General features: G+C 44.7%; 1 protein-coding gene, 1 non-coding gene and 1 pseudogene across 3 annotated transcripts; 2 read left to right on the top strand and 1 right to left on the bottom strand.

Annotated features, from left to right (window-relative positions):
- Positions 1-31,978: 31,978 nt before the first annotated feature.
- On the top strand, positions 31,979-100,402 carry ELOVL5 (ELOVL fatty acid elongase 5). Of its 2 annotated transcripts, XM_067006389.1 has the most exons (9): positions 32,177-32,334; positions 40,316-40,374; positions 75,614-75,679; positions 78,599-78,786; positions 92,180-92,257; positions 93,037-93,208; positions 94,891-95,015; positions 97,142-97,276; positions 98,536-100,402. In XM_067006389.1, exons 3-9 carry the CDS (start codon positions 75,622-75,624, stop codon positions 98,677-98,679), a joined length of 900 nt encoding a protein of 299 aa, XP_066862490.1. In that variant the 5' UTR covers positions 32,177-32,334; positions 40,316-40,374; positions 75,614-75,621; the 3' UTR covers positions 98,680-100,402. The 2 variants fall into 2 exon arrangements, with proteins under 2 accessions (XP_058931321.1, XP_066862490.1); XM_059075338.2 differs by lacking the exon at positions 40,316-40,374 and having other exon boundaries at positions 31,979-32,334.
- On the bottom strand, positions 40,656-44,383 carry LOC131764204 (uncharacterized; annotated as a pseudogene).
- Positions 100,403-127,462: 27,060 nt separating the features above from the next.
- Positions 127,463-127,535, top strand: TRNAW-CCA (transfer RNA tryptophan (anticodon CCA)). Its single transcript has one exon. It is a non-coding gene; the product is annotated as a tRNA-Trp (tRNA).
- The last annotated feature ends 16,644 nt before the right edge of the window (positions 127,536-144,179 follow it).

Here is a 144,179-nt window from a genome sequence, read left to right as displayed (position 1 = left end):
CTCGCACTTCAGTAGTTGTGGCATGTGGGCTCGCCAGTTGTGGCTCGTGGGCTCTAGGGCACAGGCTCAGTAGCTGTGGTGCACGGACTTAGTTGCTCCATGGCATGTGGGATTTTCCCGGACCAGGGCTCGAAACCGTGTCCCCTGCATTGGCAGGCAGATTCTTAACCACTGCACCACCAGGGAAGTCCCCAAGCAGTTGTTAATTGAGGAAGGGAGGGGATGAGAGACCAGGGAGAAACAAACAGTAGTGCAGCCTTGGGGCAAGGTCCTGGTTCCCCATCAACTGATACACACAACAATATCTTTGAGTTGTTTTGCAGATATTGAAACCCCCTCCAGGTGGGAGAAGTTAACAATTAAGGACGGTATGCTGCCCACAAGCATGTAGACCCCAGACTAGTTGGAAACTGAAGGTTGAGGATGCTGACTCCTACTTACCTCACCACCAACCCATCAGAAGAATGTCCATGAGCTGATCACACCTTCGAACCATTACTATAAAACTTCTCGCTATCCTCTCCAAGTTGGGACACAGTTTTTCCAGGCAGGATCCCTCTGTGTCCCCCTTTGTGTGGCATAAAGCTATTCCTTTCTAATTCACCCAAAACTCTGTCTCTGAGATTCAATTTAGTACCGGTGTACAGAGAAGCTGTGCTGTTGGCATCATACTCCCTCTCTCTTAGAATAAAATAGTAAACTGGGCAAGCTGAAACAAAATAATCTAACTTTGTACTTTGCCTAGGTCCATTACTTCATTGAGAGTTGCAAGGTAGTGAAAGTCTAATTCTTTTATTCCTTTTTCATTTATTAGAATCTTTCCATAAAGAACTTTATTTACTCCTTGTGAAATGGAGCAGGACCCTGTGGGGCCCTCCCGGGCTTCATTCAGCCTCCTTGACATTCCCTGAGTTCCAAAGGGCAGATTGAAACAGTTGCTAATCAGGGAAGGGAAGGAATGCAGAAACAAGGGAGGAGCAGCCAAGAAACAACAGTGCAGGCTTGGGTCAGCATCCTGGTTCCTCCCAAGGAATATACATAACAATACCTTTGAGTTCTTCTGCAGGAACTAAAGCCCCCACCCAGGCAGAGGATGGTAACTTCAGGCTCAGAGCAAGATTCCTGGAGCATCACCCTTCTACCTCAGCACCAGCCAGTCAGAAGAAAGTCACACACCCTGTAGCCTTCACCCCAAATTTTGCCTTTAAAAACTCTTCCTCAAAAACCATGGGGGAATTTGGGGTTTGGGGGCACAAGCCACTCATTTTCCTTGCTTGGTCCTGCAATAAACCTTCCTCTGTCCAAAACTCTGACATTTCGGTTTGTTTGGCCTCACTGTGTGTCGGGCACATGAACTTGTGTTAGGTAACCCTTGTATGTCTTGAGTTATACACAGGAAAGGCAAGAAAATTGCAGGCTTATTCCAGGTATTTCCTGCTCCAGACTTGGCCCATGCATTTCTCCAAGGAGTTTTTGGTATCTTTTAGTGAGAAATGATGTTTAGAGACTATAATATGGACTTAAGTGTGCCCATTGCTCCTGAGATGGTTTTTTAATAGGCATTTTCCATGGACAGAGTTAAGAAGTTTGTATTTTTTTAAAAGGGAAAATATAATTTCATACTGACCGTCCAATCAAATTTAGGGTTAAAGGGGTTTTATTTACCTATCTTGATTTTATGTTTATATCTCTTTTTCTTCTGCTGAAATCTTAGTTCTTTATGATATTATCATCATCATCAATCTGCTCTATCTTATCTATCCATCAGGATATATCCACTGATCACAAAGAGAGAGGCAACCAGACTTGGTGCCTTCTGATGTGATATAATAGGAAATACATCATCACCTAAGAAATATCCTTGCTAATATTCCAACCTTAATATGAAGTAGATTTAATTATTGGTTTTCATGAAATACAGGAAACAAGGGAAAAGGAAAGGCCATATAGATGCAGTCAGCAAAACACAAAATGCAGGAGACTCTCCAGGACAAATGACCAGATTTCTTTAAAAATAAGCTACAAGGAAGAGAAAAAAGAGTGAGGAGGAAACTATAGATTAAAATAAATGTAAGAGGTATATTAACCAAATCCTAATTCAAACAAGCTGACTATAAAAGTTGTTTGTTAATAAGACAACTGGGGAAATTTGATAACTGACTGGATATCTGATGACATTAAGGAACTTTATTTATTGTTTTAGGTATGATAAAGATATTGTGTTTTACAAATAATTTTAGAGATATATGTCAAAATAATCAAGGATGAGTTGATATACTTTGGGGCATTTTTTATAAAACAATCCAATAGTGAGGAGAAGTTGGCCCAAAACAATAAAATCAGAAATGAAAGAGGAGATGTTTCAACTGACGCCACAGAAATACAAAGGATCATAACAGATTACTATAAATAATTATACACCAATAAAATGGACAACCTAGTAAATGAACAAATTCCTAGAAATAGTACAATCTCCAAAGACTGAATCAGGAAGAAATAGAAAATATGAATGGACCATATACCAATAATGAACTTGAATTAGTAATTAAAAGAAAAAAAAAACTCCCAACAAACAATAGTCCAGGACCAGATGGCTTCATAGGTGAATTCTACCAAACATTTAAAGAAGTGTTAACACCTATCCTTCTCAAACTATTCCAAAAAATTGAAGAGGAATAGTACCTCTGAATTCATTCTATGAGGCCAGCCTCATTCTGATACCAAATCAGATAAAGACAAAAAAAGAAAGAAAGAAAGAAAGAAAGAAAGAAAGAAAGAAAGAAAGAAAGAAAGAAAGAAAGAAAGAAAGAAAGAAAGAAAGAAAGAAAACTGTAGGCCAATATCACTGATAAATATAAATGCAAAAATACTCAACAGAATATTAGCAAACCAAATTCAACAGTACATTAAAAATATCATACATAAAATTCAACATCCATTTATGATACAAACTCTCAACTAAGTGGGTTGAGAGGGAACATACTTTAACATAATAAAGGCCATATATGACAAGCCTACAGCTAACATAATACTCAACAGTGAAAAGCTGAAAACATTTCCTCTAAGATCAGGAACAAGACAAGGATTCCCACTCTTGCCACTTTTATTCAACATAGTATTGGAAGTCCTAGCCACAACAATCAAACAAGAAAAAGAAATAAAAGGAATCCAAATCGGAAAGGAAGAAGTAAAACTGTCACTGTTTGCAGATGACATGATACCACATATAGAAAATCCTAAAGATGCCACCAAAAAACTGTTAGAACTAATAAATGAATTCAGTAAAGTTGTATGATACAAAATTATCTCAGAATTCTGTTGTACTAACAATGAACTATCAAGAAGAGAAATTAACATAATCACATTTATAGTTACTTTAAAAAGAATAAAAATACCTGGGCTTCCCTGGTGGTGCAGTGGTTGGGAGTCCGCATGCCGATGCAGGGGACGCGGGTTTGTGCCCTGGTCTGGGAAGATCCCACAAGCCGCGGAGCAGCTGGGCCCGTGAGCCATGGCTGGTGAGCCTGCACGTCCGGAGCCTGTGCTCTGCAACGGGAGAGGTCACAACAGTGAGAGGCCTGTGTACCGCAAAAAAATTAAAATAAAAAATAAATGGTGTTGGGAAAACTGGACAGCTACATACAAAAGAAGCAAATTAGACTGCTTTCTCACACCATATATAAAAATTAAACTCAAAGTGCATTAAAAACTTAAATCCAAGACCTGAAACCATAAAATTTCTGGAAGAAAACTTAGGCAGTATGCATTTCATATTGATCTTAGCAATATTTTTTGGATCTGTCTCAGGCATGGGAAAAAAAAGTAAAAATAAACAAATGGGACTACATCAAAGTAAAAAGCTTTTGCAGAGTAAAGGAAACTATCAAAAAAAATGAAAAGGCAGCCCACTGAATGAGAGAAGATATTCACAAACTATATATCTGATAAGGGGTTAATATCCAAAATATACAGAGAACTCACAACTCAACATCAAAAAACAAACAACCCCATTAAAAAATAGGCAGAGGACCTGAATAGACATTTTTCCAAAGAAGACATACAGATGATCAACGGGCACATGAAAAGACGCTCAATATCACCAATCATCAGCGAAATGCAAATAAAAACCCACAATGAGATATTCCTTCACACCTGTCAGAATGGCCATTATCAAAAAGAACAACAAATAACAAGTTGTTAACAACTATATGATCCAACAATTCCACTTCTGGGTATTTATCCAAAGAAATTCAAAACATTAATTCAGAATGATATGTGCACCCCTATGTTCATTGCAGCACTATTTACAATAACCAAGATATGGAAACAACCTAAGTGTCCATCAATAGATGAATGGATAAGAAAGACATGGTATACATACACACACACACACACACACACACACACACACACACACACACACACACACACACACACACACCCCTGGCAGTACTCTCTCCTGGTTTGCCCTGGACACAGGCCCTGTCTTCTCTGAGTTCCCTGATTGCCTCCTTTCTTCCCATCTTTAGGCTGAAACCACCCACCAGGTTGGCCTTCACTTTCAGACTCAAAGACCCGCACTCTGGGGTTTGGGGGCCTGGCTTTTCGGGCAGCCATCGAGGAGCCAGATCACCCAACGCAGATGCATGGGGAGTCCTAACGGGGTGAACCTTAAACAGTAAGAAAAGAGAGATGAGTAGATGGGAAAAAATCTCCCCCAACCCAACTTTGTCTCTTCTGCAGACAACTAGGAGGCCCAATTCTTCCCTCAGCTCCTCCTGAGACGTCCTGCCTGAACTGCCCACCCAGCCAGCCACCAGCTGAGTCCCTTTGTACTTTGTTGGGAAACAGCAGCCAGTGAGGAACCACTGTCTTGCTTCACAATTTTCTTGGCCTTGGTTTCTCTTTATTCCTCACCCACAAGTCCTGGGCCCTGCCAAATAAAGTGTCAGCACTTTATTTTTGCCTCAGGCTGCTTTCTAGAGGACCTGGGCTAAGATATATATTAAAAGGAAAAACAAGCCTTTTTTTTTTCTTTTTTTTTTTTTTTTAAATAAAACCACTGCCCTGGGCTTCCCTGGTGGCGCAGTGGTTGAGAGTCCGCCTGCCGATGGAGGGGACACAGGTTCGTGCCCTGGTCCGGGAAGATCCCACATGCCGCCAGAGCGGCTGGGCCCGTGAGCCATGGCCGCTGAGCCTGCGCGTCCGGAGCCTGTGCGCCGCAACGGGAGAGGCCACAACAGTGAGAGGCCCGCGTACCGCAAAATAAAAACAAAACAAAAAAAACCCACTGCCCTATAAGGTGGTTTTAGGAAGAATTCTCAGAAATAGATAAGGTCGCGCGTGTGTGTGTGTGTGCGTGCACACACATATGAGTGTAAGACAAACTTTAATACCTCTTTTTCATTAAAAAGTAATAAATTCTGGTCATCACTGTTTAAGCAATAAAAGAATCAAGGCTGCAAAAAAAAAATCCTTGTACAAGCATACATATCTCTTCTTATGCAGACATATGTGTTATTATATACATATTTAATTTGGTGCATGTTGTGAATTACCCAGAGGATAAATTTCTAAAAATGAAAATATTAGGTCAAGAGATATATGCATTTTTAAATTGTGATAGGTGTTATTAAATTGCTCTTTAAAATTTTTACATAATTAGGGCTTCCCTGTTGGCACAGTGGTTAAGAATCCACCTGCCAATGCAGGGGACACGGGTTCAAGCCTTGGTCCGGGAAGATCCCACATGCCTCAGAGCAATGAAGTCCGTGCACCACAACTACTGAGCCTGCACTCTAGAGCCCACGAGCCACGACTACTGAGCCCACGCACTGCAACTACTGAAGCCTGCACGCCTAGAGCCCGCCCTCCACAACAAGAGAAGCCTCCACAATGAGAAGCCTGCACACCACAAGGAAGAGTAGCCCCCGCTCGCCACAACTAGAGAAAGCCTGCGTGCAGCAACAAAGACCGAACGCGGCCAAAAATAAATGATAATAAATAAGTATTTTTTTAAATCTTGAAAAAGAAAAATTTTCACATAATTAGCTCTTCACCATAGTGGATTACTCTTTCCCCAAATCCCTTGCCTATATTGAGTCTTATCAAAATTTTAATCAATTGGGTGGTTTTGACAATTCCTACTGGCATTTTTATTAGGTTTCTATTACTGTGTAGATTAATTTAGGATTGATGCTGTGATAATTGCTCTCTAAGAGCAGAGTATGTACATTTTTAATATCTTCAGTAGAATTGTGAGGTTGTCTTCATATAGACTAGGTATTTTTTGTTATTGTAGTTAGTTCTGTTAGACTACAAGGGATCATTCCTTCCATTATACTTTCTAAATATTTTCTATTTTTACATATTAATTTTAAAACCAGCTACTATTCTGAATGTTCCTATTGCTTCTACAAATGTTTCAGTTGATTCTCTTGGAATAAAGCTATATTATCTACTAATTATGATAATTTTGCCTCTTCTATTCCAAAACAGAACCTTATTTTATCAGTCATTAATTAATTAATTCAACAAATAATGGAGTTTCTATTGTATGCCCAGTGCTGGGCTAGGCTATGAATCTAAAATGTTTGGATATTATCTTCATAACTGTGTTCACTATAGGGTGCAATAATACACTTTCTGGTCTTTTTCATTTAATTTTCATAGAATAAGTAGTGTTTTTGTGCTTCACTATTAATTGTGAAATGGTATTTGCTTTGAAATATACACATTTTTATCAAGTGGAGGATATATTAATATATACCTATTCTATTAGAGAATTTTTATTAAAACTACATGTTGAATTTTGTCAAATGCCTTTTTAGCATTTATTAGAATGATCACAATACGTTTCTTAACCAACTAGTATGGCTGACTATATAATATTAATCCCATTTTACCACTATTTTGCATTTCTTCTCTGTTGAAACGTGCTGCTAGCTTCTACTTACCAATATTTCAAGTCCCGTTGTAATTGTAATGTAGTAATTTATACTATGTGCTAATATTTTGTGCAGAATCTTAGCATAAGCGAGATCTGTCTCGCTATTTTTAAAAATGATTTAAATGATAAGAAAAGCATGCACTCCCTGAGAGTAAAAAACACATTAGTTTCGTATTGTGTCTGCAGAATCCCGGTTTGAGAAGGAAATAAGAACAACGGCAGGAGAAGGCTCACACCCTCTACCTGAAGTCTTGGCTTGGTGTTGCTCTATGAGATTATCCATGAACCTGAATGCAGTAAAATAGCCTCACCTTTGATTTGCCAAATGCAAGGGCTAATCACCAAGAAGTAATGCATACAGCGTAAAGCTTGACAGCTTATGTTTATAGTCAACCAGACCTGGCTTCAAGTCCTGACTTTGTCCTTTCAGGCTCTGTGACCTTGGAAAAGCCCTTAACGTTTCTTGTTCTACAAAATGGGAACTATTATTCCAGCCACTTTATAGGGATGTGATGAAGATGAAATATGGTAAAGCACATACAGTGGTTAACACAGCACGCGGTGTGTTGATATACTTCATTAATTTAGCTATTAATATCGATTAATAAATGGTTATGCTATTCTTCTACATAATCATCTAAAGTACGTTTAAAGAGTTCTGAAATCCACATGCTATAGTTGCCCTTACACTGAAACACTTATGCCCTCATCCCTGACCTACCTTGGTTAACCGTATCTCAAGGAGCAGGTCAAAAATTCAGTACTAAGGCATTCTGACTCAGAAAGTTTCCAAATTTATAGAATATTGTACTTTGCTATGCTCTACAATAACATCTTTCTCTGTCAGAAATTGAAGCGCTTTTGACACAACACTACACAGAAAAACAAGGTGATTAAATCAAGAAATGTTTGAAACACACACACAGCTTTTCTGCCTAAATTAACTATGAGAGTACTTCATGCCTACAACAGGCAATTGAGTTGACATGGGGTATGGATTTGGCGATGGTCGTAGCTGACATTATAGTCAGTTTCAGCTAATCAGGCTGTTCTTCAAGGGACTAAAACAAAAATGGAGTCCTTTCTGAATTGTCAGATACTTGTCTTTAATCACTGACCCACCTTGCTTAGTGAATTCCACAGATGCCAGTAAAGCTTAGAAATGTTATTTCTCTCTTCCTAGCTGACCCTGAAAAGAACCTATCAGAGTGGCCACTTACATATGGTTTTCTAGAAACACAACTGAAGTTCTAGGTCTGGGCTCCACTGAAGTGGCCATAAGCAAAGTTTCAAAAAAGAAAGGAGGTGGAGGAGATGGGGGGTGATTCGCACTTTTAATTTCCTACTCCCTGAATGCACTAGTCTCTACCTGTAGCTGCAGCCAGTCTTGAACCCTAGAGACCATCAGGGTTATATAAATACAGCTGCAGCTACTGGGGATTCTGAGCATCTGACCAAATGAAGATAAATTCTCTGAAAATAATTTTTAAGGCCTGCATAGACCATTGCATTGGGTATGTTTAATGGGATGGCCCCAGGTCAATCCAAGTCTTTTATGAAACAGCTCCTGGCACAACTTAGGACTGCTCATTTCCATCTTGTCTTGCATTAGAATAATCATATTATACACTAAGCTACTGAAATGAATGCATATGCACTAGGATACTCTAAACAGAATCGGTAAAGTGGCAAAATTCTCCCTCCTTATATTCATCTGCTGTGCTAAGAATGTGGCCAAAGGTCCCATGCTGACCAGACACAAGGGTTCTTGTATCAAGTAAATGTGTAACAGAGGGAAACAAAGCTCCAAAGTACAAAGGATTTCTTGTTTAAACATAAAAAAACACAAAATTTTCTAAGCAAAATTACAGTGAAAAATTAAGTATGCTATATATATGTATATATATATATATATATATATACATATACACACTAAAGTATATTTGTATAAATGGTGTTTTTATAAACAAAAGACAGGAAGGCAATAAAATAAAACATTAATAGTGAATTGTGAAATGATGGGTAGTTTGGGTTATTTTCTTCAACCTTTAGCATTCTACAATTCAGGTTTTCTACAAGGAATCTGTATTACTTTTATAAACAGAAACATATACAAAAAGAAAGTAGGAATCTTTTTAAACTTAGATTTGTAATGCAAACAGCTGGAACCAGCATACATTTAAAAGGAAACTCTTATACACTGTTGGTGGGAATGTAAATGGGTGTAGCCACTATGGAAGACAGTATGGAGCTTCCTCAAAAAATCAAAAATAGAACTACCATATGATCCAGCAATTGCACTTCTGGGTATTTATCCAAAGAATACAAAGACACTAATTTGAAAAGATATATGCACCCCTATATTCATAGCAGCATTATTTACAATAGCTAAGATAGGGAAACAACCTAAGTGTCATCGACAGATGAATGGAGAAAGAAGCTGTGGTATATATGTATAATGGAATATTACTCAGACATTAAAAAGATGAAATCTTGCCATTTGCACACAACATGGTTGAGCATACAGAGCATTATGCTAAGCGAAACAAGTCAGACAGAGAAAGACAAATACTGTATGATTTCACCCATATGTGGAATATAAACAAACAAACAAAAACCAAAATAAATGAACAAACCAAACAAAAACAAACACATAGATACAGGAATAGAGTAGCAGTTACAAGATGGGAAGGGGTACAGTGGGGAGGAGGGGGAGGAGGGCCAAGTGGGTAAAGCTGACCAGTGGTATGGTGACAGATGGAAACTGAAGTTTTGGTGGCAAGCATGCCAGAGGGTATACAGAGTGGAAATACAATGCTGTACACATGATACTTATGTAATGCTATAAACCAATGTTACTGCAATAAAAAATTTTAAAAATAACTAAAATTTTAAAATAAAAGCAGAGGGGCTTCTCTGGTGGCGCAGTGGTTGAGAGTCTGCCTGCTAATGCAGGGGACACGGGTTCGAGCCCTGGCCTGGGAGGATCCCACATGCCACGGAGCAGCTAGGCCCGTGAGCCACAAGTACTGAACCTGCGCGTCTGGAGCCTGTGCTCCGCAATAAGAGAGGCCGCGATAGTGAGAGGCCCATGCACCGCTATGAAGAGTGACCCCCGCTTGACACAATTAGAGAAAGCCCTCGCACAGAAATGAAGACCCAACACAGCAAAAATGAAAATTAAAAAAAAGACAAAAGCAGGGCTTCCGCGGTGGCGCAGTGGTTGAGAATCCGCCTGCCGACGCAGGGGACACGGGTTCGTGCCCCGATCCGGGAAGATCCCACATGCCGCGGAGCGGCTGGGCCCGTGAGCCTGCGCGTCCGGAGCCTGTGCTCCACAACGGGAGAGGCCGCAACAGTGAGAGGCCCGCGTACCGCAAAAAAAAAAAAGCAGACTTAAAATTAACACTCCCTGCTGAGCAGATCTGACCCCGATCCTAGGCCATCTCTGCATCCTATCTGGGATGGGGCAGAGGCTTTGGCTGAGAGATGCTGGGAAGTCTGCTGTAGCTGGTGGTTCCAGTCACCGTCCTAGTCCTGGGACAAAAAACAGGAGAATACAGGTGTTCCTGTTTGGTGGTCAGAGAACACTCAAGTTGAAAGCGATGACATGTCAGCTCTTTTGAAAGAATACAGAGTCACACCTCCTGAGCTGTCTCATTCTGCAATTAATGATGATGTGCTATTAGAAGCCAGCCTCACAATTATTAAATAAAGCAAAGATGCTGAAAACAAAACAAAGTTTATCATCTACAACAAAGAAAAAGAGCTGATAGAATCAAGGACCATACTCCTAACTCTTCTGATACTAGAGATATGAAAAAATACTGCCCAGCTGGAAGACAGGAAGCAGCCTGTTACTATGCAAAGAAAAGGGGAAACTGCAAACAATGGAGGAGAGAAGAAGGCACACGGATGAAAACATGTTCGTGGTCAGAAAGAGCAGGAGCTGGTGTAATACTTGACATTCAGGGAAGCGTTTGCCTCCTCTGAGGCAATGGTTGGATATTTTAAGGAAATATGAAAAACGCATGTTTTCGTATTTGTAACTGTTCCAACAAAGGAAGGAATATTTGCCTGTGGAAGGAGATGGACACTGACCAGTCTGCAGCATAGCCTGGCTCTCACGTACTGCTTACCAGAGAACTTACCACTGACAGTTGGGAAGAAAAGGCATATTCGTTTTTATCAATAAACTCAGAAAAATAGTACTGAAAAATCTAGGAGTTGCCAAAGAGGTTTTGTCCGAGGGCTCATAAAGAAACTGCCCTCAACAGCCAAGTTGCCTGGGAACTGACCACCCCAGAGAAAGCCTACTGACTTGGTGTTTCAGTCAAATCATCCGGGAGCAGAAACAAGAGATCGCCAAAGTGTGTACATCTCCAGTCTATAAGTATAGTCTACAGTGTGTCAAAATATCCCGAACTGTCTTTGCCAATCTCTTTTTCTTAGCTGTTTTTAGGCGTGAATTTTCACCCACACAGCTCATGCCATCCTTTGGAAGGAATTCACTAAGATTTTCGTTGTATATTCATTATACTTGGGTGCACACTGAATCAACATTTATTACATGTCTCTGCATTTGCTGATTTCAATAGAAATTTTTAGCATTTAACAAACAAATGTCTTTTTTAAAAAATAAATTTATTATTTTGGGCTGTGCTCCGTCTTCCTTGCTGTGCGTGGGCTTTCTCTAGTTGCGGCGAGCAGGGGCTACTCTTCATTGCGGTGCGCGGGCTGCTCATTGCAGTGGCTTCTCTTGTTGCAGGGCACAGGCTCTAGGTGCGTGGGCTCCAGTAGTTGCAGCACGTGGGCTCAGTAGTTGTGGCGCACGGGCTTAGTTGCTCCACGGCATGTGGGATCTTCCCGGACGAGGGCTCAAACCCGTGTCCCCTGCAGATTCTTAACCACTGCGCCACCAGGGAAGTCCCAACAAATGTCTTTTAATTAAAAATTTATTTTCCTAGTCTATCCTATTCTAGCCATTAGAGCTTGCCCCTAAAGGATTATAGTCTTTTCCTTCTTCAGGTTTTGATGGCTTCTGTACCCCTCTTATGAAATATTATATTTTACCTTTTAGTATTGTTTGTAGTTATTTCCTTCATCTGGGTGAAAGCCATTTAAGGCAAGATTTGTCTTACTTGTCTTTGTATGATCTCTAACACTTAACAAGTGGTAGGAACTCTGGAAATATGTGTTGAGCTGAATTAAATATAATTACTTGGCATAAATGATAGGAGTTGTACTGTCCTAGATAATTGGTACAAAATATTCAAAATTGCATTCGTTATATCACTCGAATCCATCACTCAAAAGCTGCTTATTGCCCTGAATTTCAAATAAGGAATGTCACCAACCATGTCCCAGATGTCCATCACCTCATGAATTCTCTCCTTTCGCAGTCTCTCCCCTCTCTTCTCTGTCTGACTATAGGTCCATTCTTTTATAAGTCTCTGTGTAAGCTGCTCCTGATTTGTCTTATTCCCATCCGGCAAATCCTTCTCACCACTGCCAAGGTAACCTTCCTAACCCAGGTAAAATCTTATTTTTCTTCCTCAAAAACCTCAAAACACTCTCAAGTACCCAAAACCTAAATGGCTTCTCCGGCGCCCTCTACTCTGATCTCAAGCCAGGCCTAAATTTCCAGCTTTCAGCTCCACAAGGCCCACACTCTGGCCACATGGGTCAGTGACCTGCTCCCAAATTTTTACACACTTTCTTCACTCTCTGTCGCCTAATTATTTCCCTAAAATTTCAAAAATTCTTCTGAAGCTCAGATTTATGCAGACTCAAGTTTAACAGAAACAGGTAAAAGGGAGGTACCTGAAACTTCTTTAGTTATTAGAGGTCACACATCTCTTTTGCAATAAGAGGACAGAAGAACTGAAGCTATAAGCAGAGACACTCAACATCATCCCCGCAACATATACCATATGGGTGTCAAACTCCTGGAAAGCAAAAAGGTGATGACACATTTTGGCTCTGAAAAGGCAGGGTTTTTTGTCTGTTTTGTTCCCTGATCTCCCAAGAGCCTCAAGCAGTGCCTACCACATAGTAGAAACTAAATAAATACCTGTTGAATGAGGAAATACGTCGGGAGGCATATTCAGTATGGAAGAAATTGAGGACAAAGAGGCATTTCGTGTGCACCAGCCTGTACCTGGCAGTGCACGGACAATGGGGATGGAAATGAGCAAAGGAATCCAGGCCCTGCCTATGAAGAGCTTAGAGCCCAGAGAAGGCGACCAGCCCAGGGGGACTATCCGGAATAACTCAAGTGGGGAGTGTTAATGTTAGACCATGGTCTCCCCAACCATCAGAGAAGAAAGTTGACTAAACCCTCTCCAGTCCCTGGGCCCTTCTTGTCTGAAATATGCCGTTGACATTTCCCACATGAAAGTTCCAAGAGGCGCAGGGCTGTGCCCTCTCACCTTTGTATTCCTTGCAGTAGCCTGTACCATTCCTTGCAACTAATTGTTCTTATTATCTTTTTTTAATTGAACTGATTGCAATTGTCTAATTTTAAGAACAGAAATAAAATTAGAGATAAAGAAGAAAACCTCTCTACATTATAGTAAAAATATATAAATTGGGAGAATGGGATTGACATATACACACTATTATATATAAAATAGATAACTAATAAGGACCTACTGTATAGCACAGGGAACTCCACTCAATACTCTGTAATAGACTATCTGGGAAAAGAATCTAAAAAAGAGTGGATATATGTATACGTATAACTGATTCACTTTGCTGAACACCTGAAACTGACACAACATTGTGAATCAACTATACTCCAATAAAATATTTTTTAAAAAATCATCACACACACATGAAAAAAGAATAGGATGTCACCAATAAATAGATCGCAGCGTATGATGTGAAGCAGCACAGAACAGAAAAGGCAGAAAACCTTGCACATTCAGAAAATGAATAGCTTCTTTGGGGAAATTGCTTAGCAACTTTGTCTTGACCGCCTCAAAAATAGTAATAATCAACCTACTTCACAGGGTTGAGAGAAACTAATCAGATAATGGATGTGAACTTGCTCTCTAAGTATGAAAACATTCACGAACATTAATTAATACTATTACCACTGATCAGTTCCCCGCGTGTGGCTGCAGATCCCTCGCACCTCTGCTGCCTTCTTCCCTAAACTAGTTAGTCAACCAGGTAGAGTATGGAAGAATTTTGTCTTACTAACCTCCTTAGATTTAAACTATTGGCTGTCTCACATTTAGAATTCAACAGGTAGCTAAAATGGGGTTTACTGCTGTTGGAAATGTTTATTGATTAATTAATGTGGGGAAAGAATATAAGAAAGTCAGGAGAGATTAAAAAAAAGTATGCATACTTTGGGTTCAATATGATATACCAAAAATGAGAGTTATTCAAAGAAGGAAAAAAATATTTCACAAAGATATTTATTGCAACATTAATTTACAACAGTGGAAGAGAATGACTTTCCTCTCCAGCTGTAGCAGAGCTCTAAAGGCCCTGCTGTCCTCTAACCTCAGGATGACTGCTTTTGGTAAGGCAAACTGTATAATGAGGTTCTTGAGCTCACCCCCCAGTGCAGTTGACCCTCAGACAACACAGGTTTGAACTGCATGGGTCCACTTATATGCAGATTTTTTTCAATAGTAAATACTGTAGTACTACCGATCCGAGGTTGGTTGAACCCAAGGATGAAGAGGAAGCTCAGATACAGAGGGCCTACTGTAAAGTTACACTCAGATTTCGGACTACGGGGCATCAGTGCCCCTAACATGCCCATTGTTCAAGGGTCAACTGTATTTTGAATTCAGTAGGTTTGGTTCAATGCCTAGAAATTTGCATTGAGCACCAATGGTATAGGCAATGGCTGTGGTACCGTCATTTAATGGACATTTTATAAAAGATAATGTAGCAATAGAAAAACATTATAATTAACTAGGACGTTAAGGAAAAGCAGAATCAGGGACTTCTCTGGTGGTCCAGTGGGTAAGACTCCACGCTCCCAATGCAGAGGACCTGGGTTCGATTCTTGGTCGGGGAAATAGATCCCGCATGCATGCTGCAACTAAGAGTCCGTGTGCTGCAACTAAGAGTCCGTGTGCTGCAACTAAGAGTCTGCAAGCTGTAACTAAGCCCCGGCACAGCCTAAATAAATAGATACTAAAAAAAAGAAAAAGCAGAACCAAAATTGCACAACTGTGTAAAAGTTGTATGTTCAAGTTGATGAGGTACAAGATCAATTTTAAAGAACAATTTGATTTGTTAATCTAAAATACTGAGAGTGAATTATTGTCATTTTGGGGGCTGTTGCTTAGCTGATTTTAAAATCTGTACTCGTTAAAACCAATATGTGGATTTGGGAATTTATGAACACTTTAGAAAACAGAAACAGCTGAAAAACGATGGCTTCTGCCTTTCCCATTAATGTTCTAATTAATGTTAGTATGTAAATACTTACATGACTTTAGCAAGATAGCTTAGGCTTGTCAACAAACAAAGGCACAAGAAACACACAGAACCATTACCATTAACCTCTCTCATAAAAATCAACAACTACAGTAACTTCTACCACAAATTTAGAACCCAGAAATGTCCACACCAGGACGATTTAGCGTGCCGACACTATAATCACATTACATATAATACCACTGGGGCTTTTTCAGAACCATCCAAAAGATTAAAGAACCTTGACATTTATATGACATAGTTATTGCTAGAATAAAAGGTTTAGATTATCTCTTAATCCCTTAGCATCGGTAGCTGAAATGCATTCTCTGGCATTACAGATGAGAAGAAATGAGTCAAGAAACTTGCTAATTTATAAAATAGTGATTTTTCATAGTCTCCTGTTTCGAGCCATATCTGTAGAGTTAATCTCAGACAATCGAAGCATTTAATAGATGAATACTTCTTCCCCATGCCTCTTCATTTCCCTGGGAACCTGTGTTATGCTCACCACATTTCCCATTGAAGTGGGAATTGATGGATGCTAGAATCACTACCAAGTTAAGTTAAACCAATTGTTACTTAAGAGATTAAGGCCAAAGCAGATCCTCCTCTATTTTCAGATAACTACCTCTAATTCTTACTTGGTCAAGAGCAAACATAGCTATGGAATGTCTTAAATATAGTGGAGGACAGAAATAGAGCTCTCTTTTCAGAACTGACAAAAAGGAATAATTCACACTAGAAACTCAATTACTTATGATATCTAAAAACATAACGCAAAGTCCTAGCCGTGATCCGGCCATTACAATAGGAGTTAAGGGTAAAGTCCCATCAAAGACACTATTTTCACTGGGGTTAGGATATGGGAATTTGGACGGTATTAAAAATATACTCCTTCACCCCATACCAGCAACAATGCTGTAGACAGTTGGTCCAGGGACTGACTTTTGATAACTATTGGAATGGTCAGACCAGGATATAATCTTAGGTCTCACAGAGATCTTTAAAAAGAACTAAACTACACTAATCGAAAAACAGCAATAAATATAAATAGATAGGTTAAACACTTAGTTGGTACAAACTTTTTAGCAGTTCTATTATGCTTCTGATTTCATTTGGGCAGAGAATGACCCTGCATTGTTTTATAGAGTACTGAATTTATATTCTAGGTGCATAGATTTTTTTTCCCCAGTGAGCTTGGGGTTTCCCCCCTTATATTCCCAGGGTCAGAGTCAGCTTCAGCTCAGCCCAGGTGAAATTTTACTTCTGGAGATGTCTACCAGGCTGGACCTGGTGTCCAGCCTCAGTGATGGCCATTCTTAATCTGGGGTAAGCCCAAAGAGCTGGGCTGTTTCCTAAACTGTGTGGAAGGCTGTAAGGGTGTGCTGGGGCCAGGTTCAAATCCCTAAGAATCCACAAGATCAGCCCTGCATCAGTTCTGGATCTTGTATCTCCCACTGGCTTCTCTGAGCGTCAGAAAACGTGGAACAGTTGAATTTGTCTCTGACCGCTGTCTTGCCACCTCCTTCCATACCTTTTTTCCTTGGGCCCAGTGCACATTCTAAGTTTGGGTCAGTACTTGCCTGTCTTCTGGGTGGTTGAAAACCTCACAAATAGGACAGTGCTGGACACATGAAGACAACCATTCTCCAAGAACAACATTCTTCAACTGGTGACAGTGCAATTTTGGAAGAGTGGGTTTCTATACTTGAGGTACCAGGGAGTCATAACAAATGAAACTTCTCACAGTTTTATATAAAAGATCAAATATGTGGCACTGGTAGAAATAGCCCCAAAGCTCGAGCTTCTCTGCAGAAGCCACAGAAGATGGAAAGCATCACCCTGATCACAATGAAAAAAATCTCATACTTGTGATTAACTTTACCTGCGCCTCACCTGTGCCTCTCACCCCACCTGCGCCTCTCGCCTCTGATTAGAAACCTCTTCACACACAGTACTCATGTGATCCCACAACAATTAAGGAACATCATGCTGGGCTTACTGCCAACTTATCCCATTACAGTAGAGATAACACTATCTCTAGAAGGTTCTCACTTCAGCCACAAAGAAAGCCCTTCCCAGATTAAATCCTACTGTACATCCCTCCCCCCCCCAGGCTTTTCCTCATACGCCTTTTTATACAGAGCGTATTCCAACAAATCCTAAATTCTTGGGTTCATCATTATCTGCTACCCTCTTACCCTCCTTGTAAAGCAGACTTCCTGGTGCCACGGACATTAGTGAAACCTTCATCTCAGAAATTTACTCATCCACCCCCAGGGTTCCCAATTTTTTAACCCAGTGCCATCCAATAGAACATAATGAGAAAGTCACTTATGTAATTTAAAATTTTCTAGTAGCCACATTTTTAAAAAATTCTATTTGTTTCTTGGCTGCGCTGGGTCTTCGTTGCTGTGCACGGGCTTTCTCTAGCTGCTGCGAGCGGGGGCTACTCTTTGTTGCGGTGCGCGGGCTTCTTGTCGTGGTGGCTCCTCTTTGCTGCGGAGCACGGGCTCTAGGCATGCGGGCCCAGTAGCTGTGGCACGCGGGCTCAGTAGCTGTGGCACGTGTGTTCAGTAGTTGTGGCTCACGGGCTTAGTTGCTCCGCGGCATGTGGGATCTTCCAGGACCAGGGATCAAACCCATGTCCCCTGCATTGGCAGGCAGATTCTTAACCACTGCGCCATCAGGTAAGTCCTGGTAGCCACATTTTTTAAAAGTAAAAAGGAATAAGTGAAATCAATTTTTTAAAATGTATTGTGGCAAAAATGCACCATTTTAACTTTTTTTTTTTTTTTTTTTTTTTTTTTTTTGCGGTACGCGGGCCTCTCACTGTTGTGGCCTCTTCCGTTGCGGGGCACAGGCTCCGGACGCGCTGGCCCAGCAGCCATGGCTCACGGGACCAGCCGCTCCGCGGCATGTGGGATCTTCCCTGAGCGGGGCACGAACCCGTGTCCCCTGCTTCGGCAGGCAGACTCTCAACCACTGCGCCACCAGGGAAGCACTAACCATTTTTAACTGTACAATTTAGTGGCATTAAAGTTCTTGCACAATGCTGTGCAACCAACCGCACTATCCATTTCCAGAACTTTTGCATCATCCCAAACAGAAATTCTGTATTCATTAAACACTAACTCCCCACCCCCACTTCCCCTAGCATCCTGGTAATCTCTATTATACTTTCTGTCTCTATAAATTTGACTATTCATATAAGTGGAATCGTATAATATTTGTCCTTTTGTGGCTGGCTTGTTTCACTTAGCATAATGTTTTCAAGGTTCATCTCTGTAGTAGTGTGTGTCAGAATTTCATTCCTCTTTAAGGCTGAATAATATTTCATTATATATATCGCGTTTTGGTTATTGATTCCTCTGTTGATGGAAATTTGGGTGTGACCATCTTTGGGCTATTATGAATAATGCTGCTATGAACACTGGTATACAAGTATCTCTCTGAGTCCCAATTTTCAGTTCTTTGGGCATATCCCAGAATTAGTGAAACTAATTCTAAAAATATATTTTACTTAACCTAATATATTGAAAATATTACAATTTCAACATGTAATCAGTAGGAAAAAATGAGATACTTTACATTATTTTTTGTATGGGTTTTTCAAAATCCAGCGTATTTCTTCTCAATTCAGATGATAAATTTTCAACAAAAATTTGATCTCTGTTTAGATTTCATAAAATATATATTTGAAAAAGTAGATTCATATACCTACATTGTTCCAAATATACTTTAGAATATGTAAATTAATTAAAATTAAATAGAATTTAAAATTCAGTTCCTTAGTCACATTTCAAGGGCTAAATATCCACATGTGGCCAGTGGCTCCCATACTGAAGAGTGCAGGTCTAACCAACTGAGTAGAAACGCCTCTTTTTGGTACTATAACAATCCACTCCATCCTACCTTACTCAGCCTGACTCCCATTATTTCCCAACAACAGATCCTGATCATTAACTCGAGAAATATTTATTGAGCACTGACAATGTGCTAACCACTGGATGTAATGGGAAACAAATCTATGTCTGCATGGAGCCCAAAACCAGGTGGGGCCAGCAGACATTAAAAACAAGTAATTGCATAAATACATATACATATATATATATATATATACACACACACACATATTTACAGTTATAAACCTTATGAACAAAAAGGGTGTGATGACAGGACAAGCAGATGATGTCAAACAGAATCACATGAATAACAATATCTTAAAATTTTTGATAAGTACCTGGAGAAAAAACAGATCTGATGGGAGTTATAATAGTGGGCTTTATGTAGAAGAGAAGCTTCTCAGAGGAAGCAACTTGAAGCTGAGAAGGAAGGACAGATGAGCTGGGGAACAGGGTATAGAAGAGGGGCAGGGTAGTAAAGTGACAGGCAGAGGGTCAGCATGTGTGAAAGGCCTGGGGTGAGAAAAAGTTTCATCTTTGAGAAACAGAGATGAGTAGAATGGTGCAAGTGTAGACAGCGGGGCCCCAAATGGGCACATAAGCAGGACTCAGGGTAGACAGTGGGGAGGATGGACAGGTAAGCAGGACCCAGCTTATGCAGGTTTTTATATATCATGGTAAGGATTTGGGATTTTGTACCAAATGCAACGGGAAAGCTACTAAAGAACATTTAAGAATGTTGGGCTGGCATTTCTTTTAAAGGCCACTTTGACTGGTGAAGAAAAGTCCTGACTCTGCAGCTTGGCTCTTAAAAGGGCCCTTCTTTCCTTCTTCAGTCTTTTGACCTACGCTGCTTGGTCAAAGCTGAACTATAATTCTTACCTCGTATTTATCTACTGTCATTGCATGTACTGCCTTCCTTTACTGTTATTCATACACTCAGATCACTAATGCACCTCACCCTAACTGTAATCTTCTCCAGCAGATGGAAAAGCTTCTCACTTATCTTTGTGTGTCCACAGCCTGGAATATGGAGCAGACAGACCCAGTCAGTCTGTTAAATTGGATTGAGGTCAAAGTCTAATCATAGTTTGCTACTTTCTCCCTCCAAAAAGCATTCTGTGACCTAATTAACTCTTTGATCTAACTTTTCTGTACTCTGCTTGCCATAAAGAATGAAGTGCCTGAACAAGACCTGGGCAGCCCTCCAGCATCCCGGCAGGCAATACTTAATTACAAAAAGGGGTTTTGTTTCAGGTCAGGCTAGGGTTACAATAGACATCAGCCCATATGTGACCTAGCATTTCAGAGCTTCAAGGAACTCTCCTTCTACCGTTCACAGTTCTGGCACGAAAACTATGTACTTGACAGAGTTCTCAAGAAATACAAACCCATCTCCAAGACGTGCTTACACACTGGGCTAGATGCACCATCCGTAACTAAGGGTGCCAAAAGCATTAGATTCCTTTCTCCCTTCCATTTATTATGGATTCCATGATCAGGGGGTAAGAAGTGTGGAAAGGGCCCAAACTCTGTGATACACAAACTGTGATCTTGGCCAGATTAATCTCTGAATGAACCTGTTTTGACATCTAAAACAGGTGATAATACCTATTACTACAGACTGGTTAGGGGGACTAGGTAAGATGAAAATATCTAGCATTAGTTTGCGGTCAAACTGTTTTCTGTGTCTTAAGGTTTTGGGAGGGGGCAGAAGGGAGGGGGAGGAAGAAGGGAATGACCTCTGCACCAACAGAAAAGCCACTAGGTTTCCTCTTAATCCTTCCTAATGAATAAGACATTATGGTAGATAGCTCAGAAAAAAAACCAAAAGCCCATTTATGAAACATAGTAGGACAGATATTTTCAATATCACACAATTTTTGAAGATACAAAAAGTAAATATAATTTTACCTCTACAGAAGCAGCCTTTTTGTTTTATCCCCACCCTCGGCAGCCTGGACAAGCATTAACAAAGTCTATCACTGCGGGCTAATTCCCAGATTATAAAAGATGACTGTGAGAGATAAGTAAGGACTTCAGGCTTCTCTCCACAACCCTTCCCTAGCACCGCACTTTGGCTGAGCTGTCCAGAGCCACATTTTCTAACTGCTTCATCTTCCCCTTTTCTCCTGCCCCACCCAGTTCCAACCAGGGGCGCGGCTCCGGGACTGGGAGCTTCCTACGCGCCAGTCCGGATGCTCTGGGATCTAGGTCCGAGGGGCGTGGGACCACTGCAGTCAAGACCACTTTCCATTCTTCCCGACCACCTTCAGATCCCAGGACTCCTCCGTCCGGCCCGCACAGCTCTCCTACCCCTCGCCCGGCGCCTCCCCACCCTCACCCAAGTGCCCGCCGGGTCAGCGCGAGGCCGAGGCAGGTCACTGCCCGGGACTGACCCAGGCCGGGCCCGAGCCCGGGGCCGGGAAGGGATGAGCGTGTGCCCGGCGCGGCCCCGCCCCATCGCCAGATGCGGAGCTGTGGGTGCGCGGTGATTGGCGGGCACGGCCGCTGGATGAATGGGGTGACCGCAGCGGGGGAGCGGGGCGGGGCCGCGGAGGGCGCCGGGCGGTGGAGCGCGGCCAGGCGCGGGGCCGGGGTGGCACCGCCCTGCGCCTCAGGCGGTTAACGGTCCCCACGCCCTGAGAGTGGAGGAGGGGTCCGGGGGGCGGGCTGTGGTCCCAGGGCCCGGCGTAGCTGTAGGGCCCGGAAGTGATGGGGGCCCCGGAGGTGTTGCGGTCCAGAGTCGGGCGCGGGAGGTTGGGGTGGGGGAGGAAAAGCCGCGCCCGCCCCTCCGGCCGGCGCAAAGGGCATCCCCACCCCCTGAGGATCTCTCCTGGGCTCTCGGAGCCGGTTGGTGCAAAGATGGCCCGGAGCTCTTCGGAGGAAGAGCTGTGACAGGAATCCATGTCCCCGGACACGCAGCTTTTTTCCATCCCTCGACCAGCACCCTTTTTTGACTTCGCATTTTACGTTGGGTCATCCAGCAAATATCTACTGAGCGCATACTTTATGCCTGGCACACCCCAGTGAACAAGGCGGACTTGTTTCTGCCATCACGAAGTCTAAAGCCTAGTTGGGAAGGTAGGGATAAAAATAGCAAGCAAAACAGTCGCAGATTGTGTGAAGTGCTGTGAATTGAGCGTAAACTAGTGGCTGAGGGAAAGGAAGTGAGGAACTGATTTTAGCCGGGGTAATAGGAGAGACCTATCTGAAAAGGTGACTTTTAAGTTGAGACCTGGAAAAGGGGAGGTGGGCAGTTTTAAGTGGAGGGTATAGCCTTTGCAAAGGCCCTGCTGCCTCAAAACCCTTTTCTCATCCTCTCCAATACCTGAATTCCTATGGCACCTTCTTCTGCACTTCTTAAGGTACATCACTTTTTTTACCAAGTATTGTAGTTTTATTATCTCAATTCCTGGCACACACCAGGTGCCCAAAGAACATTCAGTAAATATCAACTTAGCATTAACTGACTTGCAGATTCCCTGCTAGGTGCCCAGGTTAATTTAAGAAGTGAACAGACTATTCATGAATGTTTCCTGAATATTCATTTTGTCTTTTTTGTGCTTGTCCTATACACTCACTGTAGCACCCTTTATCCCTAGTCTTTGGGAATTTTTCTTGATTTATTTAACCAGATCCCAGGTTTTCTCACTTTCAGAGCTTAGTGACTTCTTTTTTTAAATTATTTATTTTTGGCTGCGTTGGGTCTTCGTTGCTGTGCGTGGGGTTTTTCTCTAGTTGAGGCTAGCGGGGGCTACTCTTCATTGCGGTGCACGGGCTTCTCATTGCGGCGGCTTCTCTTGTGGAGCACAGGCTCTAGGTGCGCGGGCTTCAGTAGTTGTGGCACACGGGCTTAGCTGCTCTGCGGCATGTGGGATCTTCCCAGAGCAGGGCTCGAACCCGTGTCTCCTGCATTGGCAGGCGGATTCTTAACCACTGCGCCACCAGGGAAGTCCCCCACAACATTTTTAACTCAAAGCTTCTGTAGGTGAGGAATCGGGGCATCACTTACTTAGGTGGGTTCTCTGCTCCAGGGTTTCTCATCGACTACAGTCAAGATGCCCACTGGGCATCATTTCAAGGCTGCACTGGGTAAGGATCCACTTTGTTGGCAGGATTCTGTTCCTTGTAGGCTGTCATACTGAGGACCTCAGTTCCTAGCAGTCTATTGGCTAGAGGCCACCCTTAGTTTCTTGTTATGTGAGCACCTCCAACATGACACCTTGCTTCATCAAAGCATTCAAGTCAAGAAGCTATATGGAGAGAGCCAATAAGATAGAAGTCACTTCTTTTCTACCTAATCTTGTAAATGTCATTCCATCATTTTTTTCCCATCATTTTTGCCATGTTCTTCCTATCTATTAGGAGCAAGTTACTAGGTCTAATCCATGGACATGAATATCAGGTGCCAGAGATCATTGGTGGCACTTTCAGAAGCTGCCTACTGCATTATTAAAGAACATTAAACTGTTGAAATAAACTTGGGGCTCCAAAAGTCTTTCATGCATATCCTGAAACAGCCTACTGTGTTTTATTTGCTGTCTTTATCATGAAGAAAGTAAATGGCCTTTGAAAATCTGACTCAACAAACATTCATTGAATGCCTACTATGTATCTGGTATAGCATAATGCTAGAGGAACAAAGATAAATGACACATCTTCCAGCCTTGAGTTGGGGAAGAGAAGTAAGAGCAAATAATTACAATGTTAATATCATAAGTGATAAAACAAAGGCCTGTACAGAGTGCTCTGGGTACAGGGAGAATAGGAAAAAAACATTCTGTTCTAGGTTACATTCAGAAAGTAAAAAGGGTGGGAGGAGGTAGAGAGAAAAATGAAAAGACAACATATAGATTAAGACTATGTAGAAGTTAATCTTCCTGATTAGCAAAATGCACAAGTAATAACATATTATTGTACTTTTAACTTGCTAGACTTTAAACAATTTTATGTGTATAGGGTATCTGACAGTTTTTGTTTTTTGTTTTTTTTGTTTTTCTGGCTGCACATGCAGCATGTGGGATCCTAGTTCCTCGACCAGGGATCGAACCCGTACCCCCTGCAGTGGAAGCATGGGGCATCTGACAGCTTTTTAAGTTGTATACCTGTGTCCGTTCTGTTGAAATACATCTGATGGAGGGCAGTGCATCATTTAATCATTAAGATTAAAAGACAATACTATAGGGGCTTCCCTGGTGGCGCAGTGGTTGAGAGTCCGCCGATGTAGGGGACGCGGGTTTGTGCCCCGGTCCTGGAAGATCCCACATGCCGCGGAGCAGCTAGGCCCATGAGCCATGGCCTCTGAGCCTGCATGTCCAGAGCCTGTGCTCCACAACGGGAGAGGCCACAACAGTGAGAGGCCCGTGTACTGCAAAAAAAAAAAAAAAAAAGACAATACTATAAAGCTATTAAACCTGAAAGAGAATTGACTGAGTGAACCTGACATCAGGGAATATATGAATTTCAAAAAAAAAATGTGCTTCACCAACAGATGCCAAGCAATAGTTTGCAGAAATAATAGAACTGCAACATACACTTGTAGATTTCATTTGACACTTAAGATGCCACATTTACTCTCAGCAAAAAGGGAATTTGAGATTGTGAAAAGAAATGGCACCACCAATTTTCAACATGTAAGAACATGTCTAATACTGCAGGTGTACAGGGCTTCCCTGGTGGCTCAGTGGTTAAGAATCTGCCTGCCAATGCAAGGGACAGGGTTCGAGCCCTAGTCTGGGAAGATCCCACATGCCGTGGAGCAACTAAGCCCGTGCACCACAACTACTGAGCCTGCGCTCTAGAGCCCGTGAGCCACAAGTATGGAAGCCCGCGCGCCTCAAGCCCGTGCTCCACAATAAGAGAAGCAACCACAATGAGAGGCCTGTGCACCGCAACAAGAGAAGTCACTGCTCTCCTCGACTGGAGAAAGCCCGCGCACAGCAATTAAGACCCAACACAGCCAAACATAAATAAAGTAAATTGCAGGTGTACAAAAGCAAGGCATTATATGACACGTTATGCATATAACTAATACATCACATAACCTAGAATAATTAAACCAATTATGGCTAATGTTTGGAAAACTTGTTTCATAAATAACAGAATTAGGGCAAAGCATATTCTGTACTATATCACCAACTCCAAAATCATCTAGAGCACTTATAGAACACACTGCTCAACCAGGACATAGTCCACACAAGCATGTTCTTAACAACAGAACCATGTCACTACTCTTTGCCAGTTGCACATAGTTTTTAGCCAGAAGTTTGGTTATCATCTGCTTTTGTCTAATTCCTAGAATTCTTTAGCTCCTTCGTATGTTATAGAATGAAATATATCAATTGAGAAATTTCTCTTTCGATAATCAGCAAAGTAAAAGACACATTGAGAAGCTCTCCTAATTTAAGATCTTATTTTTGACATAGCTCAGCCTGTAAAGAGGTTGAGGACTGAGACCTGAATTCAATCTTAATTCTTCACTAACTGGCTTTGCAGCCTTGCGATGTCACTTAACCCTCTGTGGCTCAATTTTCTCATCTCATTATGGTGCTGAAAGAATAAAAGGAGAGTGTGTTGGGAAAGGCTTTAGAAATTTATAAGTAGTAAAAAGAAAAAGAACTGGTGCCAAATTTGACTTATCATCTAAATAAATATCATAACAGTCTCTATTTCAAGAGAAAGTGCTTGATATTCAAGATAACTGATGCAGGACTTCCCAGGTGGCGCAGTGGTTAAGAATCCGCCTGCCAGCGCAGGGGACATGGGTTCGAGCCCTGGTCCGGGAAGATCCCACATGCCGCAGAGCAACTAAGCCCGTGTGCCACAACTACTGAGCCTGTGCTCTAGAGGCTGTGAGCCACAACTACTGAAGCCCGAGCGCCTAGAGCCCATGCTCCGCAACAAGCCACTACAATGAGAAGCCCTTGCACCGCAATGAAGAGAAGCCCCCGCTCAATTAGAGAAAGCCCACACGCAGCAACGAAGACCCAACGCAGCCAAAAACAAATTAATTAATTTTTTAAAAAGGTAACTGATGCATGTATAGAAGAGTAAGACATCCCGGATTCATACCAATTTAAGACAATGGTATGTCATTTTCATCGTAACCATAGTTATAGTCTTTCTTCTTTTATAGAGCTTTAAAAAGGTTAAGTATTCTCTTGGACTGTGTTAACTTTTCAGATTTTAACATTTCAGAAAGGTGACAGGAAAAACTTACTATAATGGGGAACAGAAAAATATTACCCATCGATAGTAATTTTTAAAATTATTGTAGTTGTTATTTTCTTTCTCTTAGACTTAATTTTTGGCCAAGCGGTTCCTAGTAAAAGCATATCTTACTGATCTGCATTTCAATTTTCCATTCATTTGTTCATTAATTTATCCATTGAATAAGTACTGACTGAGCTCCTACCAGGTGCCAGGCAATGTTCCAGGTGCTGGGGTTTCAAGTAGTGGTGAACAGAACAATCTGTGCCCTCAGTGAGTTAACAGGGGGATGAGAATAAACAAATATTAAAAGTGAGCCTATAGGGACTTCCCTGGTGGTACAGTGGTTAAGACTCCATGCTCCCAAAGCAGGGGGCCTGGGTTTGATCCCTGGTCGGGGAATTAGATCCCGCATGCATGCCGCAACTAAGAGCCCTCATGCCCCAATTAAAGATCCCGCACGCAGCAACAAAGATCCCACGTGCCACAACTAAGACCCAGAAGAGCCAAATAAATAAATAAAAAATTTTAAAGTGAACCTCTAGTATGCCTGACGGTGATAAGTGCTAAGGAGAAAAATAAAGCAGAGTAAAAGGGAGGCAAGGAGGGAGATGTTACAAACTTAGATAGTGATCAAGGAGAACTCTCCAAAAGATGACATTTATAGAGATCAGAGTGAAACAAGGGTATAAGCCTTGGAGATTTTTGGGTTAGATTATTCTAGGCATGGGGGAGAGTAAGTGCAAAGGCCCTGAGGCAGTTCTAGTGCTTAGTGTGCTCAAGGAATAAGGAGGAGGCCATTGCAGGTGGAAGACAGAGTAGCTTTAGAAGGTCCAAAATATGACAAAGGTCTTATATGTTGTTTTAAGGGTTTTGACTTTTACTGAATTAAGGGTTTGATAGATTGTTTTAAGTGACTTAATCTGGTGTTGGTTTTAAGAGGATTGCTCAGGCTGCTGGGTTGTGAATAGATCATAGGAGGAAAACACAGAAGTAGAGGTCAAGTTGGAGACTATTGCAAAATTCTGGGAAACAGCTGATAGTGACTTAAACCAGTGGCTGTCATAAGGAGGGTGAAAAGTAAACAGATTCTAGATATGTTCTGATGGTGGACTAGGCAGGATTTTGCCTATGCATGGAGATAGGATGTGAAAGAAAGAGGAGTTAAACATAACTCTAAGGTGTTTGTCTTGAGAACACCACAGAGGGAGCAGGTCTGGGGAAAAATCAAGGGTTCACTTTTTATTATTCTCAGTTTGAGATGCCTTTTAGACAGACACCCAAGAGGAGGAGTCATTAATAGGCAGTTAAGTATATAAGTCTGGAATTCAGGGGAAAGGTTTGGGCTGGAGAAATACATTTGGGAGTCAGCAGATTGTAGATGGAATCCAAAGCCATAAAAGGGGGATGATAATACACCTGGGAAGTAATACAGATAGAGGGACGTGAGGACACAGATGCCTTTCATTGCCCAGTGGCTCCCAGATAGAGTACTAAAGACTATAAAAGGAAGTGGAGAAGAAAAGACCAGAGAATCCAGAAACAGCTCAGATTGTTCACTCATTCAGCAGATATTTATGAGCATCTGCTATTTGTCGGAGGTTCTGCTAGCCATTGGGAAAACAACATGGTAGACAGGCATAAGCAGTGCCTTCCAGTAGCTCACATCCATCATGATGAACACTCAAGGACAGGAATAGAGATAAACCTGGTTACATGTTGACCAGCAACAAGGAAGAGTAGCAGCAAAGTAACAAAGGAAGCATGGAACAAACCCCAAGGTCTGAGGAGGAAAGGAAACTGCCTTTTAATCTCTATCTCTCTCCAGTAAAGACAAGCCAGGCCAATGGGAGTCCCTGGCAACAAGATACTGGAAAACACAAGATAGAAAAGAAGAAAAAAGTAAGATCATGGGGAGGAAAAACAAAAGGCAGAGACTGAATAGTGTTACCCTTAGCATAAACTAGCTTATACTTGGTTTATATTATAATCAACATTCAAATGTTCAGAGGGAAACATAGGCTTGTATTTTATCTCAAAAGAGAGGTTTCATTGGGTTGTGCAAATACCTCCTAAGCACACGTAGTATTTCATCTTTAAATCAAACAACACTCATTAGAACAGCATTCTAATGAAACTTTCAATCATATTTCTTAATTCAACTTCAGATGCTACAACAATAGAACAAATCTCCCAATATTCCTCAATACTGAAGCAACCTTCTGATACACTTGGAAGTGTATGGTTGGAGGAGATCTGTGATCACAGAAGGGAAAATGCCGCCAGAATTTAAAAATAAAGAAAGAAAAGCAGGAAGAGGGAGAGGAGAAGGAATAAAATAGTTAACGATTACGTGAAGATAATTCAACAATCACTTCTCAGGGGACTACCATGGATGCTATAGGGCAGGGGTCCCCAACCCCCAGGCCACAGACTGGTACCGCTCTGTGGCCTGTTAGGAACTGGGCCACACAGAAGGAGGTGAGCGGTGGGTGAGCGAGAGAAGCTTCATCTGCATTTACAGCCGCTCCCCATCACTCATATTACCGCCTGAGCTCCAGCTCCTGTCAGATCAGCAGCGGCATTAGAATCTCATAGGAGGGCGAACCCTTCTGTGAACTGCGCATGTGAGGGATCTAGGTTGCGCGCTCCTTATGAGAATCTATTGCCTGATGATCTGACATGGAGCTGAGGCAGAGATGCTAGCGCTGGGGAGCGGCTGCAAATACAGATCATCATTAGCAGAGAGGTCTGACTGCACAGAGACCATAATAAATCAATGGCTTGCAGACTCATAGCAAAACCCTATCAGTGAGTGGCAAGTGAAAACAAGCTCAGGGCTCCCACTGATTCTGCATCACGGTGAGTTGTATAATTATTTCATTATATATTACAATGTAATAATAATAGAAATAAAGTGCACAATAGATGTAATGTGCTTGAATCATCCCGAAACCATCATCCCCCCAGCCCCTACCCCGGTCTGTGGAAAAATTGTATTCCATGAAACCGTTCCCTGGTGCCAAAAAGTTGGGGACCACTGCTATGGGGAAACAAGCAAGAGTTACAGGGCTTTGTACTGCACCTACTTGGGTTCTTTTTTTTTTTTTTTTTTTTTTTTTTTTGCAGTATGCGGGCCCCTCACTGCTGTGGCCTCCTCCGTTGTGGAGCACAGGTTCTGGATGCGCAGGCTCAGCGGCCATGGCTCACGGGGCCCAGCCACTCCGCGGCACGTGGGATCTTCCCGGACCGGGGCATGAACCCGTGTCCCTTGCATCAGCAGGCGGACTTCAACCACTGCGCCACCAGGGAAGCCCTTGGGTTCATATCTGACAGGTTGGTTATAAGGATTGGGATGGCTCCAGCACAGGGTCTAGAACCCAACTGGCCAGGAATTTGATTCTGACACTCAGTAACACACTTTCCTTGAACCCTGGCATGGAGTCCTAGGCATTCTTTTGATCTATTTTGAAAAAAATACCCACAGTTAAGTTGAAGAGTCATTTCTTGCAACTTTATCCATGAATATGATGGTGTTGCCATAGGGAGTAACTCATACTGAAGTCATGGTAGTCAGTTTACACTGCAGGGTTAAGATGAGTTGTGGGGGGGGGCAGAAATTTCTCCCTAGATCATACATGTATTGGGAACCCTAAGTCTCTGGGTGGGTAAAGAATGAGAACATGACATTACTAACTTAGGTTTGAGAGGAGTCAATAGTCCTGGGACATAACTATCTGACAGAGGGTTGGAGTTCTGGAGCAGAAAATGGAAGCACCAGTGTGATGATAGTGAGGGGAAGTAAGAGCTCACACACTTATTCAAAACATATTTACTAAGCTCTTATTATACACCAGGGACTGTAGTAAGATCTGGGGAAAAATAATGAGCAAAATTCAACATGGTTCCCCCTCCAATGGAGTTTACAATCTAACGCAGGGCTCTTTAAAGTGAAGGTACAAGCACCCCAGGGACTGAACAAGATGGGACAGTCAGGAAACTGCAATGCAGAGTGAAAAATGCTCTCATGGAAACCAAGATACACAGACAATAACTAAGGCATATCTGTCAAGGGCATATGAAAAGGCATCCTTTGGGGGCTAGGAATAAAATAATAGAAATTTGTGTTTACTTTTCTCTTAAAATACGAAAAATTATTTAATATTTAATGTATGACTTGACAGTTATAGAAGTCCATAATTAAAAATAAATACAGATATTTTGGTAGTATGGCCGAAACATTTTATTGATAGGTGAACACAACAAAAGCAATTGTGGGTGATGTAAAATGAGATTTTTCGAATATCAAGTTAAATTTTAAACTTTTAAAACCTGGAAAGATAGAACTTGTTAGGGTGATGAAGAGCTGGACCAGCTCTGGCCTTGAACTGCGGGCAGAAGAGTGAAGCATAAAGGAGATACATTTGCCCAACTCTTCTTCGCCTCTGGCATATGCTTTTCACACGCTCCTTGACAGAAAGTTCTTCATTAATCTGCTTATCTTGGTTTCCATCGTAGTGTTTACCATTCTGCATGGTAGTTGTTTCCCGACTATATCATTTCACAGGGGGAGGGGATCCTTGCAGTTTTTTATTTCTAACACCTAGCATAGTATCTGTCAAACTGAAGTCAGTGTTTGTGGAGTTGAATGGCAATCGACTGGTAAAAATCTTGTTATTTGTTTATGTTTACATTATCTCATTTGTATATAGTTTGTACACCTGTATTCTTAAGGCAATGGGAAATGGCCAAGGGCCTGGAACGGCTGGCACATGATAAACATTGTAAATACGTAAAAGAATAAACTTGCCTACATCAAACAGTTGACTGTGTTGGGTCCATGGGCATGGGGTAATAGAAATACAGCCAGAGGGCACTGGGAGAAAGGCTTAATTTCTGGGGCTTGATTTGGGAAAAGCATAGGATACTAGGATGATGAAGGCCTTAAGTTATCCAAATATCAATGAAAAACAGCAAGGATCTTCCACTTGTGCCCTGCGCACAAAGCACTTTGTTTTATGTGCTTAAACCTGTCTAGCTGAAAAGACGTCACTTACTCCACCACATTTTCTCCTTCTACAAAAAGTCTTGAGGAGAAATGGAGTTGGTAGTGATCACTAAGGGAAAATCAGAATCCCTAAGAAAAATCACGGTAAATCTACCCACCGGGAGTTAAGCTATGGCATCAGTTTTGAGCGCTTTTTTGTTGTTGCCTTATCTCGTTCGCGCCGGTGATCTCCGCAGGCATTTAACCCTTACATCCAAAACCAAGAAGAACTGGCTCCCTTCCAGAACCCGCGAGGAGACGGCACCAGAGTGGGATTCTGTGTGGGCGGCCACACAACCTCGCCACGCCTGGCACTAAGAGAATCAGAGTTCAGGGCATCGGGAACTTCACTGGTGCTATTGCGCAGGCTCTGCGTTCCACGCAGGCTTATTAGGAAGAAAGGGGATAAAATTGCCCAGAGACACGTGAACCAGAGGGGACCAACCCAGACCACGGTTCCCCACTGCGTCGGATTCTGGAATTTACAATCACGAAAGTTCTATTGTCTCCCGATTGGCTCCGGGGCCGCATGACATCATAGCGCTTGATTCGGCCTCCCGGCGGCGATTGGCTGGCCGCGCCATTGTGACGTCACGGTCAGCCCACGTTCAGATTGTAGATACCCGGCGCCTTCCTCTTCCCATCCCGGCGGCTGCTGCTGGCCCGGCACTCCCTCCCGCCTCCTCCTGGCTCGGCTGGCCCCGGGCGCTGCCGTCGCCGCCGCCTCGCCGCTTCTCCGCTTCTCGGAGCCGCAGCCACCCTCGGCCTAAGAGGTAAGCGGGCGGCTCCAGGAAACTTCGCCCGGCCGCCGCTCGGCCATGACACCAGCGCCGGCTCGCGGCCGGGACCGAGGGTTGCGACCCACCATTGGGTCCTGAGCCCGGTGCGCACGAGCGACTGCCGGCGCGGCCCGCTCTACGCCCGCGTGGCGGAGGAGTTCGGCAGCCCCGGGGGCGCCGGCCCGCTCCCGGGCGCGATGGCGGGCGGGGGGAGAGCTGTGCGGGCGTCTCGGGAGTTTCCGCGCGATGCTGTCTCACCTGTTCGGCGGTGGAAGCCGCCGGCGGGCGGTGTGCACGCTGACGGGCGAGGCGGGAACGCACCCGGCGCGCCGACGGGAAGCAGGGCGGGTGGGCTCTTGGCGCTCGGGTCTGCCCGCCCGGGCGGGATGAACGCGCGGCCGGAGGTCCGGGGAAGATCCCCGGGAGCGATCGCGCTTCCTCAGGGGAGAACAAAACCCGAGGGAGCTGGGAGAGCTGCCACGGGATCGCAACGCGGGTCGGTGCGCGGCGCCTCCGGCCTTTCCTTTTCTCTCTTATCCTCCCGCCTCTGCCCCTCGGAGTGGGAGCCCGCTAGCTCGGGAACGCTTCGGTTTTTATTAAAACCAGATAACTGTAGCCCGCGGATCCTCGGGGAGGCCAGTGGGGAAGCGCGGGGGAGGGGACTGGAGAGCCACCTGGGCGACCCTAGCGGGAGTCCGAGCGCGGGGGCGGCCGGGGAAGCCCTGGGGTCGCGTCTGCTGCGAGTGGCAAGGAAAAGGCTCTTTTACAGTTTACACGCAATAAGACTCGGCCCCCACCCCACCCCTGCGTCCGCACGCCCGCCTCGGGGTGAAGGAGTTGTGCCTGGAGCAAGGCTTGTTCTTTTAAACTGTGTCTTGCAATCGTTCCTTGCCCTTGCACTTTTAGGTTGATGGTTTCCCCTGCTCACGGTTGTAGTTCAGCTCAGCTCCTGGCTTCTTGATTGCAAATGCATTTGGCCCACTTTGGGGTGAGGGGTGAGGAGTCCCGTAGGGAAGAATCCAGTGCATGACTTGAGTGAGCTGGGCTGCGGAACCTAGGCATGCGGCGGGAGAATAGTGGGGAGCGAGCAGCCTTAATTCTTTAATAGCGGGCCCCGTGGCAGGAAGTGCTCTCTTTATAGGGTAGGACAGAAGAGCTAACGTTGCTTGTTGGGTTTTGTAACTTGTTCGCCTAACCACTCCGTAGATAGATAACCTGTTGGTGTGCACTTGTTTTGTTTGCACCGCCTCTCAGCCAACAGCGTTCGGTGCATAATCTCAGATAGGGACACAGCCTGTTTGGCTGTGGACGAACACTAACTTTCCATCTGCGGTTAGGGGACAAGCGAATCACTTTTTTAGTTCGTTCGGAAGCTGCCTGGGATTCTCCAAGGAAAGCTCCATACTTGAAAGAGAAATGTCACTCATGTTCCTTTTAGATTCTTACCCCAGATTATAATTTCTCATTGCCAGGAATTTTTTTCTGTAACAGTTCCTCTTTTTTGTATTCCTTTTCTAACTGAAGACAAAAGGGAGAGTGTTATTGATGGTTACAGATGGTTAATTTTACAGAATATAGGACAGAACTGGGCTGAAAAGTGAAAGTAGAACGTGTATTAAGATTTGATGGCCAGATTTTTTTCAAGAAAAGTACATCATAACATCAGACACTGTCCTCACCCTCTTGACTCAATTTCTTCGTCTGTCCACAGGTTTCACGTTGCAGAATTGTTAGGGATTCCAAGAGATGACACAGTTGAAAGTGACCAGCATGGGGCTTGCCAAATAGTGGTTTGATAAATGTTTCTTCTTCACTTATTTTTCTTCTTGGGGAAGGGGAAGTGAGGTTTAGGGGATGTGGCCAAGGATAAAGCTGGAGAATCTCAAGTAACTGGGAAATTATTCAAAACTAGGTTTTCACAGATACTAATTCCAGTATTCCTGCAAAGTCACTTTTGAAAATGAGGTGAGTTATCTCCTTACCTGGGATCGACTGAGCTTCCTTTTTCTTTTTTGTGTGGGAGGGGTGACAGAATTCTTAATTTTTGGATGCTTGCAAGGATCTTTTTTCCACTGCCTCCTCTTTTCCTCTTAGCATAACTGTTGATTGCCCTCCTGTTTGTAGGAGTGAGTATCAGTACTTGGGTGTCTTATTTCCAACTTGAATTATACAAATCAAGGTAAAACTGTTTACCTTCATTTAGGGTGACTTTGATGTCTAAGTAGATAGTAGAGAGTGTGAGTGATGGTTTTACTTCTTTCTTACTCTGGGCCACATCCTTCCCCTAAGAAAATCTGTAATTATGTTTAATACCTCCTTTGTGCCTACCAACTCTTCTGTTACTGATGGGATAATCTTTCGTTAAGTTACCCAAAATAGGTCTGTCTTTGCATGCATTCAGTTTCAGGTATTACTGATGGGAGCACCTTCCTATAAATAGTTGCTTTCCGTACTTAATTCTTACAGCCTCCCTGTGAGAAGTGCTATCCCCTACCTTTTTTATAAAGAATTGACAACTGAGACCTAGAGATGCCAAGTGACTTGTCCAAATCTCATAGCTCTGTCTCCTGTAACATACCTGCTCCTTCCTCTGTCCTTGCTGCTGGGAGGATTTGGTCAGTGGGCTCTGCCCTTTATGTAACTCTGTTACTCTGTAACTTAAAAATCTAACCTCATGATTAAAGGTCCATCTTTGAGCCATCCAAGATTAACAATTTGCCATTTTCAAATCTGTGTCAAGTCTGTACCTTCCTTTTAGCCCACATTTGATTTACTCTCTTTATTAATTTATTGACTTGTCAGTTACTTAGTGTGTATTGTGTGTGTCTTGGGGGGAGAGGTTGTATACAAAGCTGAATGACAGTTTCTGACTCCAGAGGGCTTCCTGAATGAGTTTACACTTTAATCCTTTTATACCCATACTTAATCTGCACCTTGGACTAGAAGGGTATCAGAAGCAGATTTCCAGGGGGCTTGTCTCACTGTTTCTGGGAAAGCTTTATGGCAGAGCTCACCATGTTAGATGTATCAGTGCCTAGCACCGATAGGCCTGTTTTTCGTGCAAGAGACAGAAAACCCAATGCAGATGGGCTTAAATGACCATCAGACCTGAAAAGTCCCATAGGCAGAACTTTTGCTCTGTTTCTCTGAAGCCTCCTCAGATGTTGGTTATGTCCATAGGCTGATTTTGCAAGATGACTGCCAGCTAGTCTGGACCCCTTGTTACCATATTCTCATGTGGGAACTTCCCTTCCCACCACCTTCCAAAGAGGGTCCTTGGCCTTGAGGTGATTGATTTTGGCCTTGGTTACTTGAAGTAATAACTAGAACAATGAAATCTGATAACCTGGGGCCCACCCAAAACTGAGGAAGTGGATTTAAATCTCATCTCACCTACCTGGCTGCTAACTACACTTTCAGGAAGGGCCTCTGTGGACATGGGGGTGTGTCAGCTATAAGGGCCTCCAAGGATGTCAGGCCCATCAAAGAGATGATTGGATTAAATGAAACAGAACTGAATCAATATTTGAATTTCACTTTACCCATCATAGAGGAATCTTACGGGGCACACAGAGGTCAGAGGATGGGCATTCTAGGAGAGGGAGTTTGGAGAGCAAACAAGTGAATCATTGGGCATTAAAGCAAGTAGCCCCGTTGCCTGAAGCTAATAGGGCAGAAGTGGAAAGGTTTGAAAGGCAAGTTGTTGATAATAATAAGGGCTAACTTTTATTAAACTTATTACGTATTAAACTCTGCATTGAGCCCTTTTATGTGGATTTATCTCAAGTACTATTAATTGGTACTGTGAGCATTCCCACTTTACAGATGAGGAAATGGAGGCTCAGAAGTTTTAGACTTGCCCAAGGTCACAAAGCATTCCAGCCTGGGTGGTCTTGACCCACTAGATGTCTTTCCTGAGATGTTGGGTAAGAGGACCGCTGAAGCTTTTGAACCAGAAGGAGTGCGTTGTGAATCCTGTGTTCCAAGAATATGAGTGTGGTCAGAGTACGTGGCGGGGATTGGCGAGGACGGTCACTGGGGCTGTGTGGGGGTGGACTGGGAGGCTGTTGGAGGCCAGGGCGGTGGTGAGGCCTCACCTGGAGCCACAGACTGGAGCGAGCTAATCACATGAGGATGTTTCTAGGACAAGATCTACGCAACTTGGAGACCAGTTGGATAGAGGGCCAGCAAGAGGAAGGGCGCTCTCAGGCCTGGGAGTTAGAAGAAATGCGGTGTCGTGGGGGAAGAGGGAGGAGGCTTTGTCCTCAGGTGGAAACATCTTAAGGGCCCACGTTCCATCCAGACAGGCCCTTTCTCCCCCTCTCGGGTCCCCGGTCCTCTTTGCAGCCGGTGTTTGTCCACCACTTTACAGGTGTGTGTTTCTACCACATTTCATCCGTTTTCCGGCAGTTTTTCACACTTTAACATATCTGGGTAGAGTTGCAGCTTACAGTCAGTGGCATGGTAAAATCACACAAGCCGTCTTTCGCATTTTAATATTACTGAAATCAGGATGCTTCCCAGCTTTTAATGAAGTATTGTTGGTGAGAAAAGTAAAGTCTCAGTCTTGCTGAAGTTCATGGAGCCAGTTGCTGGCAGAGCCAGGAGTAAGAACCAAGGCCTCTGGGTTCCTCTCACCCACTGAGTTACCTCCGCTCACATAAGACATATTAATATTAAGATAAACATTGCCTCCTAATACAGGATTATGGTAAAGCACACACATATTTCTTTGTTATTAAAACGGAAGTAACCTGAGATGTTTAGAAGGCACAGTGGTTCAGGTAGAGTGCCTCATCCTTTTATAGAGCCCGGCTACCTGGTTCCCTATCCTAAACTTGCCATCAGCCTTAAGAAAATCAACTCTGGGCGTTGGTCCCTTTCTTTAAAAATAAACAGTTATACCAAGGTTATTTTCAAGTCCGTTTCAGAACGAAAAATTTTTATTTTCACTTTTGCTGAGAGCAAATCCTTTGTTTCTGTTTGACCAGGGATAGAGAATGAAAGTTGAAGTCATTTAGGTCTCAGTAAGGTAGATGTCAGAATCAGTGAAGGAAATTACAGTTTTCTCCTTAAGAGGTTAAACGTAACTGCTGGAGATGCTCCAGCCTAGCAGAGGGAGTCGTTCAGGAAGGTAGACTGACCTCATTTTGAGTTTCTGTCATAGAAACCCTTCTCCCACCCGATCCTAATTTCAGCCCCTAAATGTTATCATTATCAAGCTCTTTGATTCCCACTGGCACGTTTCCTCTATGGGGACACTTTTATTTGACTCGAATGCGTTTGCTTTTAGAATCGTGTGGCCCCTGGATTGAAAATATTCATACTTGGTGGGTTTTTAGGAAGACTGAATCCGTATGCTTCCTGCTCAAGCACAGTTGTGTGCGATGTCTCAGTATTCCTTGCATCTGAAGTTAGACTTTGGTACCTTTTGTTTGATGTATGTTTTCTTGCTGACTGGGATTTAGGAAATACTTTTTCACTTAAGATTTTTAGTGCTGGGACTCTCATGCTTTCTGCAGTTAGAATAACCATTTTCTTGAGACACCTGCTGTTTCGAATGACAGTCCTGACACTAGGTTCACCCTCTCCTGCTAGCACACGCCCTCTGCCCTTTTCTTTCCCCATTGTCAACAGTTTTACTGTGTCAGAGCTAATCTCTGATAAGTGCATACTAAACAGACCTAATTAAAGCCACACTGGAGAATTGGCCACTCTGGTCCTTATTTTATCTGAGTTGTTCTGAACCCCAGAGTACCTGTTCCTTCTGTCTTGGGATAGCACACACTCCTACAGAGTGATTGTTGTGAATTTCTCCTCCCCCAAAGAAGAGTTCTTATGACACCGAATTCAATAATTATTCATTTGCTTCCCTGGGAAGTTTGGCCGTGCGCTGTACGTCCCTTGAGGGTAGCGTTCAGGGTACCTCTGCTTCAGGTTTTGGCAGAAGAAATACATTACCCTAATATCTACAGGAGTTGTTGACGCCTCTGTCTGCCCTGTTTGTGAGCTGATACGTACCTCTGTGAAAATTTGAGTTTACTTCTTACAGAACTTGCGAGTGTTTAACTCTACTGTGGATCTGAGGTGCACTTATTAAGAGCATCTACTGTGATTTTTTTTAAGTTAGCAAAGCTATAGGAAGGGGATGGGAGAAGAGGCCTTTCAGGTTAGCAGCTGCACAGGATAGGGACCCAGCCCTGCCCCACAAGGCTGGGCAGGCTCCGGCAGGCCACAGACTTCTGTGTAGAACTTGCCGGTGATCATACCTGTTCCTCCTTTGGAGGGTGTCCAGACTATCGGTATTATACATAAAAGTTAAGTAGGGGACTGACTTAATTTGATGAGTGTAGTAAAAAATAATCCCTCTGTTGGATAGGATGTTCACTGAAGCATTGTTTACTCAGCTGACTCAATCTTCTGTTATAATGTTCTTCAGAAGAATAAATGACGCTGCAGTTGGGCAATGTTTGCAACTTATGAGGAGAATGAGGCTGTTCTGTGGGTGCTAAATACACTACATGCCAGGCGCTTTTCTAAGGTGCTCTACATCTGTCAATTCATTTTGGCTTCACCAAATCCCCCCATGAGGTAGGTACCCCAGTTTTACAGATGAGAAACTAAGGCACAGAAAGGTTAAGTGACTTGTTCAAGGCCCGCCAGCTAGCAAGTGACAGAGGCCGGGTTCAAACCCAGACTGGTTGAGGGCATCCAGCGTCAGTTTCCTTGTCTGACCCCAGCGCCGCCTCGGTTTGATCTACAAGGTGTATAAGACCTGAGGGGTGTGGGTTGGGGGGGAAGGGCACCCACATCCCCCAGGGAGCCTCCATCTGCGGATTGTCTGGTCTCCCTTGAGTAGAGGTGCACATCCTGTGTGTTTTGAGGACATCTGGGTCATTCTGACACAGGACTGGTTAAAAGCTGCTTGTTCGGGCTGTTCAGAATAACAGCTTCCCCGGCCCTTCAGTTCTCTTGGGTTTCTTACTCTTTTAGGACTTCCTCGTTTTCTTTCTGGCTGTGGGTCACTAGGCCTGACAACATTCTGATGGCCGTTAAGTACCATAGTTCCTAAAATACGAGGATCACAAAATTCACAGAATGGTTTATATATTAACATGGAATGTAACCAGGTGATAAAGTAACTGTTGGCTTTAGGCACTCTGTAGAGGACATGATAGATTGATTGCTGGGTTGTGTTTGCTTTTAAAAATGCCACATCGTACCAGGCTTTTTTCTTTTGGAAACACATTTTAACTCTGCCTCTTCCTCCCACTCCCACCCACCCCCCACCCCACACACCTGAACAACAGTTATAAAATATGGAGGTTTAGATTGAGTTTTTAAAAAGAAATGTGTTTTCGTGTTACACCCTTATTTATGTTACACAGGTTTGAATTAAAATCTAAGACATTTTTTCTCGAGGGGGTTACATAACTTACCTTTGTTAATTATGTTTCCCCACCCTCTTTTAATTTCAACCAAGGCTGTAACGCTCGCTGCCTTTGTATATTTTGTATGAATTAGCTTGGAGAACATGACAATTTATTTTGAATATTCAAGTAATCACGTCAGTTAATCAAGTAATCACATCAGGCTGCAGTCAGATTTAGAATTATAAGTAGCTGCTCATAGCACGAAATGTTGCTTAAAAGCCTCTTAAATGTTTGTCTCCCAGCTATTTGCAGTTGCAGTCTGATTTGTATGTTAGAAATGGGGTAGAAGTAGAGCTCGGCCCCTTTTTAAGCTGGGTCTTTAAGGGACCCGTTAGAGGCTTGCAGAGGATATCATATCCAGATCTGTGCAGCCTTCCATTGTCTGCAAGTTTGTTTCAGCCAAGAAGGCGGTTGTCCTGTGAAACAGGTCGGAGCTTCTCCAAATACCCCCTTAAAGACAGTGTTTCAAGACTTCGTGAACCCAGGAGAATGCTGTATGTACTGGGCTTGTTATGGCAGATCCTTTTTGTTTTCTTAGCAAGGCGCGGACGTTTGGAAGAGGCTCAGCGACCCAGAGGAAGGTGGCTGCGAGTGCAGTGAGGTGGGTGCTCTACATTGAGCCCTGGTACAGAGCTCCATGCTTGAGTTTACCATCTTTTAGGAAATGGGACTGGCATATTTTAAAGTGCTTCCTGATATTCAAGATGTAGGTGAATAGTTGCAAAGTACTGTTGGAAAACCAATCTCAGTGGGTGATTTACTTAACCCACGAATTCAAGTATTCACCCACCCACCCACCCCATTGTCCATCTCAGACATTTCTTTTTTCTTTTCCTAAATTTTATTTAAGAATTCATATAAAATACTCCAGATAACTGAGTTTCAGTCCTCATCTTCCTCCTCTTATTCATCTTGATTAATCTAGAAGTAACGTTGACTCGTAACTTTCTTTGCTGTTAGCAACTACGCATAACCAATCACATAGATGATTATTCTTCAAATATTTTTTGGTGAGATATTTCAAATACTCTTTGGAAAAAAGGCACCTCGGAAGTTACAGTGATTTTGCTTTTGCTTCTTTCGGTTGTTATAACACCCCCCCCCCCCCCCCCGCCCCGAGATTCCCAGCTTTTCCATGCACTTTCTTTCATTCTTTCCTGAAGGAACTGCTCAAAATTGGCAGCATCCATGATTCCATCTTCTACAGGACGGGTACAGTCAAGAGTAAACTTCTGGACCTGCTTTTTCTTGCCCCCCTTCACCACAGGCTTTTTCCATGCTTGCACTTTATTTATTTTTAAGTTTATTTATTTATTTATCTATCTTTGGCTGCGTTGGGTCTTTGTTGCTGCACACGGGCTTTCTCTAGTTGTGGCAAGCAGGAGCTACTCTTTGTCGCGGTGGCTTCTCTTGTTGCAGAGCACAGGCTCTAGGCACACGGGCTTCAGTAGTTGTGGCATGTGGGCTCAGTAGTTGTGTCTCGCGGGCTCTAGCACGTCTGGGCTCGATCCCGTGTCCCCTGCACTGGCAGGTAGATTCTTAACCACTGCGCCACCAGGGAAACCCCAGTGCTTGCACTTTGAAAAGCTTTTCAGAATCTGAAAAGACCTTTCCAAGAACACATCCTACCTCCCTTCATGTCTCAAAGAACTTCACCTAAAACTTGTATTAATTGGGTCAATTTTTCAAACATTTAGTTTTCAACAAAAGTCACTTTTATTTTTTCTTCTTTCCCTAACATGTCTTCCTAGTAACAACCAAATGGGCTGCTTTAAAATATAGTCCCAGAAATATACAATCAGCAAGTGAAAGACCTGCCAGCAATTGGCTCCATACCTCCCACCATGATTTTAAACCAAAGGCGTACAAACACATAGAAGCCTTAAAAGCCCACCCAAGCAGAAACATGCAGGTGAGCCGAAAATGTTAACAGGGGCATCCCAACAAAGGATGAGGGTAGGAAAACCTCCCAGTGACCTGGGAGGAGAACGATCTGCAGCCAGAGTGACATGAGGGCACCGCGTGGGCCAGGCCCAGCCTGGCTGAGAGCAAATGGAACTGGGCCCTCCCCTGACACCCAAAAGGGTCTGTAGAGCTGCACCCTGAAGATCTAACTTCCTCCACAGTGGCTAAAGGGCCCTCTAACCCGGGCCTCCCTCTGAAAACAGGCCGACCAGGTCCAACTTCCATGGACCTTCCCGCTGGTCCCTGGGGGTAGCAGGTCCCCACTTTCCCTGCCTTCCACCCAGGTAACCAGGCCCAGGCCTTGGCTGCCTCACGCCGGCCGGGCTCCAAGGGCCACTGACCTACCCAGGCTGCAGTCTCTGCCCCCCGCTGGCCTCAGGCAGGGCCCCGAGCGCCAGCCGCGGCCTCCACGGCTCCGAGAGTCCCGGGTCTCCGGGTTTCCTGACTGCACTTTTCACTCTGCACAAGCCACAGACTCCCATCTCCCCAGATGTGCCTGTAGGCTGTATTTGGATGCTTCCTCAATTGCTCCCTGTTCTTTGTAAGTCAAACTCATACAGCCTAGAACCTTTGATGCTTTTGACTCAATTAGATGTTCCCACCCCTTCCGGCTTGTGTAACCTAGGTTATACGTAACTAACTAACTAACCTCTGTGTGCCTCAGTCTCCTCATTGGTCAAGTGAGGATGACTAGTGCTTTCCTTCTGTCTCTGCTCAATGTCTGGCATGCTCCCTGCATATCCTTGGTACCTGTGTACTGTCTGGCATGTAGTAGGTATCTGGCAATTATTTGCACGAATGTCTCTAAATATGTACCTTTCGAGTGTGATCAGTTCTGTAATCTGTGCTTATGGCTGTGTGAAGGTGAGTTTGCCTCAACAGCCTGAGAAGCCTGAGACTTCGTAACACTGCACAGATGAGGGGCCCACCTGGGGAAGCGGGCTCTGGGCCACTGGTTTCCCTGCTTAGGGTTGCTGTTCCCCCAACCAGGCTGAGGGAGTAGAGCAAATTGTGAGACATCCCACCTGTCCAGGAGCAGAGGATGTTCTTTTAATGTCTGTGTTAAAGGACCTTGCTTATTTGCATATTACCCTGTAGAGCTTTCAGGTGGAATAAGCCAGTGATAGAGTACACTGGTGACCCTGTGCCCGAGGAAGGAAGAGAATAACTCTGGTGTCTAGGCTTTGAACTATTCCCAGATCAAATAATGGTAGAAACTGACACTTTTTTTTTTTGGCGGTACGTGGGCCTCTCACTGTTGTGGCCTCTCCCACTGTGCAGGCTCAGCGGCCGTGGCTCACGGGCCTAGCATGTGGGATCTTCTGGGACCGGGGCACGAACCCGTGTCCCCTGCATCGGCAGGTGGACTCCCAACCACTGCGCCACCAGGGAAGCCCGAAACTGACACTTTTTTTTTTCTTCTTTTTAATTGGAGTATAGTTGCTTTACACTGCTGTACAGCAAAGTGAATCAGCCATACGTGTACATATATCCCCTCTTTTTTGGATTTCCTTTCCATTTAGGTCACCACAGAGCTCTGAGTCGAGTTCCCTGTGCTCTACAAGAGGTCCTCATTAGTTACCTATTTTATACATAGTAGTGTAGACCCTCTTTTTTTAACTTTATTTTGGTTGGCCGCAGCAGTGAGCCAAGGTTAAAGTAGCCCGTGTAGCTTGGACAGAGCCTGTCTGCATCAGTAGCCATGTGGTCATCAATTCATTGACCATCCACACTTACTCACCGTTGATGAGTTCTGTGTGCTGCCCTCTGCTTGGGTGCATGGATCACGCAGAGACACATGACAATACACCTACTGACAAATAGATTCTAATCCAGTAGAAGAGGTGAGGTATGTACTTGATGCAACAGATAATTATTGGTGCTGTGGATATGGCTGTGTGTGTTGCAATTAAATTTGAGTGCAGGTGACAGAGATTCCAAAATAATAATGGTTCCAATAATGGCATGTCAAAACAAGGTATTGTATTTCCCATAAAGGGCTGGAGAAGGAGGTACAGGTATGACCCAACTGTAGGCTCCTAGCTCACTGTGTGTAAGGCTTAGAGGCAGCAGGATGGAGGAAGAGACAGAGGCAGAAAGGACAGAGGATTCATTCGTGCTTTCTCTTAGGGAAGTTCCCAGAAACTGCCCCTAGACACTTTTGCTTATGTCTGCTTGGCCAGAACTTTAAACATGCAGCCCCATGAAGCTGCAAGACAGACCGGGAAATCTCATCTTGATTCTGGGTGGCTGTGAGCAGCTAGAAGTCCTGCTACTCTATCCAGAATTTGGGTGACGACCCCCAGTCTGTACCTAGGGCGGTGGATGAGGTTGACGGTGCTGCCCGTGTGGAAGTTGCAGTCTGGAGGATACTGACGGGGAACGGATACTAGTACCACGGTGATGAGAACGGAGAGCGTAGTGTGGGGTGCTATGGGCACAGACGGGAAGGACCCGTAAATCAGACCGGGAGGACCGGGGAAGGGTGCCTGGAGAACGAGCAGACATCTGCCTGGTGGAACGAGGAAGTAGGCATTCAGGCGAAGGCTCTGAGGTGAGGAGGCAGGTAGCACATGAGGCACTGATAGTGAGGAAAATCGAAGGAGGAAGCAGGGGTCTGGGGCCACGCTGAGGGGTCCGGACATTTTCCTAAGAGCCTTTAACTGGTTTTGAGGTGAGCAACCTAGAAAGATGCTTCGTGGGGGGTGGGGAGCAACGCAAGACTGGAGGCAGGGACCCTCTCTTGGGAGGGAGTGCGCTAATCCAGTTGACGTGATGGTGACCTTGATTGGACAGTGACTTTGGGGGTTGAGAGAAATGGATACCACCCCCCCTCCCCCAGTTCGAAGAACTGGGAACGGATTGAGAATAATTGGGGGCTGCTTTTCACTTGACAGATGATGAAAGCAAGGCTGTCAAGAGGCACGCCCAGGCCCCACAGCCGCGCTGGGTCATCCCTCTGCCCGAGCCCTTTGGGTCACCGCTGAGTGGCCACCTGGCGCAACGGGGCTTCGTGGGCATTCAGAGGAGGCCGAGAGAGGGCAGGTGGCGTGTGAACCGGAGCGTGGTGCGCGTGTGGCTGTGAAGCAGAAGCCGCTCGCTGTGTTGGGTGCTCCCAGTTCCGCAGGTTGAGGACGGCGCTAGGGCACTTCAGGCAAGTCGTGGGAGATAATCCTGCAGGAGTGTTTCGAAATCTTGGAAGGCTTTAATAGAAGATTAAGTGGTTTTAGGCTCAATTCTTTAAGGAGTGGGGAGCCAATTAACATTTGGTATCAAAAGACTAACACAAGCTTGACAGCAAAGCCTGTGTTTAACTTTTGCCCCTCCCAGAGCCTTGTATCAGGTGCTTATAGTCAGCAGAATAAAGGCCCCCAGACATGTCCTAATCCCCAGCACCTGTGAATATGTGGGGTTACAGGCAAAGGAGCATTAAGGTTGTAGACCTTAATTAAGGTTGCTAGTCAGCTGACTGAAGTAGGGAGGGTCCTAGGTTATCCAGGTGGGCTCAGTGTAACCCGCAGGGTCCTTAAAGTATGGAACAGGGAGGCGGGAGAGAACTAGAAGGGTGGGGTGTGAGGAGACTTGGCCCAGTGTTGCTGGCCTTGAGATGGAGGAGGGGACTGTGAATGCAGTGATACAGGCAGTCCCTAGAAGCTGGAAAAGGCGAGGGAAAGGATTCGCCCATAGAGCCTCCAAAAAGGAATGCAGCCCTGCCCACACCTTCATTTTAGTCCATGGAGACCCGTTTTGGACTTCTGACCCCTAAGATGCGTTTGTGTCGTTTCAAGCCACTAAGTTTGTAGTCCTTGGTTATCTGATACAGCAGTCAGTACCTGTTTGCTGAGTGAATGAGTCGTGCTTTAAGAGATCAATGTGACAGATTCATGCATTAGATGGACTGGATGAGGGGAGGTTCTGGAGGCCAGGGAGTTCATAGAAGATGGTTCTGGCAAAGAGGTGATGAGGATGAGGCAGGCCGTGGTGGGAGAGTGGGTGACTGGAATCGCAGGACCTGTTAACAGGCCTGAAGCCCTGGCTGGCCTGGGATCCACGCTGGGGGGCGGGGGGGGGGGGGAGTGTGCTTTTCAGGGCTGGGTTCCTGGGAAGGTGATTGGGCAGGAAATCACCTGGAGTGAGTCAGGAGGAAGGGAGGCTTGGCTTGTTGGGTTCAGAAGCACCACATGTATGTAGGTGGAGAGAGCAGATGGAAACTGGCCCTTGAGCTTGGAGCTGGGGATACAGGATTGGGTGTCATTGGTCATGATTTATCTGTACCCTTTCTTTAAATTTTTCTGGAGAAGAGACTCAGCAGCCCTTTTGAAGAATCCAGTATGTCACATTCCTTAAAATTAAGAAGTTTTTCCTATTGTTTTTGCCTAAATTTTTTTGTAGCCATTTGAATTCTGTGAATCTCCCCCCATTTATTTATTTATTTATTCATTTATTTATTTATGACTGCATTGGGTCTCTGTTGCTGTGTGCGGGTGGCCTTTCCCTAGTTGCTGCGAGCGGGGGCTACTCTTCATTGTGGGCTTCTCATTTGCGGTGGCTTCTCTTGTTGCGGAGTACCGGCTCTAGTTACGCGGGCTTCTGTAGTTCGGGCACGTGGGCTCAGTAGTTGTGGCTCATGGGCTCCAGAGTGCAGGCTCAGTAGTTGTGGCTCACGGGCTTAGTTGCTCTGCAGCACGTGGGATCTTCCTGGACCAGGGCTCGAACCCGTGTCCCCTGCATTGATTGGCAGGAGGATTCTTAACCACTGCACCACCAGGGAAGTCCAATTCTGTGAATCTTTAAAAAATTTTTTAGTAAATAAAAATAAGTTAATACTAAATAATTGTTTTAAAAAACTAAAAATAACATCATCTATGACCCTTCCTTGCATATTTCACCCTGTCCTGCAGGTTGTCTTCCCAGAAGCCTCTCTGGCTCCGGTTGGTCTATCACCCAGCTAGTCACTCAGGGTCACATGCTCACCTACCCACCCCCAACCTGCCCCTGGGTCCTGACCCTATCAGATCTCACCCACTGAGCTGGGAGGATAGAGCCCTAAACAAAACTTGGCTTGTGTTGGAAAAAGGGAAATGGATGGTACTTGCTAGAACATTTCCACATCTGTTTTTTAAAAATATCAATTTGCCACTGAACTATATATATACTTATTTTAGACTTGGTTACTGAAAGTCCTGAAAGTTCTTGGGTTTTGAATTCCTTTGTTCTTCATAATGAACTTGGTTGTAATGTTTGAAGTTACAACCTATTTCCTGAGAAGTGGGAGAGTGACCATTTCCGAGGAGCTGTGTAGAGTGTATTGACATTAGAGGTATTTTCGTGTGGCACTACATTGCCTTCCTACGTGTCTGTTGCTGCCATCTTAGCACTCTGATCACTGTCCTACTTGGTGGCAGTGTACCAAGTAATATAAGTTTAAAAGTTTTCAGTGAAGATTGTACTGAATATAAGTTAAAAAAAAAAAAAAGCCTGTGAAGGTGAGTTATGACTAATAATGATGTCCATAAACCACACATGAAAATCAGTTTACTTTCAATGAGTTACATTGATTTGATTAAATAAGATTTGTGGGTGCTACCTGGTGAGTTGTCTTTTGTATCAATTGGTATCCCTGTAAGACAAAGGCCCCACAGTATCCAGGAACCAAGTGCAGCAGGGTTAAGCCCTGTTGAGCAGGAGGTGGGGGAGGAGGTGTTGGTCCGGACCCCAGTGCCCATTATTGACATTTCAACTGTGCTGTCCCCAGGAAACAGTCATGATTTTTTTTCTTTCTTGAAATCAAGTTGTTTCCCCTAATGAGACAGTCCGCTTGGCATACAGGCATTTCTCTGTAATGTTTTTCAAACTAAGAAAGCAAATAGAGAAAACATTTTGTAGAGAGAAGCCTGCAGATAACTGCACTGTGGCCGTGACCTAAGGTGAACACCCTGAGCTCTTGTTTGAAAGCACTGGGTTTGTTCACAACCGATGGGAGGACATAATGCACCTTTATAGCAAGTGAGTGTTAAGCGTCACACAGGATTTGTTCTCCCGTTGACACTGCTCTCTGTCAAAGGAATAAATGATGGGAGGGTCGTGCTTGGAGCTCTGAAATGTCACTCTCAGATTCTTATTTTGGAGAAGGGAGTGCCCTGTAATTTTCTCCCTCTTATTCATATTCATTCTGTCTGTCTCTGCTGACCTGCTTTTCTTCCTCCAGTGGGGACTCTGCTTTCCTGTTGGTAATTATATTCCTGTGTGATGTCAGGGACATACCTGCCCCTGACACCGCATTTAGAAGGGAGAAGGAGGTGAGCCCCTGACCGGGAAGATGTGCTCCCCTGAGCAGGCTGTTTGGGGAAACCTGCCTGACACTGTCTTGGACTCATTAGCAACATGAGTCAGAGAACGGAGGACCCAGTGACAATTGGACAACTGAGGCGATAGGCAAATGGAAAGTGTGGTGTTTTAAAAGATGTTTTGTAGTGGCCAGAAAATGAATTTTTGGCTGATTCTGAGCTCTCTCTTTCTCTCATATGTATGTGTGTCTGTTACGTATATATATATGTACATAAGCACTTCAGCATCTGTGTGCTGGCTGGTGAGTTAATAACATTCTAGCTGCAGTACTACCTAATGTGACTTAGCCACACGATACTTAGGTCTTATTACTTATGATTTAAAATTTTAGATTTTGGTGAATAAGAGTTTCCATGAGGAGTATCTTCATTTGAAAAGGAAGTTAGTATCATGCTAAAGAAGCGTCGTTCAGAGGTAGCCCACATACTAATGTGAAAATCAGCTCATCCTGCTGTATATAATTTGAGTTACTGGGAAACCGGTAAGAATGTAATTATTTCACAGAGTGCTTTAAATTAAAATATATTTATTGTACATTTTATTCGTTATTGCTAGCTGGCTCTTTTTGAGGTATATTTGGGGATTTTGCCTTTAAGTTGAGAAGCTAAATTAATGTCTTTTTAGAGATAAAACCTTACAGAGGGGAAAAAATTCTGTATACAATTTTTTGTGTGTGTGTGCGGTACTGGGTCTCTCACCACCGCGGCCTCTCCCGCCGCGGAGCACAGGCTCCCGACGTGCAGGCCCAGCAGCCATGGCCCACGGGCCCAGCCGCTCCGCGCCATGTGGGATCCTCCCGGACCGGGGCACGAACCCGCGTCCCCCGCATTGGCAGGCGGACTCCCAACCACTGCGCCACCAGGGAAGCCCTTGTATGCAATTTTTAATACAGCAACTCTCAGACTTTTTGGTCTTAGGACCTGCACTTCTAAAAATTACTGAGAACCTCAGAGCTTTTGTTTATGTGGGTTATATCTATTGGTATTTATTCTATTAGAAATTGATTTTGAATTATTTTTAAATAATTTAAAATTGTTAGTAATACATCTAAAAATAATAATTAGCCCATTACATGATAACATTATCTATATTTTCATGAAAAATGTTTTTTTCCAAACAAAAAGAAATGAGTGAAACCATTTGACTGTTTTTGCCCATCACTTTGGTATCTGGCTGAATGAAAGACAGCTGGATCCTCTTCTCTGCTTCTGCATTCAATCTTTTGAGATATCACACATCATGTAGCCTCTGGGTCACTTAACAGTGAAGAGAGAGATGAGATTGAAAAAGTAATCTCTTAGCAACATTACAAAAATAGTTTTGATCTTATAGAACCCCTGAAAAGGACCCAAGGACCCTCAGGTGTCTGGCCTACACTTTGAGAACCCTTGTTCTAACTAGAGCCTATTGTATTTTTAAATAAGGACCAACCTTCTACTTGGCTATGAAAACATCCTTCACGGGGGTGGGAGGGGGTGTCTTATTTCATCAGCTATTGCCTCCTGAGTCCTTCTGCTTGAGTAAATTTCTTGATTTATGTCACAGGAGGATCTCTGAATGTCACCTTTGTACGTGAACTTCATCAGGTGGACTGGGTTTGGTCATTTTATCAAATAAATGTATCTGTAGGTCTGTAAGTACCATACTTTGGTAGGATAATATTTTAAAGTAAATTTATGTCCTCCGCATATGCTGGTTGCTTGCATAGATGCTCTACTGGAGGACTGTAGTGTTCAGGGTTTTTTTGTTGTTTTTTTAAAAAAATTAATTTATTTTATTTTATTTATTTTGGGCTGCGTTGGGTCTTTGTTGCTGGGCACGGGCTTTCTCTAGTTGCGGCGAGCGGGGGCACGAGCTTCTCACTGCAGTGGCTTCTCCTGTTGTAGAGCACGAGCTCTAGGCACGTGGGCTTTAGTAGTTGTGGCTCGTGGGCTCTAGAGCACAGGCTCAGTAGTTGTGGTTCGCGGGCTTAGTTGCTCCACGGCATTTGGGATCTTCCCGGACCAGGGATCGAACCCCCGTCCCCTGCATTGGCAGGTGGATTCTTAACCACTGTGCCACCAGGGAAGCTCTAGTGGTCAGTTTTTAAAATAAATTCCAGAGCAGAAAGGAGTTAATCAAGAGTAAGGTCTCAGCGTGGTGTACATACCTTTTAAAAAACTTTTATTTATCTATGCATGTATGTATGTATGAATGCACGCATGCCACGTGGCGTGGCATGCAGGGATCTTAGTTTCCCGACCAGGGATCGAACCTGCGCCCCCTGCAGTAGAACACGGAGTCTTAACCACTGGACTTCCAGGGAAATCCCGTAAATACCTTTTTAGATGTTTGAGAGGTTCATTCCCCCCCCCGCCCCCGTTCTCTTTGCCATCTATACATTATTGTATTTGGGCCTTCAGATTGGCTGTCTTTTGGAATTGTTTTAGAAATAGCTAATTTCCTTTTTGTTCATGCCTGTTTGATAGATACTACTTAACTTTCTTTTTTTTTGTTACTGCTGATGATTTTGGACAGTGCTTTTGCTTTAATAAAAATTTGCTGCATCGCGTCCCCACATCTCCACCTTGTTCTCTTTAACCATTTAACCTTTATATTCTTGTGTTACAAAAAGGTTTTCTGCAGTTTTTGGTATGTCTGATCATGTAGAGGTCTGCTCTGGGGACTCGTCAACCCGGCATCTGCCTCCCCTTTCCTTTACTCTGGGGACTTCTTTCGCAATGTTTATAACCTCAGGTTCTGTGATGTCGGAATGAGGTGCCAGTGCACATTGAGCTGCTCGCTTCCAGATGCTGAGGTGTTTCTCTGGGATATATTTTGCACTGTCCAATATAGTAGTCACCAGTCACAGAGCACTTGCATTGTGGCTAATGCAAGTGAGGAACTGAGTTTTTTCATTTACTTTTAATTAATTTACATTTAAATAGCCATGTGTGGCTCAGGTCTCTCTAGACCATGCAACTCCCAGGGTGTCTGACAGCTTCCTTTACTGACTCATGCCCGGCTCAGACTTGACCTCACAGTCTCTTGCAGGTTCGTCTATTCATTTTTATAAGTTTTGTGTATATTTTATTTGTCGATTTTAGAAGTAGCATATAGGTTTCAGCATCTGTAGACTGCCTTACTGCCGAAACAGAACTAGAGGGAATATTGGAGCTAAAAAAGTGAAGGCTGTTTGATGTTGGCTGCTTTTTATGAGATCTTGAGGTGGTTCTAGGTGAGATTCAAGGGTAAATAGAGTTAAGGGGAAAGACTTTAGGTTGGGGAGACTTGAACAGATTTGTCAGCTGATAAAAGGATCCTACAGAGAGAGGAAGTTGAAGGTAAAGGGGCAAGTGGAGTTGAATAGTCAATTCTTGAAGGAGGCAGGAAAGTAGGAGATGCTAAGCCTCCCTTTATGAATTGGGAGGGGAAAGAGTAGGTTGTTTTTTTTTTAAGTATTTGATTTTTTTTTTCAAGCAAAAGTCTACAAAATCAGGTTTTTTTTTTTTTTTTTTTGTGGCGCAGCATGTGGCATCTTAGTTCCCCAACCAGGGATCAAACCCATGCCTGCTGCAGTAGAAGCGTGGACCATCAGGGAAGCCCCTGAAATTAACCATTTTGAAGTGTACAGCTCAGCCGCATGTAGTTCACCCACAGTGCGGTGCTCCAGCCACCTGTGTCTAATCTTGAAACATTTTCATCCCCCACAGGAGACCCTGTGCCCATTAGCCGTTCTCTGCCCACCCTTTCCCTGCAGCCTCTGGGCAACACTAATCTTTCTATCTTTCTGGATTTGTTTATTCTGCATACTTCATATAAACAGAATCATACAGTATGTCGCCTTTTGTGTCTGGCTTCTTGGACTAATGTTTGGAGTTTCATCCACTTGTAGCATGTAACAAGTGCCTGGACATTTGAAGGCGAAAGAGTTTCAGGGAATTCATATTGATAGCCTGAATCTCAGCAAAACGAGTCAGTTTGGCCAGTTGGATTTATCGAGGATTAAGGCTCCACAGGGGCAGATGTGGCATCAAGAGTATTTGTGGGATGACCGACTGAGGTCCAGGCTGAGGGGAAACACACCCCAGGAGCCAGCGCTGGGGGGAGAATAGGCATCGAAGTTCTAGATCAGGTGATGGTACTCACCACAGCGAATTGGCTGCCAGTGGGGCAGGCGGGGGAGGACCCTCCTTTAAGAGGGGGAGGAATGTCCTATTTCCGAGTGGGATAAATTTGGAGCCCTGAGTTAGAGCCTGTCTGCAGCGGAGGGAGTCTCTTCTGTGTGCAGATCAGGGGGCACCGGCCGCCTGCTGCATGAACCGACCGACCGCACATCCGAGGCAGGTGAGGTGGAAGCCGTGTCCTCCTGCCCCGCTGGGTGGCGAGGCAGCCCTGCTGCTCTGGGGACTTCCTCAGAAGCGGGGGGTGGCGTGGGGTGGGGCATGGGAAGCAACCCTAGCCTTTCTCGCTGCTTCTTTTGACGAAGGTCATAAAGGGAGTCAGCCCCACTGGTTGGTGCCGGGAGCAGTGATGGAGGCAGCGGCGTTGCTGGCGAGGCTGCCTGTTGCTGGCGAGGCTGCCTGGGGCCCCGGCTGTTTTCACCGACTGCCTATGGAATAAAGGTCAGAGGACTTTCAAGGGCTTCCCCATCTTGTCCCCAGTCTGCTCTCCAGCCTCTTGACCCTGCGGCACTCATCCCCCAGATATGCAGTGGGCACCCCCGTGTGCCCAGCACCGAGCTGATGGTCCATGTGAAGCGGACACACACAGCCCTTGTCCTCGAGGACTTAGGTCCTCAGTGTTCGTTCATATCTGGGCTGTGATTAGGGTGTAAACAGAGGGACCTCACCAAACCTGGGGCTTTGGGGAAGAGGAGTCAGGGAAGGTTTGTCTGATGAAGGACCTTGATGCAGGAGGCTGAGGGAGTTTTCCCTGCACAGGACGTGCCTGCAGAAAGGAGAAGGTGGAGGGAGGTGGGTGTGGTCGGGGCAGTGGGCACAAGGGGAGGGCAGTCTTGGGCTGGAAGCAGGTGTGAGCCAGTGATGGAGGGGCTCTAAGCAAATGAGGGATTGTAGGTCGTATCCAAAGAACAAGGGACACCGTTGTTGAAAGGCTTCAGGCAGGAGTGGGCCTGTAAATTTTGGTGGCTCTGGTGCAGTGTGTGGGGATGGATGGGAGGGGACGGGGATGGATGCCCGGGACTCACCAGCTGGGAGTCCACGTGGAAGAACACTGGGATAGTGGTGCGATGGGAGAGGTGGATGTATATAAGGTACTAGGGGAGAGCATCAGCATGTTTAGAGATGATGTTGTCGCCCAGGTGCGCTGCCCCCTACCTGCCGTATCCTTCCGCGCTTCCACGCCTCCTTTCATGCTGTGCTTCAGCTTGAAACACCCATCAGCATTCTGCCTCCTAGGCCTTCCACCTTGTAAAAACCCTTAATAACCTGGCCCCATGCCACTTGTGTGAAGTCTGCCCTGATCCACTGCTCGGAATAAATTCATTTAACATTTATGGAGCATTCACATGTTTTACTGTGTTTTAAATCATTGCCGACCCTTTTCTGGTGAAGGCGGAATCATATCACATGCCAGTCAATGATGTGACCGCTTCATTCTTCCCAAAGTGTGGCGGCCCCCTTCCCCCTCTGCTCCTTGGATGATGTCCTTCATTTGCGATATCCTTCCCGAACCCCTTGGCCTACCCATACCTACTGCTCTTTTAAGGGTTGGTCCAGGCCCCCCTCCTCTGAGGAGTCTCTCTGGGCACCCCAGCCCCAGATCTCTCCCTCGGCCCCACAGTGCTCACCGCTTTTACTGGGTGCTCTTGTGGTATTAACTTTCTATGTGTACGTGATTCCAGATAAGTTAGACGGTTGTGGACTGTTTCCTGTCCACTCCATCAAGAAGAGTGCTTGTACATAGTTGGCACATGTATGTATCCATAGCGGGCTCATAACCCCCCTATATTCCGGTAAGTGATAGATAAGATATGGGTACTGAAATAGGTAGATGTGTGACACTTGGATGTAAGTATCGTATGCTGGTTTATGACACAGTAATGGTATCTTAACCTAGAATTTGTTTTGGATTGAAGAGTAATACCCACGTGATTGTCCTCTGCTGTAGCTTTCCATACATTGTTTTGTTCTTGGACAGGACATCCAACCTCGAGGAGTTTGGTCGGTGGTAAATGGAGTGTGAAGCAAATGGCATTTTGGAGGATGAGCTGAGCACTGACCTTCCTGATGGGACTTAACCCCAGGATGGGATCCTCACCTTGGAACTGGGCCTAGGGGCGGGGCAGAGTCAGGAGACCCAGCGACCTTTGGCACAGTGCCTTTCTACCTTTGTCAGGCTGTGTGGGAATGGGGTTATCACCGTCCAAAAAAAGTCCTTGGCCTCAGGTTAATCTGTACTCCCAGCCCTTGTGTGGGGGGAGGTGCTTATTTATGCAATATCCCCACAGGCCCTCTCTGGTGTTTGTACTCTCTGAAAGTTCTATGTCAAACCTCAAGCTAATGCTTTCTCCTTCTTGATACTCTTTGGAGTTGGAGACATTCTGATTTTATGATAGCCCATTCCTCAGCTTTCTGTCTTGGTTTAAGACTAGATCGTTATCCCAAACTCATTGCCATGGGTCTCTTTATTTTTTAAATCTTTTAACTATATATCCACGTTCTAAAAAAAAAAAAATTGTGTATTTTAATTACATCAGTTGATGTAATATCTAGAGATAGAGATAGATCCATACTGATTTAGTTATATGCTGCATATCCATATTTTAAAGGGATTTGGGCACTCATTTCATTACTCATCCTGGCTCTAGAAACTGACCAGTGCTGCATGTGGTGGACACATGTCTCGTTCGTATCATGTTATCCTCCAGGGCACTTAAACCAGAAGTTTCCACTTGAGATTTTTTTCAGCTTATAGCCTCACTGAAATTACATTATCACCATTATTTGCTTTTCTGTCATTTCTAAGCAGGCTTGCTACCTGAGATTTAATACGACCTCATTGATGCTGTGAGCAGGACACCAACCTTCTTTCTGACTCATTTGAGTGGGGAAGAAAAAGCAAATCAAGTGTATGTCCCATAAACATTGTAACCAGTAGTAACCATGGGTCCAGTGACATTGTTTTGTACACCATTGTCTTGGTGTTAGGATGCCTTGGGCATAAATGGTTCCTTACAAAACCTTAGATTGTTACTTAGAACCCAGTGGTGTGTTATAGGTATTTGTAGGTGGCCAGTTGGATGTGCTTTCATTTTTCCTAGCAAAGTTAAACTTAGTCAGATTTTAGCATGAGAGGCAGCTAAGAGCTTAGTTTGTTTGAACCCCATGAACCAAGTACAGGCTCTGTCATCAAGTGCAGTACCTTCTAGTATGCGAGCCTCCATTTCCTTCTCTGTAAAGTAGGGAAAAGACCCTTTACACGGTTACTGAGAAGATTGAATTAAGTGGTGCACGTGAGGGTGCCTGGAGTGATGCTTAGCACACACTGAGCATTCCGTGTTCGTTACTATTCAGATAATCATCACTGTGTTTTCTATTTTTAATGATCTTACCACCCTGAAGCCAGGGATTCTCTAAAGGAAGAATATTATGATTTCATAACGAAGTCTTCTTAACTCATTAATGAGGCATTACAGTCTGTAATGACCTGAGATTTGTTTGATGCTGGGATAAATTGGGCCAGAGTTAATGCCATTGCATCCTGTTAGACCTTGTATAGCTTATCTCATTGCCTGCCTGACATTTTGCTGATCAAAATTTCCTTTCCCCAATGGTGGACCACTTGTCGTTGTGAGGATTTTTATGATCCAAGTAGCAGTTGGTTGATTCTAAATTGAAGCTTTGGGTTCATCCTTTTTTGTTCTGGATGCAGGTGACGGAGCTGAGAAGTGCAGGCAAGAGGACACCTTGGGGTTTCTCATTTGTACCCTGTGAAATGCATATGAACTTTCTCTGTGAACAAGTCAAAATATTTTTCTACCTGCTCACTCAGTGCCTCCACATGGGATTGGAAAAATCAAGCTGTTTTATGATGCTTTATTGATAGTAATACTAATGACATAAACTGGATTTGGCTGACTTGGCTGCTGATGAGCGCACAATGCCCTGTCTTCTGCAAAATGTTACGTACACAGTTAAAAACCACCTGGAAGCATCATCTTAATTCAAGTTCTTAAATACAGAAAACATATGGCTTTTTAAAAGCTAGTTTTATGAGCCTCTGTTACTAGAACCGGATTTACTGTTGCTTTGCGGGGCTCCTTTGTGGTTGGGTTTGTAGAGTCCACTTTTTAAAAAACAGTCCATGTCCCTAGACAAAATAGATACTTAACAAATGCTTGGACTGTGCTTTGCTGTCCTCAAGGATCACTATTGTGTATGTAAGACGAATGCTTCTCTTAGAGGTTTAAAAATCGGTAACTAGACTGAGTTCCTGGGTTTGAGGGGGGATCTTTGTGGAATGCAGACAATTCCATTTACTAATAACCTGAGAGAAGGAAAAACTCTTAACGTAAGTGACCAATTAAATTCCAGCTTATATTCACAAATCAATTCTTAAGTAGAGGATACACAGAATTTATTATTCATTTTTCTTTTATGACCATTAGCCAGAAATGACTCTTCATACATTTATTCAATGTTTATTCAGCTGTTGGGCTTTCTGTATGATTTATATTTCTAATATACACGTAGAGCATTTTGTATTAGACTAAAAAAACAAAATCTCTTTTTCCTTCATGACATTACCCAGTCCTGGCCAGGGTGCAGTTTATATAGGCTGCTCGCATAGTCCCTGCTGGTAGGAATGTTAGTAGGTGAAAATGTTTTGGAAAGAAATTTTGCCATATATATTATGTGAAGACCCTTAGGCATGATTGGCCAATTTCTGGGAATCTCATTCAAGGAAGTAATTTAATATACAGCTAAAGTTTTACGTGCAGAGATGGCCATCACAATATTATTTAAGAGTAGTAAAAACTTGGACGTCCTTGGTGGCGCAGTGGTTAACAATCCACCTGCCAGTGCAGGTGACACGGGTTCAAGCCCTGGTCCGGGAAGATCCCACATGCCGCGGAGCAACTAAGCCCGTGCGCCACAACTACTGAGCCTGCACTCTAGAACCCGCAAGCCACAACTACTGAGCCTGCGTGCTACAACTACCGAAGCCCGCACACCTAGAGCCCGTGCTCCGCGACAAGAGGAACCACCACAGTGAGAAGCCCGCGCACCGCAACAGAGAGTAGCCCCCTCTCGCCGCAACTAGAGAAAGCCCGTGTGCAACAACGAAGCCCCAGCGTGGCCAAAAATAAATAAATAAATAAATTTATTTTTAAAAAGTAGTAAAAACTTGGAAACAGACTAAATGACTAATAATGGGGGGAATAATTAAAGCATTTATATAAATAGTGCTCCAAAACTCAGATTAGGTTCATGAAGATAGTAATTGCTGCAGTGTTGAAATGCAAGATTATACAAGTGTATGCTTTTTTAAAGCATACAGAATAGTGGAATACATTTATATTTTATTTATATATTTATTATATAATACTAGCATAGCTCTGTGCTAAATGCTGTACACTCTGAGTACATAGGTATTACTTTTACTGCCATTTGAAGGGAATATTTCAGGTGAGGCAGCTGAGGCTTTCAGAGGTTAACTTGCCCGGGATCACTCTGCTTGTAAATGGCAGAAGAGGGACGTGGATTCTACCACCCTCTCAGAGGCTTTTTGTTTTTACCTTAAAATGGAACCAAAAAAAAAAAAAAAACCCTCCTGTTTTTTCAAGTTCCTGCAATAAACATCCCCTTTTTATTTTCAGTGTAACATAGGAAGTAGAGTGCAGTGGTTGAAAGAGCAGGCTGTGGAGTCACTGCCTGCTGTCGCCATGACCTTGGATAAAGGACTTAGCTGCTCTCTGCCTCAGTGTGCTCGCCTGTGAAAGGGCTGCCGTGAGGGTTAAGTGAGGTCATCCTTGTAAATTTATAGCAGAAAGACGGGCACATAGTAAGGACTGAGTGTTAGTTGCTCTTGCTATCATCATGATGCTCTTCAAAGAAAAGAACTTGAAAATAAGAAAAATCCTTTGAAATGGTGGCCTGCGCTGTCCTAAGTGGTTTTCAGATTCTTGCAGAGAGATGTTGTGATGGGAGAGTGACTTTGGAAAGCTTTTTTGTGGCAGTCATTAGCAGACCATTCAGTGAAGGGAAATAGCAATCTGCTAAATAATTCAGCCGCCTGAAGCGTGTAGTTCATGTTGGAGTGTAGCTGGCGTCGTGTTTTCTTAGGACAAGAAGAGCATAAATCCCTAAACAAATGCGTGGCTTAGGTCCTAGCTTAAGCCTGAACTTCTTATACTTAACATTACTCACCTCAGTGCACAGTTCATCTTGCAGATTTTTCCCCATAAGGGTACACATCACCACAGTGAACGTTCACTGATTTGCACTCCAGTAATTCACAATGCATGGCCTGCCTGTTGACTCAGCAGGCACGACGCATCTATGATGAACAGAATCGGTGGCCGGGCGGTGCATTTCTAGATGGTCAGAACCTTCCCTTTTCCCTTCGTCCCTCCTACGTGTCCCTGACTCACAGGATAGCACTGCACGCAGGGTGCAGAGTCAGAACCAGAATTAGGGCTTCCTCCTCTCGCTCCCCTCTCCTTCCTTCCATCCCTCCTGTGGCCCCTGGTTCCCTCCCCTGCCGTGGCCTTGCGGTGTCCTCCATCTCCTGTGTTGACTACTGTGGCAGTCTCCTGACTTGACCTTGATATCACTCTCTTTCCAGCCTCCCGCCCAGCCTCACTCTTACCCCCCGCCCCCAATTTAAAATCACCCAGTAGAGCCCTTAGCTGCTTCTCCAACATGGGTTTTCACTTTTCTCTTCCCTCCACTTTGTCCCGTCCCCCACTGGCAAGCCTTACACGTGACTGTGACCCACGGGTCCCTACGTAGAATGGGTACGTTCTTTGTCGAGGCGTCTCCCTTAGCTTGCTAGTTATCATTTCTCCCTAGCGAGACTGACTACTCCGGAGGCAGGTGTGTGTGCTGTGTGGCTCTGTGTCCCAGTGCCTCCCACATTGCGGTGACTGTGCTCCAGGCTCATAAAAGCAGCTGCCGCGAATTGAAGTGCCCCTGCACTGCCCCAAGCGTTTCATATCATCTCACAACGACCCCACGGGTGTAGTCATCATTGCACACATGTTTAAAGTCCAGGGAACCGAGGTCTGTACAGCTTACCAAAGATCATATTACAGTGTTAAGTGTCAGAGCCCAGAGGGTGGTAGCTCACATTATACCTATTACATGAAATTATTTTCGTGTAGAAATAGTGAGAATCTGTACTCATGGGCACCACTTCATTATGAGTTAAGTAGTTTAGGGCCCATCTGGAGATCTGTCAACTACTTATAGCTAGGGTTCTTAATTTGGGGATTGAGGGTCCCTAGGATTTTGGGGAGTCTGTCAATTTTATCCAAATTCTCTGTCATCTGGGGATACAAAGAGGGTCATCTTCACTTTTTTTTTTTAACCTTTGCTTTAATCATATTTTTACAATTGGGGTGGGATCCCCAAAAGGTCCAGAACTGCTAATTTCACATTATTTCTATGGAAAATAGAATATAGAAAATAGAATTTTCCAAAGGCCAGATGACTAGTTTACAAAGTAACATCTGGAACACAACCCTTTTGTAAAGTAGAGATTATATGTTTTGATAACTTGAGGGAGTAAATGAATGAAAATGATTCACCTTAGAGACTAGGTTTTCTAAAAGTAGCAATTACGGTCATTTTCCCTTTCCACCCTGCTGTTATACACTCAACGTTTGTGTGCCCTCACCCCCCATTTCATATTCCGAAGCCTTAACTCTCTGTGTGATGGTGTTTGGAGGTGAGGCCTTTGGGAACGCTTAGATGAACCTTGACCTTGGTCTTGCCAGCCCCCAGAACTGTGAGAAATAAATGTTGTTTAAACCACCTGTCTATAGTATTCTGTTACAGCAGCCCAAGCTGACCAAGACACTCTTCCTTTCTCCTTCTCCAACCTGAGGGCATATATTAAATTGTTCATGTATATGAAGAAAATTTTCGGGGAAAACCATCATACATTTTAAACATGTCACTGCTTCTGTAGTCCCATTAGTTTTCTTCAAGTTAAGTGTGTTTATTTGGTTCTGCCTAGGAATATGTGATCGCTTTTCCAAATCAAAGTAGGATATTATGTATCCTTTTGTATCTACCCCCCCCCAATTAAATGTTCTTGTCTTGGAACATTTGTGGGGTTTTTTTTTGGGGGGGGTATTTATTTTTATCAGAGTATAATTGCTTTACAGTGTTGTTAGTTTCTGTTGTATAGCAAAGTGAATCAGCTATCTGTATACATATATCCCCTCTTTTCAGGATTTCCTTCACATTTAGGTCACCACAGAGCATTAAGTGGAGTTCCCTGTGCTATACGGTAGGTTCTCATTGGTTATCTATTTTATATGTAGTTTCAGAACATTTGTGTTTTTAAATGAGCTAAGAATGTGGGTTCCAGCTGGGTGATAGATTTCTGAGTTTAGGGGGAAGGACCACATTCCCTATCTCGGCCACCTACGGTGATGCCTTAAACACATTTGATGCTCACGAAAGGCATGTTGTTAAACAGTATATGCCGTTTTACATGCCTCAATTCTTTTCCTAAAATTTTCACCTGATTGACTTCTTCAGGTTTTTTTTTTACACACACACACACACACAGTTTTATTTTTACAAGAGATAAATAGACTGACACCAAGCATTGTAAATGGATGACCACAGCAAAAGCAACAATGATTGCAATTACCAAACACGAAACACACTCATACTATGTCATACTATTGACATTCAGTCCAGTAATCCTCCACTGTAACAGCTCCTATACTTTGCAGTTCCTTACAAGTTCTATATGTAATTATTTTTGCCCCTCCTGTGTCCTTAATTTTCATTTCCAGATCTGTTAGTGTCTCTCCCTTGGTGTTCCAGCTGTAGGTGGGCACCTAATTTTCATGCTGATTTGATCACTGGCTTGCCTTTCTTCGTTTTGTTACGGCAAAATGGCTTTTATGACAGCTTGGAGTTGGATATTGGTACTTGGGGAGAATTGAAATGAAGGGAAAATCTTGTTATTAGCCAGTCAGAATATTCATTTACATTAATGTGACTTGCTAAACTACTTGGAGTTCCACTAAAATGTAATCACTTGAGGGCCTAATTCTCAGTTATTTCACCTTTAATGGTTGTCAAGGGGGTTTTAAACACAGAGGCACAGTTGTTGAAAGTAGCACTAGGTGAAAAGGAGAAAAGCTTTGCTAGGAAGAGATCTAATCTTACTGGAGAATTTTGAGAGAGGGTTACAGAAGTCCCCGCAGCCCTTGCTAGACAGTGTGTGTATGCGCTGGGCAGCTGTGGGTGTGGAAGGCTCCTTCCCCGCGTCCTGAGGGCAGCACGGCCCCCCGCAGGGCAGAACTTGTGTCCACACTGCCCACACCCAGGAGACCGGAATCACAGACTGGTGGGACTCCTCCACTTTATAAAACTGCTTCTTTGCCACTTTCTGTTTTTCACTGGTTTGACAAGAAAGTGACCCAAAAGATAGAAGAAAGCGGTTTTTATTTTTCATAATGAAGTATAAGCTTTTCTTATTTTTCATTTATCAAAAAACACCTAGAATCTGACAACTCAAAACTATTGATGATGCCTAAAATTTTCTATGTTCTGTGTAGAATAGAAAGAGGCAAGGAAATAACGGATGGCAGGAACTTCTTACTTAAACCAGAGAGGCGTAATAGATTTACAGATTTATCCCAGTTATCTATGCCTACTCATCCATGGTTCTGTAAAATGGGATTGGGCATTCATAGTTCAGACTCTGGAACACTTCAAGATCACAGAATGCCCCCGAATCATCAAAGCTTTGATTTTATTCGGGAAGATTTTATTTGATACGTTTAATGATTTTCTTACTCTCTGAAAACTGGCCTATGTGGGAGGTATGGTCCCTTGAAGTCAATCAGAACATTAGACTGGTCAAACAGTATTCCTGTCGCCTGAGTAGTCTAGGTAAATAAGCGTTTACTGGGAAGCTAAATCAGACAGCTCTGAAAATTAAAGGAGTGAAAACTCTAGCATTTAGGTGAAGGCTTAAGCTTTCATGAATGAGGTTATATAGTTCACACTGTTCCTTTCCAGCAGAACTCATTAACAGATGCTGAAAAGTCACAACTGTGTGTCAGTGGGAGGTGTAAAGGGGGGCGTAAGGGGGTTGAATTTTTTAAAAAGTCAGATGCTTAGTCTTGTTTATTTGGTTTGTTCTCCACTTTTGTGGATTTTTGTTTTTAATGTAACTTGTTATCTTGAGGTAATTTCAGGTTCATAACTAAGAAATAACCCAGATCCCAGATCCCAAGTACCCTTTACCCAGTTCCCCCTCCCTGGTAACATGGTGCAGAGCTGTAGTTTGGTACCACAACGAGGTTGCTGACATTGTTACAGAAAAGATAAAGGACGTTTCCATCAGCACATGTTGCCCTTTTATAGCCGCATCCGCTTCCCTCCTGCCTTCACTCCATCTCTAACCCCTGGTAACTGCTCATCTCTTCTCCGTCTCTATAATTTTGTCATTTGAAAAGTGTTATATAAAGGGATTGGCTTTTTCCCACTAAGTCTGTAGAGATTCATCCAGGGTGTTAACATGTATCAGAAGTGTGTTCCTTTGGTTGCAGAGAAGTATTCCATGGTGTGAATGTACCACTATTTGTTTAATAATTCACCTGTTGAAGAGTATCTTGGTTGTTTCCAGTTTGGGGCTATAATAGATAAAGGTGCTGTGAATATTCACATATAGGTTTTTGTGTGCATGTCAGTCTTTTCTCTGGAATAAATGCCCAGTAACTTTATTTTAATGATGGCATACGTTTGTATGCCTGTACCATAATTTATTTAGCAAGTTACTTTTAGGGTATTTTTCGGCTGCTTATATCACTGTTGACAATCTTATAATTAAATCTTAATGCACATCTGCTTTTATTTCCTTAGTATAAGGATTTCTACAAGTGAGCTTGAGTGTGCAGAATTTTAAAGGTTTTTTTAAAAAGTATCTCTCATTTTTTAATTTAAGTACATCTGATTCCAGAGAATTTTCATTACCTCAGAAACCCCATACACATCAGCAATTACTTCCCATCCTCCCCTCCCCCAGCCCCTGGCAACCACTAATGTACTTTGTGTCTGTATGGATTTGCCTATTCTGGGCATTTCCTATAAAATAGAATCGTGTAATATGTGACCTTTTGTGTCTGACTTCTTTAACGTAGCATAATGTTTCCAAGGTTCATCTATGTTGTGACATGTATCAGTACTTCATTCCTTTTTATGGCTGAAAAACATTCCATTGTGTGGATGTACTACCTTTTATTTATTCACCAGTTGGTGGACATTTGGGTTTTTACCCCCACCGCCCCCCCTTTTTTTGGCTAATACAAATAATGCTACTGTGAATACTTGTGTACAGGCTTTTATTTCTTCTGGGCATATACCTAGGAGTAGAATTGCTGGGTCATATGATAGCTCTGCGTTTCACTTTTTTAGGTCCTACCAAACGATTTTCCACAGCAGATATACCATTTGACAATCCCAAATGATGTATGAGTGTTCCAATTTCTCCAGATCCTCACCAACAATTCTGTCTGTCTTTATGATGATAGCGTTCCTAGTGGGTGTCATAGGGATCTTGCTAAAAGAGAAAGGGCCAGAGCTGTTGAGGTAACAGTACCTTGCTGATAGGTGGCCACCTGACCTACCAGCTACGGAAAGCCCTCGGGCACTGCTAATATGGAGGTTCCCAGTGGTGTCAGTGGGCTGTCTCTGGGCTGCTGTAGAGGAAGAGGAGGTTGTAGCCCTGCCTGAGCCTCATGCCAGAGCCGCTGACTTGGATGCAGTTCTGAGAGGGCCCAGGAGGCTGGGTGGGGTTGGGGGGGTTACCTACTCAACCTTTGGGGACCCGATTGCAGAAACTCTGAGGCTGAAAAATTTCCTTGCTAGCTTTTATCATAACAGCAATTGTTTTACTCATTCTCGGGGTTGGGGGGGACACACCCTTTCTTGGATACTGTGGATAAAGGCTAGAAAGGCTTGTGGTTTCCATTTTCATAGGTGACATTTCAAAAGTCATTGCAGATCACAAGCTGCCAAAATGATAGCTTTAAAATGTACTTTAAAAAATCTACTGTGTAGTAGTTTGCAAAGAGCACAAGATTTGTACATAGTAGGGTAGCTAACTCTTCCCAGTGTGCCTGGGACTTTCCTGACTTTTTTTTTTTTTTCCTGATATTGAATCCCAAGAAACCGAGTTCCAATAAATCAGGACACTTGGCCACCCTAAGTCATATAAACCTGCAGATAACTAAGTGGATCTGCTTGTAGTTTGGCCAGGTTACTTAAAGTCTCTGAACTTTAGTTTCCTCATCCGGAAAATCGGGATAATTCCTTACTGAGTCTTTGAAAATCTGGTATGTAATAGATGCTCAATAAATGTTAGCTCCCTTGTCTTAAGCTTCAGACTAGCAATGAAAGTTATATTTTTATAACCAAGTTCTATATTTTCGATTACAAGCCTTTTCATTTCCTTTCCCGTTCCAATTAAATCAAAGGTGTGTGTGTGTGTGTGTGTGTGTGTGTTTATTTTTTAGGGCCATGCTTCTAATTGGTGCCTTGATTGAGTGTAGTAACCAGCAGAAAAGCCAGCAAGGGAAAGGGGAGTTGGCTTTGAAGAACCCGCTCTAACTGCCCCCAACCTGTTAATTTAATCTATTGCTAAGTAACAGATTACTGCAAAATTCAGCAGCTTTAAACAGCAAACATGTATTATCCCACACAGTCCGTGAGGGTCAGGAGGCCCAGAGAGGCTTAGCTGGGTGGTCCTGCCTCAGGGTCTGTGCTGAGGTGCCGGTGGGCCTGCAGTCCGCTTCCTCACTCACTCGGGCGTTGGCAGAGGCCTTGGTTTCTTTCTGCCTTGGCCCCCCATAGGATGGCTTACGACGGGGCAGCTGGCGTCCCCCGAAGCTAGTCATGTGAGAAGCATACTGACCATGATGGAAGTCATAGTGTCTTTTAGAACCTCATCCCAGAAGTGACACACCATCCCTTTTGCTGTGTTCTGTTGGCCCTACACACAGCCCTGGTCCAGTGCAGGAGAGGATCCCTGGGGACCCCCTTAGAGGCTGCCTTCCACAGATGCCAAGTTCACATGAAGACACCTCTGTCCTCTAATCCAAGGAATGAAGCCGATAGGAAGTGGCTCAGTGTAGGACTGATAATACCGGAGCCTGAGCCAGAGCCCACCGCTGGGCCAGTGTCCGGATGCTTCCTGTCGCCCACCTTGCCTCCTTCCAAGCAGTATGTCCAGTTGGCTGTGGGCAGGTATGTGCTGTGAGTTCTGGCGTTGGCAGCCACTTGGTGGCACCTCACACGCCCCCAGCTCGGTGTGACCAAGCCCGTGGTCACTAAATCCTTCCTGTGTCCCGAGAACAGCTGCTGGGGGTGACAGGGAGCAGGATAGACCCTCCCTCGCTAAGCTTTACAGGCCTGGCCTCCACTGACACCTGTCAGCCTGGGAAGTGCTGACAGAGGGTAAGGGGTCCCTCCTGCTGCCGGGGGTATTCCTTATAACAACATTCCAGAGCGGAGGAAGGGCTTACACTACTTAATGCCTGCTGGCTGTATGTTATATGTGCTATGTAACACTGTGTTTAAAAGTTAGGAGAACTGATCTCTGACTTAATGAGGTTTATTTTAGCTTAAGAGATGATTCCCCCCTCCCCTGCCCCGGCTGGTGGAGTTAGAGCAAACAGGGAATTGTAACCTAATTTGTAAGAATGAAAAACATTTTGTCCTTGACCCCTGTCCTAGTCTAGACTCTGTCATTGTAATACAATACATGAATACTGTCTGCAACAGATTTCATTAGTCCCAAAGCCCAGTTTATAGACACAGCAGTAGTTCCCAAAGAAGCCTGGCTGCTCATCAAAATTACCTGAGGAACTTTTCAAAAAAAAAAAAAAAACAAATTTCTCAGCCTCTTGACTACTGAATCACTTTCTAGGGGTGAGTCCCAGAAATCTGTTTTTTAAAGCTTCTAGGTGATTGTGAGATGCGGACGGATTGGAAAACCCATTGATGTGAAACTGAAAGATGTGAAGGCATTCATTCATTCATTCATAGTTTCAGCCAGTAATTGGCAATCTGTCAGGAACAGATCCAGGCTCTGAAGGCACGGATGGGAACATCGGAGGTTCTGCCCTTGAAGAGCTTGGAGCTTAATGGGGATTATGAACAAATGAGCAGATAATTACAGTGTAACTGACAATCACAACACTTTAAACATAAGACTATAATTTTATCACTGATTGAGAATAGTGGAAGTGATGATGGGCATATGAAAATGAGGCCAAGGAGGATTTGCCACCCATTTCCCACTGACTTCCCAAATAGGTCTTAATATGGAGATTTCTAAGGTCTCTCTTACCAGCCATCATGAGTGAATCATGAATACTCATGATTGGTTGTTTTTGGGTTTTGTGTTTTTTCATTTTGTTTGTTTTTGGCTGCGTTGGGTCTTCGTTGCTGCACAGGACTTTCTCTAGTTGCAGCAAGTGGGGGCTACTCTTCATTGTGGTGCGCGGGCTTCTCAGCACGGTGGCTTCCCTTGTTGCAGAGCGTGGGCTCTAGGCACATGGGCTTCAGTAGTTGCAGCACACGGGCTCAGTAGTTGTGGCAAGCATACTTCACTAGTTGTGGCGCGTGGGCTCTGTAGTTGCAGTGCGCGGGCTCCAGGGCACGCGGGCTCAGTTGCTCCGCAGCATGTGGGATCTTCCTGGGCCAGGGATCGAACCCATGTCCCCTGCATTGGCAGGCGAATTCTTAACCACTGTGCCACCAGGGAAGTCCCTACAACTGATCTTTTAAAATTTTAATTGAAGTATAGTTGATTTACAATATTGTATTAGTTTCAGGTGTACAGCAAAGTGATTCAGTTATATATTTTCATATTATTTGCCATTATAGGTTATTATAAGATATTGAGTATTGTTTCCTGTGCTATATAGTAAATCCATGTTGCATATCTATTTTACATATAGTAATTTGTATCTGTTAATCCCATAGTACTGCAATTTATCCCTCCTCCGCCCCCCTTTCCCCTCTGGTGACCATACGTTTGTTTTCTACATGAGTCTGTTTCTGTTTTGTATACAAATTAATTGGTGTTATGTTTTAGATTCCGCATATAAGCGATATCGTATGATATTTGTCTTCTCTGTCGGACTTACTTCACTTAGTATGGTAATCTCTGGATCCATCCATGTTGCTGCAAATGGCAATATTTCATTCTTTTTTTATGGCTGAGAAATATCCCACTGTGAATACAACTGGTTTTTGTTTTTTAACTTGATAGTGTTATTTAAAATTAATTCTGCATTTATTCTCATGGATAAAGCTGTGTGAACTCAAAACCACTAATACATATTGTCACCATCCTCTTTACAATGATCTTATGAAGGGCTTCCCTGGTGGTGCAGTGGTTGAGAGTCCGCCTGCCAATGCGGGGGACACGGGTTCGTGCCCCGGTCCGGGAAGATCCCACGTGCCGCGGAGTGGCTGGGCCCGTGAGCCATGGCCGCTGAGCCTGCGAGTCCGGAGCCTGCGCTCCACAATGGGAGAGGGCACAGCAGTGAGAGGCCCGCGTACCGCAAAAAAAAAAAAAAATCTTATGAAGATGCCCCTTGAAAGGCCATACTGGGTATTTTAAGAGCGGTAGGTTGTGGGGTGGGAGACTTGGCTTCAAACTTTGGCTCCACCCAAAGTCTGTGACCTTTGGCATCTCAGCCCCCTCTGCAGCTGTAGTAAATGAATGAACTCATTGGGCATCTACCATGTGCTAGTTGCTAGGAGTACAAAAGGCATGTCAGATAAAGAGTGACTTCTGCTCTGTGCTGATGGTATGAGCACTGATCTTCTCTTCCACTCAGAAGTCAGTGACCAGTGTCCCCTTAACATTCCAGAGAATTTATCTGGAGACTCTTAAAAGTCTCCTGGATTTGCACATATTATGTCATCCCATCCAAAGTACAGAATGCCAGAGCTGTGAGGTGTGGATGTGGGCATTTTTCATTGCCCATGGACTTTGCAGGGGACACCAGTCTGTGGCTTAGCAAAAACTCTCATGAACATTGAATGTGAAATTGGTCAGCGCCAGAGGTCTTTGTAATGATGATAATAACACAGATACGTTTGCATCTGTTGTGTGCATGCATGATTGTAAATATTTTACATATATTATTAACTCATTTAATCCCATGGAGAAGGCCCTGTCAATGGCCCTTCTTTTACAGGTGAGGAAGTTAAGTAACTGGCACAAGGTCACACAACTAGTAAGTGGTGGAGCAGGGACTGGAACCCTGGCTCTCGGGCTCCTGACCAGTGCTCCCCACAGCGTCTTTGCACACTGCCAACCACTTTGTTTCAGGAGGGCAGGGTGACGTCTGTCTCTGTCACTGTCGTTTTCCCAACGAGCAGTACTGTATACCGCTTGGCACATAGTAGGCGCTTGTTAAATATTCAGCTGCCTTTCCGATGACTGGTAGCGTGAAGGGCAGTCACTCTCAGCATCACCAGGAGCACGGAAATAAAGCCAGTCGTGGGGAGACCTGGTCGCGGCACTCGGATCTTTCACCTTGTCTCACCGCAGCCTCGTGTGGATTGATGAGTTACTGTCGGCAGAGCTCTCCATCCATCCGCAGCAGTCTGGCCTTCATTCACTGGCAAGGGGCTTTCTGTGTCTATATTCACTTCGTCTTCTTCCAAATGACAGTGTGCTTCAACCGAAGCCAAATGTCACTGGTTTTATTCTTCTGATTTCAAACGAGAATTGAGTCATCCAAGAATAGTTTTCTACAGTGAACCCCTCTCCAGATGCTTCTGGGGTAAGGGGGTTGGTGTGTGGGGTCTTTACTGGGGAAGGACTTTGATGATATGTTCTGTTCCTTAGCTCTGAATAAGAATTCCCCTAGAAGCGACTAGAGGCCAAGGGGGAGTCGCTTGACACCTAACCTGGGACCTGGAGAAAAGGTTGAAGACAGAATGAACAGGGAGGAAGGACCACAGATGATTCATTTAAGAACAGAGTGGGTGTGACCCTCCACCGCTTTAGAAGAATAGAATGTCCTTCTCTGGCAATGGTTACAACAGTGCTTTTCAGTTAACTGTTACGAACCAAGGAGTTGGAGGTGACGTGGGCTTCCCTTTCAACCTGCCTCATCTAACTTTTGTATAAGAGAAAACTTGAGGGTGAGTGTGGCAGCATTTACAGTCCCCACCCCCGCCACGCCCCAGTTGTGCATTATACCAGAACGAGGGGCTCAGCCTTTAACCGCAGTGCTGACCTGTAGCAGGACTTGGTGGTGCCTGGCGGTGCCCCAGCTTTGCAGTGACTGGCCTGAAGCCCAGCTAGAGCTGTGTCCTTTCTTACGTGCTTGCTGTACAGTAGGAGAGGATGACTCCATCAGAGTATTAACGAGAGTTGGATGTGCCCTTAGAACGAGGGTAAGAAAGTATGAGAAGCCTATGGGAGAATGAGAGTAAGCACAGATTCCTGGATTGTCGGGATGAGGGGACCACTGTTGATATGGCAGATAATTTCTCCCGAGCCAAGATTTAATCCGGAGTTATTTTCTTTTTAAGTGCCAGCACTCTAAAGGGATTCTCTCGTCAACTTGCTTTCATATCTGGAAGCTTGTTAGTGCTTAGATGTTTTTCTCCTTAGGATCTCTATGACAGTTGTATATTTTAACATTTCTGAGCAGATGTGGTTATTTTCCTCCTCTCATTCCCAAGCTGATTTTCTCCAACCAAGAAAACCCTTTTTAAATTCATGAAACAGTGTTGTGACTACCAAATTAAAGCACCATTTAATGTTTTGTGTTATTGGCAGCAACTTGGAATGTTCCCATGCCTGCTTAACAGGAGTTGACTGTTAAGGGGAAGAATGGGTCGAAGAATAGAAAGTGGAGGGAGATTTCCTCCTGACCCCTGGGAGCTGGAAGCTCAGTTTAGCTGACTCATGTTTAGATGAACTGTGACAATTCTAAAGGAATAAATAAACAAAACGGGACACCATGAGGAAGCTAACAGTAGTTAAATGTCTGCAGTAAACACATTTTTAAACCAAAAGCAATGTGACTTGACTGATTTCACAGGAAAGGGGGCTTTCAAAGCAAGCTGACTGCTCCCTGCCACCATTGCCTTGGCAGCAAGAACAGCCAGGGCTTGACCCTGAAAATCAATCGTCACTGCTAAGCTTTAGAGTCAGCAAACAGCCTGGTTGTGCGTTTACGTAATTAACTTCCTTTACTATGATAATTTTAAAAAATCTTGCTCTCCTTTAAAAACAAATTTGCCTTCAGATCCCGGTACTTTTCACGCGCTCCGTAGCTTTCTCACTTTCTCCTGCTCCAGGAATAAATGGCCAAGATGCTCAGCATTTGCGTTCTTACCGAGACCAATAACTTCATCTTGAGAATCACGGTGGGAGCAGCTCTCCTTAACCCCAGTGACCTTCCCTGTGGTCACCCCACCACCCCATCTGCTCACAGTTTGTTGTCTCTCTTGGGGGCCACGTGGAGGTTGGGGGGCACTGGTTCGCCGTAAAGCTTGTTGTGTCTTGTTTCAAGCCTCCAGCAAATTCTGTGTGATACTAGATCACCGTGAAAACGAATGCATGTTCAGCCTCCCGCAGATGACTCACCTGGGCCTGTTCCTGGGGAGAGCTAACTCATGGACAGATGCATCTTCCACAGGAGGCCGGCTCCCTTTGGGGGATTCGGGTTTTGCCCTCTTGTGCCCTGTTTTCATCAGTATTTCCAGGTTTGTGTATTCTGAGCTGTGGTAGTTTGAACGCTTCTCTTGAATTTAGGCCTGAGGCTCACCTCAACCCTAAAATATGTAGTACACGTTGCCAGGAACTTGCTGCGCAGGTCATAGAACTAATCCTTGACTTAGATGAAGGTGTACTGAATGCTCTCTCATCCTCTTTTAATACAGGGTAATTACTGGCCCTAGTTAATCATTTCTGTTCTTAGTGAGATACTTACAATGAGGCGCAATTGTAATACAGCTGCATGGTTACCAGAAACACTCCAGAATTTGATAGTTGGAAGTGGCTTTCAACTAAGACTGTCTTTTGGGAAATGTACGCACAAGAGGAGTTCTTTAAAATCTATTCTAATTTACCTGCCCGTGCTTTCTACCCTTATCCTGTTTTCATTGTTGTCATTTTCTGTGTGTGGCCCTTGAACTCGTGAAGAGCTTTTGGATGCTGTTGTAGTTGGAATTTTCCTTAATGTATCTGATTACTCCCTGTCCTGACCTGTCATTCTGGGAGGCCCCGTAGGCTGAGCGAGTGCCAGAGACTCCTGGTTAAAGAGGGTGGGGGAGGCGATGCTTGGCTTGGTGTCAGCGTGATCTGGCCCCTGGGAGGTGCTGACTCTCCCTTTTTCCTGTCTGAGTGTGGGGAACCAGTCACATCAAAGAATGGCTTATTCTTTGGCTGTGCTCAGGACCAGAGCTCCTCTTGCGTGGGCCCAGCGCATGGGCTTGGTCCCTGCTAGTACAATTGTCCAGAGCAGCTGTGTGCCTGCGTGGCCCAGCTCGCCTAAGCTGCCAGTAGGTTGCCTGGTTGTTAGGAAGTGACGTTCCCAGCCCACGTGCAGCTTGGAAGATGGGGATCTGCCGCAGTCAGGCAGGCCACAGACCTGGCTGTGCGGTTGGACACCTTGTGCAAAGTGGGTCATGCCATTCCCGTGATCCCAGATCGCCAGGCAGAGTGTCAAGGGTTTTGTAGGTCCCCGTGCCTCTCCCGTTCCTTTAGAAAAGTACAGAACAGTACAGCCCAGCCCACAGGCTGCTCAGCAAGTGCGCAGTTCACCCAGCGGGGCAGGCCGGCCCGGCAGGCTGGCCCGGCGGGAGGAGTTCACTCGCTGGGACCTTTTGTCCTGTTCCTGCCAGGTGGGCCAGCCAGGGAGCTGCGAAGGGGACGCGGGGACGGGTGGGAGTGCAGCTAAGGTGCCGCCTCCCCTGCCAGCCGGTGGCCACGAGCTCCCGGCGCCGTGGGGTTGATTTCTGTGAACCCCAGTGGGCGGGGAGGGGAGGATAGAGGGGCGATGGCCCCAGGCTACTGCCCTCAGCTGGCCCTCAAACTGGAGTGCCCTTTCTCTCCGTTCTGTGGTCACCTTCTCCGAGTGGCGACTGCATTTTCCAAAGTAAATTTCCGCTCCGTGATCCCGTCCCCTTTACCCTGCTATATTTTTTCTTGCTGACAGTCACTTTACATAACATATTTAACGTGTGTGTTCCTGCCCAGCCTGGAATTTTGTTCCCTGCTGCACCCGTCAGGGCCGTCCTGCCTCTGCGCCTGGCGTGGGGCAGGCGCTTGGTAAGCGTGTGGTGTGAATGAGAAATGAATCTGTGGTATTAAGGGATCTGGACGTGTGGCCGGCTGCACAGGAACTCGGCACTGTGCTGAGATGATGAAAGCAAACCTTTGCTGGAGAAGCCTCCTGGTGACCGGTGTGAAAACAGACAGCCCCTTCTGAGCAGGTCACGGGACGTGTCCAGTCGTGGGCGTGGCCAGGGGAGAGGATGGGGAAAGCCATGAACGTGGCCGCGTCCAGCCCACAACCAGGCCTCCGATTCCCCGGCCAAGGACTCTGCTGCTTAGGGCCTCATGCTCCCCCTTTTCAACATAGACGTTTCAGGAATTATGAGCAACTCTCTCTGAAAATTACTACTGTTGTGATTGCTCGGCTAGCTCTTTCACGTGTTCCTAAGTTGGATGGTGAAAAGTTCTGCAAGCCTGAGAGAATTCTCAAGCTGAGAAGAAATGTGGTCTAAGAACAGCTGGGCCCTTATGGACAGAAGCGTGTGGAGATGATGTTCCATCTTAGAATGAGCCCCTGTGCTGCCCCCTCCTGCAGGGCTCAGGACGGGTTCAGATTAGGATCGTTCAGGACAGATGGCCTGTAACAGAAGTCTTCAGTATCACCACATACTAGATCCCATAGTCTCTTCTGGGGGCCTGCTGCTGGGTTCAGTGCGGTTGGACTGAAATTTTACCTTGTGTTTAGCCAGGCTGCTTTTCTGTTGCCATGATGTCAGCGTTGTCAACTTTGTAATGATGGGTCACTTATACCCATTCCTGGGCCTCATTTTTTCCCTGAGTCCACGAATGTTCTCCCCCCACCTCCACCCCAGAGGTCTGTTTCCTGTCATTTTTGAGCATTCCTTTACTTCTGTTTCCTGCTTTTCTACATCCTCCCTACATAGAAACCAAAACTGGTTACAGGCTCCTGTGAAAGGGCTCTTAGTTAAAAATGAGAAGGATGTTCTTACTGTTTTCATCAGATGTGTTCCTGATGTTTGATCCCGGAATGCTGTTACTTGCTAGGACTTTCACAGCTTGTTGTTAATGCGTATATGCATCTTTTCCAACATCTGCCTGTTGGCAAACTCGGTTGGTTTTGGTGTGCGGCACATGCCTTCTCCTCCATCGTGAGAGTCTAGTCTGTTCTAGGCCTCCAGGCGAGCGCTTTGTGTTTTTCCCTATTCAACAATCCTTCGTACACAGTAGGTTTAGTACGTTTAGTACGTTCATTTCAGCCTCATCTTTCCTGCTCGAATAATGCTTCACGCTGACAGGTGCCTCTCTCCTGAGATGTTGTCAACTCTCCCGCCTTCCATTGCTGCCCACTGGGGGTGTTAGGACTTGCACTGGACGTTGTGGGCTCACTGGTGGGAGTTTAGTGGGCAGGGCACACGGACGCTGGCGGTATCCGCTGTGGAGCGGACCCTGCGGCAGACACACGATAGGAAACCTTTATGGGAGGGCTTGCTGCGTGCCAGGCCCTGCTCTAAGGACCTTAGGTGTATTAGTGTGTTAGATCATTTGCTCTTCTTAACAGCCTGAGGGGCAATTATTATTTCCCACATGTTACAGGTAGGAGGATAAATAAGTTGTCCAAGGCCATATTACTATTAGGTGGAAAAAAATGGGTTTCAAACCCAAATTGTCTGATAAGGAGCCCAATGTGGAACCTCTTAATCACCTGCCAGCCTGTCATGCTTTTCTACCTAGTTGTGTAACTGTTGAATGACAAAGGTGGCATATCTAATTGTTGGCACTTGGATGTGTGGGAGCTGGTGGCTTCTTGGCTGAGAGAGTCCACGCCCTGCAAGTCTCCCCGCAGGGCAGGACAGATGCTGGAACAGAACCCTGGTTGCTGCTGCTTTCAAGGTGTCATTGATGGCAAATGATTAACTGCCTAGTTGATTAAACCAATTTTGCCTTTGCCCTTGGAAGCAAACATATTTGTGGTTATTTCTATGAGAGTAATGACCAAGACAGTTAAATGTATGCCTCCTAACTTTAATGTAGAAAATCTAGTCAATACACAGATGAAAGGATGCTTCACTACCCTGTAAATGTAAATCTTAAATGGGGGGAAAATAGGGAGTTTTAAAGTCTTACAGATGGAGGTAGGTCTGTAACCAGTGATAGGAGATCATCTCCAAGATGTCAGTGAAAACAGTCAGCAATATTTTTCCAAGCCTTTTCTTTGTTTTGCAGTTACCACAGTAAGAATATATTTCACATTGCAGCTTAGCACATCGTACTCATAAGTATGGTACAGTAACACTGAAGATTCATGACCGTATTCATTCTCACTAAGGGCAAAGCACTCTGATTATTATGATCAGTTTATTATTTCTAATGCGAAGTTGACTTGATCATCTACTAATGGGTCGTGACCAACAATTGTAAAAACTCCCATTTGGCATGACTTCTTTTGTGCTCAAAAGAGAGAAGTCTCTGGAAGTAGACCCAAGAAATGGTACCAGTAGGCTCCTTCTAACAGTGGGGTGGAGGGATTGTGTTGGAGCAAATTTCTTACCTCCTCTTTTTCATTTTAAATGTTTGAGGTTTTTTTTTTTTTTTTTTTTTTTTTTTTTTTTTTTTTTTACTATGGACGTGAGTACGTTAAGACAGTAATTAATAAAAGTACCCAGCAGAGGAACTGTCTTCTCCCTGTGGCGGTCGTATTTGCCCCGATGGGCTCTTCCCTGTCTGCCTCCTTTCTATCCAGTTCCATCCTTCTCCCCACTGAGACTTCAGCTTCACAGAGAGAGTTTTTACAGAGCTGAGAAAAGAAGCACAGAAAACTGGTGCTTCATTTATAAAGTGAATTCACGGGACTGTGTCTTTTCTTTTGATTTTCAAATTAGAACTTAGCCCATAAGTTACTTTTGTGAGTTTAAAAAGAAATTGTTTGAATATGAGGAACTTAACCTTGTCCAGAGCATGTTCCCTGAAAAGAATTTGTTCTTGTTGTTTTATGAAAAAATACAAAAAGCATTTTGAGTAGAGATTTAATCAATGTCTCTTTTTCTTAATAGGTTTTAAAATGGAACACTTCGATGCATCACTTAGTACCTATTTCCAGGCATTGCTCGGCCCCCGAGGTAAGGTGGTTTTGGGTTTTACTCCCCCCTCCTTCCTCCCCGCTCCTTGTTACAGGCACATGTAAATATTGCACCAAGACATTCTAGAAAGCATGAGCATTTTCCAATGATTAGACTAACGCTTTGTCCTGGATACCAGGGACTTGGAGTCCTCTGAGGTCCCTTGGCTGCTGGGGCCGAGACACAGGTGCTGTGACCCTCTGCTGACTTTGGCTGGAGCTCAGGTTTGCTGTCAAGCTTGCAGCCTGAGAATGCCACAGATTTCACCACTACTGGTGGCATGGTTTCCTCAGTTCTTGTGAGTCTTCAGCTAAAACTGACTTCCAAAATGCACTGCTGCAATAAGGGTTTAAAACTCTTCCCCTTTTCAATTCTAAGGGCTTTTTAATGTCCTTTTGTGTTGTGTCACGTCAATGGCTAGATATATACCCCTGAGCTCTTTTGCTCTTCATCTTTCATTACCTTTTAGGAAGTAGGTCAGCTCCATATTACACCTTCTTCTAATGTCATCTATAATGTCTTAGTTGTAAAGAAGGAACTTTGGGAGTTCCCAGGAAGATTCTTAGGAAAACTACAAGAGGCTTTTAAACAGATGAAAAGATCCTCTGTTTCACTTGTGGTTTTTAAAATACAAAAGAAAACAATAAAAGGAACTTAATCTGTTAGTAAGGCAGAGATGAAATAAGGCTGATACCATCTGTGATAATAGGATGTGGAGAAAGAGTCTAATTTGGGGTAACCTCTCTGGAGGGCAGTTGTGTTTTCTGTTGAAATTACAATGCTCGTGTCCTTTGACTCAGCAGAGATATGTATAAGGAAGGTCCTTAACAGCATCGCTTGTCAAAACTGGAAATAATCTAGAAGCCCATCCATAGGGGACAAGTTAAATGAGTGTGCAGCCCTTGGAAAAAAACAAGCCACATCTATCTCTCTGTGCTGGTGCTGGGACGATGCCTTCTTTGAGTGTTGCTGGATCAAAAATCCAATTTTAAATGGCTGAAACAATAATAAAAGTTATTAGCTTACATTATGTGATCTGAGTCACTTCAGGGGCTCCGTGATGATTGATACCCAAGAACCCCGTTGTTGTCATTTCCTGCCTTTCATCCTCGGTATGTCAGCAGCTCTGTCCTCAGGGTAGGTTTCCCCACCTTTCATGGTTGCAAGGTGGCTGCTGCAGCTCTAGGCTGTACCTCCAGAGGAGGAGGGAGAAGTCTGATCATTTGCATGGTTTTAAGAACAAGTAAATTCTTCCCCAGAGCTCTTCACAAACTGTCATCTCCTCAGAGTTCAGTGGCCACAGTTGCTGCACATGTTTATGTCTGAGCCAGTCCCCAGGGAGTGGGTTAGTCTCCACAGTTGACTAGATCCCTAAGGATTTACCACCTGGGGGTGGGGCCAGCCACCCAGGAAGTACTTGGGTATTTGGTCATATGGAAGAATGAAGATCTGTGATAAAATTTAAAAAGCACTGTGCAAAACAGGGCTAAGTAAAAGGAAATGGGGGTTTTTGTGGGCGCATTTATTGTGTTTGTGATTATGTACACATCAACATTAGTAACAGTCTGACGTTAGTTGCTACGGAGGAACTTGTTTTCTCAGAATAGACGGCTTCCAGCCCAGAGCTGAGAACAAAAGGGGTTAAGAATCGTCTTGTTAAGTTCACTGGGGCGGCCGCTTCCCTGAAGGGCTTCTGAGAAGCACACAGTTCTGCAGAACTGGCAGCCACCACCCTAGCATCACTAGTTGGGGAGAGGGTGGAGGGCGTCTCCCTCTAAAGCCAAGAGAAGAGACACACTGGGGGAATTTAGGGTGTCTGCAAGAAAGGAGACTGACAGTGGTTCCCCAAGTGGATGTATGCTCCACTTAACCTATGCTTGTCCTACAAGGTCAAGGGAGAGAGCATTGGAGAGAGTAGCAAGATGGTCCAGCCAGGAGCTCAGAGAAGGGGCTGAGACACTGTCCCTACTTAGCTGCTGCTGCTTAGAAGGTATGGAGGTGAAACCAGCATGTGCCTCTGAGCTCTACAGTGGGGGGGCCTTGGAGGGTATATAGAGCGAAGGGCTACAGATTTGGGGGCTCACCGTAGCAGGATGCAGAGGGGACGTGCTGCAGAGGTGGCTTCCTGGGAGTCAGCCAGAGGATGGAGTTGAGTCTTGCAGGGGACATATAACACCCAGAGGATCCGGCTGCCTGGGAGTTTGCTCCCAGCCACGGGAGGGCTGTCAGGTTGCCGCCGGCAGCCACTTGGAGTGAGTTTTCCTTTTCCTCCTCCCTCCTGCCTGGGAGAGGGGAGGGGAGCCAGGGAGGTCCCTCCTGTGCCAGTAATTTCCTTGAATCCGTATAGGTCTTCCCTCTCAAGCTCCTGTTCTTCACTTACCTGGTCACTGCTGCTTCACCCTCACTTTTTAAAATATCATCCCCGCTGCTCTTGCCCATGGCACTCGTGGCAGACGCTGCCTGTTGAGTGAGACGATCACTGAGCTGGCTGAGTGGCACGTTTTCTGAGTCTGCTCACGCTGGGCAGACTGGCTGACACTTGGCTGGGATGGAGGGCTTTGGAGCTCCAAGACTGCCATGTCCAGGGTTTCCTTGTCCCATGCATAATTCAGCAAGCCTGGTGGCAGTCAGTCCAGTTAATGGAAAATTGAGCTTTCTCCTTGGTTTCTTTAAGATTCTTTGGAAAGGATTTTAAAAAAATTATTTAGCAAAACCTGTGAATAATGACGCATGTCGTTATTCAGAACATGAGTGTGCACCTCACCTCGAGGCTGTGTATTGAAGACCCACAGTTCCTCTTCCACTGGCTTTGTTGGCTTGGGAAATTTTAATTAATGTTTTAATGTTTGAAAAACATTGTTACTATTTTTGTATCTACTTTGTTAATCACTAAATGTTGTTTCTTTTAATATTTTCCAGATCCCAGAGTAAAAGGATGGTTTCTTCTGGACAGCTATATCCCTACTTTGCTCTGCTCCATCCTATACTTGCTAATTGTGTGGCTGGGACCAAAATACATGAAGAATAGGCCGCCATTCTCTTGTCGGGGGATTTTAGTGGTGTATAACCTTGGACTCACGCTGCTGTCTCTCTATATGTTCTGTGAGGTAGGTCAGAGGTTAACACAGCTTCCTCTCACTTAAATGTATTTGTGTCACCGTCCTGAATTGTGCTCCTAAGTGGAGAAAGGCAGCTGCGTGGGGGGAGAGAACAGGGAGGGCAGGTACGGTAATGCGTTTCGAGGATGTTATAAAATCGATGTTTCATAACGCCAGAGTTATTTGTACAAATGTGCCTTCTGGGCACATCTGTCTAAAATAGAAGGCTTTGCTATGGATTCTTTTGTTATTTATGTTCTATATTATACTCAGAATTAAAATAAATATTTTCAGAAATATTCTTACACAAGCAGAACACAGAGTAGAAAATGAACAGAACGCAAAAAAAACAGATGTGTGAGTGTTTTATTATGAAGCATTAATAAATGCCTGGTTCTTGTTTGGAGGCAGCCGGGGAAGGAAGTGGGCAGAGTCTGCGTTTGGTATGTTGGTGGTCGGTCAGCCCTCTCCATCCTGATCTGATCACTGTAAACAGCTTGGAGCTTTGAGAGGTTATTGTTTTCAAAGCTAAGAAGAGGAGTAGATAGTGAGGTCTGCGTTTAGGGTTGGAATGGTCTAAGTTCAGGCCAGATTATTTTTTTCTATAAAACAGGGATGTTGAAAACCAAATTTGATGATCTTGAAGGCTTAAGTAAGAGTGAAAGCCACTTCGGAATCAAAACTTAAGCCTCCTATTTTGACAGTATAGTCACTTAGCCTTTAAAGCTAGAAGGGGGGGGGGGAAGCTCCCTTTGTGATAAGTACGACTTGTATGCATTTTTAGGGGCAGAACTACACTGTCCAGGTTTACAGCACAAAACTACTGCTAACTCTCTGGGGCTGAGACTTAAGCCATACATAAAACAAACACTGGCAAGTACTCCTGTTTGGATTTTTAACCTTTCATTGTGGCTTTAATTCTCCAAGGAGTAGTAAAGGAGAAGAAAAGGGGAGAAATCAATACGAATCTTGCAGTGAATTCCCCAGCAGCCTTGGGCTGTGACGGGGGTCTCCCCTTCTGCGTGTGGGGGTGTGTGGGGGGGCGGTGTGTGATTCAGGAGCTGGTGGGAAGCACGTGTCTGATCTTCAGAGGCACTGCGCTGGGAGAGGTCTGGGTCTGGTCCCCCCGTGCCCCCCCCCCCCGCCCCATGTGTTTCATAAGCCAAGGTAAAGGTTTTATGACTAGACTGGTAGATGCTACTATCATTGCTTTTATGCCTGACAGTCTGTGAAATGCTCACAACTCCTTTTCTTTGCTTCCTTTTTGGCCTGTTGTAGGGCGAAAGCAGTTTAATTAGCCTCCGAGGTGGAGGTTGCGGGCCTGGAGGCAAGGGCAGTGCACAGGAGTGGCCCCGGCACTGCGCTCACCTCTGTGTTCCAGGGACAAAGCCGCAGCAAGCTGTCAGGTGTCTTAGAGGGAGCAGTTTACTTTCCCCTACTTGAAAGATGGTAGAGCCATTTCCTTAAGCAGGCTCTTATAGAGTTTATTATTATGCCTAGCAGTGTTCTAGAGAAAGAGTATTTAAGACTCTATTAAATCTTACAGAACTTAAGTATCTGCCTTGTATGTTTCTCAAGCCCCAGAGATATAATTACAACTTCATAATTAACCTCTCCAACAGGTAATTCCCTGGTAAAGAGGGGAAGAAGAAGAGTGCTGGGTAGATTGCCTCCAAGTGCATGTGGCTGAATCTGGGGGGTTCTTCTGAAAGCATTGTAATAGGAAGTACAGATTTCCCTCCAAGACAGCTTGGCGAAAACATTGGAAGATGTTGAGCAGTATCTAAGCCCTGAATAGAGAGATTCAGGAAATAGAGGAGGAGAATGACGTGCTTAACCCACAATTTAGAGTACATAGAGAAGTAATGGATAAGGGGGCAAAACTCCTTAAATTAAATCAAGTTTATAGAAATAGGCCCAGATCAGATATTCCCGAGTTGAAAATAAACCCTAGTACCCACATTAGATGACATTTCTTTTTGATTTTGTCTGACTTTTTTTTTCCCTGTACTTACATAAACCCCTCAGGAATACCCTTATAACGTATCTTTTGTCAAGTTTTAAATTTCATTTTAGCTACTGGTTTTTCCTCTTTTTTTGCTTAGCATTTATAGTCCAATGAATACTGAAACATGGGGCAGTCACAGCATTTTATAGCAGAACAAACTGAGGGGACCATGGAGCCCAGCTGGGCCCCTCATTTCAGGGAAACATCCCAAGAGTTGGCGCCATTGCCTGTGCTCACACCATTGGCATGGTCACAACGATTAGTCTTTATCTACCCACCTGCTTATCTACATATTTGGGTCTGTAAAGAATCTTAAAAATAAATATGTAGCCATTGATATTTTTGTTTGTTTAATCTTGTGGTATGAATTCTCAGCTGCCTTGGCAAAGTTCTAGGTTAATATAAAGAAGATTAAGTGTTACAAGGAGAGAAGAGAAATATTGAAAGAGGGAGATAAAAAGGAAATGAGAGGGGAGTCACGAAGTTTTTAAATGACTAGAAGAAGAAAAGTAACCAAATGACTGTCTTAAACTGAGTTTAAGGTATAGAAAGAGCTTGGTCATAGCTTCTGCATTTGGTAGAAAGAAAATTAAAAAGAGAGACGTGGCTTTACTTCTAATTGCCTCATGAATTTGGTGTTTATTTCTGGGAAAGAGGTCATAATCCCTGAATAGAAGTATGTTTGGAAGTGTTATATTTTAGATTAGGAGTAGAGGACTTCACGGCAAGCAGTTTTTCATTTATTAAATTAGGTGTTGTCTAAGATGACAGTCAGTGGTAAAGCCTTGAAAATAAAATGTCAAGTTATAGAAGAGAAACAACTTAGTTTGCATTACTCACTCAGCTTTGTAAAACGGTGTCCGCATAGCAAACCTAAAAATCTTGTGTGCCGTTCTACCCACACCCCTACTCCTCCAGCCCCCACCCCACACACACCCCCGCCGGATTCCCAGCTCCAGGGCATGTTTCATCTGAATGGAAGCCCCACTGTGTTTTCAGACTATCCACACATCTTTCCCTTTGTTCCCAAGATTGAGAATCCCCACCCACCAGATGCCAGATTGTGACTTTTCCCTCATTGTGCAGGGTGTACCTGGGCTGGACTCGGGTTTCCCCTGGCTCACCCAGTAGTATAACTCCTTAGTTAACATGTCAGACACTCAGAGGGCTGCTCTGTCCTGACCTGGAACTTTTTTGGTGTATCCGCCCTGCTCCTGGCCTCTGGCCTCTTGTCAGCAGAGCAGGGAGGATCCAATTGCTTGGTTTGTCACAGTCCGGAGGGGAGCATCCCCGTGCAGGGATCTCGGGGCTCAGCAGGAAGCAGGGTCAGCACGCACAGCACGTCAACCTTGAACTTGAATGGAGAGAACTGCTGGCTGCCCTCCTTAGCAGCCAGCCCCAGTGCCCCATCCGCTCAAACCCCCAAGACCAGGTTCTTCCTTTCTTTGGGTCTCTGCCCGCCTAGAAACTCCGCTTCCTTCAGACCTAAGCCTGCCTCCGTTTGACAGCCCCCGTCTCGTTTCTGAGAACCCTTCTCAAGGTCAGTTCCTCTGTGACATCTTGAGAGGGCTTGGCTCTAGAGCAGTGATCCCAGCCCCTCCTGCCTCCGCGTGGTCCCGAGGAGCCTGACGCCTTCTCTCCCATCACGGAGCCCCCGGGGGTGCCCACGGTGCCTCCAGCCTTGCGTCTCTCACACGCACCTCATTAGCTGTAGTTACAATGTTCCTTCCACATCTTTTCCGTCCCCTTGTTAGCATGGCTTCAGCATTAAGACATAAAAAAGCAGATGCCAGAACGACGTTTTACTTTATTTAACAAAGATAAATCACAGATTACAAACAAGATTATTTTGATTGTTTGTTTATTCCCTTGCAGTTAGAACTGAGTGTTGTGAAGTAGTGTGAGAAAATTCAGTGAAATGAATCAAACATTCAGAACATTTAAAATGTAATTTTAGAAAATGATTGATAGCTAACTCGATAGGTGATCTGAATCAGCATAGATTCAAAACTTTTTTCTTTCCATTTACAATTTTTACTTGAAATTGTAAGTCCAAAACTACTTCAGAATATGGAAAATAAAATCATCGAAATATATGTACCTATGTACCTAACAAATATTGACATTACATTTGAATTTTTTGTTTAAAAAGGAAAACATGACAAAAATGCATCTTAAAGCACAGCCCCTTCACAGATTTAACTTTCTTCTGAAATTCGTTTCTTTTCTGGATATGTTTTTATACTTTTACTAAACATGTATGTATATGTGACAACTTACAGAATATTCTGAGACAATTTTTTTTAACTTACATAAATGGTGTACAGTTTATATTCTTTATCAAATAGCTTTTCTCAGTCAGCATCACATTTTGAGAATGTATGTTGAATCTTACGCATTTCATTTCATTAGTTTTAACTTTTCTGTGTTATTTCAGTGTTAGAGTTTATTATGCCATTTTATCCATTTTTCTTTGGATGGACATGTACGTTATTTCCATTGTAGCAATTTTGCATTGAGATCCTTGGAGAATTATCTCCAACACTATCTTTCTCCTTTGTAGAAACTTCACTCTTGCTTTGCATTTTGCATTTTTTAATGTAATACAGAAACAAAATTGTATTATTTTCCTAATTATTCTCCAAAGCAGCAATCCTCATGTGCTTTACTAGATAGAAATAAATGTATATGCTGGCATTTGAGGTAAAAGCCTTTTGCAGTTAAGAAGGAGTTAAAAAGTATGTTTTTTTTTCTGGGACAGTTTAAACCTTCCTCCCCCAAACAAACAGAAACAATGTTGCATTGAATGTTATTGGACATGTCCCTGCTTAGAAATGTGATTTATTTATTTATTTAGGCCAGGTATATACACTTAGGAGTTAATGACTGAATCTTGACACTCTCTTGTCTTTTAGTGGGGAAATTTAATCCATTTTCATTTAGTATAATCATTATTTTGGAATAATTTCTATCACCTTTGTGTGTGTGTGTTTTCTTTGCTCTTTTTTTATTCCTTTCTTGCATTTTTTTTCATTTTACTGATTTAAAAGTTATTCTAATTCTATTATTTAGTAATTATAAGTTTTTAACATGCACCCTTGACTTAATAAAGTCTAAAGTGAATTACTGTTTCTACTCCTGAACAATACAAGGACCGTAGAAGATCTGGGCTCTGATCCCCCATCTTCCGTGTTTTTGTTGGCAGGTGTTTCATTCCACCTCTTTCTGAGGTCCTAAATAGTTATCATTACAGTCTGTGCTTACTGATTTTCTTTGCACATTGTTCATCTGTGAAATCCATTCTTTCCTTTGAGGTTCAGTTTTCTTCTGAAGTAGTTCCTTTTCCGGGAAGGGTAAACTCAGTCTCTGTTTGAGTATCATTTATGTGACTTTATGCTTGAAAAGTATTTTAGCAGGGCGTAGAATTCTAAATTAGCAGTTATTTTCCCCCAGCACTTTGCAGATTTATTTTGGAGAAGTCTGCCACACTCCCATTTTTGTTCATTTTATAGGTAGTCTTTTTCTTTCCAGATATTTCTAAAATTGTTTAAGAATGAAACAGTGTGCCTAGATAGTAGTCCACTTTTATTTATCTCACTCAGGATTGTGTGCATTAGTTGAGAATTTCTGTGTTTCTGAATTTGGGAAAGTCGTCAGGTATCATATCCTCGAAGCTTCCTCCTCCTTCACCAGCTCTGGCTGGAGCTCCCATTAGACGTGTGTTGGACATTCTCACCCCTACGTATTCTCTCTCGTGTTTTTTGCATCTTTATGTCTCTCCTGCATTCCTCTAATTCACTCGTATTTTCAGTTGTGTCTAATCTGCTCTTTCAGCCATTTTTAGTTTTAGTTACTATACATCTTTTATTTCTAAAACTTCACTGCTTGTTCTTTTTTTCACTTTATAACATGGAAACATTTTTTTTCCTAGTTAGATACAACTGTGATCTCAAACTTAACTATTTGCTGTATTGCTATTTGAAAATATCCTTTAAAAATTTTTCTTCCAGCTATATCTGTGAGGTCATGCCTCTGGGAATAATTATTATATCAATGTTAGTTTTTTTTTTTTTTACCACACTGCACAGCATGTGGGATCTTAGTTTCCCGACCAGGGATCAAACCCATGCCCCCTGCATTGGAAGCGCAGAGTCTTAACCACTGGACCACCAGGGAAGAGCCTATGTTAAATTTCTTTACCTTTTTTAAAAACAAAAACAGAACAGTTTGTTGGGTGTCCCGTGTAAGCATCCCAAGCTAGTATTGCTGGGGTCATCTCAGGTAAACGTGTCTGCCCCAAATAAAAGAGATTTTTAAAAGAACTTGAATGTAAGCTCACTTCCTCTTTTCTGACTTATTTTTTTAGGGGAAGTCTCACCTTACAGTTAGGCATTAGTGGTGTTGGAGTTATTTTGGTGTTTCATGTAGCATTTCTGCCTTGTGTTAATGTTGGGGAGGTGGTTCAGCTTTCGCACGGTTTGCTGCGTTGCCAGAACCAGACGTCAGTGGTTTTTTTTCTTTGAATCTTCTCTTGAAGATTTCCGATGCTGCTTTATGTGGAGGATGAGAGAAGCTGAGCATTTGGCGGGGAGGGTGTTTTGCTTGTGCTTTCCACCCCCCTCTGTAACTGTGGCGTCAGTGCTGTCAGCACCGGTCTCCCCAGGCCCCTGACGGCACTGCCTCCCCGGCTCTGGCTTTGAAGGTCCTCGATAGAGCTGCAGAGCAGTTGCTCTGGAGACATTATATTCTAAACGGTCTTGTTTTTCTTTCCCTTCAGGCTTTCTTAAAATAGATATGTTATTGTGGGGAAAAAATAGGATTTGGAAAAACACTTAAAAGACCTGGCAAGTGATTACTGAATTTTATTTAGAAATGATTTTGTTTCCCAAAATACTTTGAAAAAGACATTTAGTACTATTCTGCCTTTCCCCATTGAACAGAGGTCGAAACTCTGGTGAGATTAATACTTATAGGAAAGGCCCAACTATTGCCTAAAACACTTCTCACTCACGGTTCCCTTACCACTGAAACTCCTTGCTCAGAAAGAAGCTTCTCTCAGGGAGAAGCCGCGCCTCAGCTACCTGCCTGTCCACTTACCTGGCACTGCCCTGAGGGAATGCCGGCAGCGGGCAGGTCAGCCTTCTGACAGACTGCCTTCCCCTCAGCCACACTCCCATGGGACAGGGAAGGGATGCCTTCCAGTAGAGAGGAAGCTTTGGCTTTGGTCCAGAGCCAGGCCTGACTCCTCTAAACTGACCCTACAGACCTTGGTAACTGAGCCTTACAGCTGGTGTAAAAAGGAACCAGTCTACAAATCCTCAACTAGAGCAGACTCAGTTTGTAAAGCGCAGGAGTCAGTAGGTGAGCTGGAGGTCTCTCTTTAAATTATGCAGAGGATGCTCTGGTAGGGCTTCTGTATACAGTAGGAGCAGCAGCAGTGCAGACCTAGTCACGAGCCTTCAAGCACTGGGGCAGAAAGAGCAGACGTTTGTGTAGAATCACAGCAAAGACTTACATATATAGTGCCTGCCTTATATGCAGGTACTGGGTTCACTCACTGTTCATCACACTGTCACTGTCCCCTTTCTGCAGAGGCAACGCCCCGGGTGGACCTGGGATGCGAGTCTGTGCTTCAGGCCACTGTGCGTCACTGCCTCAGAACACTGAGCCTCAGCTTGGGTTTTCTCTCCCAGCCACTCCCATAAAATACAAAATGAGTGTTTCTTGTGGGGTATGTGGAAGCAACTTACCAGAAGCCACCTCTCAGGACGCTGACTATTGAGAGCAGAGGACTGCCAGCGTAAGTGGACAGGGCCCAGGGTTGAGGGAAGAATGCCAGACATACCTGTGTCAGGCTGGGCTGAGGACAAGCTGTTTCTTTGTGCTTTGTTCTGAAGCCTTCTCTAGTGTACAGAGCCTGTCCTTATGACGTAACCAAGAGTATTGCAGTCAGCTGTAAGCCAAGGGCTTCCTGGGCCTCAGTGGAAAAAAACACTTTTGGAGGTCATGGGTATGAAACTTTTTTTTTTTTTTTTTTTTTTTTTTGTGGTACGCGGGCCTCTCACTGTGGCCTCTCCCGTTGTGGAGCGTAGGCTCAGCGGCCACGGCTCACGGGCCCAGCCGCTCCGCTGCATGTGGGATCTTCCCGGACTGGGGCACGAACCCGTGTCCTCTGCATTGGCAGGCGGACTCTCAACCACTGCGCCACCAGGGAAGCCCTGAAACTATCTTAATGGGCATTCTTCTGCTCTGGACAGGAAAGATTTGAAATTCAAAACCACATGCTTTGACTTGACCCTGTTCCATAATGGCACTGCCAATATTGGCCAGCTAAACCTTGGAGAAAGAGGTACTTTTAATTTGGGAGTAGCTGATGGTTCATTTGAAACCAAACATCTGCTGAAGATAAAGATGCAGCGAAAGGTCTGCTTTTCCATAGAATTCTTCATGAATAGAGTATCTCTGTTGTGTTCTTACTAAAGACACAAAAACAGACAAAGAAGGTCAGAGGAGCTTGGAAGTGCGTTAGAGAGATTGCATTTGGACCGAGAGTCAGGATTCCTAGGTGCTGGTCCCAGCAGTGCCACCGAGTAGCTGTGTGACTTTGGACCAGCCATATCACTACTCGTCTCTGTTTCCTTAATAAAAACATGAACTTGTAGCAGTTCTAAAAAGTACACACTTGTAGATGCCCACAGGAACAGCCAAATCTGGGAAGATGTCAACCTCACACACTTTGGGTGGTGCTGCTTATTTTAGCAAAGTCCCTCGGGTCCTGGGATGGTTGAATTTCAGCATGGATAGTGTCTGTTCCCGTTACCTTCCATTCTGTTTCTGCTTAGGGGGAAATAACCACACAGCTCATCAAACCCTCATCACTAAATCCATTAGCCCCTTTTGGAAAGGGGTCACCTGGCTGCTCTGACATCTTGGGTTGTTGGGGTGAGTGACTGATAAGGGCCACACAGGATGACATTTTTCTGCTTCAAGTGTTTCAAATGAGCTTGTTTCTTGAGATGCTTTGGTGGCATTACAGAAAGTGCCGTGGAAGTGGTTATCATGCTGTAGGGTATACATTTGTGGTTAAATTGTGGTGTTAGATGAGAAAAGTTAACTCTCACCTAGACAAACAACTAGAGATGAATCACTCCGTGAACTGCATCATCCAGACCCAGCTGTGATATTCACCTCACTTTTCTTCTTTAAGTGAAAAGATGCATGAAACCACTTTTGGTTATTGAATTTGTCTCATAAGGAGAGAAGAAAGCTTCTAGCTAGGCTTTAATTATAGCTGTGTGCACGCCCGTGGCCTAATCGAAGTTTGCTTTACTCCAGAGAAGGAGTGGTGGTTCACAGCGGTGCTGTGTGTGTGTCTTGGTTACCGGGGAAAAGCCGGGCGTAGGGTACTTAGTGCCCCCTCGGTTGCTCTTGGAGTGGCCGGTGGGATCAGGAGCTGGGGAGGTGGCGGCCAGCTGCTCGCTGTGGCCTGCTTTTCCATTGGAGCACAGACCTCCTCTCGGGGTGACTTCCAGAAGTCAAGGTAGAGCCCTGCCCTCACTTCCAGTGCCTCCCGTTTGGTCCCACCTCCTGGGCCCTCCCTGGGGCTGCAGTGTGATGAGCTGCCCAGAGCAGCTGTTGGAGGGAAGCCAGGCCTGGCGAGAGCACTGTCTCCTCTGGGGCGCTCCTCTCAGGCTGGAGGGAAGGCCAGGCCTTGGCTGAGAGCCTCCGGGGTCTGTTTCTCAGACATGCGGTTTTTTTCTGATGGGAATGGAGAGAGCAGGACCCTGATACTGGCCACTTGTACGGAGGGTGGCTGAGAAGCTTAGGTGAATAGACTTGAACTCGGCTGCTTGATCCTCATGTGTGAAATATCCTATCCCTTTTGAAGCCAAGGATATTTAAGAATTAAACTCCATGTCACCAGGATGACATTTGTTGAGGACTGGTTTTCATCTTGTGAACAGAAACTTTTTTTTTTTCCCCTGCAGATAAAACATTGGGCCTAGATTTAAGAGGCAAGAAGCAGCACCTTGAACACTTTGTTTGTTGTTATTGAGCAAATATTTGTTCAGCGTCTCTTATGTACGAGTCCCCGTTCCACCTCCCCCCACCCCCGTGATGGATTCTGTGGTTGCAGATAGGCAGCCACAACCTCTGAGCGCTTACAGAGGAGCTTCAGCCAGAGCCAGTGACGGGTCTTAAAGGAGCATGTAAGCAAATAGGTGTAAGTCACGGCACCTAAGCTCAGAGGCACGGCACCTAGGCTCAGAGGCAGGAGACCGGCTTCAGCTGGAGTGCTCAAGGGAGCAATCATGAAAAACAATAAAATTTTAGCTGACCTTTGAAGGATGAATAAGATTTTGAGAGCTGGAGATGGGGCTCCATGGGTGCAGAGAGCATTGCAGTTGAAAAGGATAAAGTAACGGTCATTTCTAACAGTTGCTGTGCTTATCCTCTATACCAGGTTGGGTAAGATAAGCATTACACACATCTCGTTGACTACTCACAGCAGCCTGAACAGGCCAGAGTATTATTTTTATCCTGTTTGAAGAGTGAGGAAAATGAGACCTTAAAGAGCTGCCATCTGTTTTTATAAATAAGGGACAGGCATGGTTTGCTGTTTCATAGTATTTTTTGTGCTCCCTCCTTCCCATTGGTGATGTAAAAGAACTACAAGTTTCTGTTTTTAAGGAAAGGCTTCTGTGAGAACAAAGATTTTACATTCTCTTCCGGTGTTTTTGAAAGTTGTTTCCCCTTTTTTACTGCCAAGGGGCAAAAGCAGATGTGCTTAGAGGGGATGCCCAGAAGTGGTGACAAGTTTGCTTTGAAGTATTCACACGGTCTCTCCTAGTTGCTCCTGTGACCAGAAACACGGAATCATGAAACAGCCAGCTGGGCTCAAGGGGTGGGACTTTCTACAAGGGAAACAGATTTTGCACTTGGAGAATGTATCTCACCTGGAAGAGGCTCACACCTGTGATCTAGGCTTCCTTATCTCCATCCTTTAACCCAGTGGAGTTCCAAAAAGTTCTTTCTCTGTACCCTCCAGCCACAGAAGAAAATTTATCAGCTCCCTTATGGGGTAGAAGGAAGGGCAGCAAAGAACACTGTGCCAAGATGACACCTCTCTTCCCTCAGGTTTCCACCCCAGCGTGGGCACACACGCACGCGCACACGCACACACACGCGCACACAGTCCACTTTAGACTCAGGCTTTGTATCTTGATTGTTGGGACTTCTGATAGGTCTGCATTCAGTGTGCTTAACTGGCATGACTTTAGAAAGGGGAAGACCAGAAAGATAATATACCTTCCAATAAATTACCTATGGGTCTGGTTTTTCAAAGATAGTATAGTGTAGTTTATGTGTGACCTGTTTTCAGAAAAATCTTAACATAGTAACTGTAGAAAATTAAAACAGAACCTTTGGAAATAATTTACTCCAGCCTTATCTGCTTACAGTAAAGGACGACCAGGGCCTAAGGGAATTAGCTGGCGCGCCCCAGGTGGCTAACTAGCCCTGGTAGGTTCTGCTCCCTAACCCTGGGTTCTTTTCATCATAAAATGATGAGCTGCTCTTTGGCCGCAAAAACCGTGTTAGCTCTTAAAGAAGTTAGTAGAAAGAAAACCAGATTGAAGCAGGGTGTTGAGTGTGCTGCTTTTTGTCTCTGAGGGTGGAAGTTTAACCGTTTGTCTTTGGACCCTTGTGATCAGCTGATGTTCCCTGAGGGCATCTGTGTGCCGCCCCCCCCCCAGCCAGACTCTGTTGGAGGACAGTGTAGGGGGAGGTGGTCAGTGCGAGGTTCTAAAGTCCTGTGTCTTGGTTACATCTTCCGTGCAGCGCTGGTAGGTGAGCCATTTCTTGCGTGAATCAGGTAGCGAGAAACCAGTGGTTCCCACTCCTAGTATCACACTGGAATTGCCTTGCAAGCTTCTGGTTTAATGGTCTGGGGGACGCCAGGCATTAGCAGTTTTTAAAAGCTCCCCCAGTGAGCCTGTCCTACAGCTGGAATGGGAACCACAGCTTAACAGTTCTCAAACATCAGCTGCACCAAAAATCACCTGTGAAACAACCTGTTTTCACACCACAGAGCTTCACACCCAGAAATTTCTGATTCAGTGGGTCTGGGGTTGGGCCTGAGAGTTTATATTTCTAGCTAACTCCTGGGTGATGCTGCTGCTGCTGCATCGGGACCACACTTTGTAAACCACAGGATTGGATTCTCTAGGGTTTTGGCTCTGAAGCTCCAGGCAGGGCTCAGGTATTTGCATGTCTTTTGAGTTCCCACGTGATGCTGGCGTAGCTGGACTGGGGAACACGTTGAGAACCACACTTGGGGGCCCAGTGGCCGGTTCCTCGTGTCGGCTCCCCAGATGAGCTCAAGCACGACAAGACAGACCACCTGAGGTTTCTCCTCCCATGGCCCCACTTGACCACCAGAGGGAGAGCCACCGGGAACAGCTGAGGATGCCGAGGCTTCAGGAGGAGGTGGTGAGCTGCAGTCTCCATGGCGAAAGGCGCATCTCGTGGGTGTCTGGCTGGCTGGCACATAGTGGACACGCACAGGGTGGTCAAATCCCACCTTCCCTCTGGACCGTCGGAGCAGGTCCTTAGGTCTCCCCCTAGCCGGGCGTCATCCTCACGTGTGGGTGAGGCAGCTGAGGCCCTCATGGAGAACTGGCGACCCTGCAGCTCTGCACCCCAAGTCCGGGGTCCTCGCTGTGCCACCACAGTGCTTACCCTGCCGCAGGTGAGTTCCGAGGCATGGGCACGGTTCCTCAGTTCGCAGAGGTCTCATTCATGGATCCGGAGATGACACAGCAGCGGAAAACAGTGAAGAGGCTCAGGCTGGACTCAGCTGCCCCAGGCTTGCAGCAGGCGGGGCTCCAGACCGGCATCACGATTGCCTGGGAACCTGCTAGAAATCGGAATTCTTGGGCCCCACCCCAGACCTGCCAGACCAGAAACACTCCCCGGCAGTTTGCCTTTCACTGTGCCCTTGAGGTGATTCTGGTCCTACACACTCAGGTTTGAGGAAGCCTGTGGTTTCCCGGGAGGCCGTGGCAGGGCAGGACCTGAGCCCATGATTGGATCACTTAGGCCTCGGAATTGGCGAGGTGCCTGCGATGGGCCCAGGGGAACTGTGAGGGTACTGGAGAGAGGCGGCCTGGCAAAGCAGGGCCTGCCCCTTGAGAAATTGAGTCCCTAGTCCTTTTAAACCCCCCTTGGTTCACACTCCCTTGTCATTACGGTTTTTTGCCCGGAGCAAACCTGCCTCAGCACAGCCCAAGGTCAGTCTGCACAGATTCTCAAATTAATGAACTTTAATTGAACAGGGCTTCTCCTGGTTCTTATTTTGTTGGTGATTAGCTTTTTCCCTCTTTTTTTTTCCAGTTAGTGACGGGAGTTTGGGAAGGCCAGTATAACTTCTTCTGTCAGGGCACACGCAGTGGAGGAGAAGCAGACATGAAGGTATTGTCTTTTTTTTTTTTTTAATAACTAAATTGTTCAAAAGACAAGATGGCTGGCCAGGTAATCCCTGTGGACATTTTTTAAAGAACTTTAAAAGCAGTATGTGCACATGGTATGAGAACTTAAGCAGCATGAAAAGTATAGAATGGAAACTAAAATCTCCCTCTCTGCAAAAAGTAAGTCCAGTTAACAGCTTCCAGGGAAAAGAATGTGCGTGCATTTATTAGTATTTGTGCTCTATTTATATAAACAGGATCGGAAGGATGTCTTAAGTGTTTTAATCATTCCTCTACTCTGAGTGTGGTCTGCTGATTCCAGCTTCCACTCTGGCGTGTTTTTTGCATTTTGTTTTTAACAAAACGCTGCAGTCTACCCTGAGCGTGGCAGTCATTTCCTTAGAGACCCCGTGTGGCACGTTTAACTGGGCAGAACCTGGCACTGGATACCCTGATTCCTTTTTTCCTCTGCCTCGTGTCTGTCACCTGCCCCACGCCAGCCCCTGAAAGCAGAAGTGCCTTTCATGTGGTTTTCTTCCTCCAGTGGCTCTGTAGGCTCCTTCCAGAGGGAACGGGAGGCCGGCAGGGATCCGTTAGAGTCTTGAAAGGGGTTGGTGGACCTTTAAGAGCTTTCCCTGCCTTCACTTCCCCCCAGGCCCCCCCCAACCAGCCCCCGGTGTTCTGGTTAAAGGCACTGCAGAGTGACGCTTTGGCCAGTTGTGGGGGTGGGATCCTGGGGTTGAGCGCAGAACCCGGAAGATGCTGACGGCCCCTTCCTCCTAGATCATCCACGTGCTCTGGTGGTACTACTTCTCCAAGCTCATTGAGTTCATGGACACCTTCTTCTTCATCCTGCGCAAGAACAACCACCAGGTCACAGTCCTGCATGTGTACCACCACGCCTCCATGCTCAACATCTGGTGGTTCGTGATGAACTGGGTCCCCTGTGGCCACTGTGAGTCTGGCATCTTTGGGGACAGGTGTGAGCGGAAAGGCTGAGTTGAAACTAAGGCTTTGAGAAAAGGTGTTGTTTCTATAGACATCTAGGTCAGGCCTTTGAACGTGGTGTCCAGGTTGCGTTTAACGATAGTCTGCGTGGCCTGTGCGCTCAGCAAGCTGACAGAACCTTTTTCTAGTTTGGTGCACATCCTGTGCTGATTTGGCAAGATGAGGGAGAGACCAGATTCCCAGCCTGGGGCACATGAAGAAATCAGGACAGAGTTCTCTATTCCAGATTGTTCCTGGTCCTTGTTTCCCTATAATTTGGAAGATGTTTGACTGACAGGGACAGACCAGGAAGATGGAATCACACCATGGAGTGGGCACCGGAGAACAAGCTTTAGCTGTAGTACCTCAGGGAGTCTGCACGTACTCTGATATAGTGACCCTCGCCTTCCTGAAGCGTGTTTAGCCGAGCAGCTTCTGTGACAAGCACCCACATTTGAAGTAAATTCTCTGAGAAGGATGTGGACCGCTTGTAGTCTGAAGTGTCCTGTAACCTCCAGAGATTTAAGTTGTCCCCATCAGTTTCAGCCCAGGAGTTCTAACATGTCCAAGTCAAAATTCCTCTCATCCATCAGCAGCAGATTTGACCAGGACCCCTTGAGTCTAGTCACATATGTTTTTCCCCAGAATAGTGCCACCCTTGATTAACTTGGCCCACCAGGATTCACATAGAGGATTTTAGAACCAGAAAGGACTTTCCAAGTCCAGCTTCTTCCAGTTTGGGAGAACCCTGAGACAAAAGAAGGGTTGGTAGAGCTCACACCTCATGGCCGTGGGTCACCTGACTTAACTTTCTAATAGAAACGGCACCTCCCCACATTAGAAGAGGACTTTAAATGTCAAAGATCCCACAGGATGACAGGTCATCACCAGCCCCACCTGGCCGATGAGAAACAACCAGAGAATGGACGTGACTTGTCCAAGGTCACACGGCCAGTTACTGTCATAGCCCAGCCTGGTGTGTCTGACCGCACAAGGGGGAAAGCTGGTAGCTTTGCTTGATTACTTACTGTGGGGGCAGAGGGCAGAGAGTCTGAAAAAAGACCTGCTGGTCCTACTGGAAATTATAAATTAAGATGTAAATAATGGGTCTCTCATCTCTGAGGAACGAGGCTTTGGAGTCTATTATTGATAAGAATATATGGCCTCCGCACTGCAGTCCTGGGGAATAATTAGGAGGTGATTTCAGAGGCCTCTCCAGACCTCAGCAAATGTGTAGAGACAGCCAGCTTTGAACGAACCGCCCGTCGGCTGTCTTCCCCAGGTCTTCAACGCAGCAATCGGAGGCACTTGGGTAGCTGCCTCTGGGAGTCACTGGGGGCCTGGCAGCAAGCAAAACCTTTAGGTGCCAGAGTGGGGCAGGTGGTCTCCTGACTCCTGTCCTGGATGCCCACCTGGTAGCTGCAACGGACCCTGGGCTTAAAGCATCATGACAACTGCCTTCCCTGGTGGAAATTGAATTCTGATTGCATGCCCGTGCAGTGCCAGATTGCTGCCGCGGTGTCTGCTAGCCCCTGTTCAAAACCACTTTTTTTTTTTTTTTAATTTAAAAGGAATCTTGAATTTTATTTGTGACCTACTACATATAAAACATTGAGGCATCCTCCTTCCCAATTCCCTCTGTTCCTGCAGCTTATTTTGGTGCCACACTTAACAGTTTCATCCACGTCCTCATGTACTCATACTATGGTCTGTCATCCGTCCCTTCGATGAGGCCGTACCTCTGGTGGAAGAAGTACATCACGCAGGGGCAGCTGGTGAGTGACGTGGCCTCTTTCCCCCAGGACTTGCCACCTGGGGAACGCCAAGCTCTTCCTGGGGTGCTCTTGCTGCCCTCCTGGCTTCATTGTTGTTTACTAGCACCTAAGGTGTGGCTTTCCCTTCCTCTCTCTCTTGATCCGGTTAAACTCCTTGAAGTGGACAGAGCAGGGAATCATGTTCATTTCAGTGGGTGGAGAGACCGTGCAGCTAGTTGGATTGCGGAACAAGGATTAAATCTAGCTCTCTGACTTCAAGTTCAGCCATTTGTTCTGAGTTTGTGCACAGAGCGTATGTGTGTGCACGTGTTTTCTAACTAGAACCCAAATCCAAGGTGAAATCTGTGGTATCTGTGTTTCCAGGATTTGCTGGGAGGAACATGAGCCCAGGGTGCTAGCTTATTAGGCAGCAAGGACGCAGGTGCCGGGCGACCTCTCAGCCCCTGTGGTGGTGAGGATGGCACTGCTGTGCCTCAGGTGACAGCCCCCTTCCTGGGCCCACGTGCCAGGGCCACCCAGCAGCTGTTCGCATTTGGTGGTTATTTCCCACCGTCCTTCTTAAAGCTTTCCTCAGCTGTCCGTGTATTATACACCCTATTCCTCTCCCTTCCTGATTTATTTCATAAACTAATTATTCACACTATTACTACTCATGTTAAAATCCTGACATTTGTCAAGTAAGCAGTTTTACATGGATTGTCCCAGTAGCCTGATTTCGTGTTATTACCCCTATTTTATAGATGAGGACATGGGGGCAATAGGCCAGAGCTAGCTAACCTGTCGATATTAGGTATTAAACTCTTGGCCCTGGCCTTGCCTTATTGGTACATTTTTTTCTAAGGAAACCAAGCTGATTCAGATCCCTCCAAGCCAATTGCGATTTTTCAATATTGAAAGATAACCTTCTGGGAAAAAAAAACTCTGAGGAGACCTTCTGAGCTGCGTATGTGTTTGGCATTTTGTTATCATCTCTTTGCCAGCAGCCGGACAGTCCTGTTAATTTTCTCCTTACCCACCTGTGAGGAAGGATAATTGTTCTTCAGCCTCCTTATTACACTTGAGAAGTGACGCAGAGATCGATTTGCTCCACGCAGCGTGGCTCTGCAGAAGCAGAATTTAGAGCAGCCTGGAGAGTTGGTCTCCCGTTAGGCTCTGCCCTTTGAGGTAGAAGATTGCACCCAGTTCGCCTAGATTTATTCTATGCACCACTTACAGTTTCTTCTCAGTCTAGAATACTTAACCTTAAAAAAGGAAACGAACAAAAACAAAAAAAACAGTTCCCTACATAGAAGCACTGAAAGGTGGGCCCGAAATCCAGTGGGCAGAGCCCTGCCCTCCGCTGTTACTCCTTAAAGTAAGCAGCAGCCATGCCTTATCTTAGCCCCTTCTCCCCATTTCCCCAGGCCCTTCCCCTGCTTCTCAAGATTGACTTGTCAGAAATAATCTAGGGAATTAGCATTATATGCCAATCAGAGTATAAGTCTGTCTGCCAGCCTCAGCCTTCACCAAACCAGAAAGTCCATGGATACGGATGGAAAGTGTCGCGTGGGACTGCACATCCTGCAGTGAGGTCCCTGGTCCCTCTAAACATATGCCCCACACCCATCCTTCCTTTACAAAGAAAACAAAAAACGAACTCTTGCATCTCCTATGCTGTATTCCTGAAGTGTGTGTGTATTAGGTTTTTTCAACACATTTTTCCCATTTTTCCCTCCAGCTTCATTGAGATATCATTCACATACAGTATTGTGTAAGTTTAAGGTGTACCACGTAATGATTTGATATGTGTATCTGTTGTGAAATCTACCCTCAACAACTTGCAAATATACAACGCAGTGTTGCTGGCTATTCCCCAAGCTTTAGAGAAGATGGTTCCAGTAGTTGGAAGGGGAGGAGTGTATACATAGGACCCATTCAGATGTGTAACGAGTTTGGGTACATTGAGCATATGCACTGTGTTTTTGAAATGACCTCTGTACCGGCAGAAAGGTTAAGAAGTGTTCCTTCCCAAACTTGGGGGTGCGGGGTAGCGCGCCCATCTGGCAGACGCCTTGACCCTGGGCCGTGGCCGCGTGCTCAGCGGTGTCTCCTCTCTTCCCCCCAACCCCCCCCCCCCACCACCACAGCTACAGTTTGTGCTCACCATCATCCAGACCAGCTGCGGGGTCATCTGGCCGTGCGCCTTCCCTCTTGGTTGGTTGTATTTCCAGATTGGATACATGATTTCTCTGATTGCCCTCTTCACAAACTTCTACATTCAGGTAAATCTCACTCTTCTGTGGCGGTTGAGATTTGGGGTCCTTGCAGCCAAGGCCCTCATTTGTTCCTTTAATGGGGAGCCCCTGCCTTGGTGGGGCTGGGGTGGGGGTCACTGCCAATGTAGGAGGAGGTACTGAAGTCTCTCCAGGCCTCTGGAGTTCCAGGTCTTCGATGAGGGAGGCTCGGGGTCCCTGTGGGAAAGCAGAGCTGTCCAGCAGGCCCCGTACTGCTTCCCTGGCGGCCCCTGCAGACCTGCCATAGGTGAGTCTCAGTCCCATGTCCCTCAGCCCCAGCGCCCTAAACTTTGGGGCTTAATTAAATGTCTGAAGAAATTTCCATCACAGGCCCCAGCTATAGACAGAAATCAGCCTTTCGTCCTGGTTTTCTTATACTTTCTCTCCCCGCTGCTCAGGCTTGGGGGTGCGGGTCGTTCCCAGGTGCATGATGTGATGTAGGTTTTTGCTCATGGAAGGGTCTGTTTAAGGCAGATTACCTACAGGGGAGCCTGACCTTTTGTGGCCACTGTTGACTGCCCTGTGTCCCGTCACCCCTGGGGCTCCTGTGTTGGTGCTCCATGAGCAGGGCCTGGTTCTGGGCAGGCATATAGGGGGCGGTCAGGAGCAAGGACAGAGAGAGTAAAGCCGGGTCACATTGAGCATCCCTCGCCCCCCCGGGGGGGAGGGGGCAGAGCAGCATGTTCGCCCCTCCCTGCACCCCATGCAGACAGACCCCTTTCCCCAGACACACCTGGGGTGGCGGCTTTGAGTTGCGTTCACATCTTGCTGGGCTGGTGGTTCATGCTACGCTTTGGGGCAGTCACCAGGTATGAGGGAGGTTAAAGGATCGGGCCTGACGAAGCTGAAGCCACAACTGTTTTGACTGCCCTCGTGGCAGAGCACTTTGTAAAGGGCCGAAATAGTTGCTGAAGTCATGAGGCAGTTTTGAAGGCAGAAGATGTAAGTGACAGAAGGTACCGCAGTGGAAGCATGGAGGGGCGGAGCTGAGTGAAGTGTGAATTGTGTTTGCTGTCTAACTCAGACACCATTGATACAGTGAGCCTGTGACTCACTGAACTTACCCAGGCTGAGCCTCAAAAAATGGAAGAGTGATTGAAACCAGTGGCAAAAAAACATTTTCCTGGGCGCTTGACCACAGACGTTGCTTCTTGATGTGATAACACTGGTCCCCAAAGGCTCTAACGTTAGGGTAGGGATGCAGCTGGGCCCCCGCCGTGGTTCCCATCTGCCCTTATGCCTTGCAGACCTACAACAAGAAGGGGGCCTCCCGGAGGAGAGAACACCAGAAGGACCACCAGAACGGCTCCGTGGCGGCCGTGAACGGCCACACCGGCAGCTTTTCTTCCCTGGAAAACAGTTTGAAGCCGAGGAAGCAGCGTAAGGACTGAGGCCCGAGGTTGACAGCCTCTGAACCACGTCGTCTGAGTGTAAGCACAAATGAATTGTGCCCAATGCTCGTTAACAGCTGCTGTAACTAGTCGGCCTACAATAGTGTGACTCACGTAGGACCTCTTCCATCAGTTCCAAACCCCTAGAAAATGTAGACAGATTACCCAAGTAGGCATAAGATTTTTAACATTTCTGGGCTCTCACCGACCCCTGCGCTAGACTGTGGAGGGCGTGTTGTTGTAGTACACGACACTGCTGTTGCCTTATTAGTTATAACATGATAGGTGCTGAATTGTGGTTCACAATTTAATAATAACACTGTAATCTACACTTTTTTTTTAACTGTAGATCATGCATGTGATTGTAAATTTGTATAATGGTGTTACAGTAGAGAAACACACATGCCTTAAAAGTTAAAAAAAACAGGGCCCAAAGTGTATTAGTTTAAATTAGGGTATGTTTCAAGTTTTTATTCATTTCTAATAGCTCTGTTCAGAAAAATCAAAGACCATGATTTATGAAACTATCGTGTGACACATAGTTTCAAGTGACTTGTACATGTGAAATCGGCATCTTCAGTTTTGTAATATCGGCTTTAAATCAGGCAGGTTCAAATCTAGTGGAACAGTCAGTTTAACTTTTTAACAGATCTTATTTTTTTATTTTGAGTGCCACTATTAATAATGTAAAAAGGGAGGGGGGTTCTAAAGCAGTCTCGAAACTTAAAATATATATTCTTTGTCTTCAGGATTTTAGGAAGTGTGTAGGATGAGTAGGCCGTTTGAAATTTCAGAAGTGCTAAGTGTTTTTATACAGGAAACAAAGCCCATTTTGCTTTCCACTTGTGAGAGAAGATTTATACTTTTCAAGAGAGATGGTTAAATGTTTACCATTTGACAGAGTCCCAGAGATGAGCAGTGGGGAACTGGTTGCCAGCGTCCAAATTTGGGTTGATTTCTGTACTATTTGTTTTGACACAAACTTCCTTTGAAAATGTGCCTAGCTTACCAAAATGAATTAAAGGTGGGGAAAGGACCTTAGAAAAATTTAAGGTAAAATTAAACAGATAGCTGCAGCATGAGAGAACTGGGGGGATTGGATAGAGATGGTTTGTTTAATGTAAATCTAATAGCACCTGTAATTTTTTTATCCTGCTTCAAATCTAAAGATTTGTTTAGAAATACTTGTTTAAAAATAAGACTGCTTATCATAAAATCATGTCTCATACCCTAGAGGCAGTGGTCAAACAGATAAGGACTGTTGTGTGTGTCATTTTAAAGTGTTGGAATTTAGCCTCTGAATACCTTCTCCGTTGGAGGAAAAAAACATTCACTGAACCACTCGTGACACATCTGAGAAGGTCACTGACAATGTATGAACGAATTGTTGGTTTGATATTTATGTAAATATCAGTTTATCATGCTTTAATTTTGCACATTCATATTATAGGGAGCCACTTGGTTCTCTTAATTAGTCTTGTGGGATTTCTGTTTGGAAGGAGTCACAGCATCTGTTTACATTTACCTTATCAAATCTAGAATGTGTATATTTGTAAATGTATGTCTTTCTAGGTACTAGTTTGCGAATGTCTTTACATATTTCAATACAGAAAGTATAACATTCAATAGTGTGCTGTCAAAGTGTGCTTTAGCTCATCTGGATATACCCACAATGTTAAATAATGTCTAAACATTAATCATTAAAATGTTTTTGATTACCTGTGCTTAGTTTTACATGGTTTATATGCTGCTAATTCTGAATGACTGGAGAAAAATCCACTTTCTTCACCATCTAGGAACTCACCCAAATAAATGTAAATAATTCAGTTTGGAAGGTTGTATTGTGGCTTAGCTCACAGGAGGAGGGATCCCCACATCGTAAGACATGGTGGTGGCCGAACCCTTTCCCCACTAAAGGCCCCAGCTCGAAGTCCACTCTTTTTTCCTTCCTCCCTCCCTACCCCAGGCTATTAGAGTTACTTACCTAGATCTAGACCAGAGGTCTGCACATTCTTTCTGTAAAGAGCCAGATAGTACATGTTTTAGGCTTTGCAGTCCACACTGTCTCTCTCCACACTGTTCAGCTGCCTTTGGTGTAGAGCTCCAAAGCAGTCACAGGTAATATGTAAGTGGGTAGGCGTGGCTGTCTTCCAGTAGAACTTTATTTGCAAAACTGAAGGCCTGTGGCCATAGTTCCCTGACCCCTACTCTAGAGTAATGAGGGCCCACCTGTGTCACATTCTTTGCCAAAGACCATTTCACATCCCAGGCCCTGCAAACCCGCCCCCCCCCAAGCCTCCCCCATTCTGACTTACCAGGTCCGTCCACATCCACGATGGAAATGAGGACACGGACAGCCCCTCTTCCTTCCCTCCACTTAGTACCACAGAGTCCCCAGTGCAGGCGTGACCCTGGCTTTGAGTGTGTTCTGGTTTGTCAATATCACCTTAAAATTATCATCAGAAACTGAATTTAGTATTAGGGATATCGTCTGAAAAATGCAGAGGACTTTGGGGTTTGGTGGTGATGATTACTTATATCCTTGTCCTTCCCTTCTGGGTACAGAACAAATTTGAAAATTTGTTTTTTGACAAAAAACCAGACTGGTGGTGGGCTTCCCTGGTGGCGCAGTGGTTGAGAGTCCGCCTGCCAATGCAGGGGACACGGGTTCGTGTCCCGGTCCGGGAAGATCCCACATGCCGCGGAGCGGCTGGGCCCGTGAGCCATGGCCGCTGAGCCTGTGCGTCCGGAGCCTGTGCTCTGCAAAGGGAGAGGCCACAACAGTGAGAGGCCTACGTACCGCCAAAAAAAAAAAAAAAAAAAACAGACTGGTGGAAATCAGAATAGCTCATCTGTCACTGAGAAGACTCGTTGGTGATACGAAGACCACAACAGGGCTCTGTGAATACCCTGGTTGCTGACCCTGTTGACGTACCACGGTCGGCACTGGCACACCAGGGGTTTGTGGCTGCCCCCGGTCTGTTGGTCTGGTGATGAACTGATTATTAAAATATTTTGAATATCAGTCCTAGAATTTACCCACCTTCGACTCCAAGCTCCCTTGCAATGTCAGGTTCTGCCCTGATGACCTTACCTGCTCAGTAGTATCTCCCAATCCTGGCAACCAAAAAGACACCCTCCTCCCCTCAGAGAAGTGAGTGGGTAAGAGGGCTGATCAAGGCCAGACGTGTTCCCACCCTTTGCTCTCTCCTGTACGGAAGTGGAAGGGCAAGTTCACACACCTCTATGGAAAAGGGAGGACTCCCACTTCCCCTGCTGAGCAGCCTTGCCATTTCTAGGAAAGGCAGTGTAGCCTAATGCGGGAAGCGCAGCTTGGGGGCCACGTTGCCTGGTTGGAATCCTATCTGTATGATCGTTAGGCAAATTGCTTTAACTTCGCCTCAGAGTTCCCATCTGTCGACTTGGAATAATGCTAGTACCTACAATACAGGGTCATTATGAGGATGAAATAGATTAATGTATACAGAGCTCTTGGGACCACATCCAGCACAGTGTGAACTCAGTGTTAGCTGCTACCTCAGTCCGCCTAGCTGGTCTCTTTAAAGGAGCAGCTATTGTTTTACTGTTGCTTCCTTGATTAGTTGCACTGACAATCCTATCAAAAAGGAGAGGAAGTTACTTGGGTAGGATACTCTGTTAAATCAAGAGTTGAAAAGAAGGGGCTTCCCTGGTGGCTCAGTGGTTAAGAATCCGGCTGCCAATGCAGGGGACACGGGTTCGAGCCCTGGTCCGGGAAGATCCCACGTGCAGCGGAGCATCCAAGCCCGTGCGCCACAACTACTGAGCCTGCGCTCTAAAGCCCGCGAGCCACAAGTACTGAAGCCCGCGCACCTAGAGCCCGTGCTCCGCAACAAGAGAAGCCACCGCAATGAGGAGCCCTCACTTGCTGCAACTAGAGAAAACCCGCACGCAGCAATGAAGACCCAACGCAGCCTAAATAAGTGAATGCATGAGTTGAAAAGAAACCATTTTGTCAGAGTTTCAGAATTTCTGGAATCTGCTTTATTTCGTCTTGGGAAAACAGGACAGGTTCTGATGAACCTGTCTCTGGTCTGGTGCATTATTCCTCCAGATCCCTGACAGCAGTTCTGCGATACCATCCGCAGACACAGTGTATTTCATGTGAACTGATTTTAAACAGGTGTCTCCCACTATCCCCACATCAGTCGGAGATTTCAATACTAAGCAGCTTCTCCTCTTCAATATTAATTTGGAGAATATTGTCTTCGATGGAGAAGATGGCAGCAAAATCGTGGTTGCCTTAGTTTCCTTTCTGCTTTCATAGCAGTGCATCACCAAGCCACTAAGTCTCATTCCAGACATAGATTTAAAACTCATCTTTGTCGTCCTTGACATTTTTATAAGCTTCATTTTCTCTCCTTTCCAACATATTTATGGCACTCACCCAAAGCGAGAAAGTTCCCAGGCTGACTTTTGCTATAGTTTGCACCCAGCTTGTGGAAGACAGCTTGGGCTCCGGGGCAGAGGTTGTAGGAACAGGCAGAGTAGGACCCAGTAACTGGTGATGTGGTGGCAGAGAGCCAATCATGGTGGTCAGTGGCTGTCCCCTTTCTCAGATCATTCAGACTCTCCTGAAGGATGCTCACCATCCTCTCTGTTGTCCGTGTATGTTTTTTGTGTTGACCACCTGGTTCACTGCGGGAGCACCTGCTGCAGAGGACTGAGTTAGGTGTACTGGGCAAACAGGGATCCATGAGAAAAGACTTCAGTCCCCAAAGGAGCCTTTGTTAGACTGGGATCAAACATACACACAGATGACTCCCACACAGGGTGGTTTGTGGTGAGAGCATGAGATTGACACTGACACAAATCATAAGAGTCCAGAGAATTCTGCTAGCAAGGTGATTAAGGAGAGCTCCTGCAATCTGAGCCTTCAAAGATGACTTGGGAGCTTCCCTGGTGGTGCAGTGGTTGAGAATCCGCCTGCCAGTGCAGGGGACACCGGTTCGAGTCCTGGTCTGGGAAGATCCCACATGCTGCGGAGCAATTGGGCCCGTGAGCCACAACTACTGAGCCTGCGCGTCTGGAGCCTGTGCTCCGCAACGAGAGGCCGCGACAGTGAGAGGCCCGCGTACCGTGATGAAGAGTGGCCCCCGCTCGCCGCAGCTAGAGAAAGCCCGTGCACAGAAACGACCCAACACAGCCAAAAAATAAAACAAATTAAAAAAAAATAAATTAAAAAGTTTTTAAATGTGCAGTTCCATCACTTAAAAAAAAAAAAAAGATGACTTGGATTTCAATTGGGGGCGGCTGAAGGTTGCCGGGGAGACAGCATTCCAAGTTCAGAAAACAAATACAGCAAACGAGTAGAAGGCTGAGACAGTGAGACACAACACATTTCACTGAACTATTGGATGTGTGGGAGAAACTGCTTATTTTTAAAATAAGAGGTAAAGTGGAAAGAGGGTGTAATTTGGGTGTTCCTGTTGATCAAGTGTATGGAATGTTGTTCAGAGTTCCCAGGGCTCTTTCTCTGGAATTACGCCTTCCTTCCTTCCTTCCTTCCTAGTAATTAGCCTTGAAAGAATCATCTATAGCTATGCCTCCTGCCCAGATGACCTCCTCCTCTTCTCCAAGGGTGACTGCAACAAGAATTGGCACCCATCTTAGTTATAAACTGATGGGAGTCATTTATCAGATGGGGCAGACTCAAAGGGGCCTCAGCCCTTCTGAAAATTCCTCCGAACCAAACTTGGGGCACCCAAGGGTATGGATCGTGAGTAGGATTCCATGTTGGCGTGTAAACAAAAAACTCTGGGCTTCCCTGGTGGCGCAGTGGTTGAGAGTCCGCCTGCCGATGCAGGGGACAGGGGTTTGTGCCCCGGTCCGGGGAGATCCCACATGCCGCGGAGCGGCTGGGCCCGTGAGCCATGGCCGCTGAGCCTGCGCGTCCGGAGCCTGTGCTCCACAACGGGAGAGGCCACAGCAGTGAGAGGCCCGCGTACCACAAATTAAAAAAAAAAAAAAAAAAAAAAAAAATCTTAAGTGATTATATCAATACATATTACTACTGGCATTCTTTATTCAAATAATGGGTGTAGATGTGGATTTCCCTTGATGGTTGAATTTCACAATGTTTCAACCAAGCTAGCACTTTTTAGCAAGTTGTGTGCCTTCCCCTTGACAATCTTCCCAAGGTGACAGCTACCTATTTGTAGCAAACCATCAACACCAGGCTCCAGCAACCTCGTGTCTCCTGTGTCCCCTCGTGAAGTGCCGAGGTGGTCCGTCCTTTGTAAGGCCATGTGACTTGGGGTGACCCAACCCCACCTGCCTGCTCACCATGCAGTGCTGCTCATGCAGAGCCAGACCCCTGGTAAAATGTATTTTAAGACCAAGGCCCAGAGTCGGGCCATGCCCACACAATGGAGCAGAGGGGATCCAAGTCTGGCTTTCCTCCGGACTCCAGAAGAGGAAAGCGATGGCCCCAAGCTAGGTCCTGAGTCCCATCCTTATTTTAGAACTGGGTGTGATGGGATACAGGCACAGTGTCTTAGGCCACAAGCAGTGCTCCTATCTGCTGGAGGTGGTCCAGCACCTAGTACGTGTTAGAATACAGGCTTTGCTGTTGACTGTGGGACGGCAAACAAGTCACCTCACTTTCCGGAACCTCGGTTTCCTCAACTGTGAAGAGCACTGTGGGTGGGTGAAAGATGGCTGAGGTTAAAGGCGGAGATGAGATTCGGAGTGTTTGACACAGGGCTTTACAGTAACAGCCACACATTTATTATCAAGGATGAAAGACCAAATAGGTAAGGAAATGAGGAAATGTTGCACATTCATCAATTTTTCATCAGATTTTAAATTCTGTTGCTCAACACAAATTATTTCCACTAGGTTATCCTTGGTTGAAGCTCAGTTAATACTAGCTTTTGGTAAGGGAACTCAAATTTCTTTTTTTGATTTTTTTAATACAATTTTTAAAGGTAACCTTCCATTCACAGTTTTTACAGAATACTGGCTCTATTCCCCGTGTTGTAGTTTACTTTATACCTAATAGTTTGTACCTCTTAGTCCCCCTACTCTTATATTGCCCCCTCCTACTGAGAACCACTAGTTCTCTGTATCTGTGAATCTGCTGCTTTTTTCGTTATATTCACTAGTTTGTTGGGTTTCTTCCTTTTTTTCCCACTTTTTAAATCAAAGTGTAGTTGATTTACTGTATTTTTAAATTAGATTTCAAAAGAAGTAAATTGGATGTCTTAAATTTAGTTGTCTCACCAAGTGATTTTAAGTAGAATTGTCTAATCTTAAGTGGTCACTCAAAACCAAAAATTATCCTTTATAGCACTAACTGCATGTAATTCGGGTAGGACACATAAGTCTCTGGGTCTCATCTATAAATGAGAGGGTTGTAGGAGTGTTCTAGGCCCTTCCATGGAACATTCTTTGATTCCAAAACAGAACTCAGACAGAGCCCCTTGCCTCTCCAGGACACTGACATGCTTCCTATGCATCTCTAAGGCGAGATTCTGAACACACAGTGTACAATGTAGAGAATCCTGCACACAGTCAACCTCTCCGGCTCTGTGGGACCCTGGGCTGCTTGGAAAATACAGCCCTGAAGAGGAATAGTCAGTGTGAAATTGAGACCTTCTTGTCTGGATTTAATATAGCATAATTTTATTTGGCCTGTTTTAGATTCATCCCTAATGTTTGGGGAATATGTTTGAGAAAGAACTTTACGTTTTTTACAGTATGTTTTAAATGTATCAATACAGAAAATGGGTGGGGGGTGATTGAAATAAGGCCCTTTATGAAAGGAGTTCAAGGGATTCAAGAACCTCTCAAGTGTCCACACTGGCCCAAGATCCAAGTGCACACGGCCTGTGTCCCAGGACCTGTGGTGGGATCTGTGATGAAGTTTCTGAAGAAGCAGAGGCAGGAAAAGGGGGAAGTACCACGTTCAGATAAAAGGAAGACAGGAACACTGATGGAATAAAATCACCAGAGAAGGAGCGCTGTTCTAGAGGCTTCTCTTTTCCTTTCTATTTTATTGGAGTCTAGTTGATCTACAGTGTTGTGTAAGTTTCTGCTGTACAGCAAAGTGACTCAGTTATACAATTACATACATTTTTTAAGTATTCTGTTATGGTTTAGAATAGACTATTGAATATAGTTCTCTGTGCTATACAGCAGGATGTTGTTTATCCATTCTATATATAATAGCTTACATCTGGCAGCAGCTTCTCTTATGATCTGAGCTGAACAGCTGCGGTGCCCTCACCAGCCTTACAAATCGCTGAAGGGACTCAGCTTGGTTCAGGTGTTCCAGAAGGGAGTCAGGTGTGGAGCGCTGCCGTGGTCTGCATGTTTGTGTCCCTGTTAAGTTCATCTGTTGATATGTAATGCCCAAGGTGATGGGCTTTGGAGGTGGGGCCTTTGGGAGGTGATGAGGTCATGAGGGTGGAGCCCTTGTGATTGAGATTAGCGCCTTTAATAAAGGAAAGAGGCCCCAGAGAGCTAGCCCGTCCCTTCTGCCAGGTGAGGTTATAGGGCAAAGATGACCGTCTGTGAGGAAGCCGGGACTCACCAGTCACCGAATCTGCACCTTGATTTTGGACCTGCCAGCTTCCAGAACTGCGAGCAATAAACGTTTGTTGCTTATAAGCCTCCCGGTCTGTGGTGTTCTATCACAGTAGCCCCAACCGACGGAGACGTGTGCCTTGTACCGAGCGCCCACTGAGCGCGAGACACAGGTGCTTTCCTCCCCGCATCAGGTATTGGCGTCTATCGTCTCCACGTTACAGATGAGGAAGCTGAGACCCAGAGAGCATCCGAGACCTGCCCAGGTGAGTGTGACACCAGAGTTCAAATGGGCCCACCTGTTCCAAGCTGATGAGCTCACCCTGCAGGGAGCCGCCCAGAAGGCAGCCCCTCAAACCAGCTCCTAAAGCACAGGATTACAGCTCCATTATTCCCATGCTGGCTGCTTCCCTTCCAACCAGGGTGATAATTTACCTCCACGCTTACATCAGTGTGATTTTTAATTATTTGGAAAGTACACGTTATCTAATGAGGGGTTTCAGTTAATGGATTAGAGATGCTGGGAGAATTGTACAGAGATCCCCAAATAGTAAACTATCTGATTTAATGCTTTGTCATATTTAAAGGACTTTTACACTTATGTACTATCTCTTCCTTGTGTGATACCATTGAGTAAAACAAACTGCCAAGTCATAAAAGGTAACGCCAAATCATATCTGTAAATTTGATAAATATTTTTGTCAGGGGACTTCCCTGGTGGTCCAGTGGTTAAGACTTCGCCCTTCCAGGCTTCCCTGGTGGCGCAGTGGTTGAGAGTCCACCTGCCCATGCGGGGGACACGGGTTCGTGCCCCGGTCCGGGAGGATCCCACGTGCCGCCGAGCGGCTGGGCCCGTGAGCCATGGCCGCTGAGCCTGCACGTCCGGAGCCTGTGCTCCGCAACGGGAGAGGCCACAACAGTGAGAGGCCCGAGCACCGCAAAAAAAAAAGACTCCGCCCTTCCAATGCAGGAGGTGCAGGTATGATCCCTGGTCAAGGGGACTAAGATCCCACATGCCGTGCGACGCAGCCAAAAAAAAAAAAAAAATTGGTCAGAAAAATAATCACATTTTGCATTCATTATTCTGTTTTTTTTTTTTTTTTTTTTTTTTTTTTGCGGTATGCGGGCCTCTCACTGTTGCGGCCTCTCCCGTTGCGGAGCACAGGCTCCGGACGCGCAGGCCCAGCGGCCATGGCTCACGGGCTTAGTTGCTCCGCGGCATGTGGGATCCTCCCAGACCAGGGCGCAAACCCGCGTCTCCTGCATCGGCAGGCGGACTCCCAACCACTGCGCCACCAGGGAAGCCCCCATTATTCTGTTTTTAAAGAACTGACAGTAGCATATATTTACTTAGATATTAATATAGCACTTATTGCATCTGCATTACAGTAAAACTTTTGAGTCAGTTTCTCGCAGACACTGAAGACAGTCCCAAATTGCTTTGGTCACTGGTAAGTTTATGGTGTCGCAGAAACTTGCTGTTTTCCCCAACTCCTGCTGATGCTCTCTGGGCATTTTGCCAGTGGCTGGGGAAACAGCAATGGAAAGATAACCTCATTCTGGAAGAAAGACAAAAACAAGCAAACCAAATAATTACAAATTATGATAACTGTGCTGAAGGACGTAAGCAGGGTACGGACATTGAGAATAATCTCAGGCACTGTTATATTTGAGAAGGTTTTGAGGCATATGGAAGGATATTGGAGTGTCTATGCATGTGTTTAAATTGGTACTTCTTTTCTTGAGCTGAAGAAGATATCACTGGAAGTTTCCCACCTTCTCTAGGAAGCCGCCAGGAAGGTCTTGATAGAGCTGTCTGTTCTCCACCTGAAGGGAGGCCCTTCACCAAGCATGAGTGAGCCCCATGCTGGGCTCTGACAGTTCTGTGAGCACCTGGGGTTCCTGCTGCTCTCCCCGTGACGGGCAGGCTTCTACACTGATATCTTGTCATTTCAGCCCTGCACCATAGGGTGATATCTTTGAAGATTTTTTTAAGCGACAATTAAGGATTCACATATAAGCGAAATCCAACTGTGAACGGTAGTACCAATATCATCCAAGGACACAATGGGTCAACCACTGCTTTTCATGGCTGGCAGTGGCACATCCTGCCTGGCAGTTGCCAAGGTCCTTTCGTGAGAAGAATAAGACAGATCTCCATTTCAGAAAGACTAAAACTGTGTCGGTGGGTGGGTGGTGGAGGCTGTGTGTTATAATCTCACTCCATCCTGGAAGATGCCAGTATAGATTATAAACAGCCCATTGGATTCTAAGACACTTGAGGGCAGGAACTGTCTCTTATTTGTGTCTAATCCCTAGTGTGTGCCCAGCACAGAACCAGACACAGCAGATGTTCAGTAAATGTTTTGATGAATGGGACTTCCCTGGTGGCGCAGTGGTTAAGAATCCGCCTGCCAATGCAGGGGACATGGGTTCGAACCCTGGTCGGGGAAGATCCCACATGCCGCGGAGCAACTAAGCCCGTGCGCCACAACAACCGAGCCTGCGCTCTAGAGCCTGCGAGCCACAACTACTGAAGCCCACGTGCCACAACTACTGAAGCCCGCGTGTGCCTAGAGCCCGTGCTCCACAACAGGAGAGGCCACCGCAATGAGAGACCCGCACACCGCAACGAAGAGTAACCCCCGCTCACTGCAACTAGAGAAAGCCTGAGTGCAGCAACGAAGACCCAACCCAGCCAAAAATAAATATAATAAATTTAAAAAAAAATGTTTTGATGAATGAATGGAGTAATCAGGAAGGACTGGACAACGCGATGAACAGTAGTAAGAAAAACAGGCTTTCCAGCCAATTAGATCCAAGTTTAAATCTCACCGTGTGTCATGGACTGAATGTTTGTGCACCCCCAAAATTCATATATTAAAACCCTACCCCTCAGTGTGATGGTATTAGGAGATGGGTTTTAGGAGGTGATTAGGATTAGATGAGGTCATGAGGGTGGAGTCCTCATGAATGGGATTAGCACCCTTCTAAGAGTGGCAGGAGAGCTTGCTTCTCTCTCTCCATCATATGAGCGTGCAAGAAGTCAGCAGTCTGCAGCTCTAAGGAGGGTCTCACCAGAACCTCACCATGCTGGCATCTAATCTCAGACTTCCAGCTTCCAGAACTGTGAGAAATACATTTGTTTATAAGCCACCTAGTCTATGGTGCTGTTATAGCAGCCTGAACTAAGACACAATGTGACCCTGTCAAATTACCTAACCTCCTATAACTCAGTGTGGCTGTCCAGGATTGGAGAAGACACACATAGATCACAGGGTCTGCAGTGGGCGGGGGGACTCTGATACAAATGAACTTCTTCACAAAATGGAAACAGACTCATAGACCTAGAAAACAAACTTATGGTTACCAGGGGGAAAGGGGGGAGGGGAAAGATAAATTAGGAGTTTGGGATTAGCAGATACACACTACTATATATAAAGGAGAAAACCCACAAGGACCTACTGTATAGCACAGGGAACTATATTCAATACCTGGTAATAACCTATAATGGAAAAGAATCTGAAAAAGAATAGATATATATGTATAACTGAATCACTTTGCTGTACACCTGAAACCAATACAACATTGTAAATCAACTATACCTCAATTGAAAAAAAAAAAATCCCTAAATGTTCCCAGCTTGTTGGGACCCAAGGTGGGAACCCCTGCATTCAGGGACTCGAGAGTCAGCTGTGAATTGGCATTTAGAATAAAGCGTGGTAGAGCTACCAAGGTCCCCTCGGGGTCACCAGCTTCCCCCACCTCAGGGCCACCTCCAGACAATTGCTCAGCAGCAAATAAAATCCTAGATCTTTCCATGGCCTGCAGGCTCTTCCGCAGCTGCTCCTGGCCCCCTCAGACCTCCCCGCCCACCCCCGGCTCAAGGCTTCAGCCACATCCTCTTCACTGGTTCCCTGTAGCCAAGCCCTGCCCATCAGGCCTCGTCTGTGTGGCTCCTCCCCAGATAAGTTATTTCCGTGTCTTGTTCTGCACTTAAATGCCACCTCCCTAAATTTAGAGGCCTCCCTAAGTAGCAGGTCTAAAATACTTTCCTACACCCTCTTCACACACTCCTTTCTCTTACTTGGCTTTATTTTCCTGTGTAAGAGTTTCATTCTCTTATGTATTTATTTGTTTGTCTCCCACCTAGAAGACAAGGGCTTTTTCTCTTGCCTGGCACATAGGAGAGTCTCAAACGTTTGAAAAAATGAATTTGTGAATGAACGGACAGGAGATGATTATCGTGGCGGTTGCTCACACCCTCTGGTCGGGGGGTGGGGGGTGGAGAGCTGTGACCTTATCTCTCATAAGAATGGCACCCTGGTAGAGAATGTAAAAAAAGAATGTATATATTTATATTGATACGTATATGTATAACTGAATCACTTCATATCTGAAAGTAACACAACATTTTAAATCAACTATATTTCAATAAAAATTTTTTTAAAAAAGAAGGGCACCATGGTTATCAATAAGATATCTTAGTCATGTCAGCAAAGCGGGCCCAGATATATTTCGGAATCGAGCATATGATGGTGAAGAGTCATATCCCACCACTGTTAAGAATTAACGAGCTGTCTGTTCTCACATGAACTTAATGTATAAATTCTGCTGCTCTGTGCCGTTCAGGTTTAGAAGTGACGACGAAAATAATTGTGAAGGTGAGGGACAGGGCTGGGAACTATTTTGAAGCCTGCAACCAACGAGATTTTATTTAAAGGTGGCTCAGTTGGGCCTTATTTGATTTTATGACCTCTCTTCATCTGTTTTCTTGAATTACAGCTTGGAAATAATGATCATCCTAATTGTTCTACTTGTTATTAGAACTAACAAACTCATGGTGCCTGATGAGAAGAGAATGCAAGGATGCTAGCCGGGTCCAGTGAGGGAATGAGAGAAACCCAGAGGTGGCCCCATTGTTAATTACCCCTGAGCTTCCTGCCACTTGCCGGGGCAGCTCTGGCTGGCGGTGGGCTGCAACCACAGGAGAACCGTGCAGTGATTTGCCAAAGACCTTTGTGGGCATGACTTCAGATACTGTGACAAGGATCCCTCAAGGACGTGCTGCCCTTAGAAATAACTTTTTGGGTGCTGAGTCGAGACACAGAAAACATTCATCAACATCCAGGGAGACCAGAGGGGCTGTGATGAGAGCACACCCACGAGACGGGGACAGGAGGGGAGCAGAGGATGACAGCTGAAAGCACTGGCAGCTGCAGCGGAGGCCGAGATGATACATAGTGTGAAAGCCACGTTAGAGCAGCAGAATTGAGAGCACAGGGGAAGGAGGGGACCTTTATAGAGGAGACACTTGAAACCGGTGGCCTCACTTCTCTCCCTTCTCCAACTGACAAAAATCATAGCCTATTAACTATCTCTATGTCTGCCCTCATTTTAAATTTTTTGCAAACCAACACCCAGACAAGATCACTGGGTGACTTTACATCAGTAAATTTTTATGAGACCAAGGATGCCCATTGTGGTGGTGTTTATAGTTAAAAAAAGAAAGAAAGAAAGAAAGAAAGAAACTGTGGGGCTTCCCTGGAAGTCCAGTGGTTAAGACTCCATGTTTTCAATGCAGGGGGCAAGGGTTGAATCCTTCGTTGGGGAACTAAGATCCCACAGGCCTTGCAGTGAGGCCAGAAAAAAAAAAAAAAAAAAGGTAACAACCTAAAAGTCCGCATCGGTTAAGTAAATTAGGTACATCATTCATAGGCTATGCAATGGATCAAACATGCTTTGAAGGGCATCCCTGGTGGCACAGTGGTTAAGAATCTGCCTGTTAATGCAGGGGACACGGGTTCGAGCCCTGGTCTGGGAAGATCCCACATGCCGCGGAGCAACTAAGCCCGTGCGCCACAACTACCGAAGTCCACGTGCCTAGAGCCCATGCTCCGCAACAAGAGAAGCCACCGCAATGAGAAGCCCGTGCACCACAACAAAGAGTAGCCCCGCTCTCAGCAACTAGAGAAAACCTGCGTGCAGCAGCGAAGACCCAATGCAGCCAAAAATTAAATAAATGAATAAATAAACTTATATTTTTTAAAAATGCTTTGAAAAAACTTGAATCATGTGAGAAAAATGGTCATGGAAATATTAAATGAAAAAGTGAGTTATTAATCAGTTTATACCACATTTTTTCCAATTTGTTATAATAAGGCTCGGTGTGTATGTAAAAAGACAGGAAGGATACATATCAAAATGTCGACAGCGATTGTATCTCAGTGGGAAGATTACAGGTGATTTTTATTTTCTCCTTTGTGTTTTTCTAAAATTTCCAAAATGTCTGCAATAAATACTTATTATTTGTATAATGGGAGAGTCATTAAATTTTTTTGACAGAATCAGTCAGTCTGTCACCTAGAGATTCAACCTATCTGAAATGAATGCTTTGCAAAAAATGGAAGACACCCTCTTTCCCCTTGAGGATACTGCTCTTGATGTCTAAACCGTGGTTTAATAGAAAAACAACATTTTGTTTTAGAGGCAGCAAGAAGCTATGCGATCTTGCATGAGTCGTTAGATAATTTCTAGGTGAATTGACAGCCCCTACTGTGTTAGAAAAGACCCAAGTCCAAGGTCCAAGTTCCTGCTCGTCCCCTTGAAATCTGGGACAAGACGGTCCGTTTGTAGTCAGCTTCCCCATGTATAAATGAAGAGCATGCTTGCTTTTCTGTTCACCTCACAAGATGATTTTTGCGTCCTAAACCCCTACATTACATGGAAAGTAAAGCAGGGCCATTGTCACAGAAATGCTATCGGGACTCCTTTCGACACAGGGCATCTTTTACTGGAAGGCCAGAGGGGAGGCTGGTTCAGATCGATAAATCCCTTCGGAGATGAGCCATGATTCACTGGGTGAGTCACAGAGGCCAATGGCAGAGGAGGCAGGAGCCCGCCAAGGTCTGCGGCAAGAATGCAAGTTCAGCCTTTTCCCAAACAGTGTGGGCTTCACAGTAAATATTTTGACTGCTCTGCCATCTGGCAGTATCAGTTCACAGCCAGCCTCGTTCTTCCAAGAGATTCTTGGCCATCTCAACAGAGATGGGGGGCGAATTGCTTTGTAGTTCTACTCAGCCAACACTCGGTTTCAGGGTCACAGCTAGGCAAACTGGTCAAGCTGCCAGCGCTTGACATCAGCACCCTCAAATTTCCCTTCTTTATTCTTTCCCCATCTTCCCTGGACCTACATGCTCTCTCCGTCCTCACTTTCAAAACACTTTCTAGTAGTCATTTACACACTAGTAAGAATTTGAGTCCCCAAATCTCTTCTCCCAATAGCATTTTAAGCTCATTTCTTATGGTATAATAAAAGACTCTCCAGTGCTCAGAAAACTGAAGACAGTAGTGAATGGGTGGAAGGAGATGGGGGAGGTCAAGTGAATTTAGGGGAGATATTGCTCACTTTCCCTCAGGCCAGGGTCACCTGTGTTACTGAACCCAACTTAAGTCCTCTTGCCTGACATGCAGTAAAGCCAATCTACTGACACTGGGTCATCATGAAGGAAAGTACCACGTTTATTGCAAGGCACCCAATGTGGGACCAAGAAAGGAGGACTGGCAGCTCATGCTAAAAAGACCTGAACACCCACATGGCTTTTGGAGAAGGGTTTTTTTGGTTGTTTTTTTAAAAATTCTTTTATTTTGGCCACACCACACGGCATGTGGGATCTTAGTTCCCTGACCAGGGATCGAACCCATGCCCCCTGCGGTAGAAGCGTGGAGTCCTAACCACTGGACTGCGAGGGAATTCCCTGGGGAAGAGGTTTTTTTGTTTTTATTTTTGTTTTCTTTTTGCGGTACGCGGGCCTCTCACTGTTGTGGCCTCTCCCGTTGCAGAGCACAGGCTCCGGACGCGCAGGCTCAGCGGCCATGGCTCACGGGCCCAGCCGCTCTGCGGCATGTGGGATCCTCCCGGACCGGGGCACGAACCCACGTCCCCTGCATCGGCAGGCGGACTCTCAACCACTGCGCCACCAGGGAAGCCCCACACTTGCTCTTCTTGAATGTTTTATTTGAAGGGAAAAGCAGATAACTTCCAACATGAGTTCTCAGTTTAAGGTGCTTGATGCACACATCTCAGTTCCCATCACCTCTTTTATCTGCTGCTGGACCCCTTCTCCTGACTTCGCCTTCCTTTCTGAAAATGACATCCTGCTTTCCCACTCATTTTCCTGCCCACCTTCCCCTGCTGCACTGCCTGCCCCTAAGCAGGTCCCTCCCCTCTTACCTAATTTCTTTGACTCGGACATTGCACAGAGCCCCATCACTTTTGCTTTAAGTCTTCACAATGCACATGCACCCCAGAAGATAACGTTTGTCCATTCTTCTTGATGCAAATGAATCTATCAGATGCTTTCCTGGAAGCAGGTTTTGTTTTAGAGAAATGAAAGAGGAGGGAAACTCCCAGAGCTGGTGATTGTGTACAGGAGCCTCAAACAGAAAAAAGTGGTTCAGAAAGGTGAGATCAGGGGTAAGTTTTCATTTTATTAAACCAGAGCCCTCTGTCTGCACTAATGCTTCTCAGCTCCCAGCTGCCTTAAGGATTGTGGGCAGTCCTGGCTCTGTCCTTCCCTTTCACTATCAGTCCCCCAAAAGAGTCAAGAGAACATTTTGGTACTGGTTTCAAACCTCTATCAGCTGCTGTTGGTAGGCACAGGAGAGGTTAGAGGAGCATCTCTTTATGGCTCTGGGTATCTGGCAGAAATAATGACCCAGGGTCAGTCCCGGGGCCTGGCAATGGACTGGGGTCCCCTCTGCCCTGTCCCCCAGGCAGGGTCCTAACTGGATGCCACGTGAATCCCAAGAGATGGAGCCTTGCAGGGGCTGAGACACAAGGCTCAGTTTCCTGTAGTCAACCAAACCGCTCCTCTGGGGCCTCCAGACTGATTGTAGTTTCCTTTGTGTGCAACTTAGAATCCCTGCTTCATATTTGGGTCAGAGCAACGGGAGGGGCACAAAACTTGCTTTAAAATTAGCCTCAAAACTCATTGTATAACAGCTCCCGTTGTCACTAAATGGAAGGCTTCCTGGGAGGATAAGCCAGCATTTGTAATTAAGTCTGTCTGGTGGAGTTATCTCAGAGAAAACCCTTTCAGTTCACCAGGACTCAACGTTTCCACCTGTAAAATGGGGTAGCTTTGTGTGAAAGAAAAGAAATAAAGGGCAACAAGAGTAACCACTTCATCCAGACCCCCTTCCCCCAAGCACCACCACCACATACACACACACACACACACACACATATATACACACACACACTCACACACAAACTCACAGTCACATATACACTCACACACATACACACAAACTCACACAAACTCACACACATATACACTCACACACACATGCACATATACACACACGGTTATTAGAGTCATCAGCAGATAGAGAAAAACATCCCATCTAGTCCCCAAAAGATAGGACAAAAGCAGAGAAGGAAAGAAATGCTTACTTCCTAGATCATGCCATCAGCAGAGTCCAGTGTTGATGTTCTGATAGTTTAGTGACCTTGGAGAATATAGTTTTAAGTCTTAAGTAAATAAACTTTTCTAACTATTTCTCCCGGGACAGGGAGATAGTCTTCACACAAATTCAAAATCAGCAAAAAAGAAACTAACAAAAAAAACATCCTGACAGCTCTCTTTCTCCAAGGACAGATAGTTTCCCCAGATCTCTGATTCATCTTGGCAACATCTGCAAATAAACCCCAATGACCTAGAGGCTAAAGAGGTACAAAGAACTATGTGTGATTGTGTGTGCCTAAAATGTTTCTTTCTAACAGGAAAGGGTGTTCCCATGATCCACTGAGTTAGAAGAATAGGCAGTTGTAATTGATACCTCACTTCTGAGATGGTGATAAGGAGCTGAGGGTTGGGGGAGAGGGCACTGAAAGAATTGGGCCTCTTTTTAAGTATGGGGGCAAAGAGCACGTGACACTCGGCCAGAAGCCACCCAGCTGGATGAACCAGGCAGGGAGGCTTCCATGAGTGCTTCAAGGAGGTCTTTGTAGTCAGAAAGACCTGGGTCCAACCCCAGCTTACAAGACATACAAGCTACTTTGTCTGTTTTAACTTCACGTTTGCTCATCTGTAATATGGGGATAATAAAAGCACATATCTTATGAGGCTGTTGTGAGGCTTAAATGAGATAATGCTGGTAAAAAAAAAAGAGGTGTGGGGAGCTTAGCAGAGTGCCTGGCACATAATCAGGCCTAATAAATGCTCAACATATTAGTAATCATTGTAATGAGCCCTAATTTCCTAGGGCTGCCATAACAAATTACCACAAATGTGGTGACTAAAGACAATAGAAATTATTCTCTCACAGTTCTGGGGGCCAGAAGTCTGAGATCAGGTGTTGGCAGGGCAGTGCTGCCTCCGAAGCCTCCAGGGGAGACTCCTTTCTTGCTCCTCCAGCTCCGGATGGCTGCCAGCATTCCTTGGCTTGGGGCTGCATCACTCCAACCTCTGCCCCCTGGTCACATGAGCCTCCCACTCTCCTCCCTCTGTCTCTCCTCTGTTTGTCTTATAAGGACACTTATCCTCTCTCACCCCAGGCCCTGCAAGTGTCGGCAGCTTGCCTGACTGTGCTTCTGGGTCTCCATCTATAACACAGGGAAACCTCTGCACTTAATGAGAGTTTTCTTGATTTAGAATGTCTTTCTTGGGACCTCCCTGGTGGTGCAATAGTTAAGACTCTGAGCTCACAATGGAGGGAGCCCAGGTTCAATCCCTGGTCAGGGAACTAGATCCCACATGCATGCTACAACTAAGAGTTCGCATGCCACAACTAAGGGGCCCACCTGCCGCAACTAAGACCCAACGCAACCAAATAAAGAAATCAAATATATTTTTTTAAACGTACGCCACCAGACGTGGACCTGCCCACCAGGGAGACAGGATCCAGCCTCATCCACCAGAACAGGGGCACTGGTCCCCCCAACCAGGAAACCTGCTCAACCCACTGAACCAACCTCAGCCACTGGGGACAGCCACCAAAAATAGATAGAAATACGAACCTGCAGCCTGCAAACGGTAGACCCCAAACATAGTAAGATAAGCAAAATGAGAAGACAGAAGAACACACAGCAGATGAAGGAACAAGATAAAAACACACCAGACATAACAAATGAAGAGGTAATAGCCAATCTACCTGAAAGAGAATTTAGAATAATGATGGTGAAGATGATGCAAAATCTTGGAAATAGAATAGACAAATTGCAAGAAACAGTTAACAAGGACCTAGAAGAAATAAAGAGAAAGCAAGTAACGATGAGCAACACACTAAATGAAATGAAAAATACTCTAGACGGGATCAGTAGCAGAATAACTGAAGCAGAAGGACGGATAAGTGACCTGGAAGATAAAATAGTGGAAATAACTACTGCAGAGCAGAAGAAAGAAAAAAGAATGAAAAGAACTGAGGACAGTCTCAGAGACCTCTGGGACAACATTAAACGCACCAACATTCGAATCACAGGGGTCCCAGAAGAAGAAGAGAAAAAGAAAGGGACTGAGAAAATATTTGAAGAGATTATAGTTGAAAACTTCCCTAATATAGGAAAGGAAATAGTCAACCAAGTCCAGGAAGCACAGAGAGTCCCATACAGGATAAACCCAAGGATAAACACGCCAAGACACATAATAATCAAACTGTCAAAAATTAAATACAAAGAAAATATATTAAAAGCAGCAAGGGAAAAACAACAAATGACACACAAGGGAATCCCCATAAGGCTAACATCTGATCTTTCAGCAGAAACTCTACAAGCCAGAAGGGAGTGGCAGGACATATTTAAAGTGATGAAGGAAAAAAACCTACAACCAAGATTACTCTACCCAGCAAGGATCTCACTCAGATTTGATGGAGAAATTAAAACCTTTACAGACAAGCAAAAACTGAGAGAGTTCAGCACCACCAAACCAGCTTTACAACAAATGCTAAAGGAACTTCTCTAAGCAAGAAACATAAGAGAAGGAAAAGACCTACAAGAACAACCCGAAACAATTAAGTAAATGGTAATAGGAATGCACATATCAATAATTACCTTAAATGTAAATGGATTAAATGCTCCCACCAAAAGACACAGACTGGCTGAATGGATACAAAAACAGGACCCATATATATGCTGTCTACAAGAGACCCATTTCAGACCTAGGGACACTTACAGGCTGAAAGTGAGGGGATGGAAAAAGATATTCCATGCAAATGGAAATCAGAAGAAAGCTGGAGTAGCAATTCTCATATCAGACAAAATAGACTTTAAAATAAAAACTATTACAAGAGACAAAGAAGGACACTACATAATGATCAAGGGATCGATCCATGAAGAAGATATAACAATTGTAAATATTTATGCACCCAACATAGGCACACCTCAATACATAAGACAAATACTAACAGCCATAAAAGGGGAAATCGACAGTAACACAATCATAGTAGGGGACTTTAACACCCCACTGTCACCAATGGACAGATCATCCAAAATGAAAATAAATAAGGAAACACAAGCTTTAAATGATACATTATACAAGATGGATTTACTTGATATTTATAGGACATTCCATCCAAAAACAACAGAATACACATTTTTTTCAAGTGCCCATGGAACATTCTCCAGGATAGATCATATCTTGGGTCACAAATTTAGCCTTGGCAAATTTAAGAAAATTGAAATCATATCAAGTATCTTTTCTGACCACAACGCTATGAGACTAGATATCAATTACAGGAAAAGATCTATAAAAAATACAAACACATGGAGGCTAAACAATACACTACTTAATAACGAAGTGATCACTGAAGTAATCAAAGAGGAAATCAAAAAGTACTTAGAAACAAATGACAATGGAGACACGACGACCCAAAACCTATGGGATACAGCAAAAGCAGTTCTAAGAGGGAAGTTTATAGCAATACAATCATACCTTAAGAAACAGGAAGCATCTCGAATAAACAACTTAACTTTGCACCTAAAGCAATTAGAGAAGGAAGAACAAAAAAACCCCAAATTTAGCAGAAGGAAAGAAATCATAAAAATCAGATCAGAAATAAATGAAAAAGAAATGAAGGAAACAATAGCAAAGATCAATAAAAGTAAAAGCTGGTTCTTTGAGAAGATAAATAAAATTGATAAACCATTAGCCAGACTCATCAAGAAAAAAAGGGAGAAAACTCAAATCAATAGAATTAGAAATGAAAAAGGAGATGTAACAACTGACTCTGCAGAAATACAAAAGATTATTAGAGATTACTACAAGCAACTCTATGCCAATAAAATGGACAACCTGGAAGAAATGGACAAATTCTTAGAAATGCACAACCTGCCAAGACTGAACCAGGAAGAAATAGAAAATATGAACAGACCAATCACAAGCACTGAAATTGAAACTGTGATTCAAAATCTTCCAACAAACAAAAGCCCAGGACCACATGGCTTCACAAGCGAATTCTATCAAACATTTAGAGAAGAGCTAACACCTATCCTTCTCAAACTCTTCCAAAAGATAGCAGAGGGAGGAACACTCCCAAACTCATTCTATGAGGCCACCATCACCCTGATACCAAAACCAGACAAAGACGTCACAAAGAAAGAAAACTATAGGCCAATATCACTGATGAACATAGATGCAAAAATCCTCAACAAAAACTAGCAAACAGAATCCAACAGCACATTAAAAGGATCATACACCATGATCAAGTGGGGTTTATTCCAGGAATGCAAGGATTCTTCAATATATGCAAATCAATCAACGTGATACGCCATATCAACAAACTGAAGGAGAAAAACCATATGATCATCTCAATAGATGCAGAGAAAGCTTTTGACAAAATTCAACACCCATTTATGATAAAAACCCTGCAGAAAGTAGGCATAGAGGGAACTTTCCTCAATATAATAAAGGCAATATATGACAAACCCACAGCCAGCATTGTTCTCAATGGTGAAAAACTGAAACCATTTCCACTAAGATCAGGAACAAGACAAGGTTGCCCACTCTCACCACTCTTATTCAACATAGTTTTGGAAGTTCTAGCCACAGCAATTAGAGAAAATAAAGAAATAAAAGGAATCTAAATAGGAAAAGAAGAAGTAAAGCTGTCACTGTTTGCAGATGACATGATACTATACATAGAGAATACTAAGGATGCTACCAGAAAACTACTAGAACTAATCAATGAATTTGGTAAAGTAGCAGGATACAAAATTAATGCCCAGAAATCTCTGGCATTCCTGTACACTAATGATGAAAAATCTGAAAGAGAAATTAAGGAAACACTCCCATTTACCATTGCAACAAAAAGAATAAAATATCTAGGAATAAACCTACCTAAGGAGACAAAAGACTTGTATGCAGAAAACTATAAGACACTGATGAAAGAAATTAAAGATGATACAAATAGGTGGAGAAATATACCATGTTATTGGATTGGAAGAATCAACATAGTGAAAATGACTCTATTACCCAAAGCAATCTACAGATTCAATGCAATCCCTATCAAATTACCACTAGCATTTTTTACAGAACTAGAACAAAGAATTTCACAATTTGTATGGAAACACAAAAGACCCCAAATAGCCAAAGCAATCTTGAGAACGAAAAATGGAGCTGGAGGAATCAGGCTCCCTGACTTCAGACTATACTACAAGGCCACAGTAATCAAGACAGTATGGTACTGGCACAAAAACAGAAATATAGATCAATGGAACAGGATAGAAAACCCAGAGATAAACCCACACACATATGGTCACCTTATCTTTGATAAAGGAGGGAAGGAAACACAGTGGAGAAAAGACAGCCTCTTCAATAAGTGGTGCTGGGAAAACTGGACAGCTACCTGTAGAAGTATGAAATTAGAACACTCCCTAACACCATACACAAAAATAAACTCAAAATGGGTTAAAGACCTAAATGAAAGGCCAGACACTATCAAACTCTTAGAGGAAAACATAGGCAGAACACTCTATGACATCAATCACAGCAAGATCCTTTTTGACCCATCTCCTAGAGAAATGGAAATAAAAACAAAAATAAACAAATGGGATCTAATGAAACTTAAAAGCTTTTGCACAGCAAAGGATACCATAAACAAGACCAAAAGACAACCCTCAGAATGGGAGAAAATATTTGCAAATGAAGCAACTGACAAAGGATTAATATCCAAAATTTATAAGCAACTCATGCAGCTCAATAACAAAAAAACAAACAACCCAATCCAAAAATGGGCAGAAGAACTAAATAGACATTTCTCCAAAGAAGATATACAGATAGCCAACAAACACATGAAAGAATGCTCAACATCATTAATCATTAGAGAAATGCAAATCAAAACTACAATGAGATATCATCTCACACCGGCCAGATTGGCCATCATCAAAAACTCTAGAAACAATAAATGCTGGAGAGGGTGTGGAGAAAAGGGAACACTCTTGCACTGTTGGTGGGAATGTAAAATGATACAGCCACTATGGAGAACAGTATGGAGGTTCCTTAAAAAACTATAAATAGAACTACCATACGACCCAGCAATCCCACTACTGGGCATATACCCTGAGAAAACCATAATTCAAAAAGACTCATGTACCAAAATGTTCATTGCAGCTCTATTTACAATAGGCAGAACATGGAAGCAACCTAAGTGTCCATCAACAGATGAATGGATAAGGAAGATGTGGCACATATATACAATGGAATATTACTCAGCCATAAAAAGAAATGAAACTGAGTTATTTGTAATGAGGTGGATAGACCTGGAATCTATCATACAGAGTGAAGTAAGTCAGAAGGATAAAAACAAATACCGTATGCTAACACATATATATGGAATCTAAAAAAAAAAAAATGTCATGAAGAGATTAGTGGTAGGATGGGAATAAAACACAGACCTACTAGAGCATGGATTTGAGGATATGGGGAGGGGGAAGGGTAAGCTGTGATGATGTGAGAGAGTGGCAGGGACATATACAAACTACCAAATGTAAATTAGGTAGCTAGTGGGAAGCTGCAGCATAGCACAGGGAGTTCACCTCTGTGCTTTGTGACCACCTAGAGGGGTGGGATAGGGAGGGTGGGAGGGAGGGTGACACAAGAGGGAAGAGTTATGGGAACATATGTATATGTATAACTGATTCACTTTGTTGTAAAGGAGAAACTAACACACTCTTGTAAAACAGTTATACTCAAATAAAGATGTTAAAAAAAATTAAAAATAAAAAAAATTTTTAAAAATTAAAAAGTTTAAGATCTCTCATAGTTAGGATCTCCCCAGTGCCACATCTGAGTCCCAAGGTTTTCACATGTGAACGTCTGTCTCCTGGAATACGTGGGATGCAGAGTGGGAGGTGGAGATTGGCCTCCCTGGGCTGGGCAGCTGCTCGCTGGGCTCCCTGCTGAGTGGGCCCAGGGCTGCAGATCACAAGCCATCTGTTCTCCCAGCCCTGCTCTTGACCTGCCCAGAGGGACTCGCTATTCTAATTCACCCACCAAAGATGCACTCTTTCCGATCTAAACAAACTAATCTGTGTCGGCTTGACGTGGCCCTGCTTGGGTCCCAGAATCTCCACCGTCCTCCTTTTCTCCCTCCTTTACAAACCAGGGGTCAGAAGAGCTGACAGTGGGGCTTCCCTGGTGGCGCAGTGGTTGAGAATCCGCCTGCCGATGCAGGGACACGGGTTCGTGCCCTGGTCCGGGAAGATCCCACATGCCCCGGAGCGGCTGGGCCCGTGAGCCATGGCCGCTGAGCCTGGGCGTCCGGAGCCTGTGCTCCGCAACGGGAGAGGCCACAACAGCGAGAGGCCCGTGTATCACACACACACACAAAAAAAAAACAAAAAAATAAAAGAAGAGCTGACAGTTAACTTAGATGAAGTGAAATAAGATAATAAATCCTAAGCTGTTTATACTGCAAACAAGCCTGTCACCTGCCCAGGTGAATTGCCTTTTGAAGTCTGTGCTTGCAACCCCTGAACAAATGGACAATAGCCAGAGTGCCACCCCTGAACAAATGATCCTGAGCTCACCTGACCTGGAGGCCAAGTTAGAGACCGACATGCAAACCAGTTGGACTCTCCTGGTGGCTCCTTGATAGCCTGAAAGCTCCAGCCAAAGGACCTGGCAAAGGCTCCCTCACTGAGGGTCCTGGCAGGCTGAGAAACTCTGCAGGCTCTTGGGTTTCACCTACTGGCTCGCCACTTCTCCTCGCTGGTTTCCAGTCTACACCAGTGGTTCTCAACTAGGGATGTCGCCCTTCAAGCGACATTTGGCAATGCCTGGGGACATTTTTGGTTGTGACAACCTGAGGAAGGGTGCTCCCGGCATCAGATGGGTAGGATGCAGGGGTGCACCTCATCTTCCTACAACACACAGGACAGCCGCAGGATAACAAAGAGTTATCTGGTCCCAAACGCCAACAGTGCTGAGGCTGAGAGAGACTCCTGCACTTGGATCTGTTTACTGGAATTTGGTTCTTCCTGTCTTATTGAAACCGAGCAGGACCCTGTGGGGCTCCTGGGCGCGAAAGCCTTTTGGTCCCCCATTTCTTGTAGGCAAGACTCCAGCCTCCACGACCTTCCCTGAGTTCCAAAGGGCAGATTCGAACAGTTGCTAATCAAGGGAGGAGCAGCCAAGAAACCACCTGAGGCCAGGAACCAGACAAGCTCATCAAGAAGATCACTTGTGACCAGATTAGAGGAGTGCAGGCCCTGCACACACCCTAATCTTGTCAGCAATCCCACCCTTGAACTATTGCTATAAAGCTCATCAAATCTTCCCACAGGAGCCCGCTGTGGCCCCCTTTGCCTGGAAAAGCAGTAAAGCTATTCTTTTCTACCTCACCCAAAACTAATAGTCTTGCTTTTTAAATGATGTGAGTTTTAGATGTTTAGTTCTGTTTTGTGAAGGGATGATACATAACAGAAAAAAGCAACCCCACACTAAGCCTCCATTCGGCCCAGTGCTTCTAACACGGTTAACTAGTATTGTCCTACTCTTGTTCGTGTTGTCACTTATCTCCTTTCTTGGATTTTTCTTCATATCAACTCTCCCTACCTCTTTGTATCCCGCAAATTATTAAGCCTAATTTCAATTTTTCGTAACGTCCTTTAGTTTCTCAACCCCTGCACTTCTTTAAACAATAGATTTCATCCATATGGTAGACAGAATAATGTCCACCACCACTCCCAAAGATGTCCACACCCTAATCCCCAGAACTTGTGATGTGTTACCTTACATGGCAAAGCAGCAGATGTGGTTTAAGTTAGGGACCGTGGCGGGGGGGGGGGGGGGGGGGGGGGGGGGGGCACGGTAATCCTGGATTATCTGGGTGGGCCCAACCCAATCACATGGTTCCTTAAAAAGGGAAACTGTTCTCCCAGTTGTGATCAGAGAGGCAGTGTGACAGGGGGAGGGTGGTCACTGAGATGCAGTGTTGCTGGTTTTGAAGATGGGCGGTGGGGGGGGGGCAGGGGTGGGGGGCGGACCCAGGAGCCAAGGAATGTGGGCAGCCCTTTAGAAACTGGAAGATGCATGGAAGTAGACTCTCTCCCAGGGCCTCCAGAAAGGGATACAGCCTTGCTGACACCTTGGTTGAGCCCAGTAAGACCCAAGTCGGAGCTCTGATCTCCAGGACTCAATTTGTTGTTGTTTTAAGCCACCAAGTTTGTGGCAGTTGTTAGGCAGCCATAGGAAACTAAAGCAATCCCACATTTTCCATCTTTCGCATTCATTAAGGTATTCCTTTCCTCTTAAATCTATTCTTGACTTCTAAAAGGCTTTTCTATCTTAAGCCTTTTTCTTTATTTCTTGTCTCCCATTAGCAAAGAATTATCCAGACATTCCTTCCTGATGTTTCTAAGAGCTGAGAAGTTGCAGGTTTTTAGTTTGTTGGGATGCAGCCTGGTGATAGCCTACAGATCTCATTTTGCAAGTAAGAGCAGGAACTTCAGAGAGGGAAAGCCCTTGTCAAGTTCACTCCATTGTCAGACAGCAGACCAGAACCACACCCCATGTCCTGACCCACCAACTGCTCCTATTTTCATTTCCTTCCCCATAGGAAAAAATAGGACTATCTCATTGATTCAAGAAGAGCATACTTACTTTTTCTGACTATGGGGGCTCTGAAAATATACTCCTAATTGATACTGTCTGGATCAGGGTTTCCTGGCAAAAGTCCCATGGAAATTAGTTCAGGGAGATACTCCAGGAAAATTGTTTGAAAGCTTCTGCTGTCAAATAACTTGGGAGACACAGCATGTTTAACCTTGTCTTGGAAAGTCATTATATACGTAAGCATAAAACTTCACAGAAGTCCCATAAGAAGAAACAAGTTCTAACCCAGAGTTTACCCTTTTCATATCATACCCATTTGCCTGCAACAAGAAATGCTGGTGTGGAAAGTCTCTCCGTGTGCTTCCTTTGGCCCTTCAGCTATTGTATAGTTGGTTTAGTTCAGGATGTGGACTTGGCCTGAGTACACAGTGTGGGATCCTTTGGGAGCTGAGCAGGTGAATGCTGAGACAGACTGCTGGTTACCACCCATTCTTCTTTTTTTCCTTAACTGAACCCCATTTTATTTGGGTCAACAAGCATTGAACTAAAACTATGATTTCTCTCAGACTCCTTTGAAGTTAAGTGTGGTCATAGACATAGTTCGGGCCAATGAGATGGGAACAGAAGTCTATAGAGGAACTGCCGAAAAAGCTCCCACATGCATATCCTCTTCATCTTTCATCTTCTTCCTGCCTAGAGTACAGAGGCAATACCTGGAGGTGCAGCAGCCATCTTGTCACTGTGAGGTCAATAGCCATTTACCAAGGGTGGCAGAGAAGAAAGCTAGCAAGAGCCTGAGCCCCTGGTTGTGTGGAATCATCTCACCAGCTTTGGGCAGCTTCTGGTCTACTGGAGAATCTGAGAAAATAATAAACTGCTACTGGGTTAAGCTTCTGTGGTCAAGTTTCTGTTCCATGCCATCGAACATCTTTCTAACTGAATCGTGGTTCAATATTTATTTCTGAGTCTCATAGAATTTTACTCTGTGAGTATAGTCTTGGCTTTCTTTATGAAAGGCAGTTACTGGGGAGAGTATAAGACGTTTACAGAGCAGTACAGCACCAGCATCAAGTCACCCAAGTCAGTGGATCTCTAAGTTTGGCCCCAGACTAGCAGCATCAGCCCGACTTGGCATCTTCCTAGAAATGCATATTCTTGGGACTTCCCTGGTGGTCCAGTGGTTAGGACTCCACGCTCCCAATGCAGGGGGCCCGGGTTCAATCCCTGGTCAGGGAACTAGATCCCACATACCGCAACTAGAGCCCACAAGTCTCAACTTAATATCCCACACGCGGCAACGAAGATCCCGCGTGCCGCAACTAAGACCCAGTGCAGCCAAATAAATAAATAAATAATTTTTTTAAAAAAAGAAAAGAAATTCACATCCTCAGGCCCCACCCCAGATCTGCTGAATCTGAGACTCTGGGGGTGGAGTCCAGCAATCTGTGTTTTAGCAAGCCATCTTGGTGATTCTCAGGTACACTGAAGTCTGAGAGTCACTGCCGCCAGCCGCGGCGGGTCCTTAAAGTGCAGCAACAATCGACGAGAGGGGGTAGGGAACTGAATGCACCAAGGTATGGGATCAGAAGGGAACAAGCAACTGATGGTTGCAAGGCAAGTTTAATAACAAAGCATAGCCGTATATATACCCCTAAAGCAGGGAATTTGCTTAGTCACCATCTTATCGGCATCAGCTGGTTAATTGGCTTCTCGGCTTAGTCACGCCTTATCGGCATCAGCTGGTAGATCGGCTTCTCGGCTTCTCCCTCAAAGGCACCAATTTCCTCTCCAGGGTTGCTTTTCCTAGCTTTTGGGAACAACCAGGGACTCCCAGTAACTGAGCAGGTCCCTGGAGCGATTTGGCCAAAGGCCATCTCCTTTTTTACGTTCATACCATAAAGTCCAGGATGCATACTAAGGAGAGTACAATCGGGCCCTGAGGCTTATGAGGGTCTTAATGGCGCCTTCCTCAGAGGGCAATGCTCGCCACATTTCCCCCTCTTTTATTTTTTAAAGCTTGATAATGCAATTTCAACCCATACACCTCCTGACGAAGAGCAGCGAGACGGCCAACAATAAAGCGTAATAAACAGTAATGCAATTAACATCAACAATACACATGACCCCACGGTAATCAATCCTGTGAGTCCATTTTGAAACCAATGCATTGGGTTTAACCATTGAAGCTGATCCAAGAGTCCTTGAATTAATTGTTGGGGCCCGTCTTCTTGTAGATGAGCTTCTTGAATTGCTTGTATTTCCGCATTAAGTTTTTGTATGTCCGTACTAATGTGTCCATCAGTCTATACACTTAAAAAGTGCATTTTTACTTTGTTCCAATCCCAGTTTCATTATAAGCGTGTTGAGTCACACAAATCCAAGTATATTTAGCATGGCAAATCAAACGCATTTTCAATTTTAAAGCCATAATTTGGTCTCCTAAACCTATGAGAGCATTTTTTAACTCATCAACCTCAGTTTTTAGTTGAGTATCAATATGACTTTGTAATGCTAATGCAATACTAGTATTTTTAGACAACTGATTAACATAATGTGCTTGTTGTACAGTTTTACTTAATGCTAAACCGGCAGTAGCGGCTGTGGCTGTTAAAGCGGCTAAGGCTAATATGCTACATATTAATATTCCAATGAATCGTTTAAGTCTTTTTAAAACTTCAGATAATTCTAGCCTAGCTTGCATGCTAGTACTATGATACCATGGTTCAGAAATATTTACAGGCAGCATTACATAGGAAGGTTGTTTTAACATCATGACAGAAAAAGTTCCTTTCATAGGCAGAATGCAAGTACTAAAAATACAATTCTGACAAGTTATATTATATCCTAAGGAACCAGAAGTAAACTCAATCTGTAAATCTCCTATTAGCAAGGCATATGAGGGTGTAACACAAGTAATAACCGGTTGATAAGAATAAGACAATGCAAACTTCCCAAAATCCCAATGCTTATAAAAAAACCAAACTATTATTAGTAACAGAAACTGAAGAAATTAAAATGGTACCATTATTATAATTTAAGGTGCACCAGATTTGAGAATTCAAAATCAGATTGGGGAAAATCAGAAGGAAAAAAGGAGGGAAACTTCAAACTTGTAACAGCTTTAACTACCTTTAAACTATGGCCGGCCAGTAAAGTCCCTTGTCCTCCTACATATATTTCAACACAAAAATAGTATCTTTACCAGTCTCATTCTTTCCATTTTTGTTATTGTTGCCCTGTGAAATCATTATTTCTAGAACAGCAAGAAGATGTAAAGCTTTCTCAGCTTGGTAGGTTAATATATACAGGTCTACGAACAAAAAACACACTGCTTGGGCAAATTTTTCTTCAAAAGGTTCTATGAACTGATAAAGTTTTTCACCAATGGATATGGCTTCTGTATACTGTCAGACATGATACAGGATGACTGCTTGAGTGTAATACAACATACTGTTTTCAACATCATCTAATCCATCCATTTCTTCCTGATTCTTCAACTGGTTAAGTGTCTGTCTTAAACTATCTGTTGTTGTCTGGTTACTTTTGAAAAACTCAGCTACTGCCGTATTCAAAATTATTTTATAATCGTCTTTGTTTATACCTTGTAGGCAGGCAAGATGTTGCAGACAGACATCATAATTTCTAGTTGTGAAAGCCTGGAAAGCACTGGTGGACAACTCCTTCTCTTGACTAGTAATCTCAGGTCGCTCCTTGGATACTTTTTATCCCATATTTTTTTACTTCTGACTATTGCCCCGAGTTACTATCAACTTTACTATGTGGCCACACTTTCACTCGTAACTCCGGGGATTCACCTACCGAGATTCAGATGTCCCTCTCGTCCGGTCCCTGTTCGGGCGCCACTTGCCGCCAGCGGCGGCGGGTCCTCAAAGTGCAGCAACAATCGACGAGAGGGGGTAGGGAACTGAACGCACCAACGTATGGGATCAGAAGGGAACAAGCAACTGATGGTTGCAAGGCAAGTTTAAGCAGGGAATTTGCTTAGTCACCATCTTATCGGCATCAGCTGGTTAATTGGCTTCTCGGCTTAGTCACGCCTTATTGGCATCAGCTGGTTGATTGGCTTCTCGGCTTCTCCCTCAACAGCACCAATTTCCCCTCCAGGGTTGCTTTTCCTAGCTTTAGGGAACAACCAGGGACTCCCAGTAACTGAGCAGGTCCCTGGAGCGATTTGGCCAAAGGCCATCTCCTTTTTTACGTTCATACCATAAAGTCCAGGATGCATACTAAGGAGAGTACAATCGGGCCCTGAGGCTTATGAGGGTCTTAATGGCGCCTTCCTCAGAGGGCAATGCTCGCCACAACTGACAAGTTAAATATGTTACCTTCAGTGAGTTCAAACACAAGGCAGGAAACACTTTGAACAAAACAATTGCATCTGAACAGTAAGACTCATGCCAACAGCTAATAAATCACAGGCTCTCTGGGAAGAGGTGTCCTGCCGTGCCCTGACAACTCAGACTGAGATAGAAGTAAAGGTAATGACACAAAAAACACTACCACTTGACAGCAACGTTAATCGTGGCTCACGTAGGGTACAAAGGGGCCACGGTTGCAATTTTGACAGGAAACCTTCACTTTTCTTTTTTTAAAAATTTTTATTGGAGTATAGTTGTTTTACTATGTTGTGTTAGTTTCAGGTATACAGCAAAGTGATTCAGTTATACATATATATCTCCACTCTTTTTTTCTTTTTTGGATTCTTTTCCCATATAGGTCATTACACAGTACTGAGTAGAGTTCCTTGCTATACAGTAAGTTCTTATTAGTTATCTATTTTATAGACAGTAGTGTGTATATGTCAGTCCCAATCTCCCAATTTATCCCTGCCCCGTTCACTCTACTTTTCTTTGGTTACAGATTATTCTCTTGCTTCCAACTCTGATTGCAACCAGATCAGAGTGGAGATAGAATTTACATAAAGCTCAGCAATTTAAAAAAAAAATTTTTTTTTTTTGGCCACGCCGGGCTGCATGTGGGATCCTAGTTCCCCGACCAAGGATGGAACCCTCGCGCCCTGCAGTGGAAGCATATGGAGTCTTAACCACTGGACTGCCCGGGAATTCCCTAAAATGCATTTCAGAGTAGGGTTGGGATGAGTGTGTGATTGGAAATGATCAGTGTGTCTGGAAATGTTATGAGGATGCTTCAGGGTCTAAGTGAGACCACTTTCAACTAGAGATCTCTAAACCCACTCTGTGCCATCCCAAGGTGCCTACTTTCCTCCTTCAGTTAAACAACCAACAATACTGATCACTCGCAGTTTTCCAAAGACTTGTACTCTTGTTTAACGAGAGTCCCAGGATGCTGATCTTTGTAGTGGACATTTGTTGAATTCTTGGAAGCAGAGGGGACAGGAGGTCCCTGTGCTGCGGAACTTTTAGGGCACAGAAGCCGTTGAGAGTCACTCAGAGTGACAGTGCGATGCTGAGAATTCAGATCTGGCAACAATGCCCAGTGTCCAGTGGACGTGATGTGAATACCAGTTTCCCAACCAAACCCATCCTGAGGCTTCAACCTTGCGTGACCTTTCTTGCTCCCAGGCCTCCCTTGATTCCTGAACATCTTATGAGCCTCAGTATATGTCCCTCCTTTCTATTACATGAGTTGCCCAAAATTCATCCAATAAGTTCCCCTTTTGCCTAAGTAAGCCAGAGTCATTTTCTATTGCTTGCAACCAAGAAGCGTGACTAACGCAATATTATTACCATGTTTTCAAGATGAAGAAACCGAGACCTGGAGGTTAAGCAACTTCTGAAACATGTGGTAACCAGCCTCCAAGATGGTCCCAGATGATCCTCTCCTCTTGGGTGTTCACACCTTTGTGTAGTCTCCTCCCACCCTGAATCAAGACTGCTGTGTAGAGTATGACACAGGTAATAAGCCTGCTCACCCCACCTGCCTGTTCCTTCCTGTGGAAACCACAATAAAGACTCTTTAAAGACTCTTGCCCATGTGTTTCCCTTATAACCTCTGCCTCCTGACTGACCCAGTGCTTTTCCATGTAGTGGAAGTACCCCTCCTCAGAATCTGTAAGTATAACAAGCTTTCTTTTCATTGGCAGTCATCTCCTGATCTGTTGGCCTTGCCATACCTAAGTAATAATAAGACCTTTATTTAAAACCAAGGCCACTCAAGCAGCCCCGAGAAGTAGCCCAGGAGAGGGGCTGAGGGTTCCCTCCAGCCCCAGGTGAGCCTTCAGATGAACAGCAGCCCTGGTCAACACCTGTTTACAGTCTCTTAAGAGGAAGAAATCTAAGCCAGAGCTGCCCATCCAAGCCAATCACAAATTTGAGGCCCACAGAAACTGAGAGATAATACATGCTTGGTGTTTTTAAGTCACTAAGTTTTTGGGTTCTGTTTTCTTAAATATCTTTTTAAAAAATTTTATTTATTTATTTTTGGCTGCATTGGGTCTTCTTTGCTGCATGGCTTTCTCTAGTTGCGGTGAGCAGGGGCTACACTTTGTCGCAGTGTGTGGGCTTCTCATTACAGTGGCTTCTCTTGTTATGGAGCACAGTCTCTAGGCACACGGGCTTCAGTAGTTGTGGCACACGGGCTCAGTAGTTGTGGCTCACGGGCTCTAGAGCGCAAGATCAGTAGTTGTGGTGCACGGGCTTAGTTGCTCCACAGCATGTGGGATCTTGCCGGATCAGGGCTCGAACCCGTGTCCCCTGCGTTGGTAGGTGGATTCTTAACCACTGCTCCACCAGGGAAGCCACTAAATTTTGAGGTAATTTATTCCTCAGCAACAATTTACAGATGGAGGAAGTCAGACTGGAAACCAGTTCCACGTGACTCTAAAGCCCTGGCTTTCCTCCTTGCCTCTCCAGTGGCCCAGCATGAGCTGCAGTAAGATGCTTTGGGTTTCTGATTCAAACCATAAGGAAAAAGTTGTTACTTCACATAGCAAGAATTCGAGAGGTAGAGGGGCTCCGAGGTTGATTAAGCAACTCAGCTATTAATATACCACCAACGACCCAGGTGACTCTCTCTAGTTATGTACACAGCCACTCCACCCATCAGTTTATCTTTCTCATCTTCAAAAGATGTCAGGGTGGGACTTCCCTGGCAGTCCAGAGGTTGAGACTCCACACTTCCACTGCAGAGGGCACAGGTTCGATCCCTGATCAGGGAACTAAGATCTCCCATGCCACGTTGTTCAGACAAAACAGACAAACAAACAAAAACAGACCAAAAACAACAACAACAAAAAAGATACCACAGCATCCAGGGCGTTGCATGCAGACAAGACAGCACATGCTTTCCCAGAAGTCCATGGCAGACCACGTCCACTGGTCAGAGCTGCAGCACCTGCCTGCACCAATCACCAGCGAGGACAGTAGGAGATGGGAGAAATGATTGGCTGTCACCAGTCAGCGTTTCCCCCTGGGGCTGAGGCTTTGGAGACCTTCACTTAACCACCTGGGGCCGGGGACACCCTTGAACAAAATCAGGGTTCTGGCAACAAGGAAGACGTTGTAGAAATGTGGAGGAGGTGGTGAATGACTTGGGTACATTATCTTCTATAACAAGCCAACAAGGAGCCAGCTGCACAGAGAGAAGGGAAGTAAAGACCCTGAGAAGGTGTGTGGGAAGCAAAGGGAAGAGGTAGATGGGTCGAGGCCAGTTGAAGGGCCCTGGGCTCTACACACAGAACAGACAACCTGAATGGAGGTTTCCCTGGAACCATGTGCACTTGCCCCATTATCCCTCCTGAAGGTGCGTTACCTGACTGCTGGCACGTCTGACTGCTCTCTCACTTTGCCAGTTTGGCAAAGCTGGTGGCTGCTAACTGGGATTCGTCTGCATTCCCCAGGGTGAAAGGCAGCAAGGCATGTATATATCCTCCTCCTCCATTAAGATGAGAGAGGGTCATTTGTTTAAATGGTAGTTGGTATGACCAGAAACATTTGGCCTCCTTTATCTGTATATGGAATATCCAACATATCTCGTCAGAGATGTAAGGAGACTAAAAGCCCAACTCCTTTATTTTGGTAGCTGTGGAAATCCAAGCTCATGTTGAAGCTGTGGAAATCCAAGTTCATGTTGAAGTGACTTGGCCAGGCAAAACTAAAACTAAAACTGAGTCTTAAGTCTCTTGGTTTAATGCTCTTTCTTATTATACCTTGTGGAAAAATTTTCTGTGCCATATCTATAACTTCATTTTCTGAAACACAGAATTGTTGGCTAAAGTGTTCTAATAGTCCTTCATGTCCACGTGGAAATATGAACTATACTTGATATTGAGACATTTATTTTTAATGTTGTTTAATTAGGCTTTCAAGCTCCATCCTTAAAACGTTTTATCTGGTATTTAACAAAACAGGCCAAAAGTCCAGCTAATAATATTGTCAGCCACTTTTGTTGCTCTCCAATAAATTACATAGAAAATTATTGAGAGTAATTCTCAATTTTCCAAGTGACCGGAACAATTAGGGACTTCAAGTCTCCAGTTCAAGAGTTCATTGGACTCATTACTTCAAAGAGAGTAGAAATAAGCTTCCTGGGATTATCTTTCTAAAATAACTCTTCTAACAGCTGACTTGCAGAACTGACTTTGTACTCAGATCCACATGTCTGGGTGCTATGGACTTGATGGTGCTGGGAGAATATTCCAAGTTTTGCCTTCTTGGAGGATTTTTCACTCTTGGTTTCTCAGTTTGTTTGAAGGGGTCAAAGGGGAGCCTCATATGACAACTGAATGGGTCTCTTTATCATCATTTTCTGTAGCTTTCCTTTACAAGATTCATTATGACGTTGGAAATGTGCTAACATCTGTCTTAAGGGACTCTATTTAATAAAGATGAAATCTGATAAGGTGGCTCTAGGGGACTCTGTGTGTGTGTGTGTGTGTGTGTGTGTGGTGTGTTGGGGGTAGACAGGGTGGGGGAAGAAGATTAATTTTGGAGTTGCAATTGTAGCCTTTGGAACAAAAAAGGATGTTTAGCATATACCCATAATAAATGTGGTCTTCATTATTTTAAGTTATTATTATCCCAAGAAAAATAATTTAAAGCATTCAATTCACAGGTTAAATAAATGATCCACAGAAGATAAACAAAGGTAGTCTGCTCAGTAACTATCATTACTTCCCCCACTAATTTTCAGGTTGCCAAATGACTATCAGGAAAATATTTTTAAGGACTTCCCTGGCAGTCCAGTAGTTAAGACTCTGTGCTTCCACTGCAGGGGGCACGGGTTCAATCCCTGGTTAGGGAACTAAGACCTCACATGCCACGCAGTGCGACCAAAAAACATATATATATATATTTTAGTCAAGCAAACTATTTAAGATTTATTTGTCCTCACCCATTTAGGCACACAAGTAAGCTAAAGTGGTCTAGAAACAAGATGAACAACAAACTCTGATTAAACCATTCATCAAATGCGGACACTTGCTATGGGACAGGAACTTGTGCTACTAGAAAAGAAACACGGGGCTTCCCTGGTGGCGCAGTGGTTGAGAATCCGCCTGCCGATGCAGGGGACACGGGTTCGTGCCCCGGTCCGGGAGGATCCCACATGCCACGGAGCGGCTGGGCCCGTGAGCCGTGGCCGCTGAGCCTGCGCGTCCGGAGCCTGTGCTCCGCAATGGGAGAGGCCACAGCAGTGAGAGGCCCGCGTACCGGAAAAAAAAAAAAAAAAAAAAAAAAGAAAAGAAACAGGAAAAGGAAGAGTCTTGATTCATTGTTACACTGTAGTAGAGCATGCATGGGAACACACCTGTGAGATACCAATCCTGATATGAGCAAGGAGATAGTCCAGGAATGTTCTCAGGAGGAGGTGACATTGAGCTAAAAGTGGAGGGACTGGTCAGTGTGAGGCAGACATGAAGGTAAAGGGATCAGGAAGAATAAAGATTTGGAGGCGCAGGGCTGGGGCAGGTTCCAGGACCTCAGAGTCAATATGAGGCATCAGGAGGGAGGGAGGAGATGGATGGATGCAGGGGTCCAAGGGCCGGCTCCTGCGGGGCTGCACCTGCCTTGCCAGACCAGACTAAATCCCGAGAGAAGTGGGAGCTATTGAAGGAAGTATTTCAAGCAGATAAGATTTATTTTGGGTTTACTGGCAGAGTGGGGAGGTTGATGTTTGCGTGTGTGTGTGTGTGTGTGTGTGTGAGATTATCCTTGCATAATCTTCTTTTTTTTTTTTTTTTTTTTTTTTTTGCGGTACGCGGGCCTCTCACTGTTGCGGCCTCTCCCGTTGCGGAGCACAGGCTCCGGACGCGCAGGCTCAGCGGCCATGGCTCACGGGCCCAGCCGCTCCGCGGCATGTGGGATCTTCCCGGACTGGGACACGAACCCGCGTCCCCTGCATTGGCAGGCGGACTCTCAACCACTGTGCCACCAGGGAAGCCTGACGGTGGAAGTTTTAAATGAACCCCCCAAATGCTGAGTTATGTGTCTCTTTATCCCTTTACCCCAGCCTCTGCATCTTAATGACATAAGTCAAGTAATGCTATCATCTGTTTGAAGATCCAATGAAGTCACTTCTTCTAAACAAAGGACAAGTTAGACTGGATTTTAAACATTACTAAAGGTCTATCTCACAAGGTTCTCCCAGCCTAATGGTTCTGGAGACCTAATGGAGCTGATTTTAATAGGAGGGGTGGAGGTGGGGGCAGAAGATGGAGAGTTGGGGTTTGGGAAAGGAGGTGGATTGAAAAGGATAAAAAAAAAAAAAAGATATCTGGTCTCTGTCTGGGTTGAAAGTGCACTCGTTTCTTGCCTCCCCAGAAACAATTGGAGAGGAAACATGGGTTAATGTTAGGGAGACACTAGGAGTTAATCATTCAGGGTACAGATGAAAGCAAGAAGGAATTCTAAAAAATTGTGCCCTCCCTTTCAAAACTGAAGCCATTTTTTCCAGAAGCAGAATGGGAGAGCTTATCAGCTTGACTCCTTTGCTCTCTGCAGCAGGTGCTCCCAGGTGAAATCCTGGTACTTCGTAAAATGGGAGTTCGCTCTGCAAAATCAGGAGAATTGAGGGCACCGAAGAACAGCCATCAGGTGAGTCTGGCACAAAACTAAGTCGAAATTTCACGTTTGTGTCGGGGGCTCCTCGACCTCCCCCATCCTCGTTGCCCTCCACAGAAGTAACTGAAAAGAAGTCAGACAGACAGAGCTGCCTCTGACGGATCTGCCATCCTCATGGGCCACTGCTCTGTCGTCCTGCAGCATCAGTAGCTTTGGGAGGAGCAAGGGAGGGTTGCCAAGGCATTCGATTGTATGTCCACTTCCATTCCATTTTCAGTGCCCTTTATGCAAAAGAGGCCCTGCTGCAGCCCCACTACCTCTTAAGAAGCTTGCCACCCAGATCCACGCCGCGCCTTTCCACAAACCCTGAGAATTGTTTTACTCCCTATGGCCGACCGACCCCATGGCTGGTGCTATGAGGTGGAGCCCTTCCTTCTTTCTTCTCCTCCTTCCTGTGTCTTCCTGTCCTCAAACAATTTCAGCCCTGTACTTGATGCTAGAGATACAAGGAAGACCAGAATGTTCCCTGCCCTCGAATCCTTCTCAGTCCAGTGAAGGAGACATAAACTGAGGTCTGAAAACTCGGACTAATAAAGCAGCATGTCTCAGAGTTCCAGCTCATATGGAAAGTAGAACTGACGTCTTCTGACTCATAGCAAAGCCTCCGTCACAACGCCACATACCAAGCAAGCTATTTATACATGGATGAGTTCCATTAACAAATAGATTTATCATTTCAGAAAAGGCCATTGGTGCCAAGATAGCAGCATTTCAACTACTACCTAATCTTCCTCCCACTCGCTAAAGGAAGGCTTTATCTGAAAGAATATGTTCCCCCACGGCTAAAGAGGCTGCCCAAAGGACACAGGCTTTTCTTACCGACTGGGGTGCAGCACATGTGGGTAAGGCCCTTCCCTCAGCACAGGGACCACTCCCCACACTGTCACTCATGAGCTCCTGAGGCAGATGGAGAGGCAAGGCCTGGCCAGCCAGTGCCACCTTCTGGAGGGGCCAGGGCCTTGCAGGTGTTGTGGGTGGTGGCGCAGTAGAAGCCAATGTCAGGCCTTCCAGGAAATGTTTCCCTTTGTATACAACAGTGTCCTAATGCAGCTGGGCTTTTAGAGGTTGGGCACATAGCAGCATCAGGAAATTCAACTCGGGGATGGATGCCAGAGACCAGGAGAGGTACCAGAAAGACAGAGAAGCTTACAAGTTTACAGAGAGCCTGGTGACACAAAATCAGAGAAAACATTAGGGACCATTATTTAGTCCCTTATGAACAACTCTCAAATCTTTCTGATTTCAGATGTTACAAATTCATCTCACCAACATTGGACCTGTGAGTCTCAGAGGAAACAAGTCTCCACTGCTTGAGGAACGACTACTTCATTTACTGTCTTTCAACCTTACCCTGCTGCAAACTGTCAGGTCCCTACCCCTTTCTCTTCCTTACAGATCCAAAAATGGTTCTATAAAGCACAGTTTGAAAACCACTGTCATGGTACATTACTGGGAAACTTGTTTATGTGTTAAAACTCAAACATCACTTCTATTTCAAAGATCACCTCCTCGATGTTTTGGTTAGCTATAGCTGTGTAACAAACTACCCAAAACAACATGGATTTTATTTGCTCCCAGCACTGTCACTTGTTAGCAATATCAATGTGTATGATTCCATGAGGCAGGAATTCAGGACAGCTCAGTGGAATACTTCTCCTCTATGTGGGGTCAGCTGGGGTCATCAGGTGGCTGGGCTGGGCTGGTTGGGCTGGGCTGGAAGGTCCAAGAAGTCTTCACTCTCATGGCTGGTGCCTGGGTGCTCCTCCAAGTGGCCTCTCTCTATCCACACGCCTAACGAGCTTCCTTACAACATAACGGTCTTTGGATAGTCAGTCCTAAGTCCATGATGGCTGGCTTCCAGGGGAAAACATTCCAAGCAACAAAGGCAGGAACTGCAGATCCCCTGCCCCAGAAGTTAGTTTCCTGCCCCAGAAGTTACATGGTCTCACGTCTGCTGTACTCTGTTAGTCAAAACTAGTCGCAAGACCAGCCTAGATTCAGAGGGAGGGTAGGTAAACCTGCCTCTCCGTGGGGGAAGAGCAAAAGAATTTGCAGCGACCTTTAATCTACCACAGTGAGGGCAGCCTTTCCAGAACTCCAGCTGAAGCCTCAGACTCTATTATGGTCTCTCCTTGCCTCTTGAATTTCTGTTTCATGACATTTATCATAAGTTAGTTATGTGATGAGCTGTCTTCCTCATCAGGAATCTTATGGCCAATGAGGGCAGGGAATGAGGTGACTGTTAAACTCACCATCGCATACCTACTGCCTGGGGCAGTGCCGATGCATCGTAGGCCTTTGGAAAATGTTTGTTTAGAGAGTTACCAGGGAAATAGAAAAACACACTTAGGGGAAGTCAGAACAACATAATGTAGTTCATGTGATATAGTTCTATCGGAGGAAAAAAGATAAAATAGTGCTCCAAGTCTTTGAAATCCATCTTTTTGGGTAACAAACTTCTCATTAACCACCTAGAAATCTCATACTTCCTATCTTTTCCACCACGGAGGAAAAATCTGATATGTTCCATTTAAGCACATCTGTATATGAATTTTCCAGAGTATCTATATATTTTTTAAAATTTTTTTAATTGTGGAAAATTACACACACAGAAAGTTTACCATCTTAACCATTTCTAAGTGTATATTTCAGTGGTGTTAAGTATCTTCACATTGTTGTGTAACCATCACCACCATCCATCTCCAGAATGCTTTTAATCTTGCAAAACTGAAACTCTACCTATTAAACAACTCCCCGTTTTCCCACCTCCCCAACCCCCATTTTATTGTCTGTCCCTATACCTCTACTCTATAGATACTTCCTGTAAGTGAACTCATACAGTATTTGTCTTTTTGTGTCTGGCTTATTTCACTGAGCATAATGTCCTCAAGTTTCATCCATTTTGTAGCACGTGTTAGAATTTCCTCCTTTTTGAAGGTGGAATAATATTCAGAATCACCTATATTTTTAAACCAGGTTTTTTTATTGTAATTGTGAAATTAATTATATCTATTCTGAGAAGGTGTAAGAACGGTAGTGCCTTGAAACACTAAGCTCACCTACCCATGCACACCGTGTAGCCTTATTCTTTTTTGTTTTAGAGTTGCTTTACAATATTGTGTTAGTTTCTGGTGTACAGCAAAGTGATTCAGTTACATATATGTATTCTTTTTCAGATTCTTTTCCACTATAGGTTATCACAAGATATTGAGTATATCAATAGATTCTATGCATTTTACTTATTCCTCATCTTCTCCAGAAGGTGTCGCTAGTCCTTGAAAATGGAAGGTCACATCTGGCCATTAGGCAATTAGATGATAGATTTTCCTTCAATAATTTCTACTTGGTCACCCAGACAAAGCTGTGCTGAGCATACCCAGGGAATCGTGCCCCTGACATCCTCCGGTCTGCCTTTCAATCTCTTTTCTTCTTGTTACAACCTCCGTACCCCATGCCCTCCCCCTCCTCTCATCTTTTAATACCGAACTGTTCCAGGAGTCTCTCTCCTGGGCAGTCACCTTGGAGTTTAGTAATCCCCTTCTCATCCTGCCAGACTCACCTGCCATGGCTCTTGTATCCCAGAGACCCTTCCCAGTAAACACCCAAGTGTGAATAGGCTCACAGATGATATTTGTGAGTGAAAGGTTCATAGCTGGGTTTTTTTCCTTTCTTTATTTCCCAAGCTTTCTTTGAATTGGTTACACATTTTATAATTTAAAATTGATTTTAGGGACTTCTCTGGTGGCACAGTGGTTAAGAATCCGCCTGCCAATGCAGGGGACATGGGTTTGCGCCCTGGTCCAGGAAGATCCCACAGGCCGCGGAGCAACTAAGCACGTGTGCCACAACTACTGAGCCTGCGCTCTAGAGCCCGCGAGCCACAACTACTGAGCACATGCGCCACAACTACTGAAGCCCGCACACCCTAGAGCCCTTGCTTCACAACAAGAGAAGCCACCACGCTGAGAAGCCGGTGCACCACAACGAAGGGTAGCCCCCGCTCGCCGCAGCTAAAGAAAGCCCATGCACAACAAAAAAGACCCAACACAGCCATAAATTAATTAATTAATTAAATTTTAAAATAAATAAAATTAATTTTAAAAAGTTAAGCCAAGTTTTTACTAGGTCAGCAGTGGCATAATTCTACTCTGTCTTTTACACCTAATCTTCCCGATTTTTGCCTTACTGAGCACCATCTGTGTTATTATTTGCCTAATAACTTTAAAACAATTATTTTTTTGTTTTTTATTGAAGTATAGTTGATTTACAATGTTGTGTTAGTTTCTGGTGTACAGCAAAATGATTATATATGTATATATGTATTCTTTTTCACATTCTTTTCCATTATAGGTATTATTACAACATATTGAAAATAGTTCCCTGTGCTATACAGTAGGACCTTCTTGTTTATCTATTTTATATATAGTGGTTTGTATCTGTTAATCCCAAACTCCTACTTTATCCCTCCCGCACCCCCTATCCCCTTTGGTAACCATAAGTTTGTTTTCTGTGTCTGTTTCTGTTTTGTAAATAAGTTCATTTGTGTCATATTTTAGACTCCACATATAAGTGATATCATATATTTGCCTTTGTCTGATTTACTTCACTCAGTATGATAATCTCTAAGTCCACCCATGTTGCTGCAAATGGCATTATTTTATTCTTTTTTATGGCTGAGTAATATTCCATTGTATATTTATAACACATCTCTTTATCCGCTCATCTGTTAATGGACATTTAGGTTGTTTCCATGTCTTGGCTATTCTGAATAGTGCTGCTATGAACATAGGGGTGAGTGTATCTTTTTGAATTATAGTTTTGTCTGGATATATGCCCAGGAGTGGGATTGCTGGATCATATGGCAACTCTATTTTTAGTTTTATTTACTTTTTTTTTTTTTTTTTTTTTTGTGGTACGCGGGCCTCTCACTGTCGTGGCCTCTCCCGTTGCAGAGCACAGGCTCCGGACGCGCAGGCTCAGTGGCCATGGCTCACGGGCCCAGCCGCTCCGCGGCATGCGGGATCCTCCCGGACCCCGGGCACGAACCCGTGTCCCCTGCATCGGCAGGCGGACTCTCAACCACTGCACCACCAGGGAAGCCCTATTTTTAGTTTTTTAAGGAAACTGTATTCTGTTTTCCATAGTTATTTGCCTAATAACTTTTATTAAACTTATTCACTTTTCTACAAAGTTAAATATATCTTAAAAGATAATTTTATATGACATTCTAAAATGGTAAACGCATTTGCCACAAATATAAAATAACCATAAAAATAAATACAACAGAAATAAAACAATATTCTCAAATCTACTTTAAACCATTGCCTGCTGGAAGCTGGGATCCTTTGTTAAAATGGTGATTAGCAAGTGTTAGGGATTTTCTCCTAGGGGTAATCAGACTGATTGGAGGAGGACTGAGTCATTGTTAATTAGTACAATGGGCCTCATATCTCTTTAAGGTCATTTGCACTTTAATGAAGTAATCTTGAAGACCACACCTTGGCTGGAGGGAAAGACTTTCTCAAAGTTGTATTTCAGATGTAGGGGCTGGTGGGCGTGGAAGAGGTGTGTGTGCACGCATTAGGGTTAGGTGGCCTTGTCCCAAAGGTGATACCCCCTGGGGTGCACTAAATTGTTTGGCCTGCACCCAGGCCCCACAAGCAGGGATTAATGTATGAAGATGATAGAGTCATCTACCAGGGCCTGACCATAGCTCCTGTACTCATACAGATATTCTAGCAGGCGAGAGCACGCTTGTCTTGTTTTTTCGACCATGAGCATTAATCAGAGACACAGGCAGAAGGAAAAAAATGCTGCAAAGCTGAGAGCAAAGTGCTGCAGAAATAGACTTCCTGCAAAATTGTCTTTGCAGCTTTTTCCCTCTTCAGTTTAGTCTTTGCTCATTGCTACAGTTATTGTCAAGTCACTGATTACAAGTGAAGACCCAAACACTAGATAAGTCTATGAATATTAGGCTGTAGTAGAAAGAGCTCTAGAGCTGAAAGTAGGAAACCTGAAATCCAGTCCTCTTCCAGCACTTTTCGCCGTATCATCACCAAGACCCACTTATCCCATAGCTCATCACGTCTCATCTGCCATTCAATCTTCAATCCCCTCCCCCTTATTTGAGTGAATTAGGATCTGAGAGCTCCAACTAGAACCTCTGTAAAATGAGAACAACATCTTATCCCCACCCTGGAAGGCTGAGGACTGGACCAGATAATCTCTTGAACCCACCAGTTTGGAGGTCATAGAATCCTATGAACTAGAAAAAAATCAACTGTACCCCTGTGCCTAATTCTTGAGCATGAAGCAAATACAAGATATACCAGGGCTTCCCTGGTGGCAAAGTGATCGAGAGCCCACCTGCTGATGCAGGGGACACGGGTTCATGTCCCGGTCTGGGAAGATCCCATGTGCCGCGGAGCATCTGGGCCCGTGAGCCACGGCCGCTGAGCCTGCGCATCCGGAGCCTGCGCTCCGCAACGGGAGAGACCATGGCAGTGAGAGGCCCGCGTACCGCAGGAAAAAAAAAAAAAGATATACCAGTGTCTGAGATGTCAACAGAGACAGTTATGTATAGATAGCCAACTATGAACAATACAGATGATGAAGATACGTAATTTTTATTGAATCCTCACAACAGCCCCATGAATTCGTTTCTATTACTATTCCCACTTTAAAGGGGTAGAAACCAAGGCACAGAGAGTCCAAGTCATTTGTCCATAGAGCACAATCAACACGCAGGAGAGAGGCTTTCGAACAGAGATGGCCTCCCGCAAGAGTTGTGCTCTTAGTGCTAACATCACACCACCTAGGC

This window comes from Kogia breviceps, chromosome 10 (assembly GCF_026419965.1).
Source record: "Kogia breviceps isolate mKogBre1 chromosome 10, mKogBre1 haplotype 1, whole genome shotgun sequence".
Classification (NCBI taxonomy): Eukaryota; Metazoa; Chordata; class Mammalia; order Artiodactyla; family Physeteridae; genus Kogia; species Kogia breviceps.
Note: the sequence above shows the minus strand (reverse complement) of the source record. Positions and strands in the feature narration are given on the sequence as shown.

Excerpts from the sequence above, each read along its gene's own strand:
- ELOVL5 (XM_059075338.2), top strand. The coding sequence starts at position 75,622 with ATGGAACACTTCGATGCATCACTTAGTACCTATTTCCAGGCATTGCTC. Across the intron at positions 92,258-93,036 it reads GAGGAGAAGCAGACATGAAG|ATCATCCACGTGCTCTGGTG; the intron begins GTATTGTCTTTT and ends CCTTCCTCCTAG. Across the intron at positions 95,016-97,141 it reads ACATCACGCAGGGGCAGCTG|CTACAGTTTGTGCTCACCAT; the intron begins GTGAGTGACGTG and ends CCACCACCACAG.